General features: G+C 39.0%; 1 protein-coding gene and 2 long non-coding RNA genes across 6 annotated transcripts in view; 1 reads left to right on the top strand and 2 right to left on the bottom strand.

Moving 5' to 3' along the window:
* Positions 1 to 29,242: 29,242 nt before the first annotated feature.
* RREB1 (ras responsive element binding protein 1) lies at positions 29,243 to 95,541 on the bottom strand. Of its 4 annotated transcripts, none has more exons than XM_075213023.1 (14): positions 95,185 to 95,541; positions 83,082 to 83,144; positions 61,213 to 61,336; positions 57,338 to 57,454; positions 56,396 to 56,598; positions 54,824 to 54,913; positions 54,005 to 54,168; positions 48,434 to 48,578; positions 48,039 to 48,175; positions 42,737 to 42,926; positions 38,205 to 40,920; positions 36,400 to 36,564; positions 33,491 to 34,201; positions 29,243 to 32,757 (listed from the first exon to the last, which is right to left on the bottom strand). In XM_075213023.1, the coding sequence occupies exons 2-14, from the start codon at positions 83,091 to 83,093 to the stop codon at positions 32,270 to 32,272; spliced, it is 5,262 nt and encodes a 1,753-aa protein (XP_075069124.1). In that variant the 5' UTR covers positions 83,094 to 83,144; positions 95,185 to 95,541; the 3' UTR covers positions 29,243 to 32,269. The 4 variants fall into 4 exon arrangements, with proteins under 4 accessions (XP_075069124.1, XP_075069125.1, XP_075069127.1 ...); XM_075213024.1 differs by having other exon boundaries at positions 61,213 to 61,333; XM_075213026.1 differs by lacking the exon at positions 36,400 to 36,564.
* Positions 55,694 to 61,609, top strand: LOC142158771 (uncharacterized). Its single transcript, XR_012692863.1, has 2 exons — positions 55,694 to 55,775; positions 61,099 to 61,609. It is a non-coding gene; the product is annotated as an uncharacterized LOC142158771 (long non-coding RNA).
* A 20,554-nt stretch (positions 95,542 to 116,095) lies between the features above and the next one.
* The window catches only part of LOC142157770 (uncharacterized), a 9,839-nt gene continuing 5,702 nt past the window's right edge, over positions 116,096 to 120,232 (bottom strand). Inside the window, exons 2-3 of the long non-coding RNA XR_012692618.1 lie at positions 119,016 to 119,134; positions 116,096 to 116,229 (exon numbers count right to left, since the gene is read on the bottom strand). This is a non-coding gene — a long non-coding RNA (uncharacterized LOC142157770). The remainder of the gene's footprint in view (positions 116,230 to 119,015; positions 119,135 to 120,232) is intronic.

Genomic DNA, 120,232 nt, shown 5'->3' with positions numbered 1-120,232 from the left:
AATGTTCATGCTGTACTTTCATTAAGTGCTCTAACAGGGGCAGACCTTATTGCACCCAATTTGTTTTACCCTTGTGACAGTATTGATTAAATACTTTGCCAGAGGGCTGCTCAGCCACAGAATGCTTAGCATGACAAATTTCACAAATACTGTTCACGGGACCACACTTATGAGCATTAATATTGGTTTCATCAAACTTACCGACATCAAGAAAGGCGTGACATCTTGTTTGCTGACTTTGTAGGCGCTGACATGATATTACCTCTGTCCTGTTCGCTCTTCAATTGTTTGTTTTCTCTGTGACCGACAATTTGTTGAGCATTCATATTAGCATTACGATGACGATCACATTCGCATTTTGTTTGGTTATCATAGTTTGTTGTCGGGCTTTATCCTGCTCCGCCCTTCATCTTTGTAAGAGGAGAGTCTTGGCTATTTTACCAAACCTGGTGCCTGGTAGACTTTCTGAAGTTATATATGTTGTGGAACTGCAGGGCCACAATTCAGGATTTGTGGACTGTGTGGACGCAATTCTAAAAAATATGTGTTTATGGAACTTTGAAGCCAGAATATTTGTCCTGAGCAAGTTGTACATGATTGGGTGAATCTGACTAAATATTATGATAAACATTTTCCAACTTCTGTTTCTTTTGAAAACGTGATTTTGGGTAATGTGTATACAGAAATGGATAAATTTAAAAATCAGAAAAGAATGATGCTCATGACATATTATTTAACGTGGTGCAGGGCTAAAAGAAAAAAAAAATGGCCATTTGTTTGCAAAAGCGGTTAAATGTGAAATAGTTCATTCTGAAGTAGTCAGAATTCTTTGTACACTGTACCAACTGCAAAGATTACTCATCTCATCGATCTCTAGAAGCTACTTGTTAGATCCCACATAGGGATCAATATTACTATATTACTACATACCAGAGACATTGCAATTGCAATTTTTTTTGCATACTGATATCTACCCACACAATGAGTGTGTTTTATTTGAGTCTTTATGGATTTTGTTTTTTACTTATGTTTTTATCCACTTATATACAGCTTTGTTCTGGCCAGGACAATTTTTTGCACCGTTTGTCTGCTTTTTTGCATATTGTATTCTGAATCAATTAAATTGTAAGGAGGGAATATCTCCCTCATTGTGGGTGATAAGCCACAATGTTTTTCAGGTCCTCACCCATCCCCCAGAACTCTCAATCCTAGTGCTATACCTTTTGTGTGCTCAGATTACGACCAGCAGTAGACAACAATGGATTTTGGAAAATCACATGTGCAGATTTCTGGCCAGCAGTTGCAATATTATTTTCCATAAGGAAAAGATGATTATACCTCTGATTTACTGAGTTTAGATGTTTCAGAAACTACAGATTTTGGGTCATTTAAATTTATTGTCTGATTATTCTGAGGCTTTTATACCGCAATGTGGTTCTGTATTGATCCAATATGTTGATAACTTACTTTAGTGTTCTGTTTCTTTACAGTCCTTCCAGGTACCAGTTTGCTATCAACATTCCTGTACAAACTGGCCACAGGGTATCCAGAGATAAATTGCAACCTTGCCAATCTCAAGTTTAGTATTTGGGTCATTGGTTGACCAAGGACTGAGACATCTTTCCCCAGAAAGATTGCAAGTTATTATGGATATGCACTTGCCACTAAATAAATCACAAGTGCGTAACTTTCTAGTGATGTGCAGCTGGAGTTATAACTAGAGATGCTCACTGATCCCCGTGAAGTGGTTTTGGTTTTGGCAAAACCGCCCTCGTGTGTTTTGGTTTTGGATTTGTATTGTTTTTGAAAATTTGCTAATATCACATAATTTTGCTCTTTTTTTTTTTTTTTGATCCTACATTATTATTAACCTCAATAACACTAATTTCAAGTCATTTGCAGTAATTTTTGACCACACCACACTTTCCGACAAATACTGCAGCGACCTGGCTGGATGCTAAGCGACAGAGCAATGACTCAAACACACGGCAGTTCCTACCACATCTAGGACACATTGGCACACAGCAGTGGCAGAAAAGAAAAGTGGGGCAAGATGGAATTGTCTTTGGATCATGAAACCAGTTATGGTTCATTTGATCGCTCCACCTGTTTCTTGGATAAGTTAGGTAATTCTACAGCTAATACATGACAATGAGCGCTGATTCCCCCGGGATGCGAGCTCTTAGCAGACCCACACCAATCCAGGGTGCCAGACAATGCACTAAAAAGAGCCATTGTAATTCCCAGCAAAAAGCCAGTTCATCAGTGAGCTTCGAATCGGCCCCAATTCCCACAAAATTATAATCTAGTTAGGTACCTTTGATGTAAAGTGCAGATTACAAACAAGTGATGAAACAGCAGCAAAGTGAAAGGTAATACATATACACATCTATTTAGATATCCATGCTTACATAACTTCTGCAAGCAACGTTGTTCTTTGTTAATAAAACTGTTGTCTTTATACGGTTCAAATTTTTTTAAAAATAATCCTCCTCCATTCTTTGGATATTGATAGTTGATAGGAGGATCAGGTGGAGTTACAGCAGAGGTGTCCCTAATTCTGGTAAATTCTTTTACAGTAGACCAGGGGGTAAATGTATCAATCTGCGGGTTCTTCAACACCCGCGTGTTCAGCCTCTTCCGCGATTAAATTTCAAGCGGCGCTGCATTGTAAAGGGAAGTTAACCCTTTACAATGCAGCGCCGCTTGAAATTTAATCGCGGAAGAGGCTGAACACGCGGGTGTTGAAGAACCCGCAGATTGATACATTTACGCCCAGATGTCAAAATGTTGTGCTGAGTCATCTTTATCATCAATGGGTGTCTAAGATTTTTGCTAAGCACACAACAATATATAGCACATGTAGGTAACAGTGGCACACAGCGGTAGCTGAAAGGAAAAATGGTGCAAGATGGAATTGTCCTTGGGCCCTCCCACCCACCCTTATGTTGGATCTTAAAAAGGACATGCACACTTTAACAAACCAAGCACTTCAGCCACAAATGCCACTCCTTCTGGCTGAAGTGCTTGGTTTGTTTGGGCCCCCACAAAAAAAAGGTAATAATGACCCTATGGTAACAGTGCTGTTAATGAACTCTAGTGTGGCAAGATATTATCATCATCCTCATCCTCATCCGCTTGTACATCATCCTCACACATTTATTAATTCATCACCACTGGAATCCACCATTACAGAAGTCTCAGTATTTTGATGTCATTGGTGGGAAAGGCCTTTCTCGTGGAACTTGAAGTTCATTTATATGAACATCTTTTCCACATTTTGAGGAAGTAGCCTCCTACGCCGATGGCTGACAAGGTTCCCGGCTGTGCTGAAAACTCTTTCCGCGTACACATTGGAGGGTTGGCAGCTTAGACAGTGCAAAGCGAGTTGTTACATGGGTCTCCAAATTCCCTTTTTTTCCTCCCAGTATTTAAAGGGACTGTCTGATGTGTCTAATTCTATGCTGTCGTGAAAATAATCCTCCACCATCCTTTGGATGTTGACAGTAGGATCAGGTGGAGTTACGGCAGAGGTTTCACGTTTTTTGGTCAATTCTTTTAGACCAGACCAGATGTCAAAATGTTGCGCTGAGTCATCTGCATCATCCCTGGGTCTCTTGGGAAAGCAAAGTTTATTCCTAGCATTAGTTGAGTGAGAAACTGAAGGGGTAGACGCATTCCTGTCATGTAACACTTGAGCTGTCATCTTGCTCACCAGGAGCTCCTTGCATCTCTTCAGATCTGGGTCAGTTTGAAACAAGGAGAAGACATAGCTCTTAAACTGAGGATCAAGCACAGTCGCCAAAATGTAGTGATCCGATTTCAAAATTTTGATAACTCTTGGATCCTGGCGAATAAAGTACTTGATCTACAAGTCCGACAAACTTAGTGTAATTGCTTTGTTTCATCTCCTCCTTCAGTTACTCAAGCTGCTTTTCCAAAAGTCTAATTAAGGGAATCACTTGACTCAAGCTAGCAGTGTCTGAACTCACTTCACAGGTGACTACTTTGAATGGTTTCAGCACCTTGCACAACACGGAAAGTATTCTCCACTGCGCTTGCTAAAATATATCCCCCTCCTTTCCTAATGTCATGACTTGTGGAATAAGCATGGATGGCTTTTTGCTGTTCCTCCATATGCAGTAGATTATACAGAGTGGAATTCCACCTCTTGCTTCAGTTGGTGGCAGGGCAAATTAAATTGCTCTTGCAGCTCCTGCAATCTCCGACACGCTGCTGCCGAATGCCGGAAATGTCCCAATATTTTACAGCTACAGACAGTATCTCCTGCACATCCCTGTCATTTTTTAAAAAGCTCTGCACCACCAAGTTTATTGTGTGAGCAAAAGAGGGAATATGATTGAATTCATCCAGTTGTAATGCTCTCACAAAATTGGTGGCGTTATCAGAAATGACATCCTGAGGAGAGTTCATGCGGGATAAGCCATGTTGCAATGACATTCCTTAGTTTTTGTAACAGATTGTCAGCTGTATGCCTCTTAGTGAAGCCAGAGATACACAGAGTAGCCTGTCTCTGACAAATGTGACATACTTGGGTACATACTGCTGCTGTTCCTGTTGGTGTAGGTGAATCACCAACCCAGTGGGCTGTCACAGTCATATAATCTATAGTTTGCCCAGTTCCACTTGTCCACATATCTATGGTTAAGTGTACAGTGGGTAGAATGGCATTTTGCAGCCCAATAATTACATTTTTACAAACCTTCTGGTAGAGGTGATGAATAGCTTTTCTACTGAAATGGTGTCGTGATGGAATTTGGTAACGGGGACACGACCTCAAGTAGCTGTCTAAAACCAGCTGCATTAATAGTGGATATTGGACACAGATGTATTACTAGCATAGTCGCCGTGCTGTCTGTGATCTGCTTTGCAACTGGGTGACAGCTTTCATACCTGCTTCCTCTTGCAAATGATTGTTTAACAGTCAATTGTTGTAAACTACTAGTAGTCTTCTTCTTGGTCTGCTTCTGGGATGAAGATTCACCCCCAGCAGCAGCAGCAGTGGGACTAACGCTCAAGAATTCTTCTGAGAATCCAGGATAGTGGAGGAGTCATCTAGCCTTGGATGCAGGACTAACTCCGATCGCTACTGAGGATATTGACGAGGACGGTGTTGTGGGTGTAGATTGCAGGCGTCGGAATGAAGGTGAGAGAAGGGTCCTAGGTGATGATGGACTGCTTGTTGTTATTTTTTTAGCATAACTTTCAGATTTTCCCAACACCTTGCTATGAACTCGCGTCAAATGGCGTAACATGGATGAGGTTCCTAGATGGTTAAGGTCCCTTCCTCGAATGACTGTGGCTTTACATACGCTACAAATGGCTAGACAACTGTTGTCAGGATTTGGGTAAAAATAATTCCACACTATATCTTTAACTCTAATCCAAAATACTACTGCTATAATATATAAAATACTGTGTAACATTCCTCCTAACCATCCTTTCCATCCAGTAAACCAATTGATAGGGTTAACCAGCTATACCAACTACCATCTAGGTCTTGTTCAGGTTTATTAAATTTCTCTTTAAATTCTTCTGTTAATTTGAGTACATGCCCTGCAATTAAATCAGTAAAATTATTATGGATATAAATACAGTAATCAGGGTCTACTATTTGACAAACTACCTTGCGCTGCTGACAAGTACAGTCATGGCCAAAAGTTTTGAGAATGACACAAATATTATTTTTCACAAAGTCTGATGCCTTAGTTTTTATGATGGCAATTTGCATATACTCCAGAATGTCTCAAAGTCCCTCTTTGCCATGACAATGAACTTTATCCCAAAATCAACATTTCCACTACATTTCAGCCCTGCCACAAAAGGACCAGCTGACATCGGGTCAGTGATTCTCTTGTTAACACAGGTGAGACTGTTGATAAGGACAGGGCTCGAGATCACTCTGTCATGCTGATTGAGTTAGAATAACAGACTGGAAGCTTTAAAAGGAGTGTGGTGCTTGAAATAAATTTTCTTCCTCAGTTAACCATGGTTATCTGCAAGGAAACACATGCAGTCATCATTGCTTTGCACAAAAAGGGCTTTACAGGCAAGTATATTGCTGCTAGTAAGATTGCATCTAAATCAACCATTTATCGGATGATCAAGAATTTGAAGGAAAGAGGTTCAATAGTTGTGAAAAAGGCTTCAGGGCACCCAAGAACGTCCAGCAAGCGCCAGAACCGTCTCCTAAATTTGATTCAGCTGCGGGATCGAGGCACCACCAGTGCAGAGCTTGCTCAGGAATGGCAGCAGGCAGTTGTGAGTGCATCTGCACGCAGAGTGAGGCGAAGTCTTTTGGAGGATGGCCTGGTGTCAAGAAGGTCAGCAAAGAAGCCATTTCTCTCCAGTAAAAATATCAGGGACAGACTGATATTCTGCAAAAGGTATAAGGATTGGACTGCTGAGGATTGGGGTAAAGTCATTTTCTCCGATGAATCCCCTTTTAGATTGTTTGAGGCATCTGGAAAAATGCTTGTCCAGAGAAGAAAAGGTGAGCGCTACCATCAGTCCTGTGTCATGCCAACAGTAAAGCATCCTGAGACCATTAATGTGTGGGGTTGCTTCTCCGCCAAGGGAGTAGGCTCACTCACCAAGAACAAGAACACCGCCATGAATAAAGAATGGAACCAAAACATCCTCCAAGAGCAACCTCTAACAACCATCCAAAAACAGTTTGGCGATGAACAATGCCTTTTCTAGTGTGATGGAGCACCTTGCCATAAGTCAAAAGTGATAACTAAGTTGCTCGGGAATCAAAACATCGAAATTTTGGGTCCATGGCCAGGAAACTCCCCAGACCTTAATCCCATTGAGAACTTGCGATCAATCCTCAAGAGGTGGGTGGACAAACAAAACCCCACAAATTCTGACAAACTCCAAGCATTTATTAGGTAAGAATGGGCGGCCATCAGTCAGTATATAGCCAAGAAGTTGATTGACAGCATGCCAGTGTGAATTGCAGAGGTCTTCAATAGAATGGTCAACACAGGAAATATTGACCCTTTGCATAAACATAATGTAATTGTCAATACAAGCCTTTGACACTTATGAAATGCTTGTAATTTTACTTTAGTATACCATAGCAACATCTGACAAAAAGGTATAAAAACACTGAGGGAGCATACTTTGTGAAAACTAATACTTGTGTGATTCTCAAAACTTTTGGCCATGACTGTAGTTCAAAACCAAATTAAGCTGGTTTAACACTTTAGCATAAAATCACAGAGTGTCGCTTAGAAGCTGTGTGATACCCAACATCTCATCAGTAACTGTATCAAATAACTTAGCAAAAGCTTGTAATTGATGCATATTTTTCACAGAACCCCCAAATATGGGTAAAGAGAATCACATCTTACTACAGTATACTATAGGTTAATATATGAAATCATGACTGTATTGTCAATTAATAGATTTTTTTAATTGTATCATATGGCGTGGCACAGTTCTTAAGTCATTAGTGTCTTGTACCTAAATAGCAGTGGACAGTCGAATTAGAGTACAAGTACCTGTACCTCCTATAGGTAAAAATTTGTATACCTGATGACCACAAACATAATAAAATCCTTTGGGTAGCTTATGTTGTCCCGAATTTACTATATCTTGTACATTCCATAATAACCTTGAAACATTCCTAGACTGGCATCCCCCAAATTCAGCACATCCTCGTGCTACTGTTACATTCCCTCCACAACATGTACCATTATCATCTATGTCAGTTTGATTAAGCAACTGTTGCCAATATGGTTGTGTGGTATTATTCCTTTAAGTAATTAACAGAGTTGTTACTAATCTGATAAAAGGTGCAATTCACATGGTCCACTACAGTACCGAATCCCCTATTAGTAACATTTCTCGCACCTATCGACTGAAGATGGTGTAATACATATCTGTGCCAGGTAATCAGGCATTACTACCCTTCTTGCTTTCCACCACGGAGGAGCTGTCCAACCAAGTACATATAATGACACTTTCGTATTATTAAAAAGTTTTGATGTCAAGTGTGGTATTAGAATTGTCCAATTATCGTGAAGGATACACGTGTTAGCCTGGTTTAGTGCTGGCCAAACAGAGGCTCTGAGTCTAGTGGGCCTTCTGGTCTTAACCAAGAATCGCCGCAAGTCAAGTTGAACTTTTGTGGCCGGGAACACACAGGTCGCGGCCCTCTGATCAACCACTAGGCGTAACACAGAACGGGAGAACGGGAAATCCAAAAGCAGATCAGCTAGTTAAGGACTGGTGCACTGGCAGTATCAAGGTACAAAATCAGTCTGCAGAAGGGAAGTGCAATAATCTGGTACACAGGTAATACAAAATCAGGATCCAAGAGAGAGTGGTCAAAACAAGCAAGGACTGGAACATGAGGGGTTAACCTGCAGAAGCACTATCCAAGAAGGAATCACAAGAGAAGCCAAGGTCAGCAGCAATACAACATAACGGAGTCAGTTTGGGTATTAATAGCTGTTGCTCTGACACAGCTGCAATGTCAGAGTGAGCTTTATGTACTCTGTAGGTCTTGAATATGCCGCCTCCGAGCCACGATCATGTGACCGCCCGAACCAGGAAGTGGCTGACAGTAATGTGGAGCAGGTCAGTTTTGTGAAAGGCATCTGGTATAATGACCATAGTTCCCACCTTATCTCCTTTTTCTAACACTCAGTGATCATGGAAAAAGAGCTGTACAAAGTATTCTCCTAATTAATCTTTTTGCAGTTTATCTGTTCAGGTATATTGACCCCTGATACTGCTGGTGAGAATAAAATACATTGCCTCTCCATGTTTACACTCTAAAACTCCAGTAGGTACTCTTAGTGATTCTGCTTGATATGCCCCTCACTCATAAATGTAACACTTTCTCTGATGAACACTGGAAAACTATGTTTATCTGTTTTAAGTTGGTATTTGGCACGTAATGTGATTGCATGTGGAGGGCTAGGTGCAGGGTGCTGTAACAAACTCTGGACAGGAGTCCATTCATCAATCACTTGTTCATTTATACTGTACACAGCATCCCTACAAACTGGGTCCCAACCCCTCAATGTATGTGTGATGGTTCTCTTCCTAAATCGTGCTTTAATAAGCAATTAATTCCTTCTACTAACCCTGCTGCTTGATGATAATAGGGAAAGTGGTACACCCAGTATACATGTTTGCTTTTTCCCCACTATCTGATCCTAGCACCAGTGAAATGGAATTCATTGTCTGTTTGAATTTACTATGTGTGCAAATGGCCTCATGTGGGTCAGTGGAATCCCTTTGGCTTTGGTTCAATCATAGGTTCCTTCTGATCCTCGATGCCCTGATAGGGCATAGGCCCACTCTCCAGTACTGTATAATTCAGTCTCATCTGTCTGGGATAGTTTCACAGCTTTCACTTGTGTACAAGGCCTCTATGAGCATTTACATGGCCTATGCTGACTGATCATTTGTCACATTGATTCCATATATTAGTCCATAAATCAGGCCCTACCCAGACTGGCTTGCTGTTGACTTTTCAGTCATCTTATTTACAGGTAGGCATCCATGTAGTTAGTCCCTTGAACACTGCCAAACCGTGGAGATGACAATAGAACCAGTTGTTCCTTCAAGGCACATGTTGACTGCTTTCAATTCTGCATACTGACTGGAACCACCGTCTCCACTCTCATGTAGAGAGGTTGGACAAATGCTTTCCAGTAGTCCATTGTTCCAATAATCTGTTGTGCTTCTTTCATAGCAGTTTGAGCCTGCAATTGCTGAATAGTTTCCAACACTGGTTGAGGTATAGTATGCTGTGCTCCCAACCATATCATGCTTAGAAATGTAACAGTCTGTACTGGGCCTTGCACTTTGTTAGTGACTTTATGTTGAGTCGCATATGGATGATTAATCCTGCCAATGCTTAAATCCTTTGTCAAATGGTCCTTTGACTCATCTGACAATGTTTAATGTTTATTAGGTTGACAATTCAAATGTAGACAGTACTATCCCTAACTCTAACCTTGTCCCTATCCATATCCCTGTCCTTAACCATATCTCTAGCACTAATCCTATAATAATACTGTCGCCATTTGAGTTGTCTACCTAATCATACTGTCCACTATGTGAATTGGCAACCTACTAATACTGTTGACACTTGAATTTTCGACTGTTACACAAGCTAATAGACCAAGGCCAAAATATAAAATAGTGCAAGATGGAAAAAGCATACGTTAAAAAGGATATGCACATAGTTTAACAAACCAAGCACTTCAGCGACAGGGACTGGCACTTTTATAACTGAAGTGCTTTTTGGTTGTTGGTTGATGAACTGGACAGAATAGATAGCAGTTTAATATTTTTTTCTTTTTTTTTTTACAAATTACTAATGGTCATTTGGCGAACAGTGGTCATCTTCCTCTATGTTGATGACCATATCATCACCCTCATCACTGATGCTATGATCATCATCATACAATATTAATTCATCCTCACTGAAATCTACACATTCTATTGGTAATTGACAACAAGAACAGTATTCTTCACACAATTTGTAGTTCATTTTTATGAATATCGTTTTGTCTACATTTTTGGGAAGTAGTCTCCTCCAGCGATCACTAACAACGTTCCCGGTTGCGCTAAACACTCTTTCCGAGTACATACTGGAAGGTGGGCACCTTAAGTACACCATAGCTAGTTTGTACAGGGGGGCTTCAAATTTAATTTTTTCCCTCCCAGAATTCAAAGGGACTGTCTGAGATGCCAAATTCTACTTTATCATTAAAGTAATCCTCCACCATTCTACTAAGACAAATCTGAGTCACGCTAGAGGTGTCAGTAGTACATTTGGCAATTCATTTAAGCCTGAGTGTCATGAACATAGAGAACTTACAGTTATTTATAAGGGTTAACCCATTACATAATTGTGGGGAATAAGGGATAAATCATAACTGCAGTGTAAATAGGTTATATCAAATTAATCCATTGATAAGTTCAGCTACTAAAGTGTAAAATGTAAAGACAGAAAGTCTGTTGTATTCGTATTTGCACATTTCAGTGTGAGAAGATAGGAGTGTCGCCTATGGCAGTTTCAAAGAACTCTTGCTGGGAGATATATCCTGACACAAGTTAGTTTTTGGACACCTGAATAGACTTTGTGGGGCCGGTCACAGCTGGACATCCTTGAAGCCCAAGGCAGCATTTTGAAGGCCTATATAGGTATATAGAAATATGAGCTTCAAAGGAAAATGTCTTCATAGTTCCTAATTTGGGAAATCCAGGTGTCACTCCATACTGAGGAGCAGAAATCACACCAGGGCTGTGACTGACAGGTACAGCTAAAATCACATATCTTTGGAAAACGTATGTCACATTGTCAAAATTTCACCATGTTTGGCATCAAAAGATGGACAAAGTCATAAGGGATTTATTAATAATAAAATTGACTCTGAAAAGTTAGGTCACATAGTATAATTGAGTAGTAAATCAGACAACATGCAAATGGTGATTGAAAAAGAGTCACAGGCCACAGCCCCCTGGGGGTAGAAAGAGGCGTGGAAGTGTCCTTAAAAGACTGAGACCAGGTACAGCAAATTGTCAGACTTTTTGGTAAAATCAATTCACATTGATAAGCTGTCTTCCAAGCCAATTTCCCTTTGCCAGAAAAGGCAATTCACGTAAGTGCTACTCTGAATGTAACCCCTATTATTTTAAACTGTTTTGCTTGTTACGTCAATCTATTAATTGTTTATTCATTCCTTTTTATATCTCTATGCCCTGTACTTTTGTATATTAAATCTATAATTTAATATGTTGCGTCCTTGTTACTCCATTAGCCTGTTAAGAAGAATATAGCTCGGCCAAGTTAACCCTTTGAATGCCAGTGTGTGATTTGTTGATAATTTGATTAACAAGCCGTGTGTGCTTGCATTTACATTTGTGTAACAGTCTGGAGGTGTGAAGAGTTAACCCTTTGCTTGCTGGTGTGGGTCTTGCTAGTCTATGGATAGCTAGATGCCTTGTGTGCAAGTGTGGGATAGTATATTGGGGTCCTACTGCCCTTATTCAATAGGTGGTGGCAAACATGAAGTGTGTGAGGTAGGAGCGCTGTTTGGGGGCGATTCAGTAGGTCTATAACCTGTGTCATAGGTAAAGAGAGACTGTGGGCTGGAATTGTGTGACCTCATATAGCAAATACCCCAAAGCCACGGCAGCTGGGAGCGTGTTTGTGACGCTGAGCATATGTCATAAACTTTATCATTGGTGTGCTGCTGTGTCCTTGGCTCATAATCAGTGTGACTATCAGAAAAGGCAATTTTTTTTTCTGGCAGTAGCATTATGAGAAGCTGAAGCAGGGACAGATTGCTCACAAGGATCTGTTTACATCTGTGATCCAATGTTAAGATGATGCAAACCCTTGGGTCCTGGAGAAATGCAATCGAGATGGAATTTTATAGCGTGGACACATGACCTCAACAGTCTAAAACCTATTGCATTGACAGTGGAAATTGGATGCACATCAAATGCTAACATAGCTGGCATGGCTTTAGTGATGCTGTGCAACAGGATGCTGCCTGTCATCCTTGTTTCCTCTTGCAAATGCTTGCTTCACAGACGATTGTTTAAAATACTTACTTGTCTTGCTACCCTTCTGTATAGATGTCTCCCCCCAGCAGCAGCTGTAGCAAACAAGAGTGTTTCTTAGGAGTCATAGATTGCATTAGGGGAGTTATTTGGAATTTAATAATTGGATGCTGGACTAGTACATACTAATAATGAAGATGATGATGATGAAGGTGTTGACACCAGTGAGGATTGCAAGTGTCTATACATTTGTCTGGTAGATGATGCTGGGCTGCTTGCTACTATACCTAATGTGCCACGTTTGGAAACACTACTTGAATGAACTTGCGGCAAATGACGCAACAGGAAGGAGGTGCCTATATAGTCAATGTCCCTACCTCTACTTATTTTGGCCTGACAAAGGCTACAGCTGCCTTGACAAATGTTGTCTGGGTTTGGATAAAAAAAATTCCAAACACAAATGTTTTTTTTTTCCTCTTATGCCTTTCCAGGATAATGTATTTATCATGGGCATCTGCTGGTGGTAACACTTGTGACTGCCTTGGTTCAACACAATTATCATCCTCCTTCTCATTATCTCATCCATGTACAGCACATCCATTTTCAGATCCACATTTCATTCTCTGGCACATTTGCAGCTTCCATAGTAGCCTCCTCAATTTCCATGGGTAAATCATCATCAACACCAATACTACTAACCTTCCTCACATTTCCAAATGGTGAAGGAATTTTCGAAGGAGGCCGCTGTATTATTACAGAGTCTGAATCTGTAGCACTCATGGATACCCTCCTTAGACTCTCCTCAGGATTCTGTGAGTGTCCAAGTTGTTCTTCAACCTCAGTGTTATGCTCAGGCACTGATTTGTCTGTTTTGGAGGTGTCCGTAACACACGTACACGCTGAACGACAAAGTTGTGCATGTGAAATTGAGGAAGATGCACGACGCGTTGGGAACGGTTTTTCTAGTGCGTATCAGCAGTAGCAGGACCTCTACTAGTAAAAAGTGGGCATAGTCTGAGCTTTGTTTTTCCACTGCAGGTGGTGTATGGAATGTTAGCCAGTTTCCTTTTTTTGAACAAATCACCACATTCATCAGAAAATTCCCTTTTAATGCTCCTCCTTACATCAAGAGCACCTCAGCTAACCTCCTCCCTACATGCTGTCTGTTCTAAAATGGCACTTGAGAGAACGAGGGCAGACTCTATATAAGAGTTTTGCAGGAAAAAAAAAAATCAAGGAAATGACGTTTTGCCTCATTTTGAGATCAGAGTTTGTTTTTCCTGCCACAGTCATGACTCGGATTCCCAACATCAGATTTCAAGTACTCCAAACCGCTCATCTCTTAACACACACATCCTCAATGTAAACACATATAGGACCACTGCTGACATTAAATAGGAACTCTGCTTTGGCAACTGATATTCAGAAAAAAATGGACACAAACAAATGGTGTAGTAATTGAAGACCCAGACATCAGTAAAATAGACTATACTACTTACAATGTGCAGCGATATATAGTTATACCAAGAAGCACCACGGTCCATTTATATTGTAGGTCCTCACTAATGGTCACCGAGGGAATGAAAGTGGTTCTCCTTAAAACGGACATGAGCACCCTCTAGTGTTTACTAAAACAACTACAGCAAACATCCAACGATGGAAATGAAATGATAAAAAAATTCTCCATAATTACAATTTTGCTTTATTTAAATAACACCAATATATTCCACATGAATGTACAATCAGGCAGACAAATTTAACATATCATGATAAAAATACAGTATTTTCTAAAATTTGGATAGGCATATTGACATTTATTACACAAATAACGATTCCTTACAAACTTCCTTACAAACCACAAACAGTATTACTATGGAAACCTCTCAACTCAGTTAGTAAACCCACAGATTAATTTGCCATTTATCTAATGCAGCCAAATTTCAAATAACAAAAATTTGAAGGAAACCAGTACAACCAGCTAACACTATGGTTATCAATAGAATTTGGTATGTGACATCTATGGAGTATATCTATAGTTTATTTAACAATACTATTACATTATTTCATAAGACATGAGTCCCCCGGTACTCCTTTAATAATTCTCCTCCACCAGGTACCATATAAGGCGTACTGTTAGATTTAAGACTTAAAAGGTCTCTACATGTTTCTATGGTACCTATATATTTTCTCTATTATGATATATCTGGTGATGTGATTGCAGGCATCAGCAGCTATTTATTTAACGCCACTAATTCCGCAGTGCTGTATAGAGAACGCACTTACATCAGTCCCTGCCCCATTGGAGCTTGCAGTGTAAATTCCCTAACACACACACACACACATGGACAGATTACCCCTATCCATCAATACCACACATTATTATTGGGTTGACCCCAGTCATAGTGCACAAGTCTGTGCCCTGGCAATTTGTGGGAGTCATCACCAAAGCAGTTTTCATTGGCTGGAAAATTTCTCTCTCTCTCTCTCCCCTTGTACCATTCATACTGCACCAAGACCTGGGTCGTTTCAGCTCACCCAGGGAAAAACCCAGTATTGTGGTGCAGTATGAATGGGGTATAAAGCTATTTTTATTAAAAAAAAATAAAAAATTTTATACAATGAAAAATAGGGTGAATGGAACTTATACAAAGATAATGCCAGTATTTTAGTAATTTTTTAAGTCAATTCTGTGTTGTTTAATGTTAGTGACTAATGTATATACAGTACTGTATATTATTTCTGTACATAGAACAGCAAGGGGACAGACAGTATAACCCCATTACAAGCAGTGTTTACAACACTTTATATTTGTATAAAACTTCATTAAACTATATGAGAAGTTATTCTGCACAAGCTTTATTTTGATATTCGCATTCACTATTTATTGGGAGAAATATACCAAATTGTTCCTCAACCAAACATAAGACACTTGCACATTTTTATAAATGCTGCTGGACACTTGCTCCAGAAGTTGTGACCGCAGCTGCTGCCGCCACAAAGAGGCCATAGCAAACTAGGAGCTCGGCCACACATCAATGATCTGTTCAGCAAAGCAGTCAGAGAAGAAGGGAAACAACTTCTTCTGGGTAGATTAGGACTCTGGTGATTGAACTGTATGGAAACATCAGGCTTAGGGAAAATATTATGAGGCAAAATACTGTACACCTGAGATACTACTGCAATCCAAGCCCAGGCAGCGTACTAAATGACTGGCTCATCGGCTGCTTATATTATATATAATTGTAGAGTTGCACTTTTACCAATTGTAATGCAAAGGTCCTCAACATATAAATAAGCACGGTTTTGATTGAATGTCCATCAAATCCAACCACAACTTCTACTATCTGTGTGACAAGTGAGTAAACTGTCCTGAGATATCAAAATGATGTATAGTGAGATTGGTACAGATGGTTGGTCAGGATTGTCTGCCAACATCTACTCCAGTTCAATGGGTTCAGCAGCTGAACATAGAAGGTATTGCATAGATCCTCAAAACAACCGTGTCCTTAGTGCGATGTCACTATCTAGTGCAGGGTTGTCCAACCCGCGGCCCAGCATGCCTGTAAATGTGGCCCAGAAGGAGTTTTGGTTGTGGCAAGGGGGCAGCACTGTTAAAAAAAAATCCTGCAAAAAAAAGAAAAGAAAATACTTACCTTGCGGTTATGCGGTCCCTTGTCTCCTCCTCCGTGCGGCGCTCGCAGTGAATGTTGGGCGTAATGTCATCATGCCCAACATCCATTGCGGAGTGCAGCACAGAGGAGTCAGCACAGTGCAGCACAGAATTGGAGAAAAGAAGAGAAGAGGACAGGAGAACAAGCCGATTAAAAGGGGGATTTTTCTTATTATTTCAAGGGACGCTGACCAGTGAATAAAAGTCACCTGGTCCTGGAGCATCATGGACCTTATCTCCCTGCTACATACTTCCACTTGTAATAATAATGGGGCATTATATATTATTCTCTTTGGCCCAGTATATAAGTTGTTATCCCTTAACTAACATAGTAGTGTAATTAGCAAAACAGGTCACAATTTGGGGGTCAGAGCACCCTGATATACAATGCCTGGCTTAAATGCACTTTATTAATATTGCATCAAAACAATACAAAAAGTGATTATAGTATAATAACTAGGGAGGATTCTTTGAACAGGGCGATTGAAAGGTAAGTATAGGGGGATTTTAAAAAAAAAAAGTGATATATATATATATATCACTTTTTTTCTCATATATTATTACATTACATGTTAACTATGTTTTCTATGGTTTTTTGGATGATCAGCTATCGTTATTGTTATTGTATCTTATGTGCGGCCCAAACCAACTCGTCATCTTCCAATGGGGTCCAGGGAAGCTAAAAGGTTGGACACCCCTGATCTAGCGCATCTTGTACACTGCATTCACAAATTTTGAATTGTTTTATATTTGTTGGATAATAATGGACTTCATTTAGAGTTATGAGCAAAGTAAAAAAATTGCACCTTGGCAAAACCATGTTGCTAAATCGCAGCATAAAAGTAAAGCTATCCAGTATGTGTGTGCTACATGCAAAAACAGTGTTTTCCTTGCATGCACAACAAATAAATGCATTTGCAGTTGCACCCCTTTCAGTGCAACATGGTTTGTCCCAGTGGTCAAAGTGCAAATTTAGAAGTGGCGGTATGGGAAGGTAGAAGTGGTGGTATGAAAAATGTAATGGGAATATAAATAAATGGAATTTGATAGTATTACAATGAAGGCATCGTTTTGCTTTTCTCTAAACATTAAATGAGGCCCTGTATAAGGTAAAGAGCTGGCCTAAATTGCAGCCAACTCTATTGGCTATCAGCATGCTACATTGCTGAGGTACGCGTGTGGTGGGAGTCCATCGCATATGTTAAGTCCTGAGCCACATATCATCCTAATCCAGCGCTGTTAAAATCTATATAGTGGAATTCCAGTGGGCGGAGCATCATGTATGGCCCAATGTAATGCCTCTCCGTGGCTCGGTTTTGAATCTTTGGCCATCTAAACCTTTTAGATCATTATTTACCCACAAAATGCACATAATCTGTAATAGGAAGATCTAAAGAAGCCATCCATATAAGATCCATTAAAATCATGACCTTGCGGTCTATAACTATCTAGAGGAGTTCCTTTATCATTGGAGGACCTGTGGTGAGTAAGAACTCTTAAGTATATGATAGACCCATCAAACTCAATCTAATATATATTTTATTATCGTGTATAATTATACCCATATTTTTCTCAATTTTTTTCTCATCAGAGATCCAGACTGATTCTAGAGTTGGTTAAAGTTTGAAAACAAACTATTATTGTTTTCTCTGTATACTGTGCAAGTAAGAGTATTTGCTTATATTTCAAGATGTTTTAAAATTCCCAGGCTGCTCTTATTATATTATAATTGAGGAGAAATTAGAGTTATATATGTGGTGATTTTACCAGTTCTGTATTATAAGCCAACCTATCTAATTCAATTAAGACAATACCACCATCTTGTGGCCAAATGTGAAACTCATAGATTGTTATTACGGGTTTATCAGCACTACGTCCAAATTAATATAGGATTCAGATACATATATATGGGTTTGTTGCCTATACTGATCAGCTACCACCATAATTATAGATAGTATAGCAAACTATTCATAGGATTCTTCAATAAGTGTTGAACTTCTAGTACTTTATTTGTTGGTTTAAATCCCGCATTCTACAAGTCTCTGATCCTTAGTATAGTGGGTTCTACATCATCAATCGCAGCTTGCATCCAGTTACCTCTTTGTGAACATAAAGTCTTGTATCTAATATTAACAAATAAGTAAGGAGGAATTTATCCTTCTCACCAGCTACATATCTCTATTGAAATCTAAAGAAGAAAAGGACAGTTCCCCCTCTTCAGGATCCAAACCTGCTCAATTATCAACCATACATCCTACCTCTATAGTCAAAATGGTTCAAGAATTGTCTAAAGCCATTATGCCACAGATTGCTAAACAAATAAAGCATTACAAACTACATTAGATGCAGCATTAGCAAAAATATATTCTACCAGTACTAGGTTAACCCATTTGGAACAAGGGCAAGTGATACCAAAGATCAGGTACACAATATATCATCATCATCACCATTTATTTATATAGCGCCACTAATTCCGCAGCGCTGTACAGAGAACTCATTCACATCAGTCCCTGTCCCATTGGAGCTTACAGTCTAACTTCCCTAATATAGACACACTCACACAGACAGAGAAGGAGACAGACAGACAGCGAGGGAGAGACTAGGGTCAATTTTGATAGCAGCCAATTAACCTAACAGTATGTTTTTGGATTGTGGGAGGAAACCGGAGCACCCGGAGGAAACCCACGCAAACACAGGGAGAACATACAAACTACACACAGATAAGGCCATGGTTGGGAATTGAACTAATGACCCCAGTGCTGTGAGGCAGAAGTGCTAACCACTAGGCCACTGTGCTGCCCAATATACAGGACACATTGAGCAACAGCACAAACACTCTTCGATTACCTTAAAAACCGACATCATACAAACAAACTGAGAATCATTGGAATCCCTGAATCTGTTAAGATAGTTCACCTAATTGAATGCCTCTCTAAATCTAGAGGTGGGGCCATTTTACTACACAAAAACCTACAGTACACTTTAGGAGACAGCATAATAGTCTGTGAGGGCTGCTGTACTGTATATTACCATCATACATACATACAAGATACACTTTGGTCAATATTTATGCACCAAATTCTAATGGCCAGGATTTTTTTAAACAACATTTCCCCCACTTCTTGCTGGTTGAGTGAATGAACATATAGTGGGAGAGGATTTTAAGTTTTGTTTTTTTTTAAAAATAAAAAGTTTACCCTCGGATGGGCCACCTGACCAGAATCCACATTTACACACATGAAAACAAATCTACATTTTAAAATGAATCACCACCTAACTGATCTGTGGCAATTAATCAGACTGTCAGATCATTTTACTTCCAGCTGTGTATCACTCACTATCAAGAATTAATTATATCTTGGTTGGGGCGGAGCTCGTTTCACAAATTCATACCACGGAACTACATGACGTATTAATCTCTAATCATAACCGTGTCAACGTCACTTGAGTTCACAGAGATTCTAGACTCAAGATTCTAGCCACCTTTGGCGATTTCCAGGCTATCTTTCAACCTGTGATAATTTTAAATCCTTTTTCAATGTGACGATGGTCTATATACGATTTATATGAATTCCATCCAACATGGTGAAGAATCACTGAAAAATTATTAACAATGCCAAGACTTGCTAGAAAATTTTCTTCTTACACAAGCAAAATAAACTTTACATTTCTCAAAAACACAAATATTATAGGTGGGGGATGAAAATGGGTAGACTATTGGCCACAATGTCTAAGGCAGCTATACCAAAACATTTTATAAACGGGAATCAACGACCCAACCTCCCAAACCATAGCACAAAGTCCAATGATATGTCACATTTTCAGCAATACTATTCTGCCTTATATGAAGATCACCCAATAGATGAGGATGTCTAACATTGATCTAATATATTTTTAAATCAACAAGACAGTGAAATACTTCAAATAATTAAAGATAATCCATTTCTATGGAACACAAGGGTATGGAATGTGTTGAGACACAAGTTCTGTGTAAATGCTCATGAATCAGATTCTCTCCCACAGAGTTTCATAATGGCAAGTCATCCCTATCCCTTTACTGCTTGGAAAACTAGGCGGATAAGATCAATCTTGCAGCTTATTAATATAACACAATAAAACCATTATCACTTTGGGAAGAGTCTGAAAAATTTTAAATATCTGATTATGGACATTTGTAGTATTATTTCAATTTTATTGTAATATTGCATGGTACTTTAATAAAAAGAATTAAAAATGTAATGAGAAGAATTGTTGTCATTTGACTGTGTATACCTGCTGACCACAGGCATTATTATTTAACGCATAAATGAATACAGGAGCCTTGTAGCTAATGTAACAGTTTCATATATAAAAATGTAGTATTGCATTTACAATGATTTACAACAAGTTAACCCGTGCATGATACTCATGCATTCTAGTCAAATCAAGCTACTTAAGGTGTTAAAAAGGTTCTTGTCATGCATTTGGGCCATAGCCCAGGCCTCAACCACCAACCACTCCCCACTGTCACCCCCGGCAACCACCAACCACTCCCAACTGTCACTTCTCCTTCAAGAAATATATATATATTTTTTTAAAATCTTTATAAACACTTTTAAAAATTAACAAATTAAATTAACAAATTAAAAACATCTTAGTATACCAAATTTCAGCCCTTTCTGAATTTTTTTTTCCACACACACTAAGAATTTTGTAGGTCAGTGTATAACTCCGCCCAGCAGGTGGCGCTGCAGCTTGGTTTTATTTTTTCCACACACACACACACACACAGACAGACAGACTAACACACGCCACTAGACATTTATATTATAGATGATAGGCAGTTGAAGAATTGGTTGGGTAATTCCAATTTGTCTAGATAATTCCTGACACCCTCTGGGGATATTCTCAACCATTTTTGCAGTAAAAATCTGCTTCATCAGGAGTCCATGTTTCTCCACCATCACAATAAAATTACTGATAAAAAATTGTAATCAGTGATTTTCTATCCAAAAATAATTCCCTACAAATCAATGGTTTTGTGTGTCAGTCTGTCACATTAGCAATGTTATAGCTTGCCAAGTGGCTAGGAGCACGCTATGAGCAGCATTTTGGACAAAAAATGCTGCATAGTTGAAAATAATGTAAATCGCTGAGAACACTGACCGTTGAAAGTGTTAAAAAAAATCAGTCACTATAAAAGTCAGCTTCTCTCAAGATGAGATTGTTGAGCACTGATAAAATTATTCTAGTTTTCAAGATCCAGCAGTTTTCCAATTACACCCAGCCACACAAATGCAGAGATAAAATAACCAGTATGACACAGCCCTAAGTGAGAGAGAGGGTAAAATAAACCAATATGGGGACTAAATGTGGAAATTAACTATGAGGCCATCTACAAAATATCTGTATTTATTAATGAGGAGAGGAGTGGGCAGATTATTTGTTTACTAACATGGCAGACAATCTTGTTGCCCCTACTGTCAGTGCACCAAGGCAAACGGCATGATCCACCCTGGGGTGCAACATGCAAAGTTAAACAAATAAATAAAATTATAAAGAGATCTACTGATCCATGGAGAGACCTAAACACAAAGAATGAATGTTAATGTAATCAATTATTGTATGTTTATTTGTAATTAAGAAAATGCTCTTTTAAGTTTGACATTAAATGTATTTTTGTTGATCAGCGTTAAGAATTCTCAAAAATAATTTAATGATCCAAGAGAAAAAAAATTGCAAAAAAAACTCTGCCAAGATGGAGAAACAATTTGTATAGTTTCTCTCATGCCAAAAACACAGAAAAAAAGGTTTCTAATTTGAAATCATTGCACTTGGCTTGCTGTAGTTCCAGTCGAATAAGTCACAGCTTGCCATGATGTGCTAAATTACACAAATCATACTTGCCTGCTCTTGTGGGATGACCTCCCGGACTCCCACATGAGTATGCCAACCTTCCGAATGCCACTCTTCTTCTTGTAAAGAGGGCGGACCGGGCCTCCATGACTACATTCACGCCGTCAGGCCTCACTGGGAAGTACAATTTGCATCATTATGGACCCTTATCCATCTATGCAATCGGGCTGGTTGACAAAGGTTAGCCTAGGGGAGCGAGACTCTGCTCAGCAGCCTAGTAGGAACATTTAAAAAGGAAACAAAAAAAAAGTGCATTTAGCCCAGTGACCCAGACCAAGGTAGTCCACTATGGTAACGGCCAAACCAGCACCTGTGCGCAATGAACTGATGCATCACGACACTGTTAGGAACCACTCCAGCCAGACTGCTCCGAAAGTCTGGTGTTCACTGTTGCCCCTAGTGGTGGGGACAGACTTGGCTGCAGACAAACGGAGGGTCGTGAGATGTGTACCGGCTGTGGAGAACCCAGGAACAGAGGGTAATGGCAGACAGCGTATCCAGAGAATAAGCCGAGGTCAGGGGTCACTTGCTTGGTAGAATAGTTAGAAAACACGCCAAGTGTCGGGGTCACAAGGTAATCAGCAGTATCCAAGGTTCAGGCCAGAAGGTCAGGGGCACGGGTAAAAAGGCAAATCCAAGGTACAGGCAGGGGTCATACATGGCAAAAGAAAGTCCAAAGGTTTTACACAAAAAGCACAACAGCAGGTAGCAAACAGAAATCTGGAAACTATAACTGGCAGGGAGGCTAAGCCCTCCCTGCCTTATATACTGAGACTCTCCAATCAGGGCTTAGCCCTGTAATCACTACCAGGCCCCAGCTAATTAATTAATGAGGAAATTGTTGCTGGGGCGTGCTAACAGAGCGCTCAGCGTCCGTCCGTTGCCCTGGCAATGGCCGGGCTGAGTACAGGGAGTGAAGTCCCGGTCGTCATAGCGACAGCCGGGACGCAGGTGAGAGAGCGGTGCCCACACACCCCCACACTTACCTTTTGAACCTCCAAAGGGGGCCAGAAGGTTGGCAAGTATGCACAGTAAATAACTCCATCCTCTTATGAAATCAGTTAGTAAAACAAACACCTTAAAAAAAAACTAAAAAAAAACTAGGCTTTAGGAGGTCTATGAATTTACACAGATTTTAAAATATCTTGTAATTATATGTGTTAAAGAACCCAGAAAAGAGTAACCTTTGAGATTTGCTTTTTGGTCTATAAACAAGTACTTGGCTTCTGCTTGCTTCTTTGACAAACTGTCTCAGTATTGTCTTCTAGTATTTTTTACACTACTAGGTGCATTTTACAAGCACCTACTATTTTTTAATTCAATAAAGTCGGTCACCCGACGTTTAACTAAATATGTTCTTTGCATATGTACTTATCAAACAAAGAGTAAGATTCAAATCAGCGCCGTGTGTCTCTAACGTCCAGAGACACATCGTGCCGTTGTTCTGAATGGAATATCTGCTCATATTTCCTCGCACCCCATAGAGTTGAGGAAAAATTAGTGGAGATTCCCTACTGTAATGTCTGGTGATGTGCACAGTCAGACATCACAGTGGTGTGCTGGCAATTGAGTTCCCCCCCAAAGAGCCCTGCTCTATTGATTGTTGCTTAAAAAACATTTCCCGTTTACCTTTGCAGGTCATCCCCAACATTGGATACATTTTGTTGAATTGAGCAATTACAATATACAAGCTTTATAATGATTCACAGAACAAAAAATGTCTACCTGGAACAATAGATTTGTGATAAAAAATTGTGTTTACCCATGTGTGGGCAGATTCACAGGATAGTGGGTCAGGGATAGTAAGACTCATATGACGAATGCGCTATTCTTAGACTCACTTTAAGTGAAGAGGAGTTAGTTAGAACACCATATATTTTATTCCATTACTTAAACCAGTGTAGGGCAACATGTTTTTTCTGGAGCATCACAAGTTGCCCTTGCTTCCACATGAGATTACCATTAACTTTGCGGAGAAACAACACCACATTCTGAGCTCAGGTCACCATTATGAGGTAAGCCAGGAAGCCTGGGGTTCTCCAGATGTTGTGAAACTACAAGTCCCAGCATAGTGTCAGCTATTGGCTGGCAAAGCATGCCGAGACTTCCCAGGCTGTCCAGGCCTGGCCTAAACAGAAGGTTAATCGTGGGTAGACAGACAAACTGGCATAAACATGGTACTCTATCATAAGCATACTTTGTCCTTTTTCAAATATTGATACAAGAATGTCAAAATTATTTCTAGGGACACTTTACTGCTCAATGTATCATGTGTGACAACTAGATGGACATAGGTGCGCTAAATTCTAGTCATTACAGAACCTGGTCCAAAATGGGCAACAGCTGCTTTCTTAATATATTGGAAGAATTCAATACACCTTCTGTAATTGAGGAGCGGTAAGGATTAAAAAATTTGAAAAACTCTATCCAAAAACAGCCATATAGAAATTTAACCCACTTTAAGCGCAATGTATTGGGTGGTACAAGAGGCCATTCTATCCACGGTGAAAAAAAGGGGTGCGGTAGGGTTTTCCGGCCGAAAGAAATCTGACACACTACAGCCCGACGAAAAAATAGCGATGAGTACAACCCCGGTAATGGGCAAATTGTGACTTACCATGTTACTGACAAGTGCTATTTGCGACCTCGAAAAAACGACCTTGCAAAACCTGGACGGTAACAAATGACGTCATTTTAATGGTCCGAATGGAAACTGCGGTTTTAAAGTGGAAATGCCTGGACCCACAACATGGATTACATTATCCAAGCTGTTGGTCCTGGCATTAGCGCTTTAAAACCGCAGTTTTCAAAGACCAAAGCCTCTTCACTTTAAAGATTAAAAATAAACAAACATGTAAGGAAGAGGTAAAATGGTGAAAATAAGATGGCGATAACACAACAGGTATTGCAGCAGTACAAGTACCCCCATGATATTTGCTAACAGACTTCACCATGCAGGGTTATGGTGAAGCCTTTGCAGGCAAGAGACAATAAGTCTTTGATGTAATGGGCAAAATGAAAATAAAAATACCTATCACCGGCGAAGACTCTCGGTTTTGCCAGCAATAAGGATTTTCACCCTATAATAAATCTACCTTTTTGAAAAATTCAGCAAAGCACTATACTGCAACACCCACTGCATAGGGGTCCCATGCTATCAGCAAGGGGCTGTTTATCCTAAGGGGTGCAGGGCACATACCCAATTCCCCTAGGGCTTTGGGGGGATACCCCACATATAAGGGGGGGCTGGCTAGGGAGTGAGGCGGGCTGTGACCCTAGACTATTTCATTGTGCATTGTGAAACTGTATATTGTTGCCAAATGTGTTCCCTATCCAGTACTTCCTGCAGGAAAACACTTCTAACTTAAACTACAAAGATAGGGTAGGCATGCAATTGTTAATATATACATTTCTTTATTCTGGAGTTAAATATAATTAAAAACCTATATCATACTTGCCAGCTTTTCCTCGTTGGCTTCAGGGAGATCCTGGGGGAGGTGGGCGTGCGGGGCGGGGCTTGATGAATCACATCTAAATGATTGTCACAATTTTGGCCAATTACAGCAGTGGGCGAAGCGAAGATGACAATATTTGGGTAATTAAGCCACGCCTCTGCCACTTATCTATTGCAGGGGCGAGAACCGCCCTGCTCTCCCAGAAATGCAGGAGTCTCCTAGACATTCCGGGAGAGTAGGCAACTATGTGTTAAAGAAAAGCAGCTAATGAATCTCTAGAAACTGAAGTGTCTTTTACATTTCTGTCTCCATTACTGAAGTCATGTTGTCTTACCTGTCATTCTTTGATTAAATCTTGGTCTCCATGAAAATGGCCACCTCCAAAAGGCATCAATACATGGAGATAGGACACAATTTCTGAGCTGTGTCATCAAGCCACAAATGACGAAGCCAACCACGTCTTGTACTGGCTCAGCATCAGGGAGAATGCCAGACTCTTCAGGGAGTGAGGGAGATCACCCCTATTTCAGGGAGTCTCCCTGACATTCAGGGAGAGTTGGCAAGTATGACCTATATGTATAAATACATCCCCAATGTAAACCAGGAACTCTGCTTTGATAATTTAGACAAAAAAGCAGTGGTGTATTGATTGAGGAGACAGAAGGCCGTGATATAGATTACACTACTTACAATGTGCAATGATATATACTGTAGCTTTACCAGGAAGCACCATTGACCCTTTGTTTGGCAAGTCCTCACCAATAGTCACGGAGGGAAATAAAGCTTAATATATTTGTGAATAGTAGAAAGCTGTTCTCATTAGAAAGTACACAATCATCCCCTTTCGTTTGCTGAAACAACTGCAAGAAAAATCCAACAAAAAGGGAAATTAAATTATCACAATTTCCCAATAATTACTTTTATGCTTTATTTAAATAACACCTATGTATTCCACAGGACTGTACAATCAGGAAAATTGAACATACCATGATAAAGAAATACTGGGTTTTATACAATGAAAAATAGAGTGAACAGGTTTAACTTGAAATAAAAATAGTTTTATTTTTTATATACAGTTCACCTAGTCAACACAAAGCTCACCTACTTCCATCCTTGATGCTGGTGTTTTATAGGTGGTTCTTTGAAATAATTATTTCTTTCACTTCTGCGTCCCTTAATGTTATAACCAATGTTTATACAGTACTGTACAGTATATTCATTTTGTACTTAAAACAGCAAAGGAACATACTGTATAACCCCATTAAAAGCAGGGTTTATAACACTTTCTATGTCTATAAAACGTCATTAAATAATATGGGATGTTCATCTGCACAAGGACCTTATTTGGATATATTCATCTATTGGGTGAAATCTTAGATTGATAACTCAACCATATATAAAAATATACTTGCATGGGAAAACTGCAAAAATAGTGCATCAGTTACTGACCATTTTTTTTATTTCCTCTTTTTAAAAAAAAGAAACAAACATATACATTGAAATGCCAGCCGCCTCAAGTATGACACTGCACGTATTGTCATGCAGGCACATTTAACACATACATCCCAACATTTATAATCTTGAAAGCATGATAAAATAAGCCCCTCCCCAGTTCTGAGCAAACCCTACTCACAAACTGAAAAATTTGTTTAAAACCACCCACTTTTCTGTGGATCGGGCGGTATGATTTAACTTACTATTTTGAGTTGCACATATGTTATGATATATGCAACTCAAAATAAACACTTAAATGTGGCAAGGGCCTTCTTAACAGCATTATAGACCCGCAGGTAAAGCAGTGCACTGGGACCCTACCTGTAGCATGCATGTGTGGTGGGGGGAGGGGGAGGAATTGGAAGGGAGAAGTCGCAGATTTGAACACATTTTTGCTTCAAAGGGCGCAGAACAGAGTCAAAGAAAACCAAAACATAGTCACTGTCGCGTCATAGCCTTCAAATTTCATTGCGCGCCGTTACATTTCTTTCATTATTTACGTTTAGTAGGTAGCAGGGGGAGGCAACTGACATGTACTATTAAAAATATAAGAACTGTATTATGACTTTACAACTTAAAAACCATGTTTGTTGATTTTGTCTTGCTTATGTAGTTAGTACGTGTACATTGTTTTCGTCAAGGTCATAACATGGATTCACAACAGCAAGATCGCATGTACAGATAACAGCCGATACTAAGTTGATTAGTCCACCTAAACGGTTTAATAAAGAGGGTCTGAATAAATCTCCCGGAATAATATATTGAAAAGTTGGCAAGCCTATGGGACATCCAACGCTAAATGACACCCAGGGAGACTGACAGACATTCTGGGCTAAAAGAATACAAAAATATTTAGTGATAATAGTTACCAATTATTTTTCAGCACAGCCAAAGTGACCAAAGTGTTACTTGTCAACAGTGCTCAAAAGGTGCCAGTTTGCACTATAAAGTTCATAGTTGCCTACTCTCCCGGAAAGTTCGGGAGACTCCCGAATTTCTGGGAGTCCTCCCGAAATCCCAAGAGAGCAGGACAACCTCCTGATTCCTAACCACCTCAATAGTTAAGTGGTGGGGCCCCATCCCCTGCTGTAATTGGTCAGAAAATGTGATGTTTAGGGGATGGGGTTAAATTACGCGATCCACCGGTCCCCATCCTCAACACGCCCACCACCCCCTGATCTCCCGGAGCAGTCCTTACCAAAGTTGGCAAGTATGATCAAGTTTCATCTATCTAGTGCAAGTTAGACAATGAAAGCATAGGTCTAATTGATGGTCTGGGTTTTAGTGCAGATTTGCACTTTTTGTGCAAGGTTAGTACATTATCCTCAGTGAGCTGGAGGAAAATAACAACTGCATCACCGCCATGTAGGAGCATGTATTCCCACAATAAGACATTAAGAAATAAATAACTTTTTTTTGCAAGTTTTAAAAAGGATAACTCCACCCAAAACTAGATATGACAAAATAACAGAATTTTACTTACCTACCATCCAGCAGGTCCCCAGAAGGCTTTAACAGTCCAGTGCTTCACTTATCTCTCATGCTATTGTGAGCCAGTTTCAAGTTGTTATCAATGTCCCGCCCCAATTAACTCTCAATTTGCATGAGGCGGGGCATTGACAACACCACACCAAACAAGATGTAGATCAGGCCTGTCCAACCTGCAGCCCTCCAGGTGTTTGTGAAACTACAAGTCCCAGCATGCCCTTCCAGCTATCAACTGGTTGTCTACCGGCAAAGCATGCTGGGGCTTGTAGTCTTACAACACCTGGAGGGCCGCAGGTTGGACCGGCCTGATGTAGATGAAGAGAGAAGGGCAGCACTGGACTGTTGGGAGTATTCAGGGGAACCTGTCAGAGAGATCTTCACTGCAGCAATGATATGTAAAACAACTACATCCTCTTCAAATCGATTTGTTAAAAGCTAGATATAAATTATGCACAATTTTGATGATAAATACTTGTCTACAAAGATGATCTTCGAGGCTATGTGTGTTAAGCAAAATAGCTACATACAGATTTTCAGAGTAAATATTTTTGCATCAAAATATATTGTCAAATAGTCGTTGGAAATAATATCTACATGCACAATGTCCCTTTACCAGCTGGTGGTGGTGTGTTCTGTGCAGATGGCTGTGGACTGTACACAAGAAGGGAAGCCCACCGTCTTTCATTTTAAATATAACAATTTTATTGCTTAGATTGTTTGATACAGAACAGCTTTTCATTTTGAATTTGGAAGAACTGTACAGCTGAATAAAAAGAGGAAAACAAGTACCAATACAAGTGATTCTCTGTTCATGTGGCATAGACTAGTCTTGTACATAATAATGCATAGCAGCAGTTTAAGTTCCCTTTAGAAAATTATGAACTTCTACATTTTCACCATAGTTTCCTGTTTCCTAAATGGGTTGTTCATACAGACAGAGAAAAGGAGAGAAAAAAAAACAACATTGTGATCTTGGAATTACTGTTGTGTAATCCCCACTATATCAAGGATAACTATCTATTTCATTGGGGCCTTTATTGCATTCACAGTCAAGTGCTTATTGTAGTGATTACATGACCTTATTTTTAAATAAATTTTGCAGTTAATTTGAAAACCAAAAATAATAAAAAAAATAATAATAATAATCAGAAAATTCAGTTTAAAGACCTGAGAGGAAAAAAATTAAAAAAGAAAGGGAAAAGGACACAATTTGCAGAAAATGCAAGCTAAATCTAAGATTCACCCAGAGTTCAATCAGGCATATATTTCACAGTTTATTATCGGAAAAAGACACAACAGCCTGGGAACAATTCAATTCAAACTCATTAACAAAAAATGTATTTAGCGTAAAAAAATTTTTAAAAAAAATACAGACCTTATCCATCAGGTTACACATACATTTAAATAAAGCTTTCACTCCATTTTGATTATTGCTATCAAATGTCCCACTTTTCTGACAGGTTGTTCAGTTTTGATACATCACTTTACAGTGAAATGTGTAACATCGAGGGTCTGGAGATATATAGAATCCAAAATGAAAGGACTAAAATGCATGGATGTCTTAATTTTGATTTATAAGAACACTTTGTAAAGAAATATTTAAGGAATCATTGGTTAAATTTATCTCATCATTCACCAGACCTAGTCATTTGTGCCAGCAAATTTGCACTGCTCATCCCATACAGAAATATATTAGTTTACATATAATGTAGTTGCATTCGGATAGGCGTGGCTTTAGCTGCTGCTCTGTTACATTGGTCATTCAGTTGATTGTCAGGCATTGCACAGGTACTGTGACAGTGTTGTACTGAATGATCCCTCTCCGGTTTGATCTCTGCTTAGACTCCTGACTTTAAATTGTTGAAGTGGCCTGAATTATAAAAAATACATGCTTCCCTCTAAGTACAGACCAAACAAACTAATAATCTTTGCACAATCTGTTTATGAAATCCTCTTACAGTTAAATGAATAAAAATCATGATGGGGCATTAGCGCAGATGAAATGTTCAGACTATAGCCGGAGAAAAAAGAAGCTATGTAGTCCTTGGAGGTATTATTCCACCGCTAACTACAAAAGCCTATTACTCCGGTCGGCTGTACAGGTCCGTTATATCGAGCTTTAGTCTCTATGACACAGACAGTCTGTGCTATAATTGAAGACGACAGAATCAGAATGTATTTGATATACATTCAACAATGGCCTAGAGGGAAGCACATGACATGTAATAACACCGCAATGGTAGATATACCTTCACGTTTTAAGTCCTGGAGAATGCAACAAACCGAGGAGAGCAAATTGCACAGTTACAGTAGAGTACTTTTTATATATATAACAAACATTTGTATCTACGTGTATAGATATATATCCAAAATATACATATACACACACATACCCAACATACACACACATATTATATATACACACACATATGTATATATTTGTATATATAATATTTATTTTATTATGTACACATACATATACACACACACACCATTTTTAAAGTCATCTTGAAGCGCCATAGTACAAACTGTATTCTATTCTCACTTTATTTCACCAGTAGTACATTCCTGCCTGAAAAGAGAATAATCATGGCATGAAGGTAAGGCATTGGATGCTGGAAGACAGTACTGTCTGCTTGTTCCACAGTCCACCTCTTGTCCTTCTCCGCCCTCCATGGCAGGACACCTGAAAGTCTGCATTTACCCTATTGAGCACAAGCCTCTGTTTTCACTGAGAACAGGGTTGGAATGGTGCAATGCAAGAGAACTGCCAAAGGCTAGCATTTGAAAAAAGCAAAAGTTTATATTTATACATTTTTATTAATACCAGGATTCAAAAGTTACTTGGTAAATTTTGAAAGGCAAATATTGCCCAAACGGATCTGCAAAATGCAGAGACTAGTAAGCTGTTGAATTCAAGGAAAGAGAATCAAGACATAGGCAGGGGCAGACAGTTCCATTGGTGGTAATGTTTCTGCTGAATCCTCTTGTGTATGTGTTTATGCGAGGTAGAACAACTACTCAATAATAACACCATTCAAACACCTTGTGTAGGATCAAGTTGTGAAGTGAAAAACTATTTTTTCCTGGATTATGGCAACTGCCATACGCTTTGTGAATATTTTTATCCAGCTATTTTCAAATGCATGACGGTCCACTATTGTCCATTTATACAGCAAAAACAATACTCAGAGTGGAGCAGGGAACGAATAAGAGGTCTTTAAAAAAAAAAAAAAAAAAACATCCCCTGCATGTCCATTTGCTTTATTTTTCTTCCAGTTATTGGCTGCAGTACTGAATGGCTTTTTTTCCCCCCACAACTTTAAGTGTCCACCTATGGAAAGACAGTGATTGGTGTACAGGAACAAGCTTTCATATGCAAAAAAAAAAAAAAAATAGAAAATAAAATATAAAAATGTAATGCTTAACTGGAAAATGTTCTCTCTGAATATGTAGTAATTTCCTCTTTTACGTACAAAACTGAATATTGAAAAAAGGGGGAAAAAAAAAAAAAGAGAGTGATACCAAAAGATATAATAAAGTAGTAAGGCACTCAAAATCAATAGTTTTTTCATTTACTGAAAAGGTTATGGCACATGGTATGGCCTGCCATAGTCGCCTTTAGCTGTAGAAATCTCTTCGAGAAGGATCAAGTGTAAATATGATTCTGTCTTAGCAATTCATTAGGGTCACCCCAACGCCTGGTTCATTTAGCCCCTACAACAGGCAGGGATCCCTCTGAGGTGAGACGCGTGTTATTCATAGTAGGTTTTTCAGACTCCTTGTTAGAACCTTGTAGGTTTTTACGGTCAGAACTCCTACGAATGTCTGTATCTTTCACAATCTCCACCCCCACAGCCTGCTTTGGGGTGCTTCTTCCAGAGGCAGCTTCATTATTTTGAGATGATTCCTCTGCAGCCACATTTAAAGACAGTTTCTTTTTACTTCGGGTTACAGAGTGGCTGTTAAGACTTGATGGTGTATCATATTCATTTTCAGACATGTGGTGTGTGCTGCTCTGCATGGACTCTGCGTCGCTCTCGTCTTCGCCCCTAAGCTGTCGCTCCTCCTTGTCGCTGTCCTTCCCCTGACTTTTCATATCTTTTACTTTCTGATGGATACGCTGGTGGCGAACAAGGCTGTGCTTCAGGGTAAAAGTGCGCTCACACGTCTGGCATTTATAAGGTCTCTCACCTAGAAGAGAATTACAGACATGTATTTGAAAATAATGTCCTCAGAAGAAAAGACAAACAGGACTGTTAATAAATAAAAAAAAAAAAAAGGTGACTACTGTAATTAGAGACAATGATTTGGTGTTTCAAACTGGTTACAGAAGTTGTATTGACAAATTTGAGAACTTCAAATGTGCACCAAACATAGATTAAAAGATAGTCACGTACAAACCAAATAATTTACACTCATTTATATCTCACCAAAATTAATTGACTACCACTAATAATAACCCTGAGCTCTTTAGATACCCATGGTTTTGTTATTTAGGGCAAATCCAAATATATGTTCATTCACTTCTCACCTGTACAAAACTTATAAAGTACCGTTGACTACCACTACAGGGGCAAACGCAGGATTTGTAGAGGGGGGTTTCGACACCACACAACCGGTGGGCGTCACCAGCATGGGGGCGTGGCTATAATTTTAGACAGTGCTTGGTTGCTCTCCAACTCTTCCTATCCCCATAATATACATGGGCAATGCTGCGTGCACTACTGTTAGGTGCACACAGCTCTCCCTTTTCAAGCAGAGCTGGGTGAAGCAGGGGCAGCCACCTCAATTATACAGTGCCCCAGGTTTGGAGGGGGGTTTCCAGGCACTAGGAAACCCTCCTTCGGTTTTCCTATGCACTATGCACCAATGTTATACAATATATGCAGATCAACATGCAAATATATTATCACACATCACTAACCTGTGTGAGATCGCATATGTCTTGTGAGATCCTGAAGGGACCAGAACCGCTTGCTGCAAACTGTGCATATCTTCTTTCTTTTGTCTGCTTTTGTCCCTTTTGTCTCTGATTTAGAGTCCTTGTCATCATCACTTTTATCCAATGATTTGTCCATTTTTTCATCAGTTACTCCTTCGGCTTCTCCTTTCTCCAATCCAGACGGCTCACTCTCTACAGGAGATTTGGACATTTTTAAGTCAACTGGGAGCTCTTCTTCCTGGTTTCCGTCATCCCCAGAAGTGACATGATCATTTGTATTGCAGTCAGAGGTCGGTACATCTTTGCACTCATAGTCACTGCTTTTCTCTTGCTCCTTGCTTACACATGAGTGAGCCTTCTTGTGCCTGCCTAACGTAGCAGCAAACTTGAAACTTTTCCCACAGACATCACAAGAGTTGCTGGAAGGTTGTTCATTGGCTGACAGTTTGAAATCGATCAGCTTGCTTGCAAAATTAAGATCAAGGCTTTTGTTGCTGACCACATCATCCTCCAACTGCTCATCTCCTTCTTGTTTGCTGTTCTCCTGGTCTAATGTCAGTTTCTCAGTTTGCTGGCTCTTGGAGACCTGCTCGCCATCTGTGAGCGGAGTTAGCGCTGATTTATTCCTTTCCCTAGAAGTTAGGTCCAACACATCAACTTCTGCAGCCGACAAGTCTGCGTCAGACTGACTGTCTGTAAAGAAACATACACATTTTAGAATAATGCAAATATATGTCATACACATTGATCCAGACTATTTAAATAAAGGAGGTATTTTATCAAGCCTTGAAGGACTTTTCTCTAACAGTAAACCATGTGTTGTGCCTTAAATGATATCATGCAAAATATTTTAAGCAGCCAACATGCATAATGTATTAATGTATGGATAGAGGCTTGGAAAACATAAAGCAAAATACATATATATGATTGTCAGCTGCCCTAACACCTCACCTCTTACACTAGATTAATCTCAATACATGTATATAGTTTTGAATTGGCTGAACAGTTGTATTGGAAATGTTTCAGAAATGGTAAATATATTATTCAGCATTTCGGTTTACACAGCTATCACAAAACATGTAACATTTCATAGCAGGGATGGACAACCTGCGGCACTCCAGCTGTTGTGTGATGCTCAGGAGGCCAGAGGCCTCTACCCAGTTACACCTCATGAAAAACGTAGATCAGCAGAGCTGGAGTGTTCATGTTCTTCCCTGTTTCATCTCTAATATTTAAGTATATAAAACTGTAATAACCAAAGAACATAAAAAGGAGGACATCAGCCTATGTCAGTCATCCATGATTCCAGTGCCAAAAGCAAGCAAAATGCCTATCAGCACATGTGATTACGAAAAATGTAGTCATAAGATGGCCTGCCTCTGCCAACAAAACACAAAATGTCATGAATTGTATCTCTGCTCTGCACATCTACCTGATATAAGCCCTCAATGCCTTATTATGTATCTATGTAGCACCAAATGATATTATGTAGCCCTGTTTTTGGAATATGTAATCACTCACGTCAGTCCCCGCCTCATTGGAGCTTACCGCCTAAATTCCTTACCAAACACACCAATTTACCTACCACTAAGTTTCTGGACTGTGTGAAGAAACTGGAGCACACAGAGAAAACCCACACAAACATGGGTAGAACATACAAACTCCACACAGATAGGGCCCTGGTAGTAATCTAACTCATGGCACCAGGGCTGTGAGACAGCATTGATCACCACTGTGCCAATGTGCTACCCATTTAGCAGCAATAGGTTTACAGGATAGCAGCACTCCTTTCACAGTCTACTTAGCCCTCATGGAAACTGTATGATGGGATGCTGCTCGGTTATCAAAAATGTACTGTAATGTGCTATATCACACCATGTGTATCAATCAAATATCAAGTATCTGTTGAATACTGGTAATGTTGGTGAGGGCTCTGTGTGCAGCAAAAGCGGTCGGCTCTGAACCTGCCATGAATTAGACAGACTGTATATATTTTTATTTGCATTGTGCTAGAAACCTACGTGTGTCCTATGATTATCTCTTAAAAAGGGTTTTCCACTTTTAAAAACTCCTGTCCCGATAAAAGTTCTTTGATTTTAGGCTCTCTCTCATGGTACAAAGAGTCGAGAAGTACTGGAGTTGATTGGCAGAGGTCACAGCCTTATGTGAATGCTGGGATCCTGCTAAATAGAATGCATATTGTGGTTCCCCTCAAAAGTACTAGCAAAAACCAATAATGTGGTTGTCTACCATATTGTAATGGCACATCACAAATGATGCTGTAAAGCATATGGTCCATTTTTGTGCAATGGAGTGTATCTTCACTTAAAGGAACAGTACAACAAACAAACCACAAACAACTACTGGAAGAAAAATAAAAACCTATACACAGAGATCAGGATCTCTATGCAGAATAAACTGTGCTCAAACGCTTGACTGTATAGTTGTAAACAACCAAATGTATATTTAATCAGGATATTGCTCTTTCAGTCATCTCAAGCTGTCCATACAATGGAGATAATTTTTCAAAAACAAAAATAGGCGAATCCACTACACCATAAACAGAACGGCTAAGCGTATATGTTCTAACTGCTCAGCTACTGGCAGCACGTGCCAAAACAATGCCCGGTAGGAATCTGTACAGTGCTTGTTGTACAAGACAATTCCACCAAAATGTATGTTCTGTAGAAGGATTTGTTTTTATTTCAGGTTTAATTATGCTCAGTGTATTTCTAGGGGTGAATACTATGTTTATACATAGTAAAAACATGCAAATAACCTATTTTGACAGGAGCAGAGACAGACAGGCTAGACCAAAGCAATATCTACACATAACATTAACTACACTTTGAAGCCTATTTCCACAAGTGTGAATAAGATGATTGTGCTACCTGTACTATCATGAGATCCAACATCACTTTCTTTAGACTGGGCCATAAGACCGTTTCTTCTTAAGGAGAGATTGGCAACTCCATGTTTGCGTAGGAGATGTCGCTCACAGTTAGATTTGGTAGAAAAGAAGGCATCGCATTGAGCACAGGGATAAGGCTTCTGACCTGAAGCAGAAAAAAAAAAAAAAAAAAAAAGTGTTTACCCGACTTGCTATTTTTTATACAAACACCAAGCTCAAGGTCAATATATAGGAATAGGTTTCATTGCACAAGCCATATGCAAGATGTTCTAATATTATGGGAATTATAGGTCACAGGAGTCAGGAGTGATGTGGGTCGAGGCAACAGAGGAGGGAGAAGGGAGAGCAAGAATATCTTTTAGAACAAGAGAGCCTCTCTAGGCTGGACACAAAAGCAGCATTATGATGAACACCCACTCTGCTTTAATCTGTCTCAAGTTGCTCGTTTTGCTGCTAATTAACAGCTAAATCTGCATTAGGAGATTGCATGGACCAATCCTTACTTCCAAGCTGTCATGTGACCACACTTTACCTAATTACATGGATATCCATGCCTTCCCTTGTCCCTCAGGAATGAGGAAAAGCTGTGTTTGCATCAAATCAGAAGATGGGATTGTCAGTAGTTTTATGTGTTAAGTAACATGTCAATCAAACAAATATACAATCACGACTGTGAATGTATTCTTTAAAAAAATATAATTAGCTTTTATTGCTCATCTAAGGCTTCATAAGTGGAGCTATTGATCTTATTTTTCAAAAAAATAGATTGTAGAGCTGTTCGGTTCGATAAAACCAGTGTACTCCTAACTCTGAGGTGCTGTATTCAAATCTATCTGGTCTTACAATAGGACATGTGTAGCAATGCTTGATTTGGCAGAGGAAGTGACATCACAGGTGATGTAAAACAAAGTACATAATAAAAATGTCTAGACATAATTGATAGCAAAAGGTGTAAGATTCTAAAGCAACATCAAAATAAATATTAAGCCGACATGATTGCTCATATACAGATATCCAGGATCATTTTCATTCATTTAAAAGGTACATTACTAGGCAACAGTTTGAAGCTCATCCATGACAATACTAGTTAAGCTGTTTACTTGCAAAATCTGCAACCACCACAATACTTTTATTATTTGAAATTACACAATCTTGCACAGAGAATATGTGATGGGTGAGGATTTAGTAATCCAGATGGTAATGCAAGTCTTTCATAAAGAAAACTTCTGTTTAACAAACTCTAGCCTCAGCAAATACTACTAAAAACACAAACAAAAATTGTAGTGTGTCTTTGTGCCCAAGTTATTGGTTTTTTTTTTAAATCTGCTTTTTTGCATTTTATTTTATGAATACACCCCAAAATACTCCTGGAAACATAATATAATTCAAAACTATAATACAAAAACAGCATTGGAAAGAATGACGTTTTAAGAGAAAAAAATAAATAAACAAGCATAACTCATACAAAAGAAAACCAGACACAAACATGTGTGCCCTACATCATTTACTTTAAAGGAGTGCATCTTAACTTTTTTTTTTTTAAATGTAGAAAAGGTGGTAAGAAAAAACCCTGTCCATTTGTCCGAGGCTCTAATTGTTAAGAAATCAAGGGGAAGAAGCAGTAGAAAGAAAACATTTTTATTATAAAAAGGGCCTTTGTGGAACTAAAGTTTGATACAGTTATTATTAAAAAGAGATAAATGTAACAATTGCATCACAAATACCATAGTGATGGGTGCACTTTCGGCAGTACGATAAGTGTAAGAATTGTTCAGGCTCTCTTACCTGTGTGAGTTAACATATGTCTCTGCAGGGAGCTTGCCCATGGGAAAACACGAGGACAATAAGGACAGGTTATTTTTTGCAAGGAGTTGGAGTAAGAATTTCTCTTTCCCCTTTTATCTTCTCCACTATCTCGCTCATCCTCACTTGTACCATTTTTGTCCACAGCATCTTTAAGGTGTTCAGTAGACTGCAGATACGGACTGAACTTATTAGTATCTGTTGTGGCCAACATCTTCTCAACGCTTGCAAATTCACCACTTGATTCCAGATCCACACCAACAGTTATCTTAGGTTTATTTTTTGTTCCTTTTTTTCTACCCCTTTTCTTTGCTCCTATAACTAATGCAGCAGAAGTGGAGATGTCAGATGGGCTTGTAGAGCTTGCAACAGTGTGGGGGGCATCATCAGGAATAGTGGGTTCCTTGTGATGGATTGTCATCTTGGATTTGGAAGCCCCAGATTTTTCAGTGGTGGGTGAATTGTTGGCAGCAGTCTGAAAAGTAGGTGATGTAATATCAGTTTTTAGCAAAGGAGAAGCAGAGGATACAGAAGAAATTATCTGTGCAATGGAAGCCAGGGGTGGCAGCTCTTTAGAGGCTGGGGGCTTTGGCAAGAGTAGAGGTGGTTTAGGCCTCAAAGGTCGAAGCATAGTTGCATTTCCAAGAACAGCAGGAGAAATGATTGGGACAGTCAAATGCACAGGAGTTTTCACTGGTTTGGAATGTGTGATAGCTGCAGCTTTCTCTAGGATCTCATTGGCACTTAATGGGAGTGGGCATGGATGGCAACTAAACAGTTTGCCAACAGGGCCACATATTTGCTCATGTGTCTTTGTCTGAAATTGAGCATTATCTTTTTCCTGTTTAGCATATTTAGGGATGGAGAGGTCAATGGGTTCCATGGAGGAATCAAAACAGGCATTAGAGGAGTTGTAAATGTTCTCCTCCTTCACTGGTAACCCACATGGGTTCTTGTTCTTTTGAGAAAAGTCTAAGGGCTCATCAAGGTCCATCGGAAAGCTGGCAGTATGTTCAAGTTTTAGAGGGAACGTGGATCCCCCTCCATGAGGAAAGCCATTCTGTGATTCCAGGTAAGATGTGGTAGGCTTCAGATCGAGGTAAGTGCTATCCTCCAAAGTTGGAGTATCTGATCTACTTTGCTGTGGACTACAGACCGCAGACAAGATGTGCTTTTCTATTTCCTTCTCTTGAACATGCTGGTGCTGCTTAAGTATGTGGTGAATGCAGTTTCTTTTGGCAGAAAAGGCAGTGCCACACTCTTTGCATTCAAACAGCTTCTTTTTCTGGAAGTTGGTGTGGCTCCTCATGTGTATATGCAGCGCACGGTAACTCTTTAAGTCCTCCCCACAGCATTTACAAATTGTGTCTGGAGAACAGAGAGCATCCACCATCTCAGTTGTGTTTGTGGATACATAGTCAATATTCTTTTCTATATCCTTCCTGGTAACCTTGAGATGCTTTTTACGTAGGTGTCTCTCACAGTTCGCTTTAACAGTAAAAGGATACTGGCAAATTTTACAGATGTATGGCCTTTCACCACTGTGTGTCCGTAGGTGTCGTATTAGTGCAGCTTTGTCAGCTGCAATGTAATCACATATATTACACTGATAAGGTGATATTCCCAAGTGTGTACGTATGTGGGCCCGCAAAACACCAGAGAAGGTAAATACCTGATCACAGAAACGGCAAGGGTAGAATACTTTCTTAGCTTGGGTTGTTTTTTTGCTGTTTGATTCAGAGATAATTGATTTCAAATCCCCTTCAGCTACCTCTTGTTTGATCTTTGCCTCCAAATCTAAAGGCATGAAGGCTTCTATAATACTGTCCTGTTCTACTTGGGTTTTTAGATCTCTTTGACTCAGTGAATCAGAGCTGGGTATTTGGGAATTCTTAGCGGAGGAGCTACAGTTGGCTCCAGACCTGGATTGCAAATATATGGCGCTTGTGGCAGACTCCACGGTATTCTTTATCATCCTTAGAGGTGGGGGAGGAAGGCTTGGGCTGATGCAGCCTGGAGATGCCTGCTGAGTGGTACCAAGAGCTGGGGGAGTAGAGGCAGCAACAACTGTACGAGGAGTCACTGGTGGCTTTGGCTTCAAAGGTGGCATATGCTTTAGAACAGCAGGAGAATGTTTAGACAATGGTGGAAGACTAATCTGAGAGGGTGCTGAACTAGCCATTTTTAATATTTGCTGAATATCAGCCAGTTCTCCAGAGAAGGGTTTCACCACAATGCTGTTGTCAGGTTGTACAGTAAAGCCCTTCTGGAAAGGCTGCAATGAGAGCAACTTCATGTTCTCTTTTGTTGGTGGCAGGACAGAAAACGGCCCACCGACAGCGGGTGCTTCTAAAGGAGACAACTTCAGCATAGTTGTGTTGCTACCAAGCTCGTGAGGTAGGTTGCTCTTCAGAACTTCTATGTGCATGGCCTGGAAACAGTCCGGTGTATCATCTTCCTGACCGACAGGCTTGATGTCTTTGGTGTGCTGCAGGCCCAAGGCTGCCATGAAAGCTTTCTGGTCTTGGCCTTCCCCAACAGAGTTTTCGGTTTTGTGCTTATTGGAAAACTGACCGTGTTTGTGGGTTTGCATGTGCAGTTTCAGAGCTGAAGGCATAGGGAATGCCTTGTTGCAGGTTTCACATATGAAACTGTGCAATTCACTGATGCATCTTCGTAAGTTGGTTTCACACCAAACCTATTCCCATAGAGGGGCAGGAGAGAGAAAGAGAACGTTGTAGAGATAAACAGGTAAATCCATATCAACTTGCAAACGTAAAGTAAACCTTTACAAACATATTAAATTAAGAACCTGCTCACCACTGACATATAGAATAAATAAATGCATCACAGGAAAAAAAAAGGATTACAGTCAGCATGTTTATAATAATATCATGTTTGCATTATTTATGCAAGTTACATGACAGGTATAATTTCTGTCTTTCAAATATAATGAGAAGAGTTTAATATATTAACCGTATCCACTACTGGCTGTGGATGAGTTAACATCTATCTGGGTCTAAGGGCAGACCAGTATTTTTTTTCTCCACATGCCATTTAAAGCCTTGTGAACTGGGGATTAGAATGATAAGCCCTTTACTGCTATAGAAACCCAAAGAGCATTGCATGTCTCACTGTGATACTCTACATTCAGCCTACTGCACAAAACGCACAGCTGACCATCTTCCTTTTGTACTTTTTTTTTTTGTTAAATAGCAGCTTAGTGCAAGAAGCCCAGTATTTCTGAAAGAGCCCCCTCCCTGAGATTAACTTTTCTCATGATGTACTAGCAATTAGTAATAATTACTTGGGAATAAAATTGATTTGAACCAATGAAGTCTGGATACAACTTATCAACTGCCTCACATTGCACTAAATGACAGATGGTTGAGTTTAATTGATTACATTCTTCCCTATCAGGGCTACAATGCATATGGTAATGGTTGACAATGCTCTCTAAAGTCACTGTGTGAGAGTGCTTTAATTAACACTAAAAACCCTGCTCTGTTAAAAATGTTCATTAATTACTTGTTATCTAAACATGATAATTCATGGACCCATTTTAGGATATCATAATTGGTTCCATTTTGTAACGAAAAAAGGTATACAATGTTTGACTGAGAGGTTACAAAACCACTAGAAATATTTTTTTTTGCATATTGAGGAGGATGGTAAACTGCAGTTATACTTTATTGTCAGTACAACTTTTATGAACTCAAAAGTTGCTCATCGCACTCTGTCATATTTCAGTGACTTTTGAGTGGCACAGTGGTTAACTTTGCTGCCTCCCAGTCCAGTACTGGTGCCATGGGTTAGATTCCAACCAGAATGGGTACGGTTCTTATGTGCTCCTTCTGCTCATATGGGTTTCCTGCTCTGTTTCTCTCCCATAATCTAAAAACATACTGGTAGCTTAATTAACCCTACTCAGAGGCGCACCTAGGGGGGTTTCTGGGTCTGTACTATATAGCAGCCGCGGCGTTGTCAAAGAAGCGTCCGTGCTACAGCACCGCCGTGAAAGCTTCTTTGACAGCGCCGCGGCTGCTGTATAGTGCAGTGCTGCTGCTGCGCATGCAGCTCCGTTTCATTTTTTGTTTTTTTTTGGATGGAGGGGAAACCCCCCCTTAAAAATCCTCTGTGCGCCCCTGCCTAGTGTATGTGTGGTAGAACATACAGACTGTAAGCTCTAATGGGTTAATAAATAAAGTCCTCCCCACATCCCAATTCACCGATCTGAATCAATGAGCTGTACTATTCTATTTCCATATAGTGGCAGGCTGCAGTCCACACATGCCGATATGGCAAAACACTCATTTAAATTGCTTTGAATATAAGACTAGATACCTCATATGTGGAGTTTAATGTAGTTTTCATTTGTACTTTTTTCCAGATAAATCATACACTGATTGTAAATTATCTGGTTTACACAACAACCAGTAATACGTATATATTAATATTCTGTTCTGTAAAAGGAAAATATATTAGGCACGTTACTGCAAGGGAAATAACTATACCTGAGAAATGATAGGAAACTTCTTGCAAGAGAAGTCGGTAAAGCCCAAGTCATTAAAGCCAGCTGGGATGGAGGGGTTGTTCTGTATAAAAGGCTTTCCTGACTGGTCTCTGGGCAGCAGCTTGTGGACTACAGCATTGTGGCGGAGCATACCCCGATGGGTGCGAAATGAAATGCAGCAAATGTCACACCTGGGAAGTGAAGAAAAACAAAAGTATAAATGTCAGATAATTCATCTGTACAAGATGGCTGCACGCAGGATGTAAATGGCGTGGCCTTTTTCTGTATTAACCTCATACTTGCCAACTCTCCCGGAATGTCTGGAAGACTCCCACAATTTGGGTGAGTCTTACGGACTCCCGAATCTGCCCGAATTTGGTCCAAAATGCAGCGATTCTCCGGGAATCGCGGCATTTGGCCCGACCCCCCGTTGTAAAATGACCGGGGGTGGGTCAAAATGACGCGATTTTTGTCGCCCTGCGCCCCTCCCCCGGCAGGCTCCCGGAAGCCAACTTCAGAAAGTTGGGATGTATGATTAACCTATTATCCCTCATTAAGAAAGGAAAAACACCACACTCAATTTGCTCTTGATTTAAAAAAAAAAAAAAAAAAAAAAAAATCACTATTGATTTGAACTCCCACTATAGGTTATGATTATAATTATAATTAACAAGTGTAGCTCAGATTAGCCCATTCCCAGCTTTCCTTAAGTTAAGGACACAAGTGGATGATAAACCTCAGTATATCTGACCAAATGATGAATGACACTGTAGAGTTGAATAGGAGCTTGCATGCCTAGAATGCTGAATTCATACATTCGGACATGATAGGGAAAGTATTATTTTCATCAGAATATTTCTGTCCTTCATTAAGCTAGGCCACACTAACCCATGCTTGTATCTTGCAGCATGCAGCCAGTCAGTCTACTAAACCACAACACTATTTTGGGAGCAAATTATTCAGGTCTAACTGAAAAGTTAACAAGTAGCCCTTTCCATACCATAGTAATATGCCAAACTGTACAAAACCTTGTTAGCAGTGCCAAAATACTTAAACTTATAATTTGTAGTATGGAATTGCCTAAAATGCCTACAATATTTGGAAAGTGTTTTTTTTAACTTTTAGCACCAATACACAGACTTGTTACAGTAATGTTAGGGACTTTAGACTGTAAGCTCCAATGGGGCAGGGACTGATGTGAATGAGTTCTCTGTACAGCGCTGCGGAATCAGTGGCGCTATATAAATAAATGGTGATGATGGTGATGATAATAATTATTCTTAACAAGAAATAAACACAAAATCAAATCTAGGTATGATATATGCACATCCAGGTCCAAATGGTATCATACTTATGACCTTTTAGAAAAATGTAATTGAATACAAAATGTATTTTGCATTTAAATTATTATCCTTTAATATGTAGATATAGCATTGTTCACACACAAAAAGCTGATTACTATACAGGAACCAATACAAATAGACAGAAACAAGTGGTATCTCAGACCATGAATAGAGGAGCTTACTGTTGTAAACACCCACAAAAATGTGACTTCAACATAGTAAGTTCTGAAAGCGGTAAACAAAATATCTCAAATGGATTGAGCCGGTACAAGGCAGTGTAGGAAACAGAAAGGCCTGGTACTTCTAGTTCTGCTCTAACTATTCTCTATCAACACGTGCCCCATCCCCCATGACCAAGGGCAGCATAATTGTTGGGAGTCCTCTTTCCCACAAGGGATGCCACAAAAGGAAAACAAATCCCTGCCATACCTAGAGGGTGGTAATAAAAACCTCTCAGGCCAGCACTCAACACCTGTTGATGTGTCTTCAGACTCCGAAGGCCAAACTGCAAACCAGCATGAAAATACATCCACCAGAAACATTTGGAGCTGTCATATGGTTAACTCCAAGCCAGCCATTCCCCACAAGTCTCCTGCACTTCGGCTTTAAGCTGTTCCTCAAGGACAAGGCAGGTCATTGCAAATCCACTCTTAGTGTCCTAGTGGCAGCCTTCAGCATCTTAGCAGAACACCATACACTCTGTTGTTACCCTCTAACAAATGTGATCAACATTTCAAGATAATAAAAAAGGAATAAGAAACACATACACTATAATTTTTCTACTACTCTTTGCATCCAGCTTCAAAATTATGTTTAAGAACGTAAATTGCCCAAAAATAAATTTAACACAAAGAAAACACACAAACATCTGCCACAAGTAGGTCACCAATGGTACTACATACAGCAGCTTTTCCCAATGGCAACTGGAAGCCAGAGTAGTAATAGCAATAATTTTCACCCGCAATAATGCATAAAAACAAAGAACAGATGAGGGAAAAGCTTGTAGATACGAGAGCGACAAATTGCTTTCCAGTTCCAGCATATACATGCACAATATAGGCATGAAATAGTGTAAACATTTAAACTGCCTTGTTTGTGATTTACAGATTACTAGAAAAAAATAAAATTGTGCATGTAGGAGTGGAAGTCACATTGGACATATTAATATTAGCTAGATGAAGCAAACACTCCCAGAAACAATGTGCAATCCATCAACCCATGTTCTTTTACTGCAGATGGTATAGTCTCAAACGATCAGAATATGATGTAAAAATGGGTAAAGGGGCAAAGAAAGGAATAAAAAAAGCACAGTACATCTTTAAGCCCTGTCCATTGTTATCTGGAGCTGATTATTTTTGCAGCGTCTGCCTTGATTTTGCCTTCCTAGGCTTGAATTGCATCTTCCGTACAAACATTGGCTAAAAGCCAGGGCACGTTACTGCTCAGCTTAGACAGGTGTCTACAACACAAATGATCTATATTGCTTTTCTGATGACAGGGTTCAAAATAGGGTGGGCACTGAGTTGATAGGGGTGTCCGCAAAACATTTATTTATCCCTATAGCACTGTAACATTCCTGTGTAGCAGCTTCCAGCGGGAGAGAAACATCTGTGTTCTGTTGTGGATTTACCAGACAATTAATGATCTAATTAGCTTTATAGTATAGACATACAATCCCCAGGCTCCACTGTTTAACACCCATTTAGCTCTTCTGTAGAGCAATGCTAATACCCTGAATGCCAAGGTGTTATTTCATCAATAATGTGTGCGTTGTTAGATACATAAGAAGTTGTCAAGGCATCCAGGGGCGAAGCTATAGAGGAAGTTTCTCTGGCAACATATGAATTAGCAAATCACAGAAGACTGGCTATTTAGTTCCAATCTCATTCGTGTATTCTACTTTTTCCCCCACAAGCTGAAATGGGAGACATCTCCCCTGTCTCCGTGAACTGACATCAAACAGCTGCACTGGGTTCAGCAGCTAGAAGGCAGAAGTAATACTCTCACACAACTGACACTGCTGGCTCTCTAACTTTCCAGCGGAGCCTGAAAATGCAGAACACATGGCTCTAAACAGCCGTCCTTATGAGCAAGTATCCCTGCGGTATTCTGCATGCAGTCCCCTACCAAACAAACAACGGCACCTCCTGCATACCTTGATCAAACCAACACTAACCATTAGAATCCAATAGCCTTATTTGAAAGATACATACTGTTTCTTGAAAAACAGCAAGTGATATATTGTAAACCAAAGGATTCAATGATTTAGAGCAGGCTTGTCCAACCTGCGGCCCTCCAGATGTTGTGAAACTACAAGTCCCAGCATGCCCTTCCAGCTATCAACTGGTTGTCTACCAGCAAAGCATGCTGGGGCTTGTAGTTTCACAACACCTGGAGGGCCGCAGGTTGGACAGGCCTGATTTAGAGCCTCTATTGAGTTACATATTTTTCAACACAGACACTTGTCCCCTATATGCTGGTCATTCTTAATAAATGCATTTATTATAGCACATGAATGTGAAAGAGCTGAGCCTTTGCTTTTTGTACCGAATGGTCTCATCAAAATTTGTGATAGATGCCTGGAACAATAGTTTGGAAAGAGGTGGTGTAACTTCACGTGAAAGCCTCTTCTGTCATCTTCCAGTATAAAAATACACATGCACGCACACTCAAGCAAACATGCGCACACATACCTCCCTCTACTCCCAAGTCTGAAACCATATCATTAGGGCTCCCTATTTTAAGGCTGCTAGTTGGGCAGGTTGCCACACACATTCCAGACACAGTGTTGCTGTTTCGGTCTGACCCATCTGCAGGGATCTTACAAGGCTCCAACACAAGCCACAGATCGTAAGCACGCATACTATACACAGGACAAGTTCTGAACTAGGATACAAAACTAAGACTACGTGGGAATTAATTCCAAACAGTAAACACAATGAAGTGATGATCATACATTGGTATAAAAGTTATTTATCTAGTTCTCAGTTACTCAGCATGGTAAAATACAAACTATATTACGTGACATTAAAACATCATGCAGTAATGCTCACTGTGTGCCTGGCAGGCAGAAGAAACTAAGATGAGTGACTTATACGGCTCATCATTTACATTTACAGTGCTTACATTAACAGAAACAGGATAATTCTGGGAGTGGAGAATAAACTGGCAGCCAATCATAGCACAGTACATGAAAAAAACGAAATATTACAACAAGACAAGTTATGTCTGAAAGACAGTAAGCAACCAGTATACCTGGTGGCGATTGTAGAACAAATTATTTACTTGTAATCACACCAAGCACTTTGAGGCTACAGATAGTATAGAGTTCATATGTAGGTTACAACTTTCTGCACTGGTTCATAGTGACCGCAATAAAGTGACCGCTTTGTTTACCCATAACATGTTTTATAAAGGGTAATTATATCCAGTTAGGCAGGGGCAGCAGTCTGGAGAATACGGTTTTTATGGGCTTCAACCTAGGAAATTGCAGACTTCCACTGTTCAGCAAATCTGCGGGGCATTTTCAAAAAACACCTGGGGGTATAAATATTAAATACTGAATATATTCAATAACATTTGTACACATAGTGACGGACTGAATGTACATGTGAAAAGTAAAACCCTTCCAGAAAGTACATATCCCATATTAAGGGGCACATTCAATTCTCTGCGGTTTCTGCCGCGGAAAAACTATTACCGGTATTACGGTAATAGTAAGCCGGATTTCAGCTCGCAGCTCCCTGAGCCACGAGCTGAAATCCAGCGAGGAAAGTACCATAATACCGGTATTTACGTGCACTATTACCGTAACGATGGTAATAGTGCGCATGGCGCGTTAATTTTGGCTATAACGCCAACAATTGAATATGCCCCTAAGTGTATGACTACACGGCTAATATTATTGTCATGAAAGGAGCAGTATGTAGCTGAACATGGGTCCATTGACCGTTCTCTTACTTTAGAGAGGCTTCCGGGTGGGTCTCCATGTGTGTATCCAGACTAGACTTGCATGTAAATTCTTTAAAGCACAAGGGACAGGGAAGGACCTCTTCAATCTTATTCAATGGTTCAACTTGTTGCATTTCTTCAGCGACCTTTAAAAAAGCAACAAATGATGGACGACAATATAGCGAGACATTACCGCTTACCTGCTTTCTCTACATAAGTGTCATATCAGAATGTTTGAACGGTTTTGTTATTTTTAAAAGATACAATATGCTGTAGATCATCCCTTAACCTGCCTACACACAGAGCTGGAGCCTTAGCGCTGAGATCTGTGTACAACTGGCTGTGACCAAAAATAAATGGATCACCTCTAGTGCATGATTTAAAATAAAAAAAAATTTTTTTACCTTTTTTGGTGGAGGCGCCTCTTCTTTCTCAGCTTCTTCTTCGAGACTGATTTTTCTTTTAGATGTAAGCCGCCTTCTCTTTTGTGGTGATGGGGGACTTGTAGTTACTGGAGCATTTGGGTCCTTCTCATGAATCTTCATATGTCTAAAACACATGCAAAATCAATTAAATAGTTAAAAAATGCCAACTTTCACTTTGTTTGCATTTTAGACAGCAAACAACGCTGACAATAAAAACATATTTCAGTGTGGGGTTTTGTACTGAACAAAAATGCTGTTAATCAAGAGTAGCAACATTGCAGACCAGCGGTGTCTTTCTCCTCAGTAAAGTAAAATGGCACGGTCTATGATGCTTACTTAGAAACCATTTGTAATAAGGCTACCACTAACAACTTTGCATCAGCTTTAGAAAAAAACCAAAAAACACACAATGTGAAAGGCATATGTACAACAGCCAGAGGTTTACAATTCTCAGATCAATGAAGAAGTTTCTAGTTTGATCCGAAAAAAGTTTTAAATGATACCTTTAATTTTTATAAAGTTTTTTTCAAGACCAAATACAAAAATAATTTCAGTGTGCCATACTAGAAGAACCTGCATGTCTTTAGTTACAGAAGAAGCTGAATAAGAACAATAACTGGTCTCTTATGGGGGAAGGGTGGGGGGGGATTAAATGGTTAAATCAAAGCCTAATTTCAGCCCCAAAAATGAAAACCCGAACAAGTTTCCAGAGATTAAAGTAAGAAAAGGAAGTCTGCAGGCAGTGTGCCTGGTGAACAGAAAGCAGACATTTCAAGTCAGATATCTTCCAAGCAAGTCTCCTTATTTGGCATTGCTCTAGTTTCCAGCTCTGTGCTCGCCAAATCCCAGGCGTCCTACACATGACACCGTTATGGGGATGAAGGCAACTGGGCCAAGATGCTGAGGGTAAGAAAGCAGCCATACTGTATTGGTCAGTGCCTTGTAACCATAGGAGGCACATGTGTCTGTGATGCAGATTCACACAATTGTATCACACAAAGCTGCCACAGCTCTGTTGAGAGACATATGAATTTCTGGACTAAAGAACAGTTAAGATGGTAGATTAGGTTTACTTGGGAACTGAAGGCAAATATTAAAAACCTTAACAGCTTTATGATGAACCTGAAAATCTAAGATTTTTTTGCTTTATTTGATCACCATTGTTCATAAGGGAATATGATTCTAAATGTATTTGCAGAAGTCAATGTTGCCCAATAAAGGAAAAGCAATTTGCAACAACAATTTGTTGAGGAGTAAGAAATTAAGCAACAGATGGCACGACATTGAAATGCTACATATAGAATCTGGCTGTCCAAAGGTTCTGGATAAATACTTAGGTGACATTAGGAATAGAGGACTCCCAGCACTCTCAGTACTCCTACAAGCGTATGAAGGTGAAAAAAAATGGGCACTTAATTCCAATTAATATTTTTCTCTTTGAAGTAGTCGCAAGCGGCGACTTCATTAGGAATTTTGGTTGCTTTATACAAAATTGGCTTAACATTGCTACAAATATGTGCTCAAATTGAATAGTTGTTGCTATTAAAATCTGATGGGACTGATGTAATTCTGATCAGACGACAGCCTTGGCCATCTACAAATGAACTAAATTTTGCCAACTTCATCTTTTACATGTGTCGCAAATTAAAAAGAGATCCAGTTATTAAATGGATCACAGTATGGTGTGGACAACTTGACACCTTAATCAATTGAACATTTCATAAAAATCATATGACATGACATTTATTGAAACTAAATACAGATATATAATTTAAATAGATTGTGGTGCACTTTAAAAAACTATGATAGGATAGAAAACGATAGGGTTTAGGTAAACAGCATAAATTTGTAAAGGAAGTGAACAGGTTTGGATAAGTCATCTTCTTTTTCTGTCTTACTCATACTCTGGTACATCGCACTTTGTACAGTTAGACTGAAACAATCCCTTAGCTATTTGTTTTTTAATTGTCAATTCTCCTGCCGGCTACTTGTGTTGTCTAGAAGAGTTTACAAATTCATCAGGAAAGAACTGAAATGACAATAAACACTTTCTTTGTGCCCAAGAGATCTTTAACAGATGCATGTACTAAAGAATGGTTTCTCACAACAGCTGCTGTCCTTGATATTAGCAGCAGGTAACTTTAAGCGGTTAAATTTAACTTTGTCCAGACAGAGAGCAAAAAACACCTTTGTATCAGTTTAGCAGTCTAAAAACTGCATGCAGCAGAGGGATATTTAGTCTTCTTTTACAAAGACCCATTGCAAATTATATTTTGGTGGAGGAAGGATGGTGGTAGAGAGTTTTCTGTAGGAGTGCTATGAAAATAAGGCTCCGAATGGACTAAAAACAGCGAGTTCAGTCATGCTCCTCCCTTGGGCAAATGCAGGATTGCAAAACACTGTAATGAGTGAAGTGATCCACCTCAGACAGGCTCTGGTGTCATGCATCTAAAGGATTTCACTCAGGCAGCAGAAATGGTACACTGCAGTTTGTGAGGTGAGGCAGACAAATAAATAACACAGCTGAATCAGCCACCTACTCACTGCAAACAATTCTGAAGAAATCTGTGCAAAGTGTACTAAGTCCCCCAAACAACCTATCCCCTTTAGCTCAGCACACAAAATATCAAACCTGAGTGGTGCTCACACTAATTTGGTTCAAGAGCAGGACAACCAGATCACTCGTCAGTTTGAAAACACAAGTGGAAGACCAAACTGGACAACTATGGTCATTCAGGGGTGTTGTCTACAATAAAGTAAATTTTCTGCTTCCAGGTTGACCAATGACCCACATACATCAATGGCTGACCATATATTCTATTCTGTATGACAAAAATCGGATCATTTTGCTGGCCACACACAGTAACAATGGGTCAATTTGGTGGAAAATTTGATGACAAACAAATTAACTTGTGTACAAATCTCAACACTTGAGGACTACATAGTCAGACACAATCATGTCTGCTGGCATTAGTAGTGGAAGAATTCCATAACGACAAATAAAAGCACTTAGTATTCAGAAGCCCATACACCACAAGGTAAAAAGAAATCATAGCCAATCACCATGGTGCAAAGGATGATAGAGACTAAGGAACAGTGACCAGGAAATCAAAGAATATAGATGTATGTCTTCATAGGTAGCGTTATGTGTGTATATTACTGGGTATCACACCAGGTATCATCCCTCCAATGCAATGATGCTCATCTTAACCCATCAATGGGAAAGGACAAAACAAAAAATAACTTCAGTTGAGACAGAGGGAGTGAAATAGGACACTGCTTTGTTTGCTAGTCCTAGCCTGTTCAGTAAAACAGGTCAGACAAGTTTTCACTCACTTTTTTTCCTGTTTGTTGTGTGAGCTGAGGTGAAGTCCCAGGCAGTACCTTACAATTGTGAAGAGATGCATGACATCCTGGATGATGAGAACATTACTGTTGATCCCAGCTAAGCCTCAGGTTCACTTTCTATTTTGTTAACACCTCTGTTACTGGTTGGTGCTCTACATGTCTGTACAATAAGGATTTTATTTTGTTCTTTACATTATTTTTACACTTTATTAGTGCTTTCAGTGTATTTTTTGGTGAATGTTTTCTCTCTGACACAGTAAGTATGTTTTCTCTCTGCCTCTATAACAGCCATACATACTCTTATTATAAATGTGTAGAAAGTCTTGTCATAGGTAAGAACTTGTGTTGAGGAAATCAGACTTCCCAGTTGTATCCATAAAAAGATAACATATTGTTTCATACATGGAATATTTCAGGCAGATGGTTGCAGGTGATGATTTTACATAAATGGAAATTGCATTTGTAATACATGTCCCCAAACCTGCTGGACCAGTGGGACTCGTCCTTCGTACTTTAGGGCTATATGTGGAGGATGAGCCCCACTCGTCCTTAGCACTGATGGGGTAATGTTATTACTACAAAATGGAGACCTTCATGCAGACAGCAGCAGTGATACGTAAAGTCCAGTATTCATTATGAGGTGTCATAGATAAAAGCTGAGCATTCGTATTACTTATATACAGATGGCCATACATTGGTCAATACTGCCCACTTCACTAGGAAGTGGGCAGAATTCTGCCAGATCCGGGAGATTGACACTCTCCCTGGAGTCAGTGAGACTCTTGCAAATTGCGGGAGTCTCCCGGACATTCCCGGGAGAGTTGGCAAATATAATTAACTGGCGTTGTGATCATTTAAGGAGAGACAAATCAAAGGGACAAATGTTTATGGTCTTGCTGAATCTAATTGATAGAATGAGACAATAGTAACTTCACAGGAAAAAAAAGGTTTATCAACGAACTCATAGCTGGTATGTGTCCATGTGTGAAGAGAAACACCATAGTTACATTCCTGAGTTTATACCACCACTCCCTGAACCAGTGCATATCTCTAGACAAGTAATAAGACTGTGTGTAAACCACCATCTTCGACATATCTAAGATTAAGAGAACCTATGTCCATGTTCAATAACACAGTAATAAGCATGTAAGTAACATGTTTTATATATAATGAAGAACATCATTGATTTACATATTGGAGATCCCAGTTCAAATCTGTGTCAAGTTATTAGATTGGACAAGACAGTCAATTAGCACCAGTTATAGGGTTAAACATAACAAATGTATAATTTGGTGCCCTATTAGACTTTGTCCCTCTTTTCTTGCTAAACCCATAACCTTCCCTTGATCTGGTCTAAATTTTTCACTTGTAGGCCACTAATTCCCTTTAATTCAGAACGGCATCAACAGTTTTACTGAAAAGTGAAACATCAAAACTGGGTAGGACATCCCTAAACCCGATTGTGTGAAAAATCAGACAGCTGGCAAAATAATTTTCAACAGAAAAGAGTTGCCACAGACATTGCTTGTATTTTAGGGGATAAAAAAAAAATCCTTTTTTTTTTTGTCCAGCTCACATTAATTTAGAATGGAAACATTTCACAGTGACCGACAAAAAATTCAAACAGAAGAAAACATAAAAATTGGGTGTTGCGGGATGAATGATTGTTCTCTAATTTTGAAAACTGTGGGTACAGGCCAATTTTATCATCTATATATCAACTTAGATTACACAACAGTCATAACCACTGACTTGCCCTTTTCAATGCTAAATGTGCAAACAGTCAGTTACTGCATAAGTTACATGAGAAATGCATTACAATTTTGTAGGATATTCTGAAGGTTACTATAATAAGGATTAAACTGAATTTTCATTTTTTACTATTTGGTTGGACTCAATCTTCTTTCTCCACCCACACTGCTCTCCCCTTTTGTTTCAGTGCAGCTAGGCAATTGTACTGCAAAAGATTATGTTCTCTTTGGCACCTAGACAAAAGAAATGCTGGCACACCTTTCTGATTCTTGCTCATTTTACAAAGCTATGCAACGAACATAAAGCAATCAAATGATACATGCACCTTGGCCAGCGCAGAGGGGTATATATCCTAAAACAGCACTGGGAGACGTAAAGATAAAAAAAAAAAAAAGTTACACATCTCAAGCATTCCCAGTCAGTTATTCCATCACTATCCATCTCACTCACCTGTGCATATTCCCATTGGTAGTGAACGACTGCCCACACATTGAGCATTTGTAAGGCCGCTCTCCAGAGTGGACAAGCATGTGACGGTCAAGAGAGCTGGCGGAGCTCAGAGATTTCCCACAGATGCTACAACTATGGTCTGTCCCTCCAGTGTCAGTGTTGTGCTGCAAGAGTCAACCAATACAATTATTATTCTTTTAATACATGAAATGTAATTTGTGACCTTGTTTGACTTTATAGGATATAGCACATATGGTCTTTTCTTTATAGCCTGACTGCTCCCTAATTTCTACAATAGTCTCAACATGCGTTGGGATAGGAAGAAATTATATTCAAGGCCAGGAAAACAAGATCTTTCAGATGAGGAAAAGGCTGCCACCAAGTGAGGGCTCTAGTTCAGCCATACTGACTTTCAAACCTCCCAATCCAGGGTTTCCTGGGAAAAACATAGCCGAGAGAATGCTGTCTTACATAGATTGTGAGTAAGAGAAAATAAATGAAAGTCCAATAGGAACCCTGTCTCTAAAATTGTAGCTGCACATATCTTCTGTTTTGGCTTGAAGTAAAAACACACAAAATAAATGCAGTCTTACCCTAGGAAAAAAAAAAAAACAAGCAAAAGAAAAAAACCCCCAAAAAACAAGCTCTTTAACTGTCTAATTTTAAATAATCAATTTTAGTGATTATACTTATGTAGCTCAAAAGAAGATTGCATACTGTATCTGCTATATACAGTTCATACAAACAAGTAAATAGAGCAATATGTAGTTTTAAAACATTAGACTACACTTTACATTAAGCAAAGGCGGTTGATGGTACCTGGCGGATGTGCATAGTAAGTTGGTGCTGGGAGTTGCAGACCTTCTCACACAAGGGGCACGTGTACGAGGATTTCTCCTCTTTCGATTCCTGTTGAATGGCAATAAAAGAATAGGAGACCATTTGGTTCACAAAAATTAACTGAACAGCAACAAACCAACAACAACATTCAATGCATCGATTCATTAAACTGTAGCTTATTATAAGATAGCATGCAAGGATTAATTCAGATCTTATACCTGGGGCTCCAGTTTATAAATATGCTGTGAAACACTCCCGTAAACAAGCCGCACTTCATAAGAAGTTCATCAACGTTAAGACAAAAGGGAAATGTACACTATGTGAAAGTAGGACTGACTAACTATTATTTTTCTATTGATTTTCAACAAAACACTTTCATCTAACTGTAAGTCAGCAAATCACAATATCTCTCGCATTGTTTTACTGAGTGCTCTACAGCCTACTATGGAGCGGAGCAGAGCAGCCCAGCGACTAAATTATCATGAGACACAATAATTCTTTCTTAGTTTTAGCAATGATATTTTCAGCAACATGTTGGGAGGCAAAACATGCCAAAACCTCTAGGCTGTGCTTGTGCTATCCATATGCTGGATCCTTAGATAAATATGGCTTTCACAGTAAGATTTACACTTCGTTCCAGAACACATCTCTTTATTTTCTGCATACTTCGCAACCAGATTTATGTATTTCTTGTAATGTTTTTTTTTCATGACATCAGCATATTAACAAAAGACAGTAATTCCTTGTTCACCTTCAAGTTAGGAATGGCATATAATCCAGGCCACCACAGCAAATGGCTGTTTACATAGGAGTTTATCATTAACTAAGGCCCAAACGTTCCCTAATACCAGCAGAGAGAAAATATGATGGAAGATGGTAGCGTGACCACAGCAATTCCTGCCATAAAGAAATTAGCAGACAAGCAAGCAAAGTAGGTGGTGTGGCTGGAAACTTTTTGTGATGAGGGAAAAATAGCACAAACTTCAAAAGCACCTATATAAAACAAATAATAATGTACTACTATATGAAAATAGACAGATGTACAAAACAATCAGAGAAACTAACATGCACCAAAAGTAAAGCCTGATACTAGTAGTAGTGATTTAAAATGCTGCATTATGATGAATGCTGCTTCAGCTGGCAACATGCTTCCACCGGAGGTCATTTACAACGCACAAAATCAGCTATGGATATTGTCCCATCACTTTGTTCATTATCCATCATTTAAAATCATAAACAGATTAATAAAATTGTATATTAAGCTGGCTTATTTTAGAATATGAGGATCTTCTAACAGTACAATCACCATGTCTATTTCTGCCTCATCTGTCTACTTGCTGACAGGCTCACTTGGCGGGAGGTTAGAGGGTAACATATGACAGTAAAAAAAGAAGAAGAAAAAAATACTGATAAAAAAATATATTCAACATGTGCTTCATAAGTCAGAAAATGATCCATAACAAAATAGAGCAGGTCAAGACATTTATCAGATCTTACAGGTGATTGCCATTTTGTTCACTTCATCCGTAGAATAAACTATTCGCTCCTTACCTGATTTCTCCTGCCGATCCGGTTTGGAGGTGGGCATTTTCCTGGCGACTTAGTGTTCTCAAGGCTTCCACCATTTTCATCGACATTCGCTGTGCTCATCACTGCCGACATGATAGCATTCACAGACGACAAGTCATCTGCCTCTGAACCATTAAGAAGGCTTCCTGATTTCATCAGATCTTTTTCGCTTATTGTCTCCATTGCTATAAAACAGAACAGTACACAGATAGTTATACAGATGCAACATTCTGCTGATACAATGCATGAAAATAATGTAACATCTTCTCCATGTTTTTAATGCCAATTATCTAAATTTACTCAGATAATTATGACATTTTATATAGGTCTTTAATATGTACCTGTTTAACAGCCACTATAAAAAGTCTTAAATACGAATTTCAAGATTCTTTACTTGAATCAGGGTACATTTAGAAACTGTTATATATATGCAAAACTCCCTCATTAAAGAAGGGTTCATTGACTGCCAATGTAAAGCGACTCAGCCACATATAAAGAATTACAGGAGATAATTACTTGCACCCTACTACTTAACAAGTGCACACAAAGCTCAGTATTACACACAGGAATTCGAGATACTAACGATCACTCTACAGAAGTAAGTCTTAACCTTTTTGACAGCTGGCAGGTTGCTTAGTAACAATATCCTTGAAGTGGGGCTCTTTTTTAGAAGTAGCCAAACGCATGTCATCACTCGCATCATTTAGGTGGTTTCTGAACTTTTTATATGCCGAGCACACCAGAAACTTCCCAAGTCCTTTTTTTCAAACTCTAGATGTTAAAAATTATTTTCTGTTAAAAATATAGCGTGAAGACTTGCACCCCAGGGATATCGTCTTTTACCTGGTTAAGAACCACTGCTTCACAGTGTTATGTGCGGATATTGTGGTACCAAAGAACACAACATTTCACAGATAAGATTACCTCCTTTTTCCTTGGCCATGTGCTCATTAATGGGTTGAGCATCTTGTCTGACACTTTTATCTGTCATAATGGTAGCAGAGACACTGAATGTTGAGTCAGCAGAAGTTCTCTCTAGCACTGCAAAACAAGAGACATGTGTCAATATCACAGGAGACATACCGTGCACAGCTCACATTATTTGAATAATTTACATAAATATTCAGTCGTATGGGGCCAAATGAAAATGGTTGCGATAACAACTGGAGACGTATGACATGTCTGCAGTGCCACACCAATGTTCTAAAAAGACTAAACATACACCGAGTAGACCAAATATTCTCAAATACCATTAACATGGACAAATCGATGCATGATTTACCACAATTGCTAGACACACTGAGGCTCCATTAGAGTTGGACACGTGTGTCAAAAGTCCAGGCATATTATACGCTGCACAAAAGAAAGAGAAAAGAAAAACCATTTACACGTATATTTTGAGTCGCACACATCTAACGATATGTACAATTAAAAATAAAACAGGTAAATGCGTCTGCATAAGGATCCTTTTAAAGAGAATTCAGATACTCTTTAATTGTATCATGCGGCGTTATCACACCGACACTGTAACAGGAAAATCTGAAGCATGGGGTCCCCTGTCATAATGTACCACAGCCCTAGGCTGTTCAGCACACGTCCTATTTCCCCACTGAAAATCGGCTCCACAAAAAAAATGTGCCCCCACTGCCTACAAACCCCCCACCCACCCCCCACTGTCTTTTACCCATTAGTCACTTAAATGCTCTTCAGTCTTTCATATTTTATTCAAATTGGATTTAGAATTAAAAAAAAAAACATCTGAACAACGCAGACTTGCGCCACAACGCGGATGTCATGCCTCCTGGCTTGACAGTAATATCCAGGGTGGTTTTTCTCCGATTGGTCAGAGTGTGAGAAAAACGCTTGTATTTGTTATTAAGGGCAATTTTTAATTATTTTATGCTTAAAAAGAGGCCCTTGCGGTCAACTCTAAATGACCCCACTGTACTTATGAGCTAACATGCATCATAAGAATATATATATATTTTTTATCGGTTTCAATGTAACTTGTTGCTTCCCATTTAGAAAGTACAGAAAGACATTTGCTGAATGTATTTCCTTATTGAGAAGAAAATTACTTTTACAGAACACCCTCTCCTCTAATTGTGCTTCATTACCGATTATTCACACCACTGTGCTTTGCAACATATGAGTAACAACTATTCAGTACAATTCAAATCAGCCGGACACTGCTAGGAATCCTTATTTGTAATAAAGTGCAGTCTCCTCTTCTGTGACTATTGACTAAGACTCAAGCTGTGAACTTAGGATGTGAGAACGTGAAAAGCATTCACCGATTTATCACCTCTCCTGTCTGCTCTTAGGTGTTATATGGTAAGTAACCTTAGAGTCCATTGTGAAATTATTAATTGAATGGTTAAACCAATCATTCACACATTCAATCAGCAATAGCTTGGAACAGAGCAGGGAGACTGAGGTAAAAAAGAGCAGGCATCTTTATTCGGTTCACCTTGTGACTGTACAATCAATGTGCGGAGAGAAACATGGGAGATTTCAACTTCCTTATGGTTCTCTGAAGCCAAGTACAGAGTAACTTTAACTCTATGGTCAATCTATCTATTACAGTTTCTTTGAAAACAGAAAGTCAGGAAGCAAGAGGATGCAGGGAGGGCCCACAAACGTTGGGAGGAGTGAGAAGGGAAACAGCGCCTGACTAACTGCAGTCACAGCTCTGAGTCATTTAGAGGATGAAACCAAAGTACGCACACACAAACGTACAGCTGCCTAGTCACAGACATCTACTATTCCTGCAAAGTGTGCTTCACAAGAGCTTTCCCACTGGAACAGATGGGAAGAAGCGTTCTGTGCTCACAAAGTACAGGAAGGGGAAAAACCAGGATATGCAGCGCAAGGAATGTGAATTTAAGCCAGAGTAAACCCTCTGCTGCCAATGCTGCCCCAGTAAACAATGGGTTAAGGTTCTGGGCAAATTGTGACATGCAAGTCAAGCAAGTCAGTGAAGCAGTGCAAGGATTAAACATCCTGGTTTTCCATGCATAAGGGTGCCAATTAACCCAGCAGTGATGACACCGGGCCTTTTGTTTCCCTCAGAGTGATGTGTTTTTTTTTGTAGCTGACAAAGGTGCCTTTCTGCTTTAGTTCATCCGTTTAGACAAAAATTAACTAATTACGTGCTGGGGACTTGCTGCTATGGATGTTTTAAAACAGAAAAATGACTAACCATAAGATACATACATTTTCATAGTTGCCAACACTTTAAAGCCCATTACCAGGGATACTTTGAGGCTGAGCAGGGAAAGTTAAGCCCTTAGTTGCGGGGGACCTTGGTGCTCTACAATCCCGGACATGACTTTATCTGAACAGGGTGATACTGCCATTTCTGTACTTCAGTCTTTATTAAATATTAACACCCAGGGAACAAAGGGAACAAAGATAGATTTTTAAAGTACATTTAGTTGTTTTAAAATAGGGATATTTAATAGACAAGTAACTGAAAATGAAGAATAGTTTGCAACTAAGCATTTCAACAGCATAGCCTCTAATATGACCCAGGTCACTACATGAAATGGGTCAATCTGGTTCTTCCTGATTATTTTGTCATTGGGAGTAACTTGAGGTACATCAATCAATTAATGTTAATAAAAACACAGGTAACTCCAATTAGATCATAAGTTGTAAGAGCAGGGTTGGACCATTTTGTACAGGATGAAATAGGGAATGATAAAATGTATAGAAATAAAAGTACTTCGGTAGACCACTCACAAGGGCAGATCTGGTTGTTTGGCCCAATCATGGAACAACTAAATCTACATCCAGGATAGTAACAAAAATTTGGTGGTTCAACTGTACAGATTTAGTTGTTCGCCAGTCAAGCTTATGACTGGATCACAGACGGCCCTTAATGAAGTCAGTTGAAGACCACAAACTTTTCGACCATTTATTTTGTTTTTTTATTCATTACTTCCATGTGTATAACATAGATAACACATCCGCACATGTATAGTATGAATGACAACTGACATGGTAACATTAAGTCATCAAATATCTCTTTCATAGTAAAATCTAGGCTGCGGAAAGAGAAGAGAGAAATAGCACAGTAGTTCAATATTACAATTCTTATTCTAACACTCTCTATGACAATACTGATATAATGCTAAGGGCACATTCACACATATGCACTGGGAAAATAGGTAAAAAACCATGAAAGTTAGCAAGCACTTTAAAGGCAGATTTTTCTGTGTTATGTCTTTACCAATATAATCTATCGTACTGGTAACCTCTGAGAATTATGGTTGTGCCTTCTCCTAAAATCTTAAATGTGCTATTAAAAAAGTTGTATAACACAATGGTTAGAATGGTACCAATGACAGTTATTTGACCTATTTTAAAGGGTATTTCACAAGTTTATGAACATGTGAAAAGTGCAAAAAAAAAAAAAAGCAGATAGATGTTAAAGAGCCATATGTGAGATTACAATGATTTAAAAGGCAGTATAAGTAATACAAATCAGGAATTTTATTATAAGCCAATGTGGAAAATTATTCTGATTGCTGTAAAGGGGCACTCCCACTTCAGAGACCATCACAACAGATATATGATATATAAATGATAATGATGATCATGAAGAAATTACATTTTCTAAGTATGCAGAGTTGCCCTAACCAGCTCATCTATTAATTAGAAAATTATTTTTCAACCGACAGGTTACAGAATGTGAGACTGTTGGATGTTGATGCTTTTGAATGAGAAAAGTATATAAAAAGGAGAAGATGACATATTGGATCAAGGAAGTTCCACTGGAAGTATTTTCAACTGACCTTCAACAACCAGGCTGCTCCCTGGCTGCTGGAAAGACTGGAACTGGCAGGGCCCCGTCGAAAAGCTAGCTGGCAGCATCCCTTTAAGTCCTCCTCCAGCTGGGCACCAATATACTGCAGCCTGCTGGGGACAAGACACAAATTAAGCTTAGTTTGTACATCCTGTGACAAAGCAGCACATGTAACAGAATGATGGCTTTCATGTTTATTATGATGTCATTATGGTTCTTACTGCTCATCAACACAAATCACTGAGGTCTACATTTAGTACATTTCAATTTAACCAATAAACATTTATGTCGAGTTGGTGATTTTGGTAGTACTGAGCCATTATACATTGACGTTATAGAATTCCCAAATTATTTTGTTATTCAAAATGCTGTTAAATATATATATATATATATAAAACATAACAAACAAAAAGAAACAAAACAAACAAACAAACAAAGAGAAAAGGCATTCTGGGTCCTGTTTGATGGCAGTTTGCTTTAGACACTGACATTTATGCAAAATATAATTCACCTAGGTTTAACCATTGTGGTCAATTACCCTTGTTTTCCAGGCCATTCATATTTTTACAGGGCTCGTGTATATTTTTTTTTATTCACTTGCAAAAATTATTGGGCCTACAGCTTAAGAAATACTGAAATCAATGTCAGTACGAGTGTATGAATGAGTAACTCTTCTGTAATAAAAATTGATGAACTAAAGGCTCTTCTAATGACATGTTGCATTTGTTCATGTGCGATTGTACAATCCTGAATGAGGATGTATTTGCAAATGAGTGGTTTTTTTTAAGCACCAGTATTGTGACAGAGACAGATTAATGCAGTACTTCTGGTTTGTCATGTGAGTGCCCGAGGATGCTAGAGCACATTCCTAACCAAAGTTCACCGAAATAAAATGAGGAAGATACATTAGATGGTGTATGAAAAACCTCTGCAGTTTGTTCCCAGGCTACCTACTAAAAGCAATGAATTAAATGCATATATTATGTACCTGGGGAACCAAAGCCAGAACTTGTCTTTCTAATCATCTTCTCATGTATGAAGGCGGACAACTGGCTTTCAGTGAAGTAACAGGATTACAGGAGGAGAATGATTGGAAAAGAAGTGTTGTGTTTGTGTTAAAATACACAGGAAATGTCACCACCAGGGTACTTCTTTCATCTGCTGAATGATCAGCGTCTGATACCCATCACTGCAGTAAAAGGTGAATGGTGTGTAATGGAAAGTTTGTAACTTGAAGTGTAAAGCTGGGTACACACTACACTGTTTTCATCCAATAATCGGCTCAAACAGCCGACATACAACCGCTCGTTCAAAAGTCGGGTCAGTGTGTGCAGTACACGATGGTCGAAAGTCTGCCCAAATGGACGATTATCGCCTCATTTGGTTGGTCGTACCGTTTAATATTTTCGGTCCAATCTCGTTTCCGCTGTGTAGTGTGTATAAACTTCTGTCCGATCCACAACAGTGAGTACGAAATTACAGTCATTGCTCACGACAACATGGCTGTGAAAAGTCGCTAAAGGGACGTCCGCTCTTCCCTTTATTGTCCTAAACAAGGCTAGTGTGTATGCAGTCCATGGACCGAGCGATCGGATCATCGGCCGCATGTAAAATGGCTCGGCATAAAAAGTTGGTCGAAATTTCTGTAGTGTGTACCCAGCTTAAGGTGCAAGAGGGAATAGATAATGGTAAACTGCCGCTAAATTTAAATCAGGTGCAATTAACACGCCATAACTAACATAGATTTGAATGTTTCCCATTGCAGCAGTCATACAGGATTAAATCATCATCCAGCAGTCTTCAGCAGGCACCATTGGGGAGATTAAGATAATATTTAGGGTCCTAGGGGACTGACCCTTCATTTTACACTAGAGTAGGAGGGTGTAATGCAAAATAGAAGCCTGTACTCCAGATGTGTAAAACAAGATGTCACGCTCCCTTAATAACTGAGCTCCAGGGCAAAATGTAATGTGAGGAAACCTGTATGGTCTTGACAGCTCATGTAAAAAATACACACCTTGAAATTACTGTCATAGTATTGCTATGCAAGAATAATTAAAAAAAAAAAATAATGACCAGAAGATTTACCATTAAATTGATATGATAAATTATATCAATGTATTACCGAAGATGTAATAATATTGTGTCCTTAATCAAGTTGACTTCTTTTTTGGTTAATAAGACAGATATTTGGCTTGTTCTGAAAAACAAGCTGTCCGATCAAATAAACGTACAAGTACACAATATTACAAAAGAAAAACATTTTGCATGCACTTGTAGTTTAAGTTCATCTGTTTAGTACAGAAGTGAATCTTCTTTTTTTTTTTAATATGAAAAAAACCCCACAGTAAACACAAATACTAATATATATATATATAATCTCATCATCACCATTTATTTATATAGCGCCACTAATTCTGCAGCACTGTACAGAGAACTCATTCACATCAGTCCCTGCCCCATTGGGGCTTACAGTCTAAATTACCTAATACACACACACACACACACACACACACACACACACACACACACACACACAGATAGACAGACTAGGGTCAATTTTGTTAGCAGCCAATTAACCTACCAGTATGTTTTTGTAGTGTGGGAGGAAATCGGAGCACCCAGAGAAAACCCATGCAAACATGGGGAGAACATACAAACTCCTCACAGATAAGGAATTGAGCTCATGAACCCAGTGCTGTAAGGCAGAAGTACTAACCACTACACCACCGTGCTGCGGTGGTATAATTATATATATATATATATATATATATATATATATATATATATATATATATATATATATATATATATATATATATATATGTATATATATATATATATATACATACACACACACACACACACACACACACGTAGGAAGTGCTTAAAAATACATATCTTTTTAAACATCTAGTTTAGAAATAGATTTGAAATACTATCTGCACTATGCAAATTATTCCACACAAATAAAGAAAAAAAGTTAACACAACATATAACACTGTCAGAATGTACTTTGCCTTATATACTCAGTAAGGGCTAATGATTATAAGTGGATGAAGCAATAGCATGTGTAACACAAAGGCAGCTCTGCCTCTACAGATGCTTTTATTTTGTAGCCTTGTAAAACAGACCCCACCCTTCTCTTCTCCTTAGATAAGAGCCCATCCTAGCACGGGAGGTGCATACTTGGTAACAGGTTTACAGTATTGTTCATTATCGATCAGCCTACAGCCGGACAGCTATGCTGTATTCCATCATACAAAACTATGTCTGTAGTCAATTATAATCTAACACTATGACAAAAAGAAAAGCAAAAAGTAATGATTGCCTGCTATTACCTCTAGGCTAAACTTAAAAGAACAGGTAAAATAAAGTCAAGGAATGAAGAACACTGGATAATAAAGCTATTATTGCACCTGATCTAGATGAGCATTACACTCACAGGATAAATGTGTATGGTTTGCTTTCTTAGAACTAGTTTCTTGAAGTAAGCGCTTTCCTTTATTTAGCTGTGCTGTTCTCTTATGGAATGTGTGAAAACCAGTGCACTCTGGGGAGATTAACACCCTGCCAACCAACCAATCTGAATGATGCATTCACTTACAAAGATCTCTTTGGCCTATAATCTGACAGAATGTTCCACATAATTAAAGTCACGCTAATGAGTTAGAATTTAAAGAAGCAAAAACATCAGCTCTGCTCTAGACCATCATTTTAATAAAACGCTATGAACAGAGCAAAGGAGAAAAACATGTAAAAGTGGTCAGATGAGAAATTTCAGATCTATTTACGAAGGACTAAGAGGTGTTCAAGTGAAAGAATGTGGCTCACTTACAATTCTATAGTTTATGATCGAGTAGCAATTCTGTGATTGACAGCATTTCATTCTCTACATGAGAAACATATATGATCTGCGGAAGGAGGCAACCGGGCAAACTAGAATCCAATCTCCGATTTACTAGAAGGTTCCAGATTTTTGCTGTCATTTTATTAGTTGAAGTTACACACAACAAAACACAGTGCCCAAAAATGATGAGAAGTAGTAGCCACAAGGTTATGGTAAGGAACTGCATGTGCACACCCATGTATACAATGATCTAAAACTAAAATTCCCAATCTACTTTTCCATTTTGTTCCACAGAAAAACAATAAAAAAAAGAAAACATTCTGCATAGGAGCACACAAAAACAAGGTGTCTTTGGTTTTAAACCCCTGTACATAGCCAATACTTCGTACAGTGGGGCAAAAAATCGTTGTTCTCCAGAAACATTTTGAATCTTAATAGAGAGCTGGGAGAGCAGCGAAGATTTGTATTCTGTGTGTAGAGTGGTCCAAGGTGGGGGAGTGGGGGGTTACTAAAGAGTGTTTTAGTGAAGCCAACACTTATTTTTTACATTCTTTTGAAAACTGCCAGATTTACGAAGGGAAAACTGTTGCAATGTAGCCAGAAAAGCCCTGTTTTACAAAGCACCACATTATGAAACGCCTTCCCGTTTTTGTATGTTCAGAAAACAAAGCATCAATTTTGACGAAGCTGCGTTTAGACAAACTGCATGCAATTTTGGGGGTTTTTGAACTTTGTAGACACTTAGGGACATACTTTTTAAACTGCGGGTTTGAAAAAGTGGAGATGTTGCCTACAGCAACCAATCAAATTTGAGTTATAATTTATTTAGTACATTCTACAAAGTGACAGCTAGAATCTGATTGGTTGCTATAGGCAACATCTCCACATATTAGTAAATATTACCCTTTTTGGATTTCTGAATCTAGTTAGTTAAGGAATTAGGCTATACACAGCAAAAGTCCAGTACTACTAACATGTTAATAGAACACAGATATTGTTCATGACACAGTCTTGCAGGCAGATTGCACCAATCTCCTTCCCTTCCAGTACAAGACCACAATGAATAGCAAATAATTCGGATCCAGTATTTAGAGGGGAGATTGCTACATCCCATGGTTCACAGTAGCTGACTGACACAAAGTACTACTACTTACCTAAAGACAGGAAAACCATTTGATGTATTATTGAAAAAAAGAGATCACTTGTAATTAGAGATGTTCACTGACCCCCCGTGTTCTGGTTTTGGGTTTGGATCTGGATTAACCTGGTGTTTTGGTTTTTGCAAATCCACCCTTGCATGTTTTTTTGTTTTTTTTCTAAAGTCCCTATTTTGTTTTCTACAATCACTAATCCCACCCCCTTACATTATTAACCTCAACAACACTAATTTCAAGTCATTTACAGTCAATTTTGACCATCTCACAGATCACAATATTATTTTCATACACTTTCAAACAAAGACTGCAAATTTAGACGACCAAGGGGTAGATTTACTAAACTGTGGGTTTGAAAAAGTGGAGATGTTTCCTATAGCAACCAATCAGATTCTAGCTGTCACTTTGTAGAATGTACTAAATAAAAGATAACTAGAATCTGATTGGTTGCTATAGGCAACATCTCTACTTTTTCAAACCCGCAGTTTAGTAAATCTATCCCCAAGCCTGCTAGACCTATTATTTGTATTTCAGCAATGACAATTAGCAATGGAGCAATGAAGCTCTCCTGAATGTCACTGGAGACTTTGAAGAACACTGCTATCCCTCCTCATTCTTTTCTACCTATGACGCTGCCCAACTGCACTAGAGAGTGCCAAGAACCGTGCTATCCATTCCGTGTCCTTCTGTGAAATGGCGTGAATCGCTGTGAAGGGCGTTACTTATAGAAATCAAAGCTCACGAGATCCGACGACATAACAATGAAGTTTTGCCTCGTTTTCAATTCTGAGGGCCACGAAAGTACAGAGGCGGCTCGGCACTCGGATCTCAGGTTCGTGTGTGTTCGGTTCTCGGGGAACCGAGCCTGAGCATCTCTACTTGTAATGGACGGATGGCTAATGTTGAAAATTTGGGCCATTTCCAGTGATATAGTCTCCAAACCTGGGATTATCCCTACAAGTTAGGAATAGATCATAACTATGTCATTCGAGTTACAAATATACACATTTAAAATTTACAGCAACTCGTCCTTCACGAACCGCACAGGAACCATCATTTCTGTGAACAGCCCCATGTTCCAAAAGCGATTTTTTTTTCCAAAGCACAAGGATCCAGAAACTGGAAAAAGTGCAAGTTATCCTCATGACGAAAATGCTAAAAGTAATTATTTTCATATCATGGACAATATCTTAATTCTCTGCAAGTTGCCAGACAAGAGATGGAACATTTATAAAAGGCTTCAATGCTGTGCAATGATGTCATAAAATGTTACACATGTAGAACAACACTTTTTAATAATCACATCTAAAAATGCTTAAAAGTGGGGTAAAAGTTAAGCAAACAGAACAATATAGTTCAACATTGTACTGTGTAGGGGAAGTAACAATGGATCCAAATGTAATACTATACTCGCATAAACAAATCTTGCAGCATCAGGAAGCACCAAGACAACAGCTTCCTGGGCAGCACAGCAGTGAATGGGACTGTACCATTTAACACCTAGAACTGATGAACTGTCTGCATCCTTCCCTCCCCCATAAGAGATGCATGCTGTTTGTACACAGAAAAGTAGAGTAAAGAAGTTATTGCAGCTGCTTAGAATCTGCCACCGGCCCCTCACTCTTCTGACAATCTGATCCCTCCCTTCTAAGTCTCCTGGGCCACATTACTAAAGATAAGCCTTACTTTAGGCTCTCCTAAGACACTAGAAGTGTTCAGTATTTTTTTCAGACTGTGCCACAACATAAAAATAAGGATTTTCTTTTATATATGTGAAGGGGAAAGGGTTCAATACTAAATAAATGGTCTTGATTATATAACCAAAATTACCAATGTTGCTCAGCACATATTGTCAGACCATTTTGATGTCTATGTGCATCAAATAACGACATACAAAACAATTAATACAGTGAAAAATGAAAAGGACAAAAGAAACCTAGAATATATTCACGCAACTTCCCACGATGGTAAAAAATAAATATATTATTTGACGAAACTTTAAACAAACACATTTTGCAATAAAACAAATCTTAGGCGCTATATGGACTTTGTGGATAATTCACGGTTAAGACAACAAAGATGCTTATCAAGTATAGCGAAGAGTATGGAATGTAGACAATTCCCTTGTTGATGAAGCATCTTTGTCATGTACAGACACATTTCTACCTTACCGATCAGCAAAAACCTGGTGAAAAGCTGTAATAAAAAAAGATGGAAAAAGGAACAAACTCTTTAAAGAAGGTAAATGAAGAGAGACATGATGGCTGATAATAAACAAGCAGGTGCTTAACGTGTAAAAGGTGACCACTTTAAATATATATATTTAAAGTGTGTGTGTGTGTGTGTGTGTGTTTATATATTTAATAATATATTTAAATAATATATAAAACACACACACGCGCACAGTTATTAGACTGGAAGCATTGTGTAGAGGTCACAGTAGAACAGGCGATTTGGGGGTAACACAAATTGTCATATCAAAACAAAAAAAAGGGAAAAAGATTATGATAGAGCTTTGTGTGAAGTATTTTATACACAGAGGGAGGACCGATGGCGGGAATTATTTGGAGGCACTTTTTACCACCTATAATCCAGATGCATTTGAACCTAATTATAGGCAAGGAAAGTGGCCCACGTAGGTGACTACCCTCCACGGCTGCATGCATGGCAACGGTTTGGGCAGAACTGCGCACGCAGCCAGGAGGTTGGGGTGGGAGAAAACAAAATGTGGCAGCATTAGGAATTAGCTGTGTTCTGATGAAAACCAGGACAGTTTTTGGCATGCTATGCAAATACATTTGGGAGATCAATATCATGTGCAAGTATCTACCAATGCAACTGCTAACTCAAGCTGCAAGATTACATCTATCCAGTAGGATACAAGGTTGAGAGGATAGCCACACATGAGTGGCCAAATTGGACGAGAGCCAGGTTTTCAGCCCTTTGGTCCATTACTGTGGACTGCTAATACAGTCAGAAAATGACCACAGACAGTGGTTATCTTCAGACCATGTTTACCAAGATGTCCAAAAAGGATTAGATTGATTTTGATCGGTTTATTATTGGGAAACATAACATTTTTCAAGCCAAACACCTCTTTATATTGGGCTAATTACCCAATATCAGATGCAATTTACAGTGTGTGATCAGCACTAAACAGTGGGAGGAAAGAAGAAAATTAGGTTGAATTGCATATAAAGTACAAATTAAACCTGTATAGTTAAATATGTTGAGACCATAAAAAAACATGACATCCATTAGATATCTTTATGTAATATTGCCTGACTGTAAGGCTATCAAATCAGTCATTATTTCCATAGTAACAGAATTTTTGAGTCATATTGCACATCCTAAATTCTGGTGTCCTAAACATGTAATATATACAGGGATATATGGGAAATGTTATTCATTAAAAATGATGTACATCACACCATCCCACAGGATAAAGGAAAACGTAAAAAAATAGAAAACCCCAAGCTGTTCTACACAGAGTAACCATGCAGTTGTTGGTCCCATGTCACACAGCCCGTGATGGTCTATTCATGTATGTGCATAGTACAAAGAATGCACAGTCTGGATGATGACTGCAGTGCTTTTCAGAGTACAGGGTCCTAAAACAAGGATTCCATTTGTCTGCCTGAGAGCACCATTCTGCAAGTAATGGCTTACAGCTGGAGCACTCTGTCCACTAGCATCAGCTGTCTCTCAGAGTCCTTCTTTTCATTTCAGCTCTTTTGCCTATCCTCAAGTTTCCTCAATTGCTTGGCTGGACCAGGAGTGTAGGAAGCCATGAAAAGAACCGCTGATATATAATGTACATTTAAAAGTGTTAAATATGAATATATCAAATGGCTTAGATGCCATCTCCATAGGTGCATTTGTACAAATGGATGTATTACAGTTGTTATAGACGGATATAATGGTCGTAATCAAATGTGATCACATTAATTGCAGTCAGACAGGTCTTATATAAAAAAAAATTTTTAGGTTTAATAAACCTTTCAAAAACATATAGAACACTAAGCAAAAATGTTAGGCCCCAATTTCATACATAACCTATTTTGTACTTTAGATAAATGGTTAGGTTGGCTTGTAACCTACATTATTTTTAGTGACATAAAAAATCACCCATAGAAACTAAAGGAGAAAGACAGTCAACACGGAAAAAAAGCTGCCAGAACATCATTCATGTGCAACACAAAATAGGAAACAGTAACAGCATCATGTGCTTTTCCAGCATTTGGAAGTCACATGAGGTTTGTAATCAGAGAATGGCAGATGAAGAACGGATTCAGATGCATTACTGGTTGTCTCATTGCTAGAGAAGGGTAAATATATGTGCAGACTTCTGAATCCATTCCTTGCTGCCCATGTGCTCTGGCAGGTGTGGCACACAGCATGGAGATGGCTGTGTGTCACACACAAACTGCTCATCCTATTCATCTGCTCGAAGAGAACCAATGGAATGGTCACAGGATAGGTTGACTCTCAGAACTACATTCTGACCAGCAGCAGATGTACTAATATGGCGTGTTTACGACAATAGCAAAATGACACATTAGCCCTCATGTGCCTATCATATGTAGGTTATTAGGGGCTTCAGCATTTTAACACCTCAGCTTCCTTACATCTGCCATCAATGTCACTGCATCGCTGCAGCAGATTTACAGTTACTGTTGCACGAAAAACACTCCAGCCTTGAAAATGTGAAAACAACATTTAGGATATGTTTCAAAGGACTACATGTTAACATGCAAGGCCCATCCATCAAGCATTGCCTATAATGTACAATCTAGGAATGTAACATAGTATTAAAGTTTCCATGCGCTATGCCTGAATTTAACAGAAAAAAACTCTCAAACATACTCTAAACGTGGAGTTTATGCAACCCTTGCATTTGTAGGAAACTTTGTATTTGCTTGATCATTTGTATATTTGTTTGCCTATAGCACCCAGGGCTCCAGATAGGAGAACCACAGTGCCTTGTATACAAGGCTGGTAGTGCAAGGGTTAAGAATACTGCCTTTCCATTTCCCCTCTGCTGCAGAATGATGGGCATAGACATGTGCAAGTCCTGTGTCTTAAGAACTAAACAGCGGGGCCTTTCTTTGCCAGCTGCTGTTTCTTATGTAGATCCCTGTCTTTTACCCCTCCTAAAAAACATCATTAGAAAAACCTGTGTCTGAAATGTTTTAACTATGGGAATGGGAGATGGTGGGGATGTAAATAAGAAGAAAATCTAGTTTTACAGATGCCCAGCAGCACAGTTTTCAAATGATGATTCTGAAAATCTTGCCAAACCGGTTAGACCGTATTGTGTGCCTCACTGGCTGTCACACCAGTGTTGTGGCCTGTATGTCACTAACAGCCTCTCTCCTTTTACACCCTTATACTACAAAGAGCAGTTCAACAGCAAAGGACTGATACAATTATGGTAACACAGAACGTCCTAGTTTTCTCAACTAAAGCTGAATACCAAAATAATGATATTGCTGGTGATGTGGCGGGCGGACATCACTGTGATGTCTGGCTGCGCATATTGCCGCCAATTATGGTATAAATCTCTGCTCATTTTTCCTCACACTTCTACAGGGTATAAGGAAAAATTAGCATAAATTCCAGCCATAATATGCGGACATTCCAGAGACACTTCATGCCGAATTGAACCTCCCCCTTAATGTGATCATTTTAACCAAATTTGGGCGAAAACCCCCCCAAAAAAACAAATCGTTATCGGCCCACAAACAGCTTAATTCTAATCAATCTGATTTTTTGCAGCCATATACATAAAATAGATCGAGCGATGATCACATTAGATTATGCGTAGTCGCAGGCCGCAAAGTATTTCTTACCCGATCTTAAAAACTGCCACACATCTCCTGTATTGTGTTGCATTTTTTGTAACTGTGGGCGAAACAATAGCACAATGCTGGCATTGCTGCCTGACATCTCTTCATTGGACTAACCATAATACGCAATAAAAAAAAAAACAACTAAAATAAAATGTGATAAAGCAGTACAAGTTTTATTTATTTCCCTCATGCACTTCAAAAAAACTCATCAAGATTTCTGTATGCAAAATAACTGCATTTTAATAAAAAGGTGTGCGATCAGGACTGCAAATTAAGATTTGTATGGTCCCTGCCATTAAAACTTAATTCACTTCGACACACTCAGCAGCCCGCTCAGTGCGACGAGAACGTCCCCCATCCTGTCCAGGCAAGTCGGACAAAACACTTCACCACTGCCTGCGGTCAATGCTGTCCAGTTAATGTTGTAAGAGTGCCGTAAAGAACACACAGTCCACAGCCTCACCATGATGACAGTGATGGGTGCCATGTGGCAGTGGGGTCAATTATGGTACCTGATGAATGGGTGCCCAGGGGCTGGTGCACAACCTACCCCACCTATAATCCAGCTCAGTGTACAAGACTATCAGGCGGAAGGAGCCAGAAGACAGGACATAAGAACAACCTACAAAAAACCAAAGGAAATAGAAGAGAAACAAAGTAAAGCGGATTGCGTCTGTATAAAATCAATTTAAGGTATCATTAATAGAGGACCATACCCATAATGTGCTGGTTCAGACCTTTTAGTTGTGGAGTAGCATAGTTTCTATGGTATTTAGATCATTATTAAAATATTATATATTTTTAATAGTCAGCCCAAGGTAGGACAAATGGAAAAAGCCAGTAAGACTCTTCTGGCAGCCACACAAGTTAATCACCAGTAGTAAAATAAGTGTCAGATGTCATATATACTTGTCAGTGCTTTAAATAAAAATCTAAAAATATTTATTACTATTAAACAAAACAAAAAAATCTATAGCAGATATTTCCAATCTGCGAATGCAAAAATTGATTTGATGACTTTGTTTATTTTAGAAACTGGCTACAGAGTACATACGTGCTAATGAAGAGATCAAAAATCCTTTTCCAAGTACTTGGTTAATTTTGCCATACAGAATTCCAGAGGGACGCCAGTGTTGCAAGCACCCGTGGAAGGATTCTGGATACTGCTTGCAAGTCTAGCACAGGATGATCGGAACATTTCATATATGCCATCGGTTTTATTTTACTCAAGTGTATACAGCTGCTTAATATGTCAGCACTTTAGAAGATCAAAATATTCAGATTGTAATCTTGCTAGTACCTTGTGCACGGAAAGGGTCTAACACCTTTTGTCTGCAAGGCACTGTGCCATGACTTCTTTGTGACCGATTTGTTAACGGCCAAGCCATCCACCCCTAGAAGGTAGCACTGGAAAGCCAGCATTCCACAGCGAAGGTATTTGCAAGGAGGCAACAAATGAAAGGAGATGGCCTGCAGACCTGAAATACAAGTGCCTAGCAACAGAAGAATCTAATGAAAATATGTACACAGCTCCCAGGATGTTGGCGTAAAAGACCTTGATAGGTCTTGCCTTTTTCAGTTTTGTAACATTTTTACGTTGAGGCATGAGGCCACTGGACCATTTGTCTTTTATTACAGTTCAGGGGCCTGATTCATTAAGGATCTTAACTTAAGAAACTTCTTATTTCAGTCTCCTGGACAAAACCATGTTACATTGCAAGGGGTGCAAATTAGTATTCTGTTTTGCACATAAGTTAAATACTGACTGTTTGTTCATGTAGCACACAAATACTTGATAGCTTATTTGTACACTGAAATTTAAAGTTGATGTTTATGTGCTACATGATAAAACAGTCACTATTTAACTTATGTGCAAAACAGAATACTAATTTGCACCCCTTGCATTGTAACATGGTTTTGTCCAGGAGACTGAAATAAGACGTTTCTTAAGTTAAGATCCTTAATGAATCAGGCCCCAGATGTATAGAACACAAAAGGGATTTAAAAATGTAATATATACAATATTGTATATATTACATATTTAAATCCCTCTTTATGCTGTTATTTAAAAAGCATAAAGACACACAAATATATACCTTAGTGACAACATCCAACCTGTAAAGTATATAATTCAATATATTTCTAAAATCTGGGTAAGGTGTCATTAACACTTACAAATTTTCATCAAGGGCTCTTGGAGTAATTCAAAACTGCTGTAGTTGCAGAAAAAAGTTTTTGGTAAGTATTAATTTTGAGCCTGTCATACAGATGCTTGCTTTAAGATGATGATATATAGACAGATATAGTGAAAGACGTGATCCATTTTATGATACATTAGAACAGATTAGATAGACAGAAAAAAAAGCAGACAAAATACGGCTAGGATGCAGTTACTCTGGCGCAGTGTGGGATGCAGGGCAGGCTAAATCTAACAGTTGTGCACTCACTAACAAATGGTCCATTCATGAAGCAAAAAAAAGTCTGTTTTGAGGGTTCTAATTCTACAGTGAAATGGAGGGTTGGTGTCTCCTCTCCTTCCTACACAGTGGAGTAAGGATATAGCACTGAGAACTGTACATTCATCTTTGTTGAATATTTTCTCCCCTTATTTCCCCTCTCAGTAAAACAGCTGTTGTAGAATCTGCAAAAGCATTTTCAGTAAGGTTTTAAGATTTTTTTTTTTAGTATGTTATGCACACTGCAGATAATGTCACATTGAATAGTTATTTTTGATACAATAAAAAGGAAGCAATGGCAAGTACCAACAACAGGATACATGTGTGAAAAGGCAAATGGCTAGAACACCACATAAAGTTTTACTGTTCAAAATAATCACTTTTTCACTGTGAATGCAGATTTAATGGTGCATTCAAAAATGTCTAGGTGAACTGGTCTCCAGGAAAGTGTACAGAACAGAAAACCATATACTGGAATGCAGCGTCATATCACTACTTGCACTGTTACACTACATTTTTTTTTCTCAGTCGCAGAAACATAAAACAATACAGAACCAATTACTACCAGGATTTTTCAAACTGGAGCTATTAACTCATACTCTATCACTACACAGGACAAGAACAGCAGGGGGGGTTGCAGAGTATCCAGAAAACCCTCCCCTCCGCTAAAGAAGTGCCCTACATAGCGGCACTGTACTATATAGCAGTCGCGGCGCTGTCAAAGAAGCGTCCGCGGCTGTGCTGTATTGTATACAGCATTGCCGCGGACGCCTGTTTGACAGCGCCGCAGCTGCTGTATAGTACAGTGCTGCCAAAACGGAGTTGCTGCGCATGCGCGGCAGCTATCTCGCTTTTTTTTTTTTTTTGGGTGGAGAGGAAACCCCCCCCTTAAAAATCCTCTGTGCATCCCTGAACGCAGCTAATAAGAATGTGATTAATGGATTGCAACAAAATGTATCATTACATAGTGTTTATATGTGTTTATTTCACTTAGTGCTGGGTGGAGCTCAACTTAAGTTTAAAAGTTACCTGTGTCTACGTATATATTTTTGTTCTTTCTGTATCATGTTGTGTCATGGCTCACTGTTTCTGGTATGTTATGTACGGCGCTGCGGACCCTTTGTGGCGCCTTATAAATTAAAGATAATAAAAATAAAAGTTACACCTTCGACAAAATGGTGTTTCGTTCTCATGTATATTTAAACATATATATATATATATATATATATATATATATATATATATATATATATATATATATATAATTAGAATAAGTATATCTAGATTTGTATCCAGTTTGTGTGGATAACATTTTCATATGTATTTTTTATTAAGAACAGTTAACATGTATACTCAAGGATTTGGTGTCATCATTTTGAGGACTTGTTCACATTGGCACTTTGAAGAACATTGTTGATGGTGAAAACAGTTATATGCATTCATTGCATCTTAATCCGTGCTGGAGTTATTTTTCCCTCCTCTGATGGATGATCATTAAATTCCCACTTTAAGTGGAAGGATGTCGCCACAAAGCAAAACATATACACACAGATATACAAACACACACACACTTATTTTAATTAATTTTAGTTTAATTCAATCTTATGTTCCCATAAAACTTGAGATAATCCCCTATTAAATTTAAAATTAATATAGAACTTGTAGATAACATTAGATTATAGTTAATAAAACTCTATTCTTTTAGATATGCTGGTGTTCACTGGAACGCTCCACATAATTGATTCTTCATAAAGTGTCCCAACTTTAGCTTTTTAACCAAAAGGTAAATTTAACAATGCCAGCAATCATTAATCTACTTCTTAAATGAAGGCTGTGTGGATTTCAAAATATTTAATTGCATATAAATACCTAAACTGGAGGTGACCTTTTCCAAAAACGTGTACGCTAATCTGTTTATATATTTCAGCAAATAAACTAAAACAAATGTGGATAGTTTTAATATGAATAGATAAAAATGTAATCTTTGTAAATTGTCCTTTGGTAACAACAACTTCACAAGAGATAAAGTTATCTTCTCCTATTAATTGTAGAGCAGACCATACACCAGTAACCCTGGTTAAATATTTGCATGTTTATCAAACTGGGTATACACTGATCACAGACGGAGCATCACATAAATCATTTAATTACTGCTGCTGCACAAAAAAAAAAAAAAAGACGAGATATAAAATATTTCAACTTTTTTCGTTAAGGGAAATAAAAAAACACATTTGTAGGAATAAGAATAAAGACTACACGCTATAGTTTAAAACGTGCATCTTTGCAGACCTCCTATTGCAAAATCTCTCTGCTAATCTCTCACCCTCCTCTGCTACAAATCTCCAGGCAAGAGGATGCAGGCCAAAGTACAAGGCAAGAACATTGGCCAACTGTTGCTGCAGCAGCTCCCCTCCTTCCTTCAGCCTGTGGCTCCTACCAACCAATCACTACCCTGCCAGGAGGTGTCCCGCCCTGTCGAGCCTCAATGACTGACAGCGGTGCTCTGTTAAGCAGAAGGTGAAATCCATCAGTGAACAGAGAAAACTGCATGTAGAAGTGTCACAATGTACCAGAAACACTTAACACAGCAGATCTACTTTAAACACATCTACAGTTCATCTGATCCTGTTATCTTATTTATACAGTAGGACAAAACTACTTTTGAAAATACACAGTACAGTCCTATGTTTAAATATCAGCTGTACTAGAACAATTGTTACAAGATCAACTACTAAACATGGTAAAAGACTTTAAAAATCCAGTTGCACACACCCCAATTTCTCTCAAGTGAAGGAAATTATGAGAATGTTGACATCAACTACATTAATAGCATTTATTTTTGTATTCACTGGTTTAACAAATAAATAATAAGGGAAAAAAAAGTCACGGGGCCACAAAAAAAACCATTTACTCATTCTTAAAACACGTTTATATTTTATTTGTGGGGTAAAAGAAAGTGCGGAAAATAATATGTATCTGAAACAGAACACACACCTGGGAAACAAGAAAAAAAAAAGCTCTCTCATCCCTTTGACCTTGGACTCATTTGCTTCATCTGACTCTTTGGGTACACTCTCTTTGCTAACCATTCAGCATACTGCAAGCTCTGATAATAATGGTTAATGTTTACTGAAACCTGCGCATGAACTGTATGAAACCTGATAGCAGAACTTTGTCATTTCAGTCCTAAAAGCAACCATGCTGTCCAACAGCTAGACCTCTTTACTGACGTGAAAAACAGTTGTGAAATGAAAAGAAGGTCCCAGAATTAAAGTATGTTAGCCTGTTCTTCTCACTACAACATTAATGTAGAATACATGTTTCTAAGTGTTTTACATGTATTTCACTTTAATGTATAAAAAAATAAAAAAAAATAATAAAAAAAAAAATAAAAATGCAAAAGACACAAAAACACCACACTGCACATAACAACAGTTTACGGATTTCATACACTATAAAATGCAGCAAACTCATGACGGTTTCATTTTAACAGGTTTGCCTTTTTTGTTTTTTGAACTTCAGAGAAGATACGTTATAGGGTGAACCTTAAGGGTCCTTGGGTGGGACAGATTTGGAAAGACATGTTCTTAGCATCTGAATTCTCACCCTCCCCTCAAGACAAAGATGTTATCAGCAAAATGCTACTGGATGTTACTTATGGTGTTGCCTCTTCAGCACTAGACGCGGCAATTTTTAAGTAAAACACTGAATAATAATCTGAAACATCTATCGCACACACATTTTAGCTTTGAATGCTAAGCCTGTACCATTTAACCGGCTCATAACCACAGTAAAATGAATGAGCCTTAATGAGTTACTGTTTCAGAAGATGTTTTTTTTCCAGGAAAAAAAGAAAACCAGTCAGAAGATAAAATATTTCTCTTGGCTGCACCTTCCCCCAACAGCAGGATGCTCTCAGGTGAACAAAGGTAACTGTTGGTGTGTGGTATCAGAGCTGAACAGCAGCAACAGAACCGCAGTCACCTTGGAAACGTGCTGCACCCTATGTTTGATGAACAAACAATGGTACCTTTTGAGCCAGTACTAAACAGGCAGGGCAAGGGGCGGCCAAACAGTCACAGAACTTACACAGGAGATATCACATCAAGTCACTTGCAGGCTTAAAAATTTTTTTTAGATGAAAGCACGATAAGAGATTCAGTTTTATAAGATTATTTTTAAATGCATAGCAAGATGAACCAAACAAAAGGTTAAACCATTTGTATAATCTTTTTTTTTCCCTCCAAGGTTATCTAGATAAGGGATCAATTAAGCATCCCCCTCTGACAAGTGATACAAAGCGATCGGACTGTGAAATGAATGCCATCGTGCATCACTATCCCTGCTTTAGTACTGTAAAACATTTATCACTAACTCTAGTAAGCAGTAAAATAAGGTGTGTCTCCTTATCCCCTCATCCAGTAAAAAGAGCATGCAAAACATTGACAGAAACACCAAAGTTACTTGGCCTTGGGGAGTGGCAGGATCTATAGCGACTCGAAGGAATCTCAGAGCAGCGGTTACATGCTGAAACATGGCGTGAAACAAAACAGAATTCTTAGTTGAGGAACAAACTCAATACAGAGTCTGACTAGAAAGAACACTTTCTCAATCTGCCATGTGTTGTTAGAATGGAGACTTTTTTTTTTTTTTTTTTAAATCAGCCTTTTTCAAATAGAAAAAAAAATTAGTAGTCATATTCCAAAGACTGTCACAGCTCAAAAAACTGTTGGGACTGCAGAAGCATTAAGCCTGTCCAAACATAGCACTTTTAACATACCAGGACTCGCTAAACAGGTCCCCATCGCTGACTACATCAGCTAAAGTTACATTATGGCTATATAGAAGCTGGTCAAAAACAGAAACTCCAACATCAGTGTTTATTTTGAGGCTAGTAAAACCCTATAAATGATTGAAGGGTCAAAATGTCAGAGATGGATGTTAAGATGGGAAATAAAGAAGAAAAAGAAAAACAAGCACAAGATGTGAAGGTGCCTCTAACACAAGGCTTGAAAGGAGCAACAGTTGGTGCCCTGAGCATTTATCCCCCCTCCCCCTGCTTTCCATCTCCTCCACACCCTTCCAGCTACTATCACAAATCCTCAGGCCTCAGGATTGCCAGCTGACAGAACTGTTTAGTCAGCAACAAGAGATACACAGATCTTCAACTACTCCATCACGTCAGTCTCCATCCCACAATGAGCTTCCACATACACAGTGTATTCAAGTACCACCAATATCCAGTTTTATATTCATCATCCACGAAAAGTTATTTATTTTTCAATAACAAATTGCAATCATAGCATTTCTAGTGCATTTGATGATAAGTGTATAGAACTAATTTATGTTTAGCAAAGTAGTGGACTTAAGCTGTCCCCACCCTTGGCCCAGTTAGTGCAGTCAGCCAATGATTGCACACACAGACAGATCATGGTCATTGGCAAACCAGATTCCCATAAAGTCCCAGGAGAGACAGACAGACATAGGCAGAGACTGAGCATTAGAGCATCGTAGGAGCAGCGCTAATTTGTATGCATCTAGAAGACTGCATCTATTATGAGGGTCTCCAGGAGACAATAGACAAAGATTTTTATACACTACGTAGATAATTGTTGCCAATACACAGTGCAATATGAGAATATGCACTACAGCAAAGTAAATAGTCATCTTTCTTGTCAACTGTGCCATTGTCTATATGTTGATAATAAAGTTGCTCTCTCCTTCACAAATGACATCAGAGCAGCAATATCTGCTTCTAGAACACCTAAACAGTAAACTATATGTAATCATACTACAAATATAAAAATAAGTTTTAAAAAAAAAAACCAAACTGCTGAATTTTGTTAACATGCATAAAAAGCAGTGGAAGTCAAAGATTGCTTTCACACCCCTTTGCAACTGTATTTGGCCTCAAAACTGTGTGCATCCAATTAACCCCTCAGAAACTCAAGTATCCCACGCTGTCTCCTGGCAGCAATCATTTTAATGGAAATCATATTGCCATGGGCAGAGATTCCCATCTTGTTATGTCCCCCCTCCCTCCAGTGATGAGTTCTACTGAAGCAACTTCCCCACATCTTGTGAGAGCAGCCTGTACATGTTTCACTTCCCACTTACTAAGGCCTGTTTAGGTGCTCATCTGTCTCCATCTGTATCACGGCTAACCCTTTCAGAGTCCACAGAAAAGTGCATTACCACTGAATGGACAAACTAACAGTTTGCAAGTACTGAATTCTATTTGAAACACCATTCTTTTCTCTTTTTTTTTTTTTTTTTAAGATATATAAGAGTATAAAAAACATGAGCAGTCAGGTTAGTCACATACAGGAGTTTAGGTAAAACACACTATTTATATACTACATCTAGCTATTATAGCTCACAATATAGTGGAACAAGGCTGCCTGGGTCACAGGTTCTTGGTAATATAATAACACCAAGGACTAAAGGAATCGTCAGTCTCTGTGTATCATCATTTATTTATATAGCGCCAACATATACCGTAGCGCTTTACAATTGGGGACAAACATAGTAAACTAATAAACAAACTGGGTAAAACAGACAAAGAGGTGTGGCATTAATATGCCAAAGCACCTGTCAAATTCCTATAGCAGAGAACCCCAAATTGTAGCAGGTTGCCCGACGCTGAAATCGGGAAAATTACCATGTGCGAGTGCATAACTTCAATAAGAAATCCTTATGATCATCAGTGTTTCATAGACAAATACACACACAAACACATATCCTCACATACAACCTTTGCTCCTGCTTTCACAAGCTGCTGCACCCTGCGCTTGGAATTCACCACTACAAACCATCAAATTCTCTCAAGTATATACATTTCTAAAGACTCATTTTAATGGATGGTTTTACGTCTGCAGTATGGTCGCAGAACACTGCTTGCTTTATGGTGTTTTATTTTTATGTGAGAATACTCACAGATTCCTCACTATGATCCTACTGTAGGTTTGCTGCGTATTTATGTTCATTTTATTACGGACAACCATTTCAGGATAGTGTTTGTTGTCAGTAATGGTGCCTACACATTCCCTGGTCTGGCTGCGGATGACCAAACTGCACTGATCTGGTTGTCAAAGTGCTGGACTACACTTGCTGCAGAGCAATGCTTTGCATATATGGGTCAAATATATAACCCCAAATACCTGGTGATGTAGGATCAGGAGACCTGTGAATCCATCTTAAGTGTCCAAATCAAACCTGATTTAGATCATTTCATTTTAGTGTTACACTGTATAATAAACAAACAATTGAAATTGATCCACCAAATTGCACAGCGGATGGCCAGCTAATTTATTTTTATATATAAGTTTGTGTTTTAGGTTTAGTGAAATAAGTTTACCAACATTACGTAGCAAAAACACTGCATCTCACACACTGCCCCATGTAGACATAAAATGGATAGAATTTGTTTTCTTATAGTAAAAAAGCAAATGTTATTTGTATCAAATTAGATTCCTGGAGGTGATAAGTTCTGGAATTCATACCTCCCTAATTAGTATGGAGTACTCGCAAATAATTCGCTGTGAATAAATATACGTTATAACAATGGAGAGCACATCATAAAACATATATTACACTTTTTTTTTAAGCAAAACATTGTAAAAAAATGTTCTCGGCAAATGCAAAGGTTTGTCACACAGTTCAGCTGTGGATTTAAATGAAGATCAGTTGAACTGTTGTCACAGAATGTCACAGCAGTCACCCAACCCCTTGATGTAAAAACAAAACAGAGAAAAAGGGACTGTGTTTTAGGTGAAAACAAGTGGTCTGCTTACAATAAATAAGCCAAAATGAAGGGTATATGAGATCTATGCTAAAAAGCCTTAAACGTGTAGCATTCAGAGATGCAAATGCAGGTTAGCAACAACCTGCAATTAAACACAGACTGCTTGGACTCAAACAGCATCACAATAGCAAACAAGAGCACATAAATAAACAAGCATATTTACATAGCAAAATAGCTGTAGTTTATGAAGTCGTCATTTGTTATCAAGGTACAGGTACCCAGGTGGTATGTACAATCTTATGGTGATACAATTGGTTTCACATGCCGAGTGGGGCCCAATACAGGTACTTTGTACATTGTTATAACAAAACAAAATAATAACAGCTGAACTGTAATTTACACGTGATAACCATTTAGTTTAGATTTATTTGCTGGATAAACACATCACATTTTCAACTTTTGCTCAGCTATACTCTCCTTCACAATGCTGAAGGTGGGATAAGCCATTGTTCAATCCATTTGACATGCTGACTATATGCCAGTAATCAGTCTGTGTGTAAAGATATGGTACAATCATTCTGTGGGATAACTAACTTTGACTAGAAGCATCACCACATCAGACTGGTCCTATCACTTCACTACAATAAAGATGTTAATCAAAACAAGATCTATTGTTTGGCCCTCTTTGAAATGCTGATTAATCTTGGAACCATTATCTTATCACTGGGTTTTCATGTCTGCTGAGAGGAAAAATAGGAGTTAGAGAATTGGAAGGGAGGAGGAAAATGTAGCCCATCCATACCTGGTTTTCCATCGGTGAGTGCCAGCTCTCTGTCCCAGTCACCACAGGGATCACTTTAGGTTTCTGCAATTCATTAGTATCTATTAGCCGTCTCAAAGTCACTTTATTATAGCCAAACCAGCACTTCTTTCAAACATTAAGTTAACTAACATCTTCTGGTATAGAATATATATTATATGGTATTATATTGTGAAAAAAAGGAAGCACACGATGGCCACCCAATGACTAAAACCAAATAAAAAAAAAAAAAAAGTGATCCTCAAATTTTACTGTGACTGATATGTCATTCATAGATCTAATATTACTTTATGGATAAACAATAAATAAACCATATAACAGATTAAAAGTACATAGAATATACTTCTTTCAAATGGGATTTTCAGGTGCATTATAACTACAGGTTCTCTCTTTAGCAGTTCTGCTGATGGGCAGGTAGAGTGACATAGAACATATTAGCTGCAATATAACTAACTACATTCCCATATTTTGTATATGCACGGTGGCTCAGTGGTTAGCACTTCTGCCTCACAGCACTGGGGTCATGAGTTCAATTCCCGAACATGGCCTTATCTGTGTGGAGCTTGTATGTTCTCCCCGTATTTGTGTGGGTTTCCTCCAGGTGCTCCGGTTTCCTCCCACACTCCAAAAACATACTGGTAGGTTAATTGTCTGCTATCAAAATTTACCCTAGTCTCTGTGTGTGTGTGTGTGTGTGTGTGTGTGTATGTTAGGGAATTTAGAATGTAAGCTCCAATGGGGCAGGGACTGATGTGAATGAGTTCTCTGTACAGCGCTGCGGAATCAGTGGTGTTATATAAATAAATGGGGATGATGATGCTTTTTTGGTGCTTGATGAAAAGGTACTGTACAGGTTAATACGGTACTAAAGTAACTCTCACCCTATCACCAGTTTATATGCAGGACAACATTGCTAATCTAAAGCCTTTCATATATATTGTATTAATAGTATGTGATCAGCTCTTATATAACAAGATAAAGGAATGTGTGTGCACAAAGGCTTCCCATGAAGTGAAGTGCACATTTATACACACACATACAACTTGGATCACAGAACATCCTCCCTTTCCAGGATCAGATGATGAAATGATGAACCAACACCCATCAGAATCCTTGTTTTTAACTGCTATAAAAAAAACCTGGGAACATTACACAGATTTGGAAGGCACCTGTTTGAGTTCCAGAAGCACCACATGGGAAAGTGTGCGGGCTGGCGATGAACCAGTTTTGAAATCTGGCACTGATGTATAAGTTACCTTTCCAGCATCTTGTTACCATCCTGTGAAGGGATTTATCTGCTGTGCTCCTGGTGGAGTAGGGTGGGGGTGTTTGTGTGTGTGTGCTAGGCTGCAGTGCAAGGCTTTTGCAAGTAGGAGTGAAAGCTCACAAAAGTAACACCCCCCACACCTATTACTGGCAGCACCTTAACCCCCTTTGTGCCAGGAGCCACAGAAGACAGAAAAGGACAGCAACACTTAAGAATTAAGCATCATGGGAATTTCTAGCAAAGCACATACTGTTAATTGAAGCAGAGATGAGGTACACACAATTTATTATGATAGGTTTACAAACTTGCCACTCATAACTATTAACTTGTATACATAGATACTTTCCATTTCAGCAAACTATTTATTCATTACAAACACCAGGGAACAAAAGAAACAAAAACAATGTGTGGATATACATACATATAAGTACTACTTTTTAAAAAAACAGCAATTCATTCTAAAGCTTAGAAACACACATACAAGGAAATAAGTTGTGGGATCTCTATATCAAAAGTCCTGAAGGAAAAAGTCCTCGTCGAGGGAAATGAGTTCCCAAACAGGAAGAGAGACAGGCGGTCCAGATCATTAGTTACTGGCCAACATCCTCTTCAAGAAAACCAACTTGCTTAGAAGCATGACTATCCAGATAAACTCCATGGAAATGGTGTCATTTTAAAAATGTCATTTTTATGTTACAAATCACTTAAAATTTTTAAGAGCTATGTTGTAAATATAATTTTTACGTTTATTTTTATCAAATGAATCAGCAACATTTTAAGGGTCCCATTTATCAAGCTATAAACCATGGGGAAACGGCTTTTTCCACATGGTTTAGGCATTTTTTAAGTGTCACTTCTTTCTAACAAAAGCATAAAAAAAAACAAAAAGAAAAAAAGAAAAAAAAAAGCCAAAAAAACCATTAAACCGCAGTCTGCATAATTTTTAATGGGGACTGCAGTGTGGGCCAATTTAAGAAGCTCCGAAAAGCTTAGCTTTTCAGAGTTTGACCCAGATGACATTAGCCATACTACACTAGGTGGAAAGCATTGCAGGAGAGGGCTCTTCGATTCCTCTCCGCAGTCTTCCTGTCCTCCAGTAACTATTGCAAAATGGCTTTGCACATGCGCAACAAAGATTCTTGGTCAGAACCCAGAGTTGTTAGGTAAGGACAGTCATTGTCGGGACAGTGTCCTATCAGATGCGTTGTCCAAGGGTGATTTTTGGCCGCGAAATGTCATCCCAATTGCGATAAGGGAGGATATTTAACAGGGGGCATATGGGGCCATTAATAAATAGGCCCCCATCCATCTCTTTCTCAGCGACAATGTTTCACTGACCTCGGTTCTCCTGCTAGCTGTGGGATAGGAATTTAGAACATGCCTGCACACAGCACATCCACCTGGACCAGGATGGGACAGCAGACACTCAATGAGGAGGGTTGTGGCAGTTACTTGCTATAAACCAGCCACACAGATAAATGCTGAAGATAAAAGACTATCAATAGTGGGAGGGCGAGCTTTGTTTCTGGTTTCAGACCAAGCCCTCAGTAAGTGGTGCCGGGGCCAGCCTAGCAGTAGGGGAGATTGTGGACAAGTAAATATTTTAGTCAGTCATCAGCAGGACATCTAACAAGGTTTCTGAAGAAAGAAATAGGCATGGTGATCCAACATCCAGCTAGGAATCAGTAGTGACTTGCTTAAAACCATTAAAAGGGCATCCAACCAGAGTTTTATCTATAAGACTCCTTCCTAAACAACATAGGTAAGGAATATTGTTGCATTTGGGTTCTCGCCTGTTAGCAAATAAACTATATACAATCAAGATCTATATTATGCTAAAAGCCAATTACCACCATCATAGCAATAACAAAATGAAAATAAAATACATAAATTCTTCTTAGTAGCAGTTCACCTGCAGCCTTTACATTTCTCCAGTTTTGGATACAACTACAAGTGGAAAAACATACACTAATCACATCACCTTTTTAGTTTTACTGAAGGAAAGAAGAAAAAACATTAGCTGATTACATGGGGGAGTTGTACTTTTAACAGCTGGAGGAGTATGGTGACCATCATTACGCCAATACATGGAGAGCTTGTCCAAGCAAGCAATGGGAAAAATGGATGCCTGTCGCATGCTTGAATGCATTATTATGCTTAGATAACATTCGCCTTCAAATGTAAATGCTAGAAGCCAGATTGGTGCCATTCAAGATTGTGTACTCGGTTATTGCCTTCACATTGAAAGGTATAGAAAAAGAGACAAAAGAAACAAGGTTAATCAGAAATTTGGAAACCATGTGTACAATCATGTTCTGCATGATTTTACATATGGGCTGCTCTTGTATTTATGGAAGTCTGTGTGTAGAATTATCATACTAACCGAGTGCATCTCTGCTTAATGGAACGCTGGAATTTCTGTTGAACAAGACATCACACGCTACCACTAACCTTGTATATATAAATCATCAATGCAATGGAAAACGGATTGCAAGCTACATTTCTAGGTTTAATGCCACATATCCATTGGTCTTTATTTTTTTTAATGCTGGCTAAAACTTATGGACTCCAAATGCATTTGATATGCAAGATCACTGGAGGCGTTTAAATATGTCAAACACAAAAAGATGGAACAAGTAGCGTTTCAAAAATTACCGCTGTAATGCAAGAAATACACCAGTGGCTATGGCAATGACTCCGAGGGGCATAGTCAATTCTCGGCGGTTTCCGCCGCGGAAAAACTATTACCGGTATAATGGTAATAGTAAGCCGGATTTTAGCTCGCAGCTCACTGAGCAGCAAGCTGAAATTCAGCGGGAAAAGTACCGTAATGCCGGTATTTACGCGGACGGCACATTAATTTTGGCTACAACGACAACAATTGAATATGCCCCTGAGTGTCATACTTGTTTAAGTGTTTGTTTTAAAAATAAATAAACAAAAACACTTGTAAAAGACATTTAAGACACCAGTTAGGAGGCCTTACACAAACAGGTTTCTATTGCAAGACATTCATAGTGCACTTTTGATCTTAATTCTAATTCAACAAAAAAAAAAAAATATAGGTTTCATTATCAGTTAAAAAAAAAATGAAGAGCTATTTTTAATACAAAATGTAGCAGTCTGACCTCTATATCCCACGAAAGCCAGCTTTTTTTTGGTCGATTATAAATTTGAGCAATAAACTCACACTAGTATGCATTTTCTATCACTAAAATTCTATGTATCACACACGGGCATTCAATTGTTGAAACTACATCCCAGCTCATTCTACCTCTAGAGTGAGTGTCTCAAGACATAAACTTAATTTAATTAACAAAAGAGGATCCCAATTCATTGCATCATTAGCCTTGGCAACAAGCGAAGCAGGTAAATCCACAAGGCTCTCCGTTTCAGCTGCTCTGTTTGCTATGGAAACCAGAGGTCCTAAACGTTACCATGTGGTTAACAGCAGCTTGAAGAGGATGCAGGCGTGTACCCTGTCTAAAGCTAATCTAGCAATATGGTTTCAGACAGGGTGGACATCTGTTACAGACAAAGATCCAGCAAGTTGCCTTTATCTTTATTTACAAATGTGAAATGAACATAGCTTTTTAAAGCTGCAGGCAACATGCATCTATCGCATATACTACAAAATGATATTACCCTGAAAGAGTGTGAAGATGCTTCTGTTGTACAATCTCTCCTCAATATATCCTAAATTGCCATCAGACATACATTCAATGACCTTTGCATCAAAAGCAACTCAAAAATTAAAATGACCCAGGTCCATCACTTCAGAAATGTATATCACAACCTCAAAACTGACTTAGAAATAAAAACTAGTACTGCATGACGGGGAAGGGGGGGGGGTTTCAATTTCTCCGCCCCCATTTGCAATAACATCATGAAAGTCTGCAGGTGAATCCTTGTCATGGTATTCAAATACCTGGCCCGTAAAAATCTACTGAAGCTTTTAGGCTCTCAAAGCTTTTCTTATTTGAATCACACTGAGCAAACAGTCTCCACCCATAACCCACTGCTTTTGTTTGAGGCACCTTTTCACTGAAATCTACCTTTGTTTAATGGCGGGACTGCTAACAGGCTCCATAGAAAATAAGATACTCCGGAATGCTTGTATTCTACCAAGAAATACAGATTTTTATTTTTTTTTATTACATATACTATTTAGATTGCAAGCTTTCCTAGCATATAACATCTTCCCCTTTATTTTATCCTGATAAATTTTCCGAGGTCAGTTTCCATTTCTTTAATTCTCTATATTAAAGACAATCGAAAATCCATAACATATTATTATGAAGAAAAGCGAGTCACAGTTTTCACATGCCAATAACAAAATATTATCCCAGGAACGTCCAGAGCACCATAACGACTGCAACAAAGACCCAATAACTCGGAATTGGAAACCCACAGGGAAAACAGGATAATAGATGTCAAAAGTTTTAATCATTTACATAACATGGGTGAGGAAGGTAAGATAGGGTAACCAGAAACAGGGATAATGAATCCACTTGTGGGCATCTTAATGTAGGAACTATGACCAACGGAGCTACTTCGTGGAAAAGGGGGCACAATCAGTTTCCATTTAAAACAAACATTTTTTTTTTACATCTCTTTTGCTTTTCTATTGTAGACACCATTTAGTCATTTTGTTGCTCAAACTCAATAAGGAGCAACTGTCAAAGTCCTTTATTTAGTGTTCCGGAGTCAATAGAACATGTCAATCCCATAATCCAAGTATGAGATATTCCTTAAAATATGAACACTTGCAGATTATGATGACATTAGATGTGGGTCACAATTAAAAGCTGGAAAGACTTGTTTGTATATATATATATTAGATCCAAGGTACAACCAAAATGAAATGGCGAGAAAGGCAATACTAGGCTCTGAAACTGGAAACAGGCAGATCATCCAGCTCTCAAGAATTGTCTGTTGTTAATCTCCAATTATATCACATCTGCCGTCACCCATTCCTTATCCTTTTACATCAGATTATTAATGTTGCTGAAGCCATAACCAATTAAACTGCTGATCTTGTAGTGTTCAGGTTATCTCCTCCCATTTGTTTGCATAGATACTCTTAGAGGATACAAACAGTCGAGATACAAATTTTAAATTTCCTTCAATTTGCCTATTATTAAAGAAGGATGCAGCTACCACTACATTTCAGAAACCTACTGATATACTATTTCTAGAATAACATTGTGTTCACACCTATTTAAAGGAAAGGGTACAGACAGTCACAGTTTTCTGGATTCATATCTACAGGAAGGTGACTTTTGGAATCACCTTCATTTGACCTTTAAGAACAGTCAACCAGTGAACTACTTTAAGTTAAACATTTGATTCCAACTGTACAGCACTGCACTTAAAACATATGCAATTCCTTTACAGGTTTTATTTTTACTAAGCAAATACAACTTTATATCAAAATGTTACATTATTTTTGCCCCAGCTTCAGAGTTCTCTTATGCAGACAGTTAGAACACTGTATATAGTAAAAGGTCCTGGTATCCGGTTGTATATATGTGAACACCACCACTGGAACCAAAACAAAATTTACAGAAGTTTGCCATTTGCTGGTTGTGATATTGGTAGAAAACAAAAGCAATAGTACTTCGGTTGTAAATTTACTGTACATCTAAAGCTGGGTACACACTACACTGTTTTCGCCCAATAATCGGCTAAAACAGCCGACATACGACCGCTTGTTCAAAAGTCGGGTCAGTGTGTGCAGTGACACGATGGTCGAAAGTCTGCCAAAATGGACGATTATCGCCTCATTTGGTTGGTCGTACCGTTTAATATTTTCGTTTCATTCTCGTTTCCGCTGTGCAGTGTGTATAAACTTCTGTCCGATCCACAACAGTGAGTATGAAATTACAGTCATTGCTCACGACAACATGGCTGTAAAAAGTCGCTAAAGGGACGTCCGCTCTTCCCTTTATCGTCCTAAAAAAGGCTAGTGTGTATGCAGTCCATGGACCGAGCGATCGGAACATCGATCGCATGTAAAATTGCTCGGCATAAAAAGTTGGTCGTAATTTCTGTAGTGTGTACCCAGCTTAAGCACTTTTAATAGCACTTTTAATGAGCATATCTTCCCTATGTGATCATTTGTTTTTGGTTTTTTTTAACATTTCAACAACAAAACAGCCAATTTAACTATGGTCCTGGGAGGAGTATAAAATACGGTAGCTACTAGCTCATCTTCTATCAGCAAAATTTAACGTTTTGTCATTTGTGGCAAAAATTTGCAAGAGCTTATTCACACTTATGTGATCTATATATTGGAGGAAAAATGCAGTAAAATGTGTCAAAATTAATGGATTTTTCAAACAAATTTGACGCAGGGTAACCATCTCAACGTCCTGCATTTGCCAACGTAAGAGAATAAATGGTTCCATTGATTTTTTACTCGTCCATTTTTTAGAATTTTCCAGATGAAAACCTCAAATGTGTGAAAGAGCTTGAAATTATATGAACAGGAATAATGACATGAGATCTGAAAGACACTTTTCAAAAGACCTGCTCTCTCTATACCTCCATCTTATTCTGGGAAACATACATCCTTTACCTGATTGCAGATAACAGGATCAGGAATATGTCCCACCCTTTACAGCATGTTAGAACAATGATTCATTTTGCTTTTTTTGTCTCTGTAGACTGGCAGGTAATAAACCTGGTGGGCAAAGTCTGCCTTTAAGCAGTCTGCATTGTACACAACTGGTTAACTCCTTCAATGCTGGGAGTGGGAGGTGGGGGCTGGGGTGGGGGTTTTAATTGTATGACAAAGAGTTATTTAGGATATTAACTTTTTAAATCCCCTAAAAATAAACTCCATCTCCATCACTATAGAGGCCTCACAAAAAAAACCAAGAAGCACCACTAATAGCAGTATCACTCATGTTCGTTTCACAAGAGCCAACATTTCAAAAACGGTCCTTGATATTCCAATATTGCATGATGCATGTCTTTCAATAAGATTTTAACCCATACTTGCCAACTCTCCCGGAATGTCCGGGAGACTCCCGAAATTCGGGTCGGTCTCACGGACTCCCGGGAAAGCTGGCAAATCTCCCGCAATTGCGGGGCTAAATTGACGCGATTCGCGGTGAATTGCGTCATTTTGGCCCCGCCCCCGTGACATAACGGCCAAAATGACGCGATTCACCGCGGCCAGCCCTCTAGACACTCCGCTCTGCAGGATACAACGTGCCAAAAGTAGGCAAGTATGTTTTAACCTCATGAATGGTTATCAAATTAACAGAATACCACTTTTTAATTATACAAAAAAACAACAACACAACAGCATAATATTGTGCGGTGATTCTAATTAATTTCAGGTGCAAAAGATACGGCTACTGACAGGCATATACATGTTTGTATGCCGATATGCCTCAGCCAGATTTGCATGAACACACCCTTTACTGTACGAGGCCAACATTAGACCACCCCTTCTGCCTCTCTGGTTGTAAGGAGGCGTAGATGTCATATACACGATTATGCCAGTGCCGTCTTTGTCAGCATGGGCAGTGCCAACTTTTGTAATTTAAATTAAACAAAATGGAATACATCCAACGCTCACCTTGTGACATATTAAATAATGCTACTAGCATAAGTTTATTCACCTCTACATGTTTACCAGACCACTTGAAGCATCTGACAAAACTTCATGTTTTCAGTTAAAAGCATCAAAGTTATTAACCAATGGCCACAAGTCAATAATTTTTAACCAACTAAACATTTTTATTTAAAAAAAATATATACATCTTGCCTTTAGCCAAGATATGAGGGTTAATTTTAGCTCACTTCTGTTTAGCTGCTTAGCAACACTTATCCAATGACCTTCAGAGCACCACCTTCTTTTAAAAGGGATAATGAATACCACCATCTAAAAAGGACTTTGTTTGTTTTTCTTCACTATAGAGAAACAAACACAACTGCTCTTTTTAAATGTAAAATCCTTCCTAAATGTCCTTGTAAATGAAAAAAAAAAAAAGCCAGGTTAAAACACTAGGAGGGACACCTGATAAGTTTGTGGATTTCACCCTGAAACAAGTACACACACAAAACTCAGTCTCCACCTACAGCTGCTCACTTATTTTAGTAAAAGTGTCACAATTCTGCAGAACAACATATCTACAAGGTCAGTACAGAAAGTACAACACATGCAGGTTACTCAGAGAAAATGGAAGCATCCTCCACACACCCAGCATGCCTACAACAAATGTAAAACAAACAGAGAAAAAAAAATAATCTGCAGACTTGTAACTCATTCAGAGCAGGAAAGCAGTTCATGGACTGCAAACTGTTCTGAAACTGAAAGGATCATCCATGTACCAACCGATGTACTTAAACAGGCTATAGGCTGTACGACATAACTAATCTCTAACACAGACTAGCTAGTCTACTCAGAACAGGGTCTGGCTGGCAAATTTTAGCCTGGGGGGCAAGACTCGGCTCAGTAGCCTATTAGAATCATTTTAAAGGAATAAAAAAAAATTCAGGTGGCCCAGCCCAAGGTAGCGCACTATGGGATCGGCCCAATAGGGAGATGCCCCCATTATATATGTTACATTTTACTTGTAAATGGAATAAGAATACTTTCTCATCATCTGCTAGAAGCAAAGATGACAGACTACAAACCAGCTGATGCTCTCATATTAAGCACTCAGTGGCTTGATAATCTAAGCTTCCATCTGGCAAAGGAAGGGTTACATGCAAACTTCAGACCATCTGACTTTGACTTGCCTGACACAAGTAAAGAAAAAAAGATAGTAGGTTGCACAAGTACAATGTAATCCAGACTGATGGAAAGGGTACATCAGTACAAGAAATATAACAAGGGAAAATTTGCTCCCTGAAAACTCATACTCTAGCAAAGGTGTGTCAGAGATGAAACAGCAGAACTGTCCAGGAAACATGATGGATGTGTTTCTACGCAGCAGCAAATGACTCTTCACCAGTCAACTACTAAGTTATGGAATGGGTAAAAAACTATAAGTGGGTCATATGATATATCTACAGTGCTACTCATGTCAAAGCTAAATGAAGCCTATGCGATGTGTATGAATTAAGGTTAATGTATTTTAAAGGAAATTCCTTTATTAATGTAGGCTAATAAGAAATATACTTGAATACCATAATTCTGGTAGTTAACACGGTTGTATAACTTTACATGCTATCCCTTTAATAGAACAAGATTGCATGTCACATGCCAACATGGAGGTCAGAGTGTCAGGCATGAAGTGGCTCAGCAATAGAGGGGTTAAGTTGGGAGAAGAGAGTGAGTACCCTCCATCAGATACACTTCCCTCCCCTAACTTAGTGCACAGTATGTATGTTGGTGCTGCTGTGCTGGCTCTTAAGCCGTGTAGAATTTCGTAATGGAATGTGAACTGCTCATCCGGATCTGGGCTCCTTCTATCTCCTAACCAGTAAGGAGCAGGGGAGGACAGATCTGCTGAAACAGGAGAAATGCTCTTTCTCCTCCTCCTTTTATAACTCATCAAGGATGCCTTACAGAGGCACATACACCAACAGCAAATTCTGGATTTGATCAACTATACACACACTCCACAAACACAACAACACGCATACATCACAAGACAATATATGTAAAAGATGACAAATGACACATTAGCCAGCAAGCCTAATGGCAGCACACTCATTTTTTTCAGTGCATGAGGAGGAAGAGGAAATAGAGAGAAAAAAAAACTCCTACAAAAGTTTTTCAATCCTCATCAAATAAAGACAGTGCCCCCAACAGCAAACCAGAACAGGAAAATTAAAAAAAATCAACTTGGCAAAACTATAGAAACTTTCCAACAAACAGCCAAGAAAGTGAGTGTTAGTTTCAAAGTCTCCATCTCTATCTTCCTCCACCACTGACACACCGGAGTAGAAGACAAAAAAATGCCCTGATTCTTAGCAACCATTAAGGTCACAGTCTCCTAAGAGACGAGTCTGGACTAGTTATCTACTTGGGGTCATAAAGTCAGCAGCCAAGAGAATAAAAATATTATTATTTAAAAAAAATAATAAATAAATAGAATTAAATAAAAAGTTTCCTACAGGATGCACAGACCTAATGATACACATTTCAGCGTCAACAAATACTACTACTAAAGCGATCTTTTCTCTGGACAACAAGATGTGCTGGATGATGACCAGCTCAGCAAACGAGCATCAAGGCAGAGATGGATGCTGGGAGGAGGAGTAAGGAACAGGGTTCTTATTAAAGCTCCAGCAAAGTAACAAAAACAAACTTTAAAAATGAAAGGTTTTGCTACCTTCTCCCACCACTCACAACATCACCCCCCATCTCTGCTTTGATGCCAGTCTCCTTCCTGTACTCATGACGACGATCGTGGCTTAGTCCCTGCTACGTGTGATACAGACTTTACATACTGTACTCAGCACGGAACAGATGCTATGTCCACGCACAAAATACGTCCGTACTAAATTACTTTAAGTGTCTCATAGTCCACAAGACAAAAAAAAACAATCCTCTCTCAGGGGTGGAAAGTTTGTCAAGGCCAACAGTCATGCACCCCCCACCTCTCTCGCACACAGCAAGTGGTATCAGAGAACGCACGGAAGATACATGGAGGATGCAATAGACGTAGACAGGGAAAGGGAGAGGAGATCTCTCAGAAAGGCAGAGAAGCTAAACTATCCCCATCTGTACGATCTAACAACCCCATCACACATCTACACTTACGTTTCTGGAAGTGAAGGGGTTAAGGGATGCACAGCAGAAGGCAAAAAATAGACTTTAAATAGGTTTACAAAACTTTGTTTTAAACTTACCTTAGGAGGGATGTCTTCATCTCATTTGTTGCAAACCAGGAAGATCAAGTAGTAATCAGGGAGTGAAGTACAAAAAAAAATGGGCCAAAAAAAAAAAAAGTTAAAAAATAAAGTTTTTTTTTCTAGTGTGGTAGTGGGAAAGTTTGATAGTCCTTTCTACGTGAGGCCACAGTGCTAACAGCAGCACCATCCAGGACCTGGTGGTGCTCGCTAGTTAAAAATAAACTTTGCTCTAGGAGGAGATGATCTGGCTGGATTCCTGAGCTCAGCCAGTTTAATATGGATGAGCATCAGGTCCTGCAGGCAAAATGCTGCTCTTGGTGCTGCTGCTGTTGCTGCTCAAAGCTGGTTGGTAGAGAGACTTTAACAAGGAAGGGGAAGGAGAGTCAAGAGGGCGGAGAGACAGAGGAGAGAGGAGGAGGTGGGGGAGGGGAGGGGAAAAAAAAAAAGCAACATCATCTCTAACATTGGGTCACAACTTTTTTTTTTTTTTGTAAAAGTTTTTTTTCTTTTAACTTTGCTCCATTTCATCACAACATTATCAGGCTTTTAAATGATAATGGCGAAAACCTTGCTAATGAGGCAGGCACGTCATAAAATAAGTGTATTGGCATTGACATCACTACAACTACCTGTTGATTTTGGATAATGCTGAGAAAAAAGTTATTTAATAAAAAGCTAATAAGGGAGCAATAAACAGACTACTTTATGGTGATTTGTTTTGTTTTTTTTTACAATAAAGCCTGTGAAAAGCTGCAATGTATCTCTGTGCTGCTCCACTCGATTGAAAGCTCTGTGTAAAATGTCACCACTACAAAGGTCAAAATATATTGACATGAACAGCAAAAACCATCCACGTTTCCTGTAGAAATAGGTGAGTGGTCCCTGACTGATGTGCACAGGATACTGTGGAGGGGAGTGGGCTGCACCTCCCTCTGCTGATAGCCTTATGAGGTGTTTTTGCAGGTAAGGTTGAGCAGGGCGGAGACCATACAGCGTTGCATGAGAGGAAGAGCTGTGTAAAGGAAAAGAATTCTGTCTGGATGTGCAAAGTTCACAGGTCTCACGTTATCTCTCCTTCCTCCACACTTGCTCCTCAAGAGCAGCAAGTGGATCAGAGCAGATCAGCTGACCTCTATGGAGGATGGTGGAGGAGGAACCTGGGGAGGCAGGTAGAGCAGGTTAGGGACTTTTCACTTTTTTTTTTTTCTTTTGCAGTTTACTTATTCTCCCTCTCATGCGCCCTCTCTCCCTCCCTCCCTGATAAAAGAAACCATCACGTGTTTCATCTCCTGGGGACGTGTTACTGAGCCTGCTGTGGCTGCTTCTTCTATAACTGCCTGTTGCAACAAAGTAGCATCCTATCATTGTTCTCGCAGGGTGAGGCACTTCACATCTCAAACGCGGATTTACAACTACCATACAACTTTTCTTTGCCTACTTAAACTGACCCTTCTAGTAATGAATTACACCTGCTAAACTGAAAGGGTTAGAAATTGGTCACAGGTGCCTAATTAAATGCAACTTAAAAACATAAATATATCTGAGTATATAAGGTCATCCAACAATTCACAGGCTGCTACTGAATGAAATCACATCACAAATCCAAATCCAGCAAGTTGCAAACATATTCAACAAGTTAGTTCCATCACCCAGAACTTGGAGAGTTAATTATATTAATGCAAATAAAGGAGTGAGACTTTCTGGCAATGGTAGAGGAGACAGCCCAGGTCTTGCTTCGCCTCACCTTACCTGTGATGCTTCGCTTGGCAATTGGACCTGTGCAGTTGGAAACTAATGTTCTACGTCCAACAATTTTGAGCTTGATATTTTAAAAGAATATGACTATTTTGTTTTAATAATGACCATGTTACACACACATATACAGAAGATATGTCATATAAAAGTACTAATAATCATGGAATAATTGTTAACATTACCCTATCATAATGAGTGGAAAGTAACAGCACACATTCTTCCAGTTTTTAGGGATAGTGACACATGATGTGGTCGGATACAATAAGTGGTTAACAGGTGCAACAGAAACAAGGCCATAACTTGAGAAATCCTTGTGTAATAAAGTTATAAAGATATTTATAGAGCCAGTCTTTAAACTCATTAATTTGAAAATCTGGAGCAGATTGCTGCATCTCATATACCCCCAGTAGCAAAAGTTATCTGAAGTTATCAGGCGTGGGGCCTAGTAACGCACAATATTTATCCTTGAAAGCAAACTTAGTTAAACCAAGAAAACAAGTTTTTCCATCTAGTACATATTTAGCAGTCATTTGTGCACAAATTTTTAAGATGCTTTTGACTAGGGTCAGAGCACATTTTCTGTTATCAGTCTCCTGCTTGTCTGTGTCCCCAGTGTTGAAGTGGTTTGATACACAACAATCTGTATCCAATCAGATTAAGAGGATGTTCACAACAGCACTGAATATTTAAGGAGATGCATGTGAAGGGCATGCTGCATGTGACAGGTGCAGTGATATAATGTGAGGAGCAGAATGAACAGTTTATGCTCTAGACATTCAAATGCTGTTGTATTTCAGTGGTTGCTTTATTGCGAACTGGTTTAAGAACCACTGGTTTTAATAAATATGTAAATACATAGGCAAACCGGCGGGGGGAGGGGGGGTTCCTAGTGCCTGGAAACCCCCTCCAAGCCTGGGGCACTGTATAATTGAGGTGACTGGACCCTGCCCCCGCTTCACACGGCTCTGCTTGAAAAGGGAGAGCTTCATGCACCTAACAGTAGAGCACGAAGCAATGCCCCTGTATATTATGGGAATAGGAAGAGTTGGAGAGCAGCCAAGCACTGTCTAATATTATAGACACGCCCCCATGCATGCTTGTCACGCCTACTGGCCGCATGATGTGGAAACCCCCCTCTACAAATCCTGCGTTTGCCACTGAAATAAGGCATTCCAATGCACAAAGTTAGAGTTCTTTCAGGTTGTGTGTGCCTTTTGTACCTGCGCAGAGCACTAACTACAGGGGTGAGTTTTGACAACCTGGAACTTTTAGAAAGTTTGTAACGTGATCTGAAACTTTTAGACCTGGTACTATTTTTCCTAGAAATATTGGACGAACTGGATCATTTTACCGCCTGCTTGGTAATGCTGTTTGCAGTTTCCTATGGGAATAACATTGTATCAAAAATACACATAACTGTTTCTCATGTCCATTAAAAGACCACCAAATCGAAAATATTTTGTTGCATTGCATAAAAAAGTTATTAATCACATTCACAAATATACTGCATAAAAGTAGTTGGATTTATGTCTAGTGCAGTCAAACATGTGTGTGGCAACGCAGAAGGATTCATTCATGCAGATGGCAGTTATTGATGGATGAAATATGGATCAACTCTTCGCATACCTCCCACATAATTATCTTATCACATATATAAAACAGTTACAAATTGTGATGTTGAGAAGTCTCATCACACCAACACCAAGGCTGTTGGGAAGATCTGGATCAGCTCCTGGACACAGAGAGTTCAAGTGTCATTGTTGTTGCCATCTCTGTTCCTCCTTTGTTGATCTCCGTAGCCTCCTTGGTAGCAGGAATTGTTGCCACAGCTTCTGGGATTATGGCGAGCAAGAGTCCTGGCTCTGTGTCCAGCAGTGTCCATGATGCTATAGAAAAATAGAGCATACAGTTACTTGGAGCTGTCAAATAACCACAGTACCCATTCATCTCATGAGCAAATACCTTATGCAGAGGAAGAAGGTGGTCTTAACATTTATACAATGATAAGTAACCTTTTCATGTCTTACCCTTCCCCTAACTCTCCTCATTGTAACCGTACCGCAGCACCTGATGCTGCACAGAAATCTCAGTCACCAATGGCTCTTTTAATATTGATGGTTGGTAACGCTTCCACTTTTCAGCAGCCACACACTTTTCCAACTAGCAGATTTAATTCTTAGGGGCATATTCAGTTGTTGGTGTTACTGGCGAAAGTATCGTGGCGCGCACACTATTACCGTCATTACGGTACCTTTCACGCTGGATTTCAGCTCGCGGCTCAGGGAGCTGCGAGCTGAAATCTGGCTTAGTATTACCGTAATAACGGCAATACTTTTAACGCCGTGGGGAAATTCAACAAAAGAATATGCCCTTTAGATTGTAATCTCATTATTTGGGCAGGGCTATATTTACATTCTGTTTCATCTCATTGTATGTTTTATAAATATATGATATGTTATTAATTTTTAATGACGTCCTCAATGTACAGTGCTACGTAATATGTTGGTGACTTATAAATAAAGGATAATAATAATCTACTAGTGCTTGGGCTAAAAGGCTGGACCCTATTGTGAACAAGAAGTGCGGTTGAATGATGACCACACACTCAATCAGATTCTGTCATGGGGTTAATGTTTTAACTTACGATCTTTTCTACTTGTCGCTATTCAGTGAGTTTGCAGTGAAAACTTAAAGCGGCAATGGCATAAATTTTCACCGCAAACTCGGCGAACAGCGGAGAGTTGAAAAAATAATAAGTTAATACATTTACCCCATGGTCTGTTCAGTTTGTCAAAAATGTACCTGTATACTTTATATTTATATTTACAAGATCCCTTATCATATGGATTAACTTGTACAGATGGAACACTAGGAATTGAAGAGAACAGCACATCCTGAATCAGATCATATTGTGTTGGATAGACTCAGGGACATAACACTCATGTACAGTGCACACAGCACAATCTAATGTAGTTATGTGCTAACTTGCATCATTCATTACAATTATCATTGCTCCATTCCTGATTAAATTGCTGCCTCACAGTGTTGAGGCCCTGGTCTTGATTCTAACCAGGGCACTATCTCTGTGGAGTTTGTATGTTCTCCCTGTATTTGTGTGGGTTTCCTTCAGGTGCTCCAACTTCCTCCCACACTCCAAAAAACTGGACCTATTCAGGGACTGGCTGGAAAATATTAGCCCTGGGGTGCGAGACTCAGCTCAACATGCTATTAGGAACATTTTATGGAAAAAAACAGGTCACCTACTATGGGACCAGTCCAGCGGGCGATGCCCCACTGCCCCCCAGGCCAGCCAACCCTTGCCCTAGTGTGTGTGAGTGTGTGTGTGTGTGTGTGAGGGGTGGGGTGGGGTGGAGGCATTGTAGCGAATTTACACTGTAAGGTCCACTAGGGCAGGAAGCGATGTGAATGATATGCATTCACTATAAAGCTCTACGTAATATACTGAAGCTATATAAATAAAGGATAATAATAATAATGATAATAATTAATAAGTTGTTATTAGAAAGTAAGGAAGAGGTGGAGAATATGGCGTTGCTACTGCTTGTTCATTTGGAAGGGACTTGAGGCCATGTCCTGACTAGTGCTACTAACATTTTGTACCATATAGAATTTGGCATAGTGCAGACAACAGATTTTGTGCGTTTAAGGATGTGGCACACAAACCGCTTGAAAACTATTAATATAAATAATGTTTTGATGCAGAGTTAATTGTGGCAAAACACAGCTTTTCAACTCCTTCCCTGCACCAAAATAAATGCCAAGAAATATCTTAAATATATTTGGCACTCCTTGAAATATCTAGCTGGAAGTAAACATCTGGGATCTTTCCTAACCTGAAAAGTTTGGCACACATTGTATATTTCAGAACTACATAGAGTTTTAGAAAGTGTCATTTCTGGTTTGAAATCTATGGCTGCTTTCTGTAAGAAAATAAGTGCAACGCATATGTGCATGATTGTCAAAGTGACACTTGGTGATAAAAGGAATCATACTCAAATGAACAGGAAAGTTAGAGACAAACAATACCTTTTTTTAAAATAAAACTTATTTTGAAACCATTTTCATTCTGAGTGTTCTTTCCAATTAATCTGAACTTCTTCCATCTGGCAATCCATTCAGTAATTAAATATAAAGCAAAACTGACAGACCAAGTCTGCATGTGTGTGGCCTGAATCACACTTCTATATCATAGTTGCCAACATTGGCAGGTTAAGTTCCGGGAGGTCCGGGGGTCAGGTGGGCATGTGGGGGCGGGGCTCGAAGAATTGCGCCGTTAGCCACGCCCCCAAAGCTGTCACCACTTTTCCCATCCAATAAAACAAGGGGGCGGGGCCATAATGCCTCCCCCATTCAATTTCCACCGTCGCCCGGGAATCGGGAGAATTGCCCTCTCTCCGGGAGAGTTGGCAAGTATGTTCTATATCTCCTACATGTACTCTGTGCATATCAGAGAGACTAATTTTACTGTTAGTCCATCTTTATTGCTGCATTACCTCTTAGTAAATGGTGTCAGTGCAGCCTACACGCTCACCCCCCGAGGGCTGCTACATGCAGCCATTTTTCCTATGGCTCCTCCTGGGAAAAATACAATGGTCCTCCCGCTCACACCCCATTGTGCCTTACCATTACTAGGTGCAGTGCAGTTTTAGTAACTCGATACACAGTTACCATTTAACCAGTTTGAAGATATTTCTTATTATCAATATTTAAATATATTTCTGCATTTTCTTCTGTAAGATACTAACGGTCCTAATTCATCAAGGAATGCAAAATGAACGTATTGTCCATTTTTTTTAAAAGCGCATGTAAATCAGGCACACACACATCCATATTCAGCAAGGAGCAGATGTAAAAATATATCCAGGGGCAGATTGGTCATAGGCCTTACCAGGAATTTTCCAGGTAGGCCGATGACAAGTGAGGCCGCTACGGGGCTGGGTATTTTTTTTTAAAGTTAATTGCTTCCTCCCTCTGGCAGTGCAGGGACAGCGTGGTGGCTGCGGATCATCTGTTCCTCCTATATTCAGCCTCATCCAGTCGCAGTATAATCAGAATATCACATGGGACGAGCACCACATGACAGGTGCCGGCCCATGTGCGAGCGAGCGATCCGGAGAGAGGAGTCTCTAATACATGGCTCAAACAAGGTAAGTGTGGGGGAGGGGCTCATATCCTATCCTCAGGGAAGGGCTTGCTGCTATACTATACTGAGCTGGGGGGGGGTGAGGCTGCTATACTATATTGAGCTGGGGGGGATGAGGCTGCTATACTATACTGAGGGGGGGATGAGGCTGCTATACTATACTGAGGGGGGTGAGGTTGCTATATTATACTGAGGGGGGGATGAGGCTGCTATACTATACTGACGGGGGGTAAGGCTGCTATACTATACTGAGGGAGGGGTGAGGCTGCTATAGTATACTGAGGGGGGGATGAGGCTGCTATACTATACTGAGGGGGGGATGAGGCTGCTATACTATACTGAGGGGGGGGGGGGTGAGGCTGCTATACTATACTGAGGGGGGGGATGAGGCTGCTATACTATACTGAGGGGGGGATAAGGCTGCTATACTATACTGAGGGGGGATGAGGCTGCTATACTATACTACACTACTATACTGGGGGAGGGAGCTGCTGTACTATAGTATACTATGCTATACTACTTTACTGTATGAGTGATGGGGGGGCTGCTATGCTACTATACTGTCTGAGATAAGGGTGGGCTGCTATGTTACAATAATGTGTGAAAGAATTGAGTGGGGGGGTCTTAATATAACATGGGTGTGAGGTAGGCTATTCATTTAATGGTGGTGGCTAATTAATGGGTGCTATTTTATTTGTTTGGTGATGGTGGGGATATTTAATTTATTGGTGGGGTTATTAATTTAGATGGGGTGATGGGACTTTTAACTTAATCCTTGGGAGGTATGGGGGCTATTAATTGAATTTGGGGATGTTTGGGGAGAATGAGGTCTATTTATTAAATATTAATTATTTAATGGCAGTAATGCTTGCAGGATATAGGTATATTAAACATAAATGCTATTAATTTTTTGGGGGGTGGTCTCTACTGTCATTTGGGTGGGAGGTAGGCTATTAAATGGTGGACTGTGGGTCGGAGCTAATTATTTAATGGTGGGTGCCATTAATTTATTTGTTGGCTGATGGAGGGGCTATTTAATTTACTAATGGGTGCTATTAGTTTAAGGTGAGGTGAAGGGACTTTTAATACTGGGTGGTTTGGTGCTATTGAATGTGGGACTGAGTTTGGGGAGAAGAGCTATTTATTAAATGTGAATATGAATTATTTAATGCCAGGGATGGTTATGGGAAATGGTTATATTTATTAAACGTAAATTATATTAATTTATTGCTGAGGCTATTTGGAAGGAGGAAGATTTATATTTTAAATGGGACTTTTATTATTTCAATGTTGGGGCTGGAGAGAGGCCTAATTATTAAATGTGAGTGCTATTAATTTAATGCTGGGGCTAGTTGGAGTTTTGTAATTTTCATGTACCAATTTTTTTTTTTACAAATAGGGCCCCCAACCTTCCAGGATCCAGCCAGCAAATGAGCTAAAGACACCAGCAGCCACAGGTGGTGAAAGTAACAATAACAGGTAGGAGAGAGCAGGACAGTCTGCCAACTGTCCTGAATTTGGTGGGGCAGTTCCGAATTTGGGTAACTGTCTCGCTTACTCAGGATTTGATCTGACAACAAGGACAGTTGTAAGGTATGTCTACTGTACTACTAGTGAAGGCAGAGCTGCATGCATCTTACAGTAGTGCACACAGTATTGCCTGTGTATTTGTCTAAAAGGTTTCTAAAATGATAACCCCCTGTCTTAAGAGCCCTGGGTCCCACAGAGCCTTATTCCAGCTCTGGTGATACATTAGTGGTTCTTGAATTAATCCTGTTGCCTGCCTTCTACCTTGCACTGGTCCCATTCTCAGATCACTTTGTTGAAAATATGGCCAGCCACCATTGCACTGACAATATAGTTAATATTAGTGCCTCCTGTGCACTTACTATATCACCAGCAAACCCTTGTAATAGCTCTCCCCTTCACTTACGCCATTGTCAGCCCCCACTGTACTGATCCCATTGCCAACCCTTCCTGTACTGTTATTATTTCAAACCGCCTCCCAAACACTGGGCACATTTAGGGCTCATACACAATTGTTGCAAAGAAGTGTATTGGTGCAGATGGTAGAAGCATTTCATCTTTTTGCACCTGGAAAGCCATTTATTATAAGGATAATATTAAATGCAGTTCTTGAAACACACAGTGTGTATGTATATATATATATATATTTATTTATATTACACACAACAGAGGGAGACTTGACTGGTCGTTTGCATTTCAGGATGTCACATGCTGCTCTGACAGACTGATCTAATACGATTGTGCCATCAGGTTTCATAATAGTTAAACTTATTAACCAAAGTCAGATATTTTTCTATGAAGGGGATATTGGAAGGCTGTGTTAATAGGCAACTAAACAAATTGTAGCACGGAGACATATATTAGTTATAAAAATAAGTGAATGCTTTTGCATTGTTTACAACACACGACTGGCAGCTTTTCCCCTGTATTGTTTTAGAGATGACCTACTGTGTCTTAAGTCATCACATCTAGGTTTTCCTAAATGTTACTACAACCAAATTCTAGTAGTTCTAAATCCCGCCTACTTCGGTGTTAGCCCCACCTACACTAGTTGTTTTGTGTCCCGCCCACGTGAGGCCACTTCAAGAATTTTTTCCAGCGCCATTTTAAGTTCCCAATCCACCCCTGGATACATCTGTTGATTAACATGGGTCTAGGTCTGCTTTGCCTTAACAGACAATACATTGCAGGATGTGTATATGGAATATAAAGTCTTGAAAGAAAAAAAAACTATTCAATGATTGTCACCTGTTAATAATATAGTCATTAATGAAAAAAAAAAAAAGTTGTCCATAAAATACATTTATTAGGCTTTTATGAATGACTATTGTACATGCATTTTTACAGTTGCTCCTGATCGCAATCACATGTTCAGCTGTCATCACTAGTAATCGCCACTTAAACCAGACCTGTAGCTGGTTCAAGAACTTCCTAAACTCTGCACTAAAATATGTATGTAAAAGTTGGAGTTTGTATTGACAATATATTTTGTCTTATACGTTATGATCTTATCTATTAGCATTATTTCCTATTGAAATTAAGCAGACAGAACCAACTCATTGTATGCAGTGGTACAAGGCTGGACAATTACTAGACGCTACGTAGCCAATGTGCCTAAATTATTACTCCTGGCACCTAACTTCTGAGAGTCATTTCTATTGGTGTAAATGGATGCACGTCTTTCATTTCTCTTCGACATATCGTACTGACTCATTGATCTGACTGGGTCCAGAATCATACACAATTTTGTCCAGCACTGAAGTAACGGCCAAGATTACACATCAGTTTGAAAAAAAACTTTGCGTATAGGCAAGTTTTGTTCTTCCTATGGGTTCATGATCCCTATTGTCAGGTGAGTTCTAGCAGATTCCTTTGCAGATGCCCATTTATACATACTTTTTGGGGGGTATTCAATTGTTAGCGTTAACGGGAAAAAACGAGTGCTCAAAAAATATATTACTGTTTATACGGTAATATTGCTCGAGAAAAGCGTTAATACGGTAGTTTACTCGTGGAATTTCAGCTCGCCGCTCCCCGGTGAGCTGAAATTGAGCGAGTAATTACCGTATTAACGCTAAGATTTTTTGAGCGCTCGTTTTTCCCCGTTAACGCTAACAATTGTCTTTTAACTGAAAATTCACAATGGGCAAGAGCCAAGTCAGTTTTGTTACAGTTAGTTTAATATAATGGTATATTTTTTTTACATTTTTTAAAAAGGATATTACTATCAAAATATTAATAATTGGAAACAGATAATTAATGATTCCCTCAACCTTAATAAACAAACTTACATTTCTAGAGACAGTCTTGCTGAATTTGATTTACCGTCACTGCATATATTCCACTGGTATACGTTTTGCTACCTACCCAGTTTTGTATGTGTGATGATTGTATGTGTGTCATTTGACGGACCACTATATATAAAAATAATGTATCGTAATCCAGTTATAAATTTACTTCTGCCCCTGCTCCTTTGGCTGTGCAGGGCTTCCATAAGAAGCAGCAGTGGGTAACACCACCAGGTCTACAATGAAGCTGTTTCCACTTTTGCATCAGTGCTAATGTTAACTGCCTGTCACTCTTCCAGTCTCTAAACCAGAGATTTGCGGGGAGGCAGAATGAGAATCGTTGTGCTGCAGAAGTTCTGGGACGGCGATTTATAGTGGTTTAATAGCAGCCACTTATTCATATTAAGTGGCCCTTTAATGATGCCTTGACTAGGTAGAATTTTGCAGAACTATATTAAATTGTGCATGATCTACATTTATGCATATCCATGCATATTACAAGTGTTCACTTCTTATACATTTTTTTAAATTAGCTTTTTGCACAACATTGTACATTTTTGCTGTTTTATTGTTAGGCTTAACATCAATAGAGCACCAGTTGATGTATCTATAACATTGCTCTGGTTGCCTCAATAACATGTTACAATTCACTTTGCTGTGCTGCAATACAATAGTTTGCTTTGTTATAGCTAATTAGTAGGTAGTGCTCTCTACAACTCAGAAAGTCTGTTCCCTTGAGTGATCACAGCATGAGGTGCCATCAAGAGAAACCAAACTGTTGGGCTGGACACTTATAGACACAACGGATCTGTACATATAGTGATAATACAACAACAAATCATACTTTCCATGGACAGGCCGAGGTTTGAGGTTTGTCCATGGCAATGCCCCTGTTCTCCGTTATTGACCAAGTACACAATAATAAAACTTTTTTATATTAGGTTTATATTAATGTTTTTTAACTTTGATTACAGAATGCTACACAAGTACCTATACTCAAAGAACTAGTGATCCTTCTAATAAAATATCTCCCAATGTCACACTACACTTTACCCTGTCCTCTCTTGTTATGTAGGGCGTCTCTGGGGTACCCCACAACATCAGGAGGTCTATCTTCTGCTGGACAACTAAGAGTGTGACTATACACTAGACTGAATAGTTGGTTGTTTTTTCTTACTGTTTTTATACCAGAATGGGGGCTATAGGGATTATGATTGCTACACTGCAGGAACCATCTGACAAGAGTTCTGCAGTGTATAATGACAGCGACATGTGGCTGTTCTAAAACATGGCTGTCCTTAAACACTGCAAGACTCTGTTAGAGGTGTTACCATCCTAAAGAGCAGAAGATGGGAGGGCACAAAGGACACACGTGGTTCATGAAAGTATTATTAATGAATTTGCTTGTCTCCCAAAAGAGAATCTTTCAAGTTTGTACAAAAGTATTTTTTTACATTGTACTTTGTCATATGTAGGTGTTAAAAAATACAGAGTTCCCTAAAGCAAACTTTGCATGTTGATTTCCACGATAATGAAATACTGCACACCGGCTTCAATGTTATAGTCATGCTTGCTCCAAGGCAGCTTATATCTCTTATGTTCATTGCAAGCACAGAGGTTCTGGAAGCGGGCGCTGCTTTAAGCTTGATAAAGAGACTATGGGGTCTATCTATGGCCCATCACATATTGCTTATATTAATTATCATTTCTTATCGCAATTGAAAGAAATTAATTAATGTGGAAATTTATTAACATGGTTAGCTGGGCAGCGGTTCTGATAGGAGTCTGTCCTGGTGAATAATCTATTGCGATGGTGAGGAGCTGCCTGTTATGGAAGGATACAAAGATCCTACTCTGCAATGCTCTCCCCATTGGATAGAACAACTAATGACATCTGAAGATGGTGTTAGCTGTCGGGGTTAAGCTCCAAATTTTGGAGGTTGATAAATATGGCATTTTCGCTGTCCCCATAGATACCTTGAAACGCAGCAATGTTTTCATGTTCAAGCGCAAAGGACACTTACTACAGGCTACGATTTCAGGGATTAAACAGGGAGGGGTGTGCCAAACTTGAGCACAAGCAGCAGCGACCAATTCAAGCTTTGGGCATCTCTAAGGAACGTGACTTTCAGTCATATCACTTGCACCAGCTACAGGTCTGGTCTAAGTGCCGATTACTAGTGATGATGGCCGAGTGTGCATGCTAGAACATGTGTTTGCAATCAGGAACAACTATAAAACATTATTTTTTTATTTTTTAAATGTTTTGTCATTAATGACTATATTATTAACAGGTGACATTAATTGAATAGTTTTTATTGTTTACTGTGTGTTCTTTTTGTGACTTTATATTCCACATCTGTATTAGATGTATCCAGCAGTATCCTGTCTATTAGAGCAGAGCAGTCCTGGACTCATATTCATCACCAGACGTATCTTCATCATCATCATCATCATCATCATCATCAACATTTATTTATATAGCGCCAGCAATTTCCGTAGCGCTTTACAATTGGGAACAAACACTGATAAGACAATACTGGGTAATACATACAGACAGAGAGGTAAGAGAACCCTGCTCGCAAGCTTACAATCTATGGGACAATGGGAATTAGAAACACAAGGGCATGTGCTACGTCATATTGCACAATGGACCAGCTAGAACGCAAAGGTAATAGTATTGAGTGGGCTGTGTGTGTGGCAATGTTGGTCAGAGGGTTGTTGTCTTGTGTTAGCAGTGTAGAAGATGGTAATAGGGTAATCTAGGGAGATTAAGATGGTGGTTAAGGAATATCATAACCTTGTCTGAAGAGGTGGGTTTTCAGTGAACACTTGAAGGTTTGAAGATCAGAGGAAAGTCCGTTCCTTGTTGAATATGGATGTGCGTATACCCGATGTACGTGAGTTTGGTAATGATGAATCAGGCCCAGATTTTCCCATTGCACTGTGTTCTTTCTGCATGTCTACCAAACATACAGATCCATGAAATTTGACCATTCACACATGTGGCAAACATTTTTTTTGCTGGTATTGTCCAACAATTGAACTGCAACATGTGACTAGCTTGAGTCTGCTTGCGGATCTTACTATGCCACTGGTTTGTCCCTGTGTCATAATCCCCGTATCTTCTCCTATAGCCCTCTTTTCATCCACTTAAGTTAATTATTTCACAATAGAACAGCTTGAATGCATGGACTAGTGGCAGAGGAGGTCTGATTTATTAGGGGGCATAGTCAGGTCCATAAATGATAACTGTCAAAACGGAGACAGACACAACACAAAGTTTGTTCATACTTTTTCCATCGGGGTGAGAAACCACCAACTTATTTCAAGCCAAAAATGAGATAATAAAATCTAATAGAGAATATTTCTCTGGAAGTGTAAACAGAAGACAGCTTCTTAGTGCACAAATAAAAATACATATTCCCATAATGCACCTGTGTCCCTGAGGTAACATTTTGAAATCAACAAAAACAACCTATTTACTGTGCTAGGCTTTCATTCCATAGCCTGTATTAAGACAGTTGACTGTCTATCTGTCTCCTCCATTTCCTTTGCCATGGGAATTGTGTGTAAATGAGAGGGAGGAGAACGATTCAGAAGCCATACAATAGTTTCAAAGGAAACATGGTCCCTGACACTCTAGCTTTGGAGACAAAGATATAAAGATGTACTTTTTAACATATCTTTTTTACACTTAACTACAAAATTATAAATGTTTTGAAGAAATCCATGTGGCCTTATTCTGAGAGATAATTATATTGAGCATAGACCCATAAAAGTCCATTAATACAAAAGTCCCACATAAAAGTATTTATGTGAAATGCAGGTGTAAAAAAGGAAAAAAAAAGAATATACTTTTCAAAAAGACATCAGGGGGTAAATGTATCAAGCTGAGAGTTTTCCAGCGGGTTTGAAAAGTGGAGATGTTGCCTATAGCAACCAATCAGATTCTAGCTTTCATTTTGTAGAATGTACTAAATAAATGATAGCTAGAATCTAATTGGTTTTTCAAACACGCCGGAAAACTCTCAGCTTGATACATTTACACTCAGAGCTCTGATATAAATGCAAACATTATTTATCACATAAGATGTATATCAAAATACATAGGCAAATGTACATAAAGATAAAAATACATGTAATATGTTCTAAAAAGGCACCCTATGACAAGCTATATAATCTGTGAAAGCAACAGATCATAGCTGTCCAGGACATGTGAGATCTGAATGTTCCACAAAACGATTTATAAACAATATCCATTAGATAATTACGAATCTGGCATTTATTCAGTTTAGCAATACAATTCCATGTGAGTCAAAATTAGAATTCCCTATGCACAATAAGTTGTATTCCAAAATAGAAGGGAGGCCAATGAATGCCAATTTGTTGGCACATGTGACTATAGTCATGAATGGAAGAGTAAGCTTTATGTTGTTACTGACTCATATACAGCCTTTTGGCGTTGGTCAAGAATTAATTCTGTAATTTACCCAGCTTGTTACCTTACATAACTAATACTAATTTCTCACTTAATAAACAATATTAATAGTCATGTTTAAAAATGTATTTGTTTGGATATATTTGATTGCATGCATGACCCTCTGCCTTGTTATCTCGGTAATAGATACTGACACAAATACCCAGAACAATGGCCATGTAAACAATGATGAAATGCACTGTTTGGATGAGAAGCACTAATTGCTGGTGGAAAGGGACAGATTACCACAAGATTTCTTTACATCACGACTTCTACAATCTGAATGAATTACTTAGAATTATTTGTTGCGTAAAGTCTGTAAATACATCTGGATCAAGCAACATTTGCAAAACCACAACAGGGCTTTCCATAAATGAGGCAGCTAGTTACTCTAGCCGGAGCCTCACACTGATAGCATTGTTTCATGTCAAAGAAGCAATTAAGCATCGAAACACAGGCCAATCCTGAGGCCAAGTGCAAGGCTCACCTCATTGGGGCCTGTTAGCGAGTGCTGTCAGAAGATGACCTAACTTACAGCCAATGTAGCCATGTGTGGTCATCTTCCAACAGCATTTATCAACATGCAGGATAATGATCCTATAAATGTCAATAGGATGATCAAGCATCGGTGTCGTTTTTGGTCCAATCGCCCAATATCAATTACTAGAAATTCTGAATGGTGTGTACATGCAACATAAGCAAAAGTAAATGGTACTTATAGATAAATTTTCCTTTTTAATGACCACTAAACTGATTTGTTTCCTATTACATTTGGCTAAATTAAATCACACAATATTATTTAATGAGCAGGGTTACTTATAACATGTGGAGACGAATAAGTAAAATGTAAGGAAAATGCACTGTTGACACCTTACTGTAAATTATAATATTTACAGTGTGAACTTTTTTGGAAGTTTGGTGCATGTTTTATCCATAAATACATTATATTGGCATATTGTAGTTTATAAATAAGTTTACATGTGTTCTTACCCACTTTCTTTTTGCTTTCTAAATGTACCACTTTTTCTTTTTAATTAACTTTGCCCTAGAAAATCATGTGACACCAGGGGTGCATTGTGATACATGGGAATTGTGAACTGAGATTTCTATTTAGAAACTTGGGAAAAGCAATGTGAGCATGGTGCCTCAAATAGCTTAGAATGTTATGGGAGAAAGTGCCATACTACATAAAAAAACATTTCGGCGGTAATCATCTCTGTGATGATGACAGACAAATCTGTGAGATTTTAATTGGTCATGGCTGAAGTAAATCAACCATGATTATTTAAAGGTCAGCTAAACGTCCAAATTTAAACGCTCATATATAAAGTATATCTGTAAAATAAACTGTTCAGCTCTATTGTATTTTACCCTTATTATAAAGTGTTGTGTAATTATATGTATGCGCTATATAAAAATTGTTAAATTGGAGGGGATATGACACAAAAACCATAAAAGACAAAGGCCAGCAAAATGAACATGCATGAATGTTTGCTCATCAGTGTGAATCCACCAATCACAATGACAAGTTCATTTCAAAGGAGTGTATATGAAAAATATTTTTATGATTTATTCTTTTACAGTGATAACCATCTCATGCGGGGGCAAAAAAATAAAAAATCATATTAACAGTCTTGAAATTGTAGTAGAAAAATTTGACAGCGTCAAGGATTTATCTGATTTAAAACATCTTAAATATTGGCTCTCAGACCTTTTCTGAGAGCTTCTATCAATCGGCATGCCTCACTTTTTAATTCACCCATATGACAGTACATATCTGACATGGGCAACATTATAAAATGCGGTTATGGACCATGTTTTACATTGACACCCGTGTGAATAAGAGACTTGCCGACACGAGGATCAAGGACCACTTTCTGATAACTTTCCTCTCGTCTGTGTAATGAACACGGCACATGAAGATTTGTAAACAGCGTTCAGTAAACATCTGTGTGAATGGGCCCTTAAACTCCACTTCATCTCCTCCTGCTTTGAATAGAATACAAACTAATTCAGCAGGGAGTCTCTTCATTTGAAAAAGTGCATGAATTAATGACTACATTTATTTTGAAAGAAGATATATGGTTTCCCTGACTTAGTTTTAGAGTATAGTTTTACATTAACAAACTAGTTAGGTTATATTTAATGTATTAATTTATAACTTTAGATGTAAATAGCTATTAATTATGCTAAATCTCCTACATATATTTAATTGAATAATTTATTTGGTTTTGAGTGAGGTACCACAGAGCAGGCCATGGACCTCAGGTTGTCTGCTACCAGTGTACCGTCAAAGCAAGCCCACGCTCCAGGAGGCTGAATTGGAGAATAGTGATACATCTGCACCTCATGTGGGAGGTCTTCTATCCACTGCAGCTTCCTTGAGCAGGAACAAAAGTCTGACAGTACAAAAGGCACACTTCTATTTATAATCTGCAAAAAGAAAAAAAAGTCTTACAAAAGGACATATGATCTAAATAAAACCCTCATGTTTTTTGTTTTAAAGAAAAACCCTCCCCTCCAAAAAGTACAAATATTATTTCACCATTGGAACTTAGACTTCAACCCCATAAGTTACCTCTACGTATATATATGTATTACCCAGTATTGTTTTATTACTGTTTGTTCCCAGTTGTAAAGCGCTACGGAATCTGCTAGCGCTATATAAATAAATGTTGATAATGATGATGATGAGGGTAAGCATTTTAATTGGAAACATTATAATCACTTAAAGGTGACACTGCTGGTGATCCGAGGGTCTCACTTATGGCAGCGAAAAATATTTTGGTGCACTGCAAAAGCCATTTATTTCCTGTATTGGCATATCATTCACTTTTTAAGCTAATGTGTCTGCCTTTACAGAGTTGTGTGATTATTAGTGCTGCAAAATGGTGCAATTGCAGAATAAGTAGTTATTTGCTCAAAATGATGAGCAGACCTTGCTGGACAAGGTGTTGCATCCATGGACTGCAAGAAAAATGTGATTCATTATGCACAAAATAAAAAAACAAGATTTTGTTTTGCATGATAATGACCTTCAAGGGGCGTAGAGATGTTAAAATTGGAGGATTTTTAGACCACTTTTGAAGTGTCAGTGCTGCCTTCAGTGGGATGGATGTTTTTAACACAGTCTAGGTGCATTTTATATAGAAATTGCACTAATATAAACTTATATCATAAAGTAAATGGTGCTGTAATTAAGATGTGTCTCTGAGAAACAACAACAATATAAAAAAAGAAAGTAATGTGCTTTTTTTGAGTCCTACATATCCTTATATGTCTATCATAAAAATCCAATATTCTTTTTAGCAAATATTGTTTAATCAGATGGGTTTAATTGAAGTATATAGTATGTATACAGTGATCAGCCAGAACATTAAAACCACTTGCCTAATACTGTGTATGTCCCCCTTGTGCCACCAAAACAGCTCTGAACCCTCAAAGGTGTCCTGTGGTATCTGGCACCAAGACGTTAGCAGCAGATTCTTTAAGTCCTATAAGTTGCGAGGTGGGGCCTCCATGGCTCTGAATTGTTTTTCCAGCACATCTCACAGATACACGATTGGATTGAGCTATGGGGATTTTGGAGACCAAATCAACACCTTGAACTCTTTGCCATGTTCCTCAAACCATTCCTGAACAATTTTTGCAGTGTGGCAGAGCGCATTATCCAGCTGAAATATTTCACTGCCATCAGGGAATACCGTTGCCATGAAGGGGTGTACTTGGTGTGCAACAATGTTTAGGTAGGGGGTACATGTCAAAGTAACATCCATATGAATGCTAGGACCCAAGGTTTCTCAGCAGAACATTGCCCAGAGCATCACACTGCCTCCACTGGCTTGCCTTCTGCCCATCTTGATGCCATCTCTTGCACACTCAATCGGCCGTCTACATGATGTAAAAGAATACATGAATATTCAGACCAGACCAGGCTTATTCTATAGCTCCACAGTCCAGTTATGGCACTCACGTGCCGATTGTAGGCGGTTTTGACGGTGGACAGGGGTCAGCATGGGCACTTTGACCTGTCTACTGCTATGCAGCCCCACAATGCCCTTTGTGTTCCTACACATAGCCAGCATTAATTTTTTCAGCAATTTGTGCTACAGTAGATCTTTGGTGCGATTGGACCAGATGGGTAAGCCTTCGCTCCCAACACGCATCAGTGAGCCTTGGGCGCCCTTGACCCTGTCACTGGTTCACTGATTGTCCTACTATGGACCACTATTGGTAGGTACTGACCATGCATACTGGGAACTGGGAATTGTTTTGGAGATGCTCTGAAACAGTTGTCTAGCCATCACTATTTGGCCCTTGTCAAATATGCTCAAATCCTTACTTTTCCCCATTTTTCCTGCTTTCAACACATCAACTTCAAGCGCTGACTGTTCAATTGCTGCCAAATATATGCCACCCCTTGACAGGTGCCATTGTAATGAGATAATCAATGTTATTCATTTCACTTGTCAGTGATTTTTATGTTGTGACTGACTGTTGTGAACTGAACATAGCCTAATGAAAGAACAAGAAGCTGTAGAAATAAAAAAATAATAATTATTGGTTATACATTTAAATGATTGCTTATGATTCTATCTAAATATTTAAAGATGTATAAAGCACATTGGTTTAGAGGTGTAAGCTCACTTCATTTTTTTACACTACTGGTAGTCCATTTAGTCTCTTAACCTCATTTACCAAGGCAAAATAAGCCAAAAAGATAGTATAATAAATAATAAGACAGGTATGCTCTTATGCCTATGAGCATCTCTGTCTTTTTGATTTATCTTACACAAATCACATTTTTCCCATGCTTATCATGGTAATAGTGAAATGTAGATGACTAAAGCCTGAGTTATTTTACTTGCTTCATATGTACTGACTTGTATATATGTAACTCAGACTTGTTTTTTTTATCTGCACAAGTAATTTTATTAACTAACCCAATCAGTTGTTTAACCTCTTTCAGAGCTATATAGATGCAGAATTAGCTCTATCTGTTCTTGAAATATGTGGTGCACTTAGACTCTGAGATTAAAGGGGTAGTTACACAAATTCACATTATAAAATGTAAGCCTATTCTAATAAGTATCAGAGTGGCACGTCAGGCTCCTACTGTCCAGTAGATACACACACAAATGGTGCATCTAAGGCAGACCTGGCCAACTTGTGGAACTCCAGGTATTGTGAAACTACATGTCCCAGCATGCTTTGCCAACAGATAGCTGGTAGAGTATGCTGGGACTTGTAGTTTCACAACACTTGGGGAGCCACAGGTTAGTCGGGCCTGCTCTAAGGTTACACCCAGACTGATAATTTCTTTACATTTCAAAATGCATTTGGATGGACATCGTATTTAGGCAGCAGAATCAAAGTCCACGTCCTGTTCTCTCAAATACAAATCTGATTTGATGTAATACAAGTTTGATTTTCAAATTAGTTTTCTACAGTTTTTCAAATATGTTGTCTAATTGCATTTACATCTCAGAAAAATAAATGGCAGCGTTTTAATATAGTTTGAACACTTAATAGACAGAAGACATGAGGGCTTATTTTCTAACATTGTAGTTAGCTACAAAATTTAGACAGAAAGGCGTAACCAATCAGACACTTACTTTCATTGTAAAGTTTGCACTAGATAGACAAAAGTCAGTGTAAATTTTGCACCAAATGCAATGGAAGTCATACCTACATACTCTCCTGGAATGTCAAGGAGACTCCCGAACTTCGGGTAATCCTCCCAGACTCTTAGCCCATTTCTGAAGTGGATGGACTTTGATGGCGCAATACGAATCACATCGTCATCATGGCACCTCCCTATCGCATCACTGCGGTGCAGAGGACAGGGGTATGATAACGCAAATCACATGGACATGCATCCCGAACTTGTCCCTGGGGCTTCCTTTACAGTTTATCCCAGAAGGGAGGGCCAAAAAGTAGGAAGCATGAAGCAAATCTCATTACCACTGGACACAAGTAAAATACAGATCTACTGAATAATAGCTTATGCATTATACAGGTTACAAAAAAAAATGGACTAAAACAACCAGGGACAAATCTCCAATATTTGGGACTGTCTCTTGAAATTAAGGAAATTTGTTGTCTGCAGTCATGGCCAAAAGTTTTAAGAATGACACAAATATTATTTTTTACAAAGTCTGCTGTCTCAGTTTTTAGGATAACAATTTGCATAAACCTCAGAATGTCATTAGAGTGATCAGATGAATTGCAATTAATTTCAAAGTCCCTCTTTGCCATGACAATGAACTTTATCCCCAAAACAACATTTCCACTGCATTTCAGCCCTACCACAAAAGGACTAGCTGACATCAGGGGGTAAATGTATCAAAGTCCGTTTTTTTCATCTCGCGGGAGATCGGTGTCTTTGCAGCTAAAATTTAAAGGGGTGATGGCTTGTAAAGGCAAACTTGTGGGTCACTGATTCTCTCGTTAAAACAGGTGAGAGTGATGACAAATACAAGGCTGGAGATCACTCTGTCATGTTGATTGAGTTTTAATAACAGACTTGAAGTTTTAAAAGGAAGGTGGTGCTTAAAATTATTGTTCTTCCTCTGTTAACCATGTTTATCTGCAAGGAAACACGTGCAGTCATCATTGCTTTGCACAAAAAGGGCTTCACAGGCAAGGATTTTGCTGCTAGTAAGATTGCACCTAAATCAACCATTTATCGGATCATCAAGAATTTCAAGGAGAGAGGTTCAAAAGTTGTGAAGAAGGCTTCAGGATACCCAAGAACGTCCAGCAAGCACCAGGACTGTATCTTAAAGTTGATTTAGCTGCAGGATCGGGGCACCACCAGTACAGAGCTTGCTCAGGAATGGCAGCAGGCAGGTGTGAGTGCCTCTGCACGCATAGTGAGGCGAAGACTTTTGGAGGATGGCCTGGTGTCAAGAAGGCCAGCAAAGAAGCCACTTCTCCCCAGGAAAAACATAAGGGACAGACTGATATTCTGCAAAAAGTATAGGGATTGGGCTGCTGAGGACCGGGGTAAAGTCATTTTCGCTGATGAATCCCCTTTCAGATTGTTTGGGGCTTCTGGAAAAACGCTTGTCTGGAGAAGGAAAGGTGAGCGCTACCATCAGTCCTATGTCATGCCACCAGTAAAGCATCCTGAGACCATTCATGTGTGGGGTTGCTTCTCAGCCAAGGGAGTGGGCTCACTTACAACTTTGCCTAAGAACACAGCCATGAATAAATAATGGTACCAAAACATTCTCAGAGAGCAATTTCTCCCAACCATCCAGGAACAGTTTGGTGATGAACAATGCCTTTTGCAGCATGATGGAGCACCTTACCATGAGGAAAAAGTGGCTTAGGGATCAAAACATCAAAATTTTGGGTCCATGGCCAGGAAACTCCCCAGACCTTAATCCCATTGAGAACTTGTGGCCAATCCTCAAGAGGCGGATGGATATACAAAAACCCACACATTCTGTCAAACTCCAAGCATTGATTAGGCAAGAATGGGTGGCCATCAGTCAGTATGTGGCCCAGAAGATGATTGACAGTATGCCAGGGCGAATTGTAGAGGTCTTCAAAAAGAAGGGTCGACACTGCAAATATTGACTCTTTGTATAAACATAATGTAATTGTCAATAAAAGCCTTTGACACTTATGAAATGCCTGTAATTTTACTTCAGTATACCATAGCAACATCTGACAAAAAGGTCTAAAAACACTGAAGCAGCAATTTGTGAAAACCAATACTTGTGTCATTTTCAAAACTTTTGCCCATGACTGTATGAACTTCCATTAGTAAATCACCAATAATTTAGTATTTGGACATTATTCACTATGGCAAAAGCTTCTTGAAGTGGAATTTAAACCTACCCATCATAACAAAAAAATAATTATATATATATATATATATATTGGTGTGGCAAAAATTTACAGGAAGTTATAATTTCCCATCATTCAGACGAGAACAATTTTAGTGTTTCAAATCGTCCAAATAGTTGGCATTTTTGTAACCAATTTATTGTAGTTTTATTATGTTTTATTTGCTTACCTTTTCTAAGGTGTACTGGACAAAGGTCTTTTTGAGTTCTTAAGTAGTATTTAGTATTCCCAAACTTTCTCAGTTCGCGGCACCCTTAGGGTCTCCATAATTTTCTCCTAAGCCAAAATAATTACCGGATAATCTCGTTTTTTAAATAAAAAATAAGGTCAAAATAATGTAATAAGTATTTAGGCCCCTTCACCATCAGACTGTGCCCCTTCATCATACCACTGTGCCCCTTCATCATACCACTGTGCCCCTTCACCATATCACACTGCGCCCCTTCACCATATCACACTGCGCCCCTTCACAATGTATCCCTTTACAATATCACATGTGCCCCTTCACAATATCACATGTGACCCTTCACAATATCACATGCCCCTTCGTCATATCACTGCGCCCCTTCACCATATCACACTGCGCCACCTTCACCATCACACTGCGCCCCTTAACAATGTATCCCTTCACAATATCACATGTGCCCCTTCACAATGTGCCCCTTCACATTATTACATGTGCCCCTTCATAATATCACACTTGCCCCTTCACAATATCACTTGTGCCCCTTTCATCCTCCGTTCCTTTACTTACATTTTACTTGCCCTTCTCTCTTCTGTTTTCTTCTTTTCCGTCTTTTCTGTCTTTTCTGTCTTCTTTTCTTCTGGCTCCTCTCTGCGCCGCTCCTCACTAAAAATGTCGGGCGTGACAGTCTGTGTGAACAGAATAGGGAGGAGGGTGCCAGGCGTGTTGGGTAAGTTTTTTTTTTTTTTGGCCGGCCGGTTGACAAACGAGGAATGGCAGGCAGAGGGGAGTGGCTTGCTAACCCTACTTACCACCGACCCTGGCCGCTGCACCCCAGGGAGCTGCGGCGCACAGTTTGGGAACCGATGCTTTAAAGTGTCCAACACCTGCACTACATCAAGTGAAAGACACCCTGGGTCTCTATACTTACTACAATGAAACCCCAATGACTTTGGAAAAAATACATAAAAAAATGGGCTTAAAAAAATGGATGTTGAAGCTAGGAAACTGTACCATTAAAATATGGAGCAGAGAACAGAAATACACAGTGCAACATTTCTGAGCAGAAAAATGTGCATATTTAAAAATTAGTCTGAAGTACATTGGTTACAATATTTCTACATCCAAAGCCAGTCACTTAGACATAGGAAAAACGCACCTATGCATAAGCTATAAAAGCTTTTTCTTCCAAATACACCATACTGACATTGCCAAAATCTACTATGTATGATATACCCAAGCTGTTACGTGCACTGATTACAAAAAAATGTTATTCATAGACATTTATCTTCCGCTCTCCTTCGCTCTCTCTCTATTTCTCTCTCTCTCTCTCTCTCTCTCTCTCTCTCTCTCTCTCTCTCTCTCTCTCTCTCTCACACACTCTTTCTCAAACATTTGTTTTGTTGATCAAATCAGCTTGTCAAGTAGTAGAAAAAATACATTGCTCTGTTGCTGCAAGACCATCAATGATTAATTGTAAACAGGTCTCAGTTACTAGACATGCTTCTTTTTTTTGGACAGATTGAGTAGGACACAATGAAGTTATTATAATACCCTCCATGAGCCATAACACAATAAGATAATAGTTTGCTCCCACACATTTTCAAAATGCAATAAGCTGTATTGAAAAAGTCAGAGTTGAAGGTTTGTTTTACATAAATTATTTAATTCAGCGGGTCTTTGAATATTTGAATATTGAAAATCTCTTTTACAAAACAGGAACAGACTATTGTCTGCAGCAGGGGAGGGCTGGCAAATTTTAGCCCGGGGGTAAGCAGGGCCGGATT

Source organism: Mixophyes fleayi, chromosome 5, assembly GCF_038048845.1.
Source record: "Mixophyes fleayi isolate aMixFle1 chromosome 5, aMixFle1.hap1, whole genome shotgun sequence".
In the NCBI taxonomy this organism is placed as follows: domain Eukaryota; kingdom Metazoa; phylum Chordata; class Amphibia; order Anura; family Limnodynastidae; genus Mixophyes; species Mixophyes fleayi.
Note: the sequence above shows the minus strand (reverse complement) of the source record. Positions and strands in the feature narration are given on the sequence as shown.

Coding starts and splice junctions, on each gene's coding strand:
- RREB1 (XM_075213023.1), bottom strand. Junction 48,579..54,004: donor ACCAATGGGAATATGCACAG/GTGAGTGAGATG, acceptor CATGTGTTTTAG/ACATATGAAGATTCATGAGA. Junction 34,202..36,399: donor TGGATCTCATGATAGTACAG/GTAGCACAATCA, acceptor GTTTCTTTACAG/ACAGTCAGTCTGACGCAGAC.